Source organism: Tinamus guttatus, unplaced genomic scaffold (genome assembly GCF_059628265.1).
Source record: "Tinamus guttatus ecotype Peru unplaced genomic scaffold, ASM5962826v1 Tinamus_guttatus_pri_ptg000314l, whole genome shotgun sequence".
In the NCBI taxonomy this organism is placed as follows: Eukaryota; Metazoa; Chordata; class Aves; order Tinamiformes; family Tinamidae; genus Tinamus; species Tinamus guttatus.
Genome location: NW_028288848.1, coordinates 7160907 through 7267147, shown reverse-complemented (window position 1 = coordinate 7267147; position 106241 = coordinate 7160907). Strand labels below are relative to the sequence as shown.

Genomic DNA, 106241 nt, shown 5'->3' with positions numbered 1-106241 from the left:
AACGGGACGCCTGCCCTCGGAGGAGCAAGGGCAAAGCGAAAGCTCGGTGCTGGCGGAGCAGCAGATAGGCCGGCGGGCCCCGAGACGAGGGGGTTAAACCAGGAGCCTCCCCTTACCTTCAAAAAGTTAAAAATGTCTGGAGCCTGCATCTCTTAAAGGGGCGGTGCTGGCTGCAAGGAGTCTTGGCACCGGCAGCGAGAAAGGCTGGTCAGGGGCGTGAGTTCCCCTCCACCAGCACCAAAACATTGCAAAAAAAGGCAGAGCGCCCCACACTTTAGATAAGGACAATTAGCCACCAGCGAGCCCCTGCAGACAGCGAGTTAATTAGGGGTTTCCTGCTCTCCGGCATGCCCTATCCAAGCTCCTGTCCCCCCGGGCTCTTAGCCCTGATGGCACCTGGGCTGGCGCTCATGGCCACCTTCTCGCTGTCCTCCCAGGTCGGGGACAGGAGAGCGCTGCCGGTGGAGAAACCTTCTGGTGTGAAGGGAAGAACTCTCATTCTCCTTGATGTCAACACCAAGAGCCCTGTCAGGATAATCAGTGAGAATTTCCTCTCCCTGCAGCTGGACCCCTCCATCATTCATGATGGCTGGCTCGATTTCTTAAGGTAAGGCAGGAGCCCCCCGGCGTCTCCCCACGCCGCCCGCGGGGCGCCCACGCAGACCCGGCCCGGCTCCACGCGGCTGGCGGCGCTTGTTGTGGCGGGGGGAGCGAGGCCATGGTTTCCATTAAGATGCACATGTTTGCAATGGAGAAAGCATTTCAGAGACTTATCAGTAATGACTGCAAAAATGTCGTGCTCCCCTCGCTCCAACAACCACTTCTCTGCGAAAAAAAAAAAAAGCACAACATGGGGCCGAGGCAGCGCAGGGAAAACCCCAGAAGCAGGAGCGGGGCCTCCTGCCGAGCCGAGCCTGCCCCAGGACCTGCCGGGCGGGGAGCGGGGTGCCGGCCAGGTCTGCAGAGCTCTCCGGACTCCAGCCCCGGCGCAGCGGGGCGGGTGGGGGCTGCAGCTGCTCTGGGCTCCGCCGGGGTGCCGAGGTGCGCGGCCCGGAGGCGCAGGGACGGCCCGAGCCTTCTCCCTGCTGGGTAAGTTGGGGAGGGAGAGCGGCGGGTCCGCACCGCCGCTCCGAGGGTCCTTTCGGCTGCCCGCTGCGGCTCAAGGGAGACGAGCGAGGCGAGGAAGGGGGAAGGCGCAGGAGGCTCCGCGCCCGGCCGGCTCGCTGCTCTTCTCCCTCCGCTCTCTCCTCGGCCCGCGGAAGGTGCTGCCCGGCGCGGCCGAGCTGCGCGGCGGCGGAGCGCCTCTGCCTCCCGGACCGCTGCACTTGTCCGGGGGTGCCGGGTCCCGCCTGCCACGGGGCAGCCAGGCGGCCGTCAGCAACCAGCGCGGCTCTCCGCTCCGGGCCGCGGTGCCGGTGCCCGCCCGCCGCCCGCTCCGCGCCAGGTGGGGCCGCGGCGGGGGGAGCCCGCCTGGGCCCCGCGCTGCGCCCTCCCCGCCGCGGGCGCTCCCTGAACCGCGCTCCCCGCTCCCCACAGCTCCCGGCGCCTGGTGACCCTGGCGCGGGGCCTGGCTCCCGCCTTTCTGCGCTTCGCGGGCAAGAGGACGGACTTTCTGCAATTCCACAACGTGAAGAACCCGGCCAAGACCCGCGGCGGGCCCGGCCCCGACTACTACCTCAAGAACTACGAGGACGGTGAGCGCTGCGCCCTCGGCCCCCGCGGGCTCCGACCCTCTCCCCGCGCCGGGCGACGCGCGCTCGGGGCAGGCGCCGCGGAGCCTCCGCGCTTCCCTCGCAGGCCGCTCCCCGCGGTGCCCGCCCGCCGGCTCTCGGCGCCGCTTCTGCACAAGGTGGCCCTGGGGAGCCAAAATCCGCCCGGGGAGCGGGGCTGCTCCGCTGCCTCCTGCACTGCCCGCAGGGACCTTCCCCCGCTCCCGCCGGGTACCGCGCTCCGCAGCCCGGGCAGCGCCCGGCCGCCTTTGCGCGCATCGCTCCGTGCCTGCCCGGTGCCCCCCGGGGCTGGCGGCAGCCCCGCGTCCCCCTCCGCCACAGGCCCCCCTTGCGCTCCGCGCCGCTCCGCCGCCCGCGGGGCTCCCGAAAGCCGCTTCGCTGCCGGCTCTCTGCTGCTCCGCGCTTCTCCCCTCCGCCCCAAACCTTTTGCAACTGCACAAAAGGTTCCTCACCTTCTGCAGTCCTTAATTCACACAAAGAAACTTCGTTAAAAAAAATAGGCCAAATCTGTCCCGAAGCATTTATTTTAGAAAGTGAAATACAAAGCATGCGTGCAGAAAATGAATAATAAATGAACAATGAATGCTTTTTTAATTTAAAAAACCATTTTTTATTATTATTACGTAAAGGCTTAAAAAGAGTTGGAGATATTTTCATAAGTAATTTTGAAAGCCAGTTAGTGCCAGGCAGATCCCAGTGGGCAGGCCTGTGGAAAAGTGAAAGTTTTGCAGAGATCTAGTCAATAGCACAATACCGAAAGGAAAAAGCAGATGCATTTGCTATTTTTCTGGTGGCTCACTCCTGCTCTTCCACCACATAATATCTGATCTCACTGAGATGAAAATCCCGTATTCCCAAACGCAGGCAGGTGGGTAGGTTTTCACACTCTTTATTTCACTCGGTCTCCTCGCTGAAGTGATCTCGATGTTACTACTTATTTTTCTTCTTGTAACATCTCGCTTGTAACATCTCGGGCAAGGAGTTTAAGTTCTGCCTACTGAGATGAGCTTCAGGCAAAAATGCCGACCAAACCTGCGGCAGCTGACCTTGTACAGAAGAAAAAAAAAAAGTGTAGTGCATGAGATTGTACATGGGATTCATATAAACCATTTGTGGGAATCAATTTTCCTTCTTCAGCCCAAAGGTCAATATTTCAACAGCTTGCAGGAGAAAACTTACACTTACTAAACGTCTTCACGACAGTTTTCATGTTAGGGATGGAGCGATTTTTTTCTCCCTCTTTCTTTTCCTCTTTCTTTTCCCCAGTTTTCCTCATGGCAATAAAGTTGAAATGTAGCAGCCTTTCAAAATGAAGCTTCTCATAGAAGTTGTAACCACAGGTCTTAACTTTTCATCACTTAAATATGGAACAGAACCATTGCAAATGTGGGTGAGAGCAGGAGGGGACACATGTGGTGTGTATCAAGCATCAGTGTAAATCAGAAAGGTGTGGTAAAAGGGATTTCCTGCCTGGGAGCAAAGCTTTCTTATTTGTTCTTAAGATCTGTGTGCAAACGCCATGGCCAGAATTGCTGGTAGCTCTCACCTTCTTGTGCTGAGGCTGTAGCGAGTGCTTCGCTGGGGGAATCTGGTTCCCCCAAATGAAATCCTCATGCCACTGCAAGCGTCTGCCCCGCTGTGCTGCATCTTAGCAGCCATGTTCTCCTTTCAGAGCCCAGGTCTGGTTTTCACTCCCTCATCTGTGGGTTGCCCGGGGCACTTGGGATCAGGGCAAGAGCAAATGTGCAACCAGCTGCCCTTGTGCTGGGGAATGTGTGTTCTAAACAGACAGCACAGGAAAAAAAGAAAAGATGGAAATCAGTGTCCAAAGACACAGGGGAGGCCAGCAAGCATCCTTCTAGCTACCACCCCTCTCCCCAAGTTATCCTGGGTGTCTTTGTTTTCTGTGTGCTTTCATATCTATTTTCTGAAATTTCCTCTCTAAATCTCAGTAGATGGGAGTGAGGAAGAAGTCATGAGGGCTTGATTAGTAAAAAAAAAAAGGGGGAAAAAAAGAACAAAAAAGTGAGAGTGATTGAAGATAAATCTTTGAATCTTGAGGTCTGAACCATCATCTTTGTGTTTTTAGTGATGTAACTAGGGCTAGCTCAGCATTTCTCTCATTTAAGTTTTGCCTTTTTGCACACTGGTGCTGTGAGTGCGTGTGGACTCCAGGCCCTTAAACTCAGTGTCTATTTTTGCTCTGCAGACCCCAGTAGTGTTCATGTGCTTCATGTTCCCATGTGGCCTGAACATAAATGGGGAAGGAAGTGCACATGTTGTGTTCTCCGCTTCCCTCTTGGCCGCAGCACCTCAATAGGGTGCAGGACTAGGAGGGAGAGATGAGCGTATGAATGCAACTGCTTAGAGAACCACAGTCGTTAGTGACTTCTGTGAGTGCTGTTCCCGGGCAGCTGTGAGACAACCCAAGGTGCTCCTGCAAGGCATTCAGGCAGCCAGCGGAAGCTGCTTTGCTGCTGCCTTCATGGATGTGGTCATCCTTGTTGACGCGATTAACATGAATGTGATCATTCTTCTTGAATGAATCTCTGCACAGGGACCTTTCTGCTATAACCTCCCTCTTCTTCTTCCTCCCTGCTGTCCTCCAGATCAGGCGTTCCTTACTTTTGATGGTCTTTTGTACCCTCTGATACTCCTCTGTCCTGATGATCTGACTTCAGAGTTTTTCCTTACTCTTCCATTTCCATCCATTTTAAATATATCTGTTTCTTCTCTAGAAAGCCATGCATTATGTCCACATAGCCTAGGCTCCTTTACCTAGATCTGCACCTTTGAGTTCCCTGGCCCATCATCTTCATCGTCCTCCCCTTCCTTCCCTCTTTTCAATTCTTTCTCTATATCTCCCAAGGTCAAGTGAACCTGATAATTGTAAATAGTAGGCACCAGTAGACACCTCTTAAATGCACACACTGTTAGATACCAAGGTGTATTAATTAAATTCATAGACTTTGTGATTTCTGCCTTCTTTGGCAGCTGTGGGGATTGGTACTGCCCCAGGGAGCCTCATATCCTGCTTTGACATCCCTGTAAGCCTTGAGCTTGCAAGAAAAACACACTTCTCTTAAATGATGTCTTCTTAGGGTGTCCCAGCAGCCCCCCATTGGAGATGAGGAGCCAGTGCAGGGCAGGGATCTGTCTCACCTTCCTAAGTCTGCGGTGTTCCGGACTTGGACTCCGGTGTCACAGACCTGATCATTAGCAGGGCATTAGTGATGGCCCACAGTCCTGGGTCTCATTCAGGCATTTGAGTGGGGTATGGCATGGCTGGGGTCAGCTCTGTAGCTGGTACAAGTTTAGCAGTGGCAACTTAGTCCTTCAACAGCATATTTTACTGACAGAAGATTTTTTTTTGGTTGGTTGATTTTTTTTTCCTTGGAGAGCTTGTGTTTTGACTTGTATCTAGAACATCCTTCATTTTCCTGTAATAAAGTGATTCTTTTAGCTTCAGGGTCATTCTTTACTTGTACCAACTTTTCCTAGAAGCACTGATTGCATAATACCAGATGTGTCTTTCCTCCACAATGCTGAACTGCCTCACAGCAGTCCAAAGGAGTTTTCTCTGGGCAGCTAAGGTAACGTGGGGAGCATTACCCAGTCTGTGGTGGCAGCCTGTGAAGAGAGTGCATGAGGCAACTTGCTTGAGTGCTACATGTAAGGCTGGCATGGAAATTTTGTCACCTGGTGACAAAATTTGTCTATACCTGACAAAGCAACTTGTAAAAGCGATTGCCTATCATAAATGGTTTAGGAGACCTGCAGCATGTGCAGTGCCTCCTGATGGCAGAAGAATAGACAACGTCTGTACAAGGTATTGTCATCTATGTTGGTGTCTCTGAGCTTTGCTAAATGCTACTGCCAAAAAAAAAAAAGTTATTTACCAGTTATTTACCCCATATATAGTGTACACGAGGCAGCAGCCATCCCATGCAGCCCTTGCCTTGTACAGTCAGTCCCAGAGTCGACCCTTCTTGCATAGGTCATTTGTCTGCTTGAAGTTAGTTTAAAAAATCAACACATGTGGTACCAAAGGATGAGGCTTTATCAGATTTTTTTTTTTTTGACATTTGATGATTTTCTCAGTCTGGAGAAGAGAAGACTGAGAGGAGATTTGATCAACATGTTCAAGTACCTGAGGGGTGAATGTAGGGAGGATGGAGCCAGGCTCTTCTCCGTGGTGGCTTTTGACAGAACAGGGGGGAAAGGGTGCAAGCTGAAACATAGGAAGTTCCATCTCCACATGAGGAAGAACTTCTTTACTGTGAGGGTGACACAGCCCTGGAACAGGCTGCCCAGAGAGGTTGTGGAGTCTCCTTTTCTGGAGATCTTCAAACCCCTCCTGGATGCCACCCTGTGCCACGTGCTCTAGGTGTCCCTACTGGAGCAGGGGGTTAGACTAGATGATCTCTAGAGGCCCCTTCCAACTATTCTGTGATCTAGAAGAGTAACATTTGCAGAAGGTCTTTTCTCTCCCTTCAGTGATGCTTTTCTTCATTTGCTTCAATGACTTTGTTTTTCTTCACCATTTGTGCTGAGTGGTAATGCGTTATCTCAAGATGTATTTTCTCCTGTCACGGGCACATGTTTGATGTCTGGGCAAGTAACAAGATGCAAAGTCTCATGGTTAGACTTGCTTCTCTTTGTTATTGGATCATGTACCAAATACTCCATTGAGGTTCTTCTTTCAGCTACCTCCCCTGGTCCTTGCCAAAGGCCAGCTGGCTCTGAGGAATGGGACAATAAACTAAAAATATCTCCAGGGGAAAAGACTCGAGCAGCTCCTTTTGGGAATAAGCATGTAAGGCTACCCGTTTACTCAGACTCTCAGCATCTCTAGTCTAGATACAGAACCTCCCCCAAGTGGGCTTGCCAAAATGTGACTTGCATGTGTCCTTGTGGTATGGAAACATGGTGCCTTTTCCTTTGAATCAGCAAGGGGTGCTGCAGGCGCTGAAGCCTTAGAGCCCATTTTGAAAGCTCCCTTCAGATCCATGACATGAATTTTATGGGCTGGTCTCGAGTCTCCTCATCTACAGGGTAGTTCTGGACTTCTTATATTGAAGGCATGAAGATCAGCCTCAGATAAACTCCTGTGACATAAACATTGCTCGGAGTTCCCCCTCTGTGTATGTGTACATGGGGGAAAACTCAAGAGGAAAAGGGAAGATGCTCCTCTTCACTTTGCATTGGCCCAAATGCATGGTTACTACAGCTCCTCCAGTCTGTCCCCTGGGGTTTTTATAGTCCATTGGGATCAAAGGACATTTCCCCGCCACAGCCAGCATTGCCCTGTGTGCACCGTGGGAAGGAGAGGGGAGAGCGAGCACGTATACATACTGTAGGTAGTGCACAGGAAAAGACTCAGAGCTAAAGAGCTTCCAGTGTATAAGTCCTCTCAGCATGACTGTGCATATGGACAGCACATTTCTAAAAAAAAAAAAAAAAAAAAAAAAAATCCACTATTAATTGCTGGTAAGTTATTTCCAGGACTTCCAGTATTTCTTTTTTTTTTTTTTTTTTTTTTTTTTTTTTGAGAGAGAGTATACTGGGCATCTGGAAATGTGGCCAATTACTACAAAAACCTTGGAAAAGCCATATTCCTTATGCCTTTCATATTCACCAGGAGATTCTATCACATTTGGGGGAAAACCTAGGCCCGACTAACAGATTTTGTGAACATCCTTTCCACTAAGGAAGCCGGAGATTGACCCTGCAGTTTGGCCCCTTCAGCACCTTTGGATACTTGATGTTGTATTTGAATCTTGAGACTTGTGCAGCAAGTGGGCATATCACTTCATCCACCCTTGCAAAGCCTCTATTGCACAGACTACTCCTAGGATATTGGGCTTTTAGAGTTGGAAGGTTCTTAGACTGTGAGTGGAAATGAAGACAGCAAACATACAGATGAGGAGTCATTTATAATTTGCTTTCAGCATAAAAGTGACATTTTCTGTTGCCTACGTTTGAGGTGATTACAGATGTTCCTTCATTTACCAGGTGGCACTGCCATGTGCTGCAATGATCTTGGGGTGAAAACTTGCCAAGGAGTAGTTCCTAATGTGGAGGTGTGCGGTCCTGCAGGGGCCAGGGCTGCTGCCTCCACCTTTTGGTCCTTTGTGACATGTTCCTGTCTGCTCCTGTGTCTCAAACTTGAACTCATGGTGAGCTGCTTCAGGGAACTGAAATGGCCAAAAACTAAGTGTGGAGAGCCTGCCCTTCAGCTGGTTCAGCTGCTCGAACCAAGTAAGTGTGTGATCGTGGAGGCATGGATGAGAGCACTAGGAAAGGAAAGCACACAGTGAAAAGCAGGACTACAGCAGGCTCAGACTTGGTTAGATTAAGCTTCTACAAAACGGTGTTGTGAAGGTGGTGAATCAGCTCTTCTCTCGACTCTCTGCCACCAAAAGGGTTGGTTCTCATGCCTTGCTTTGGCTCCAGGTTGCAGCCTTCTGCTTGCGTTGGCTCTGATGCCTTTCTCATCCTCTGATGAGCTGGTTGCTGCTAAGGCAGCATAAAACTAATTCAGGAACACAGGTGACTGGTTTTGTGTTAACTTGATGAACAGGATCAGCTCATCAGGGTTTTGAGGATACCAGAGCCAGAATGAGGAAGGGATATTGCCACGTGGCTGGGACTGTCCCTATGTCACTGACAACTCGTGAAATTTTGCCCTTAGACTGCAGCAGATGTATCTGGATGACTTGCACCAGGCTGTTATACATCAAAAAAATGAGAAAGTAAGCTCTGCTTTATCTAAGAAATTTTCTCTTCCTGTTCATCCAGAGCATTGTTTTGTCTGCCTTCATGATCTAAGTGTGCCTTGAAGGTTCAGGCATCCGTCCCTTCAGAGCTTGCAGAGGAAAGAGCTCTCTCTTACCTGCTCTCGTCATGTGCCTGACACATGAGACCGTTGAAAGTAACAGTTTGGTCACCGTGGAAACCTTCTTGTGGTCCCAGCTAGGCAAATACTTCTGTTGGTCATCCTGTTCTTTTGTGTCTAGATGTCTTTCAAAAAGTTTATGACCATGGAGATCTTTGAGCACTTAAAACACAGCTCCTTTGGAAGGGTTGCAGCATTTCAGCCAGTGCAAGGGTCATTCCCAAAGACTTGCAGATCCTCCAATGCCCCTGGGTATTCAAGGAGGCACCAGATCTCGTGTTGCTTGTTGGAAAGCTCTGCACCTTGGCGCGTGTGCTGGGTTCCCAGGGACTGTGCCTGCAGCAAAAATGCAGCAACCGGTTTGGAATGGCAGAGATTTGTGTGTGAGGTGCCCTTGTATTTAGTTTTTTTTTTTTTTTTTTCCTGACAAGTAAGAAAGGCCACAGAAATCACCTTACAGAAGGTGAGGCAGGAATTGCCTCTGGATGAAATATTTCCAAAGCCTTCTTGTTTCTTAGCTCCATTTATTTTGCTAATTTCTAACATTTGCTGAGCTCATGTATGAAAATTGTTATATAACTACAGGCAAAGGAGCAAGCAAACTGTTAGACGCTGATTTTCTAGCTATTTATTGCTCTACAGCTGGTCATATGTTTGATTATTTCTAGGAGGCATCCTAAATTCTCTTAAAAATGCATATTTTTGCACGCTCCACATTATTTCCATGCTACAGATCTGCACCTTCTTTTTAAGAATTATTACTGATCCATGCAAAGTAGTGTGCATGGGGGAAACACATGTAACCTTACATGTACGACTACAGGCTCTAAATTAGCCGTTGCTATTCAGGAAAAATGTTTTGAATTTAATACATATTGTTCTCTGAAAACACGTGGGGCAGTAAAAGAGGCAATCCACTGTTAGGAAATATTAGGAAAGGATCAGAGAAACCCATAGAGAGAATTCTTATACCACTACACATACTATAGAGTGATCATGTATTAATCAATGCATAGAATATATACATATCGAGTAAGGTGATGGAGGAGATCAAAGTCACAGCTTTCAGCTGTAGATTTTTTTTTTCCTAACTTGGAAAAAATGACTGAGGGTATGATAAATGTTATTAACTCAGAGACACAGGGAAGACAATTTGATAAGGATTATTTCCTTGTTTTCATTGCACAAGAAATAAAGCTCATCAAACAGAATTATTACATATAAAGCAAACACTTTTGTTTTTTGGTACAGTACTAAATGGCTTGTGGAAATCATTGCCAGGGAGTTTCCTAGAAAAACAAAAATAAAAGAAAGGAATGAGACAAATCTGTCTAAGTATTGTCTATTGAAGACAGACGTGATGAAGATGCATCTTCTGGTTTGAGAAATCTCTCAGCTTTCTAATTAAAACAGTTGTGTTCCCAATTTCACAGTCACTGGTCATTTTATAGTAATTTCAGCAAAAACAAATCTCATTTTAAAGCATTTTTAAATATGTTGATTTAAAAAGGAGGTCTTTTATAAGCTTGGCAACTTGCAGTTCATAAGAGTTTTTCCTGGTGGCCAGTTAAATATCTATTTAATTTCTGCTGTAATGTCACTTTCCAGTATTCCATTTTTATTTTTTTTTCCAGAGTAAGAGTATTGATTTCCTGTTAACAAAACATTAGTTCTTTTTTTTTTTTTTTTTTTGACTCTTCTTTTAGATTTTCTTTAAGACCCAAACAAACAGGCAGGGGAGGAGGATTTTTGACCTTAGCTTGTTCTGGTGCCCGGGCATCGATGGCTATAGCTTTGGCTGGTGTCATGATGGCTGTGGCAGTGTCACTCTTGCACATGCTTTGCAAGGGGAGTTATTCCTCTTCTTGCACTTAGGGCACACCATTTTGACAGTATGGGTACAAGTTTATCTTTCCAATCCTATCTTTTGCCATCCCCATCAGTGGTTTTTCCTTAATATCCCATAGTTGCTTAATGACATGAGCAAGTCTCCTAAGGCACTTACACACCAGCTATGCTGATCCCATGTGAATTCCTGGGGACAGAGGCTTGCTCTGCCAAGCAGGGATGCCTCTGCTGCAGGCTTGGGAGCTCAGTGGCCTGGTACAGGTCTGGTGGGAAATGGTTAATGCAACCACTAGATCCAAAGGAATCGCGGAGAGGAACTCTTGGAGCTCAGCTAGTGTGTCCTCTGCCTTGCCCTGAAATGGGATCACTGCACTTGTGTCATTCCTCATGGGTGTTTTGCTAACTTGTTCCTAAAAATTTCCATTTGGTAGATTCACAATGATCTTCTTAGGTAGCACGCGTTGAAGCTTTGGAGACATACAGATCCTGAAGCGGAGCAGAGGAATGCACAGGCACTCAGAAAAACAAAAAGCACTTGTCAAGGGCCATCCTGAGTTCCCCAGACCTCGACCTCCTCAGCAGCTGCCCAGCTTGACGAAGGAGAGGCTCCTGCAGGAGGCTGAAATTTCAGCTGCTCTTGGTGCTGGGCACCACGATGGGGAGGCAAGAAGGGCGAGCCCTACTGCCCCTCACCCTGCGTGCCCTGCCTGCGGGCAGAGACTTCCCTCGGGTCGCCTCCGTGCTGAGGGTGGCCCCGCGCTTGGCGGTGGCTCTCTGGGGACAGCCGGGCAGCCGAGCCGGCCTGTCGGGCCGGGCCCGGGTTCGGCTGGCGCCAGGCGCAGCTCACCTGACCCGCCACACGGGTGTGCTCCCTTCATACTGCATGCGGGAGCCCGCGGCGTGCGGAGCCCGGCAGCGCCGCGACGCCGCCGGACGGCGCGGACGGGCCCCACGGCCCCGCGCAGGAGCCGCCGCCGCTGCGGCCCCGGCCCCGCGGCCGCGACGGGGCGCCCCGGGCTGCCGCGCTCCGCCGAGCCGAGCCGAGCCGCGCCGCGCCGCTGGGCCGGGGGCACGCTGAGCTGGCCAGGGTACTGACCCGGCTCGGCCCGGCTCGGCCCGGGAGCTCCGGGGCCGCCTCACCGCTGCAGCCCTCCCGGTCCCTCTCGAGGCAGAGCTCGCGGTTTGCCGTCTTTGGAAACCATTTGGCGTCCTCTGGGGCTTCCACATCTGGAGTTCTTCTTTCGCACTTCTGGCAAGAGCTGTTTGGTTTCTTGTTTTGCTTGGTATTTTTTTCTTTCTTTCTTTTCTTTTGTCTTTTTTTTTTTTTAATTGCTGCTCCATATTGGTAAAGCAGTGTCCTTCTCCTGGAGTGGCGGCTGCCTTGCCTGGTGCACCCTGTGGTGATTCTCCTTGCTACGTTTCTTGGTTCTTTCCCTTTTCTCTCTTTTGCTTTTAAATTCAATGGCTGCAGCCTTCCTGCTGGCTCTTTTCCCTGGGTTGTTCTGCCCAAAATTTCCCCCACCATCTCCAGCAGTTGTGCCCTGCCACTCTGCCAGCCTTCTGTGCTGCTGGTGCAGAAGAGCAATGCAGAGATGCAGCTTTGGAAGGCCAGGGTGGCAGGGGATGGAGGACCAGGCACTGAATTAATTGAGAAGCTGCATATCCATATCCCAGATATCTGCCCACTGTTTTTTGTTTTGTTTTGTGTTTGTTTGTTTGTTGTTTGTCCTGCACCTCTTGGGTCCTTTGTTGCTCTGGGAGGCAAGGACCATCCTGCCTCTGTCTCCTGAATGTTTCCAGTAGCAGATTTCTGGGAGGTTAAAGAGTGCTGTGGGAGTCCCATGAACTTCTGACTGCAAGAAGAATGTCCCTGTTTTCTGTGCCCTGCACACCTGCTTCCAGACCTCAGTGGCTAAGAAAAGACTTGATGGGGAGGTTATAAATGTGGTCTGATTTCCTCATACATCCCTATTACAGCAATACCAGCCCCTAAAAGCAGCACTCCAGTTACTGCTCCCACCCTGCAATCCAACATCTGGTTCCCTCAGCTGCCCCGTGTGCACCAGCCTGTGTTTGCTGTGCCTTGTGGTCCATGACGATGGAGGTGGGGGTGTCGCTCTGGCCTTGCTTCGGCGTCCCCTTGCACTCTCCAAGGTCCTGTCCCGGCACCTCCAGCCCTAGGGCCAGTTCCTGACTAGTCTGACTATGTCTGACCCACTGAGAGACTTCTCAGACTCCCCCTGGATCTTTGGTCTTGGTATAAGCTCCCATACAGTTTCATGCTCTTCTTTCCTCCTGCTCCATCTCTTCTTTATGCATTGAAGCCCCTGTGCTGGATGTGAAAGTACTGAGCCATATTTTCACGATGGCTGGATGTTACCATATCTCCACTTCTGAGACACTGGCTGCAGCTGGAGGAGAGGTTGTGTTAGACTCAAGACAGACAGAGACTCAACCTGAGTAGGACACAGTAGCTCTAGGATGATGCTCAGAGACCGGACAAGAATATAATTTTCACTCTTCTACTTGCCTTGGACATAGCAGAGCTTTGAATCTAGGTTTGCTGAGGTTAAGATTTGACTCCTTAAAATACAGGAACATGACTGTTTTGGTGTTCTTTGATTTGCATTAACGTAATGCAGTGGGAGAATGTACATGGCGCAAGATGGTACTCTTCTGAAAATAAACTCTTACATGAGAATCAGACGATGCAAAGGGTGGCCTCATACAGTGCAATCAAAGAACTCCAACTTTCATCATTCATTTTCACTTCAGAACACCTAAAGTTTTGTAACAATTAAGTGTTGCATATGGCGCCCATGGCATCTGAGCTGGTTAGAGAGTATTAGATACAGGAAACAGCTTCTCAGAGACTGGTTTGTACCACTTTTCCACTGTTTAGACACTGGCCACATTTAACCTGACTTCCGTTCTCCCCTGCTATACCTCCATCTCTGCGTTTCCCCTGCAGGTGAGTAGTTCTAGGAGAGGAAATACCATATTCATGTTCCACAATGTGATGTGTAAAATGTTCGTATGAAGTGAATCTAACTGTTAATTAAGCTTCTTACATCTTGAATTGATTGTGTGGAGTTAGAGGTATACAGAGAGCTCTTCAAATATCATAAGCCATGCTGACCTAACTCTAGTGGTGAAAGCTGCAGCGAAGATAAACAGTGCATGAGCAAGACTTCTTCACCATCCCTTGGGCAAGCAAGGGGAAATGGTGACCAGTGAGCCACCAGAAAGGGATTTATTTCTTCTTGTTATTTATTGTCACAGGCATCCATAACAAGGAGGTAATATAAGTTTTGGGTGACTTTAGCACTTTCCAGCAAGGGAGAGTTCCTAATATAAGAGATCAGATTCTAGGGACGTAAAGGATGGAAAGGGGAAAGGTTGCATTAGCATATTAAAGCCATTGACTCGAGATTTCTGTGGGAGCAAAGGAGACTAGAGCAGAGCAGGTTCATTGGATAGGTGGACCCAATGGATTTGGACCCTTTTGGGGGGTTGCTTATGCTGAGTGATGGTTGTGTGGCTGTCATGTTGGCTGGTTCTTATCCAAGCATCTGGTGAAAATGAAACCTGAGGTTTGGCCATCTCCCTTTTTTTCTTTCCCTTTTGCTGTAGACATTGTTCGCAGTGACATTGCCCTGGATAAGCAGAAAGGCTGTAAGATCGCCCAGCACCCTGACATTATGTTGGAGCTACAGAGGGAAAAGGCAGCTCAGATGCACTTGGTTTTGTTAAAGGAGCAGTTTTCAAACACATACAGCAACCTCACATTAACAGGTAAGGCTGCGAGACCAGCTCTGGAGCTAGGAGTTGATACTAGCTCTTGCTAACTCATAGGTCTGTTAAAACCCTCGGGTGCTTCACCTTTCAGCATCTCTCAGGTCACCTTTGTTTTTCACCAAGATCACTGGGTACTGGAAGGGAAGAGATGGACAGGAAATCACGGTGGACTCATAAGGCCTTTCAGCTGGCACCTACTCAGACACTCCAGATTTGGTGCCCAAGGACAGCACGTTTTCTGAAGTCTGATCTAAGCAGAATACCACAGGAGGTGAAGTGCTGTAGAAATCTCCCTGCTAAATATTCACGTCGATGGGGCTGCAGCAATTACTAAATTTGGAGTCCTTTAAGCCGCAGCTGATTTTTTTTTTCAGAGCATGCACTTTGTGTGAACCCAGTAAATATTAAAGAGCAAATATAAAGGGATAATGGCCCAGACAGAGCTGAGATGATACTCTTTTTCTGGCAACTGTTTGTATTATCCATGGAACAGAATCTCAAAGGATGGAAGAGACTGCCACATTTTGGATACACATTTAATGGTGCTTGTAAAGGACTGATGTCTTCAGGCAGTGAGTGGGCAGAAGGATGGGATCACAGCAGTGTCCTTTCATAGCTGTTCTCTTTATCACTACAGCTGGATGAGCCACAGACAAGGAAGAGGAAGAGACTAATAAATCAAACAAGCTCCTCTTCCCCTCTTGCCTGGTGCCTTTCCCCTGCAAGGCAGGGAAACATCCCTCTTTTGGGGAAAGGGGGTCCCCCCGCTCTGGCTGGGGAGGCCAAGGCAGACCCTATCCGCAGTGGTTGGCCACCCCGGCAGCAGGAGGAGAGAGCTGTGGCAGCTCCACAGACCCCGTGCCGGCCTCCCCTGCAGCTGGGCTCTGAGCGGGAAAGGGCTCCGGAGCAGCCTCACCGCCCGCTGCCGCGTCCCTGCTTCGGCACCCGGCTCCGAGCCCATGGTGGGGACAGCCCTGCAGCGCTGAGCCCGGCCTCCCCGGAGCCTCTGCTGCAGCCAGACCTTGAGGGACTCTTGAGGTGGCCTGGCAGGGGGCTCAGAGCCCCGGGCCCGTGGGCGAGCGTGGCTGAGTCACACCATTCCCAAAAGCCCGGCGTTTAAATGGGAACCTCAGAACTGCTTCTCATTCCCTGTAACATAATCCACTTGGCTGTTTATTCCCAGTACAACTGCTGGAATCAACATTGTCAGCTTTTCCCCTGACAACTTGCTTACTTTCCACTAAACAAACTTCCCTCGAGAAGAGAAGCTGCTCTCCCCTGTCCTCCTTCCCTCGCTGCTTCAAAAGCTCGCAGGCATTGCTCACATTTTTTACAGAACCTGCAGAGCAGAGGTGCTACCTGCTTATCAGCTCAGCTCTTAGCCTTTCCAAGTGTGTTTACAGGATAGTTCAGGAGGTTTTAGCTCTGGCTCTCCTGGAGGGAGAGAACAATTTCACTGTAATATTACCCAAAGAACTATTTTAATGTCCTTTAAATCCCTCTGAATGTGGGCAGAACAACTTCATAATTGTTATGAAGTTTAATCTTTTATTTCATAGACATAGTCTGAGAACATGGACTCTAGACAGCTAAGCATAATATTTAACTGGAACTCTACTAACTTGTGTAAATATTTCCCTTCTCTGTGATGGATCTGGTGTTTGGGGTGGGCAGAGGGGGTTGTACATCTGTTGTAGAAGGGCATTCCTTACCTTCAAAATTCAATCAGCCAGAGTTTGCTTGAGGACTTCTTTTTGTTCTGCACAGTGTTTTTTGTATGCTGTTATAGGGAGACCCCAGGTCAGCAGCAAGGTCCCAGAGGAGTGGTTCAGGAGCAAGGATGCAGGTCTGGCTTGGGGCGGGACATTGAAAGGTATCCCTGAGTTTGCAGGGTTGAAATATTGGGGACCCTGCAAACAAGGAATCTCTCCTGAAGGTTTGTATCCACAAGTCACTTGCAGTATGTGTATTGTGGATGAGCCTCAGGACTTAGTGCCCGATCCAGACTGAATGAATGTTCAACCCCAAGTCTCCGTGCAAGAGGCATTCCTGATATTGCTAGTTTCCGTAGCACTTTATATAAAGAACCATAAATGGAGCATCTTGCCCAAAGTCGTGCCAGAAGAAAGGGCATACCTAACCCACCACCACCCGAGAGCAAGAAGAGCATCATGAAGTCAGCCTTATTCCAGTGCTACTACCGCCACTGCTGTAGTGACTTGGGTAAGAAGTCACCTTCTCCTCCTCCTCCTCACAAGTGATTCAGTTACTTGAGCAACTGGAAACACTGCAGACCAGACCTCTGAGGCTCTCTGCCCATGTGGTTCGCTGATATTGCCCTTGGGCTTTCATGCTGGGTGCTCTCATATTTAAGAATGAGAATCTCAGAGTGCAACTGAGCAGTCCCTGAGGCATCATGGCGATTGTAGGTCCCTGGCCGCATTCCTGTGTAAACCAGGAGCTTTCCCATATATATTTGCTAGCTACATGTAGTTTCCAGCATGTTCCTTATCTCAATGATCAGGCAGGGCTGCATTTTTGTACTGGGATTTGAGCTGCTCCCAGCAGCAGGTACCTCAAAGGTAAGAGAGTGTCTTAAAATGAAATGTGTTCTTTGCTTTTTTTTTTTGGTATGTGCTAAGACACAACTGAGACTGACTGAAACCAGGCAGTCTTTCTGGCTCCTGCTCCTCCAGGAACATATGTTAGACTCTGGCTTAGGCCACTTCAATTTCTTTAGACAAGTATGAGCTTTCCTCTGCTCCTGTCCGCAGGCTTTCTCTTGCATCTTGCATTTGTTTTCTGTACGTGATCTTTCCAGGCTTACTGAGTCTGCCTCGCTGAGATGAGTGATCATCTTTGATCTGTGGCAGTATTACTTAAATGCTATAAAACATTTTGGGGCTTATTAATCTCCACTGCTTCCCCTTGCTGCTCCGAAATTGGTGTCTTGTTTCCCAGATCAGCATCTCCTGAGCTCTCAGAGAGGCCATGGTAGAGCAGGAGAGTGCCTGGACTTCTCTGCTTCTCTTTGCGACCTGCTGTCTGAGCCCGGCCCGCTGAGGTGATAGTTGAGGAGCACGAGTCCTTTTGTAGAAACAGTTATCTGCTCTTTTCAAATCAAATAGGTGGAGCAAGCTGCCTGTATCTGCAGGATTAGAAGTTGCAATAGCTACAGTTGGTTCCCTTGCTTTGCAGTCCTTGGAAGAAAGGACCAGGTCACATTCAGATGATTTGGAAGCCCCAGAGCTATGGGCATCAGTGTGTGTGACACGAGGAGATGGCCTGGGACAGGAGAGATGTGAGGCACATGTGGGTATTAGTGAGCTTGTGGGGAGCAGGGCAGTAGCAGGCAGAACTTTAGCAGATTAAGTGTGAAACCCTCCATCTGCAGTGCCAATTCATGCTGGGTTTATGTATTGTGTTTGTACTTTCAAAGACTGGATATATGCTGATTTCTGCTTTGTTATTAAGTAAAGCCATTTAAGCCTAATGGAAGAGGGAATTGCTCAGAAGGTCAATAGACATATGTGAGAAACTGTCCCCTTCTGCATTTCTGTGAAATGTTAAGTGTAACTGAGCTTCCCAAGATACAACCATGAACCATAAATAGTGCATTTGCATTCAGAAGTTCCCATCCCAAGGCAACCAAACACTGCTGCACTTGTCATTATCACTGGACTGAACGGGGGAAAAACATCTCCTCTTCCTGTCCTACCTTCTGCCTGAAGCTGCAATGCAGATTGCTTCCCTGGATCAAAAGCCTGTCCTGCAATGTCCCATTCACACTATGTGAGGCAATGCAGTGTGCATGGTGAGAGCACCCCCAGCCTGTCATGTTGTGCGACACAGCCTCGAAAATCAGGAATCAGGGAATGAAAGTCTCCCCAGGGGATAAGACAGTTTCCCCCGGCTGGACACCATGAAGTTCCACACTGCCCAGGACCTTCACAGAGACCAGCAACCTCCTCCCAGCTCCACCAAGCAGCACCTGGGGGAACAGAAACAGGTGGGAACTGAAAGGAACTGAGATCAAAGCTGCAGGAGGAGACTGAGGGTCGTTGCTTGGGTCTGAAGTTGCAGTCAGGTGTTTTACATTGGCATCTAATTTTGAGGCTTCTATAAGAGTGGTTGTGAAGGCTATGCAAGGCTTTCTTGGGAAAAGGTTGTTTCTGGAACTGTTGGTGCCTAGACAGAAGTACCTTTTGGCTAAGGTGAGTAATACCAGTGCGTGCAGCGGCTGAGATGGAGGGAATGTGAGTGCGAATGATGCCCTCTCCAGTGATGGTGGCATGTGCAGGAGTTGGCAGCAGTGAGCAGAGCTGAGGGTTTGTGAGCAGTAATGTCAGGGTGGGGTCCTTGTGTGTTAAATGTGTGTAGGGTGGCTTGGAGTGGAGACTGGGGTAGTGCATCTGTGTAAGGACCTCTGCAAGTGAGAAGCTGCCTTGCAGAAATATGTTTTTCTCCTCTCCCCCAAAGGCAGCAAGAGCCACAGTTGCTCTCGCTCCTTGGCAGGGGATCACATGGCTCAGGTCGAGCACCTGTGACATTTGTGTTTCCTGCACTTGTGAGCCTCCCACGGTGACCAGCAGTGCTGCAGTTCCTGCTGAATGCAGTTGTTTTGGGAGATGGGGGTCCTGGAACAGGATGCCTCTGTGGGACCTATCCTGCAGAGGCCAGGAGGGAGACTGGGATTTGGACACTACCTGTGCTGGGATCTGTGAGGAGAGCTGGATGCAGGGCTGAAAGGGCTTTGAGTGCCTGTGCTGCTGAAAGGTTGCTCTGCTTTTTAGTTTTTATATTTTTTTTTCCTGGAGTTTTTCCCAGATGCATGGTTTTATCTCCAGTTATAAGTAACCTCCATGGAGACTGTTCTGTGGGTGTGTGCAGGGGGTTATCACTGGCTTGTGGTGCTGATCCTGCTTTGAGACAGGACCTGAGAAGGTCTCTGTCTGGCCTCATTGCAGAGGTAAGTGCTGCTTTCCTGACTTTTTGGCATCTTTTAGGGATCAACAGCATAAACCCAACATGGCCTGTATGGGAGAACTGCATGTAGTAGCTGTTTTACTGGGTCCGATGTAAATTGCTCAAGCTTTATGGATGGTATTTTCTGGTATTTTTGTAGCAAATCCATTACAGACCTGCGGATTTTTTTTTCCCCCTCTCTCTATTACAGACTACTTAATTATGCACATTTTGTTTATGGCACTATATGTATTCATGGCACTATACAAAAGAGATCTGAAAAAGACCTCAAGAGGGCATCTTCTAGCCTTTTCCATGATAAATCAACTATACCTGTACTCCTTTTGGAGAAAGGTCTGTAAGTAGAGATAGCGTCTTTTATTCTGATGGGCTGACAGGGCTGGAAAAAAAGCAGACCAAGTTCAGGGGCCAAAAACCCTTCTTCAGGTTTGAAATGGGAAAAGTGGCATTCAAAGCTAAAAATATATTGTAAATATTTTCCCCTGAGTTTGTCTTGCTGATTAGCCACAGCTGAGCTACTGGTGGTGAAGTGGTCAAATGTTCGCAAGAGGAAGGCAATGATGTCATTAGCCCCTATGGGAAAGAGGGAAGTAGACCTAACAGTTGTGAAAAGTCACTGGATTTTTCTGGGAGTAAGGGACCGGAAAAAACTGTCTTAGAAGGAGTATCTGTATTGACCCCATGGTTTTTAGGGTTCAACAGTTAGAACCCACTCCCTCTTGGAGGTGGTTTGTGGGTCCCTCTTGAGACACTAGACTCAGAACTGAGGAGCTGAATATGACACAGAAATCACGCTTTCCTGTAACTGGGGATTTTTTTCCCTTTATCAGCTGTTTGTATGAGCTTTTTCTGATGTCAAATGGCTGGTTTTGCCATGTGGTTTTCTGAGAGCCACATTTGGTGTGTGTCTGAAATACATGGATGCATGTGTGTAAAACCAGTAGGTTGTCAGGGCTTGGTGGTGAGGTGTGGGCATCACACAGGTTGCAGAGCCACCACTGTTAATTGACTCCTAACAGATGAAAACTTATCCTTGTTCTCAAAACCTTTGGTGCTAGAGAGCCCATATCCTCCTTGGCCATTATGTCTAGCATGTAACTAACTACATGGATTATATTTATTTAAAAAAACCCTTGTGCTTCAATTTAAGCCTATTACAGCATGTCAAGTCCCTGTAGATATGAAGAACAATTTACAGCATTTTTTTTCCTCCTCTGTGCAGAAATCTTTTACATATTTGAGGCCTGTTATCATGTTTCCCCTAAGACTTTTGTTCTCTGTGCTGAACAACTTCATTTCTTTTGCTCTTTCCTCATGGCCATGTTATTTTCAAGTTGAATGACACATGCATGGTTGATTCTGCCTCTTGAGGTCCCTTTCAGCCCTTTTAAAATTTCCTTCTGGTTCTGTGTTTTGTTGATGTCCCCTGGGCTCTTTCCACTTGGTCTGCGCTGCTTTTTTTAAAGCTTGTTGCCTTGAAATGAGCCCAGGGCTCTAGCTGAGGCCTGTCTTTACTGAGGCAGAGCAGCAGGACTATTTTGTGCATCTTGTGCGTGACACTTGGGTCTACATGCCCCCAGTAAAAGCATGGACTTCCCTGGGACAACATTGCATGTTCATGTCTGCCTTTGTGTGCACTTTTCCAACCAGCTGTGTGGAGTTTTGTTTAGATTCTGTTTTCCTAATTTGTTAATTAAAGTGTTACATTAAATGAAATTTAAAGCCTAGCTAAAATAAAGGTATATAGCTTTCTCTCAGCTTCTTGCTCTGTTGAAGAGAGAAAGCAGGTTGGCTTCATGTGGCATATTTTTTTCCAGTCCTTGCTAACAGATGGATTGTTTGGTGATTTGTTACACAATTTTTTCCAGGAATTGTGGTTGTGAGGGTTGGCCTAAAATTTCCTCTTTTTTAAAAAAATCTTGTTGAAGATAGTGCCCTTCTCCAGTCTCCTGAAATATCATTTGTCTCTTAAAAGTTCTTAGAGTTGCTGAGGGACTTCAGGCACCATTTGGAAGCATCAAATAATTTAAGTAATCTTTGTGCTCCTCATATGCTATTAAAATTTAGTTTTATCCTGTTACTTTTAATTGCATTAATTCTGTGGTCATAGTTAATCATTTTGTGTGTGTGTGAAGACCAAACCAATAAAAGACTTCAGCTTTTCAGCTGTGTCTGTGTGTGATTCTGCAAGTTGCTGGCTATTGTGAAATATCTTTCTTGTGTCCCAATTTATACCTCTTTGCTTCTTGAGACAGCTGCAAGCCAACCTCCTGGGATCACCTGCCTTCTCTTACCCTAATTAGTAGTTTTACAACTCCTTGTGTGCTGACGGCATATGAGAGTGTGAGAGAGGTCAGGAGGGTGAATCTCTTTTTCAGGTGACACCATTTAGTCTGTTAGGCAACACTTTGGCTTTCTCATTATCTGATTTGGCTATTTTTTTGTGTGACTGTGGGGAATGTGGCTTTTTAGTGTATTTGGTGTTTATTAAATTTAACTAGCTTCATAAGAGGAAATATTTTACAAATTGTGTATCTCAAAATTACCAGTTATATATACATCATGACATGTAATGTCATTACCAGAACCAGCGAGTTCTGGGTGCTGTGCGGAGAATAAAGAAAACACATAAACCTAACAGAAACCAGATTTTGGCAGGAGGGGGGAGGGCTGACACGCACTAACAGCCTCGGCAGGGACTTGTGGTGCATTCAGTGGCATACAGCGATCTATTAACCTTTTCTCCCTGCTCAGGAGATGATGAACTCTTTGGTCTGTCTCTCCCTGCTAATGTAGTTATCAAATGTCTTGTGACTGCTTGCAGTGCTGGCTGCAAGCACCTCCTTTTGAACGCTTGGTGCTCGGGCTTTGCCCCTTGAGCTGCTCTTTGTGCTCATCCATGAGCAGCTTGGTGGGGTTTCCACTTCCCTTCCCTGTGTTGTAAGTCCTAGCAGAGCCCACAGCTCGGATGTGCAAGTTCCTTATCACCCTGCTGCATTGGGACAATTTGCATTTTTAACTTGTTGCTGGGTCTTTACAAAATACTATCTCTCCCAAACTCTCATTTTTTTTTCACAAAATGTGTCAATCCTCAGAGTTTACTAAAGCTTTTGTTCTTTAAAATACACAGCTTTTTATTTGGTGCCCCTCTGCTCAAAAAAAAAAAAAATCTGCTGAGTGTGAATGCCCTCATTTTAGACTTTCTTGCCTGTGTTGCTTTCTATCATTATATTTTTTTATTTTTATTTTTTCCTGATGATTGGAATCAAAGCTGGAGGAGCCTCTTTGCCACTTCTGTTCCTGTCTCTTCTTTCACAGTTTTTTTTCTTGGTGCATTCCAGGAACTTGATGCAAGTCTGTCTTTCTTTCCCAGCAAATGTGTGGTTAGTTAGAGGTCCCTAATTACCAGCAAGTCTTTACTTCAGATGCTCTCAATAAGCCTGGTGCTTCTGATCTCCCCAAAGCTGTAGCCTAAAGCAGACCCCTGGCATGATGATGTCTGTGCTCCTTCCACCCTCGCATTACACAGACTTGCTTAGCTGTCCTCTCTACTGCCGAGTTTTGTCCCCACTGTTTTATGCTTGGCCCCAGGATCATCCACATCTTCTCGTGTGATGTTCTCATCTGCTGTGTTGATGACATTTTCCTTTTTATCATGCCTTTGTGCATCACTAACTTTAAGCAATTACAGCCTTTCTCTGCCAAATTAACGTCCCTCTTTCCCTTGTGCCAGATCAATGCCCTTGTGCAGCAGGTGAGTTACGAGTGTGTGTGTATATTACATTTTTTCCCCTCTCCTTCATGAGTTGAATAGAATTGGCTACTTCAACTTGAGCTTTGCTCTGTAAAACTCTCTGTAGCTCCTGCTTTGTTTTGTGGTCTTGCAAAGTGGACTTTTCCATCCTGCAGATAAGGGCTATATTGCTTTCCCATATGGGTATTATTGTGCACTTGGCTGAATTAAAGCATGCTTTGTTGGATTGCAGCCATTTAGCTGTGCAAATTGGATCACAAGGTAAATGTAGTCTGTATTGTTTGTTATTTACTAAACTGTGCTATCTGCAAACGGCCTTGAAAGGTTTTACATTGTTGCCTAAATGACTGAAAAATTCTGAGGAATGCTGGATCAGAAAATGGCTATGGGTGCATTTTGTCATGTCACCTACTTTGATCCATCTAGTTATGTCAAATCATTTCCGTTAATACAAGTTCTTAAATCAAGCTGTGACATCAGTTGGACAGCACTTGTTTCTGTACAACATATGTTGACTGGTAATTAGTTAAACAAGATGAATATAATTAATTATCAGCTGCTTCTCATATTAACTCTTAATTATTTTTGCCTAGATTTGATGTCAGGCTGGCTGGCTGTGGTTTTCCCGTTCAGCTGATCCTGCCTAATGACCAATACAGTTTAGTGCTATCCTACCTTCTAGGATTTCTCGGCATTCCAAGATTTATTAAAAATTAGTATCAACAGGTCAGAGTTCTCCTTAGCACGCTCCTAGGTGCAAATTATCCAGCTTGGGTGATTTAACAGCGTTTATCTAAAGCAGATGTTATCTAACATCTCCCTCCATTTTTAATAAACTGTGACATACATCATCATCTTATGATAACAGTTCATAATTGTGCCTCCCCCCTCAAAAGGCATATATGCTTATAGTTTTGTAATTACATTAGTGATTTTCACCATGACCACATAATGACGGCTGTACATCTGTTTGTAGCCCCTTTCTTTACTCTATGTTTAAAGTGCACTATTACCTTAACTCTGCAAGGTGTGAATTTTTCCCTCATGTCTTTAAATACCTTATCAATTTTCTGTACTCTGTAATTTCCAGTTGGTTGCTATTTCTTTAGCTTTACAATTATGATTTATATTGTTTTGTTATTGCTGCTTATATCACTGAATTAGGATGGGTTTTCAGCCAAAATTCCCTTAATTCATATTGGTTGGATATGTTCTTTTTTAGCTGTCAAACACTTTTACCAAGACACTTTAAATTTTCCTTTTGAATTCTTCCATCTAATATTTTTGTCTCCATCAATTGCTCATGTAATTTTTCTCAGCCTGGGGAAATTAAAGCATGATGCTTATGCATTTCTGACTGCCCGGTTTTGCGAACTTTTCTCAAACGCACATTTGGAGCAGTGTCTGTGTGGACAGGATGGAGAGCTGTGCGGTGAGAGCTTGCTGTGTTTTAGTAAAAAGCAAAACAAAAAACAAACCAAAAAACCCCATAAATTTGACCAAATAGCAAGTTGCACTGTAGTGAGGGCAGTATATCTAAATTCAGCCCTCTCACAGTTCCTATACGTTTTCCCTCTGAAAACAAAACAAAAACAGGGATGGTATTTGTGTTCCACTTGGAAGTCAGGAGTCAAGGACATGCATTCTGCATGTCACGCAGGAGGCAGCAACAGCCCCATGCTTTGCGGCTGGGATAATAAAACAGAGGAGTAGGGAGAGCGGCGGCTGGGAGTTGGGCTTGGCGGGGAGCAGCGGGATCATCTCGGTGCTGGACCCGGTTCCTGCCGGCACCGCGCTGCTCGGTGGGGGCACTGCCTGCTGGTGGGAACGCTGCTTGCTTCCTGAGATCGCTTCTCCTGTTGCTTGCACTAACCCCTTTTCCATCTGTCTGTTCATTTATTATTTAGAGCTTTCTCCTGCGCTTCCCTTCGTTAGCTGGTTCCTGGTGCTCCTGGCTGAGAGCAGCAGCCTCGCAGGGAGCGAGCGGCTCCAGCAAGCGCCTTTGCTGCCTGCACTGCCAGGGCACCCGCTGTTACAGGGCATGTCTGCACCAACTCACAAGTTCTTTGATATATATATGTGTGTGTATATATATATTTACGTTTTCCTGGGTCAAAATCCTGTAAACAAGAGGTGCTCAAGCTGCAGGCTTGGTCCTGGCTGTGCCTCTTTCTGAGACTCGGTATAGTCATGCTGTGGGCAGGAGGCAAGTGCGAGAGCTGGTGGAAGCCCATGCTTTCACAGTGTTGGGGGGAGTGGGTTACAAGGTGTTCAAAGGAAACTTTGGATCTATTTTTTACTTCATCAAGTTTTATACGTGGTAGCTGTGCCAAGAGACACAGTAATTGATTTAAGTGGAAAATCTCCATGAATTAAATTTAAATATATATTATCTTGAAAGAGTGGCATTTTTTCTTAGGAGACACTGCTTCAAACAAATTCTATTAACTCTTTAGAAGAACAAGGGGAACACTGGAAATGGGGCTGACACTCACATTTTTTTTTTTCCTTCTCTTTGCTGGGGCACTCCAAGAATTGGATCACCTGGGGAAAGCATGTTTAAGAAATACCAGATGGTCTCTGTGATGCTCCAGCTGTGGACAATCACTCCCAGCCAGGCAATCTGCCTCGCTGTCGAAGCCCTCTAAAACTGTGCTGCCCATTTGTCATGCTTCTCCAATTGCAGCGCTCTGGATAGCTTCTTTTTTCCTTGTCTGGCTCTTCCTTTGCAGTTTTTATCACCCACCCCCTCCATGAGCTAATGTAGTAACATCCCTTCATTGGCTATAAATCCATTGAAGAGCCATATATAAAATATTACTTGGTTAGGGAAGATTGGGAAACATCTGTTTTTTTTACCCATAAGAGTCAGTCTCTACTTGCCTCTCATGACGATGTGACTATTTATATATTTGTAATGTAAAGAGAGAAAGATGGGAATTGTAGAAGCTATTTGAATGGAGACTCTAAAAGCAGAAGCTGATTCAGCTCTGGGACTTTGTTTTTGGAGGCTAATGGGAAAAAGAACAAAAAAGAAGGGACATAATAAATTGCTTACTGCTTTGACAAAGTAAGTTGTACCAATGGCAGAAATTACTTCTCTGGAAGCCTCTTGACCTTCCATAACTGATCCTAGGTGTTCCTTGGTGCATATATTTTTCTCAAAAAAATCTGTGGGTCTAAACACGCATATATGTAAAAATATTTGTGTGTGTGTGTCTATATATATATATATAGAGAGAGAGAGAGAGAGAGAATCATATGTGATACAAAACAGTCATAAGGTTGGAAGTAGACTATGACCATGAGTATGTGCATGCACGGCAGCAAAGCTGCCAGTGTTGCTGGTGCTGTATGTATGGAGGCTTTGCATGTAGGCTGCAGATGGTCCTGCTCAGGGCTAGTGCCTTGCTGAGCAACCTGCCTTTGTGTGCATGTGTGGCACTTATCCTGCATCTCTTTGCCCCTGGAGGCTGAGGATGCTGCTATCTGTGTGTCCACTCAAAGGTAGCAGTGGTGCAGGAGCAGGAAGCGAGGGTGCACTTCTAGAGGAGCCAGGGAGTCTTGGGTATGGTGTGTCTGAAGTGAATTGCTCTCAGTTGTGCTCAGGTTGCAGGGAGCAAGCTGGTTTGTGCAAGGAGGGTCTGAAGTTGGCTTCCCTTTCACTGTCGAGCCTATACTCCTCTCCCAGGTTTTGTCTCGCGGGTGCTCTGCACCTGAGTCTTGCTTCTGACAGTGGGTCTTGCAGTGCAAGTGCTCTTGCTCTCTTGTCCTCCCACTGCCTCTCCAGTCCTACATAGTTATTAGAGCAGTATTTATTAAATATATTCTATCTCCTACTCTTTGTCCTGCCGGTGCTGAAGCCCTCAGTTATCTTGTATTTCTGTTGGTCACCTGGCATGCAAGTCTGCTGCTTGGCCTTCATAAGTTCCTGAGGCAGCAAGTGCTGTGCAACTCTGAGCTTGGAAGTGTCATTTGATAGTTTTGTAGTTGAGCACATGTTCACAAGATGCTCTGATACAAGATCAGAAAGTATAGGATAAAGTGGCAAGGTGGAGACTCTTCTTGAAGTGGTGATGAAAAAGGAGTTGGAGATTTTGCAAACAGCCAGATGAACATGAGCAAAAATTAAAAGCATTAGCTGGGAGCATGGGTCACTTTCTTCTCCATATAAGACTGGAATCCCTCAAGAGTCAATGGGAAGCTTGAATATTGGAGTTGTATTGGTGAGGCAGTGTTGGGTGCCGTGTCCAGTTCTATTCTCCATTTCGTGGAGAAAAATGCTGTCAAATTGGAAAAAGATCCATAAAAGAGCTATAAATGTCACCAAATTCTGGAAAACAGAGCTATAGAGAGAATTTTAGCAAGATTGATCTACTTAGTTTGTCCAAGGGAAAATTAAAAAGTAACTTGATCATAGTCTACAAGTACCAGTATGGGGAACGGAGAGTTCAGAGCAGATAGCTCTAAATGCTAGCAAAGAAAGGCACAAAGTGAACTGTGATTTAAAGCTTGCTGCAAGACAACCTTGCGCTAATAATGTGCAGATTTATAATGCTGAGAATAAATGTTGGAACATTCTGCCTAGGTATGAGGTGGATTAGCTATCAGTGTCAGCCCTAAATCAAGACTCTTGCTGAAACGGTTTCAAACAGAAGTTATGGATTTCATGTACTAATTATTAGGTTAGGTCTCTAACCTATATTGAGCAGGAAGCAAGACTGCATTACATTAATAGCCCTTTATATCATTATAATCTGAATACATGTGCAACATGAATATTACCCTTGCTAGAGAAGAGATGATCACAGAAATAATTTTCTCCCTGAAACCAAAGCTAGCAGATTAGCCTTTGCTATATGCTGGTCAAATAGCTTTGCTCACAACAAAATGAAAGGCCTGAGCTTGGACCCTGGGAATTGAACTTAGCACCTGCTGGGGCTAGACTCAGCCTTGCTGCCTTGTGCTACAGAAAGATCAGATTTATGCCAGGCTTTTGGGGCCAGATTTGGCTGAATTTAGTCAAGCTTACCTGCTTATCCTTATGCCAAAGAAACCCCAGAGAGGAGTTGCATTCTGACCAGGATAGCGGAGATGTCTTTGTTCTCTGCCATCAAATCCTTCCCTGCAGCAGGATCCATAGACCAACCAAGTGAAATGCAAGAATTCCCCCAAAAGATGCCTGTGTTTTTAATACAGTAGTCTTATTTTTTTTCTGCTTTATTTTAAAGTCTCTTCATTCCCTAGAAGAAGATTCAGCAGACATTTCATTGAATAAATATAGTGGAGCTACTTTTGAGCTCTGGTGTTCAAATGTTCATTTATGCTCTTACGATATATAAATTCCCAGATCTAAATTTTTGACGCAGAAATAGTTTTCATTTGATAGAATACAACAAATTCAGATTCTAGAAACTATCCTCTTGAGCCATCTCCGTGGTGTTCGGCAACAAGACAAATCATTAGTCAATCCTGAAATAGCCATCAAGCAGAGAAACAGATTACTTTATATACTGTTTCTTAGAGAGTTAAATATTTCCACATATTCAAGCTCTGATTGGAGTCTTGAATCCTTTCCAATTGTTCAACCTGTAAAGATATTTGAGAACCCCAGGACTGAGACTCTTTCCAAAAAATGATAGATTTCACTTGAATTTTCACAAATGGAAAACCACAAACTCCCCATAGCTGCAAAGGAGCAGCTGTCATACCAGGTATGGAGTATGAGAAAACACTTTCTAAAAGCTTCAGGGACTTCCCATTATCTGGAAGTTTTTAGTGCTCTTAAAATTTGTGAAGAAAATAACGTTTTTTCAGGCACCAAATTGCCTCAGATAATCAGCTGCACCTGTTTGGAAGCAGCGCTTCATGTTGTTCCCTTATACAGATTGCTGCATGTGTTTTTGTTACTTTTTCGTAGAAGCCTGTGTGTCAACAAATCGGAAACCTGTGCTGCAATGTTGTGCAAAATTACTAACCAGTATGTTTCTGAAGCTTCTTTTTCCCCCTTGAAGTCTGCTTTCTGGGTCAAATGTACTTTAGGGTTTCAAAGCTGGAATCCTTGGATGTCAGGATCCGATGGAGAGGGGGAACTACTGAAGGAATTAACAGCTCCAAATCAAAGCTAATTTTTTAAAGATATATTTAGAGAATGGTAAAGGATTTCCTTTCATAAGGGTTAATTTTTGGTTGGATTCAGTGCAGACATGAGATGAGAATTTGGGAAACAAGGAGTTAAATTGTGATGATGTAAGTCATTGCTCTGTGTTTAAAATAATAGTGCTCGGATGAATCTGATGTTGGGGCTTCTGCTTTTATTGGCTGATAGCTTGCCAAAACATGTGTGTGTTGTTCTGAATTGGTAAATGATTCCTATTTATAGGACAGGTGTCTTCTGATGTCCTGCGTTCAGTCTGTTCTATAATCCCAGATCCTGTTTCAGATCTATGTTTAATAATGTGTGACAGAAGAAGATAGGAACTGTACAGACCAAATCGGCCGAGGAATGTTTTGAATTTAGCTCTGCCCAGCAAAGAGACCTGCATGTTGCACGTGCTATCTTTCTGCAGGGGACTTGCACTTTTAAAATGCATTTTTGGATTTATCTCTTCTTTTTAAAGCATGTTGGCCTTTGGCTCAGTTCCATGCGGCCCAAACTCTGCTGAACATGTCAGCCTCCTTCCTTTGCACTGACTTAGGAGGAAAAACACTTTCCACATTATATTTTTAAAAGTAGAATTAGAGGTTTTTTCCCATAATTGGACAGTATGTTTCGCAAACAGCACCAGTGTGTGGTCTAAAAGGCTAATTAGGAGTTTTGAGCTTGGGAGGAAAGCAAAATTTCATAGATATGTAGGGAAAGAGAAGTACCTGGAGACTGCCCCTGTGAGCAGGAGCTGGCTGGGAGACCTGTGCCAGGAGGAGGCAGGAGCAGAGCCTGGCCGGACACCACTGCAGCTGGGCCTGTGCAGATATAAACCTTCCTGCTTCCACCAGCATCCCAACTAAACAGCACTTTACAGCTCTTGGCTTGGGCTCTGCAACTGAATCGAACAAAAGGTCAGATTAGTTAAAATTGGTTATGTGACCACTAAATGGCTATTTCCTGTTGTTCTGTGAGCTGGTGGTAGGAATGAAGATGGATGCAGCAGTTATGATATTGAGGCTCCTCTTTTGATTGTTACATTGTCTTCAAAACAATTGCTATTTTAATAAAGCCCCCTCAACAAAGATGTTTGAGGGGGAAGCAAAAATATGGTTGAAGTTCTCCAAAAGCTTTGGAGTTTGGAGTTCAAAAGAGGCACAGGTCACTGAAACCCCTAACTTAAGGGAAGAGGTGGAGCTGTGACAGCATTCATGTCACCGAAGCACGCAGCTCTGCTTTAAAGGCATGCGGATGCAGATGATCAGGCGGCCACAGATTAATTCAGCCCAGAGAAGGCAGAGGCGTAAGGCAGGCTGATTTGTCACGGTTGTCAGAATGCGCATGGAAGAACGTTATCCCGGTATGAGGGAACTGGGGCTAGGCCCAAGGCCAGAGACAGCCAAAGGAGAGCAGGAACAGCCTGTCTTGGATCATCTGAGCTGGCATTTAGTGGACTCAATATTTACTAACTAACACTTTAAAAGGCAGGAGAAATGAGGAAATTTTGAGGACTGAGGAGTGATACTGAGCATCCTGGATTGCATGGTAATTGCAGGTGCCTTTCAAAAGTCAAAGTTAGTGCTATCTAATGAAGAACAAAAATAGGAGTTAAGAAGAGAGTCTTTGACTGTGGAGAGTTACACTCTTGGAAAGCATCAACTCTGACAAGGACATAGAGGTTAGAAGGGCAAGTCCTAACTGTACATTAAAGTTAGGCTTTAGGTTTCTCACTGTGAGCTTGCCAACCTGCAATACTTGAGCCTGAAGTCAGACATGGGTCTCTGCAGTCCTCACTAAATCCTTTTTGGCTGCAAACCCAGGGGCAGGGCAGAGTGCTCGCCCTTCCCTTCCCAGCTCATAAACCTCCATGCCAACTGATGTGGTGGTCATATGTGGAGAAAGAGAGAGAAACTGCTTTCTCTGTTCTTGGCAACTGCAAGTAATGGAACAACTCCTTGGTTTTCCTTCCTCTGTGCATGGACAGGAAAGTAAAGCAGAAGCAGCACAAATTTTGTATTCATCCTCCTGCTGTTCTGGCACAGGGTTTGTCCCCAAGGGATATAAGTGCTGGCTTCTCCTGAGGTGCAAGTCTCCCCCAGGAGAGAGGATCTGGTTTGCAGTGTTTGTTTTCCAGCTCTGATACCATGGGCTTCCTCTGCTCTTGATTCAGAACTATCTGTCCAGGTTTCCTCAGACATGTCCTTTTGTCTGTCTCTTGGCCAGACATATTTTTGAGGATTTTCAAGTGTCTATTGGCCTAGCAAACTGCGTGGTGTTGTGCATGTACAGAAACTCTGGCTGGCCTACGCCTTTGCATACGTCTGCAAACCCCAGATGTGTCCACATATGCAGGAATCCTGACTGGCTGCCAAATGTCTGGAAATGTAAAATATGCCCACATGCATAGGAGCTTTGCCTAAGCTGCTGCTTGTCCTGGAGTTTCAAATGCCTCCTGGTGTGCAAGGCATCTCACACCCTGGGGAGCCTTGGATGGGACCAACTGTGCATGCATTGCACAATTGCTGTTAGTTCACTTGTAGGAAATGCAAGATCTTGAAGAGGAGTTGGTCTACATGTGTCTAGTGAGAGTAGCACATCCTGAAAGGGATTAGGCTTGTCGCAGATGCGCAGACTGTTCTGTACAAGCATGTGTGCTTTGAAAATCCCAGCTAGTCTATGCTAGTCCTTTATGTTCCTTTCTCAATTCTGGGTATTTTACATGAAGATCACTAGATCATAGCCTTATTTTGATGAGGCAAGACTTTGCACATATCCTTTGCCTAAAATATCTGTTTCTACCTGTGCTTTGTGTTTTTGCTCATGCAGCTCTGTTGAGGTCTGCCCATATGACCTTGAGGGGAGCTAATTCAGTGCATACTTCCCCATGGTGCCTTTCACACTTGCCATTTACAGGGACATGATACAGGGTTTCTCCCCTTGGAGCAAGCCCATTTCCCCTTAGCTGCTGTTGATGTATGTGTGCAGTTGGTGGCGGGTGTCTCCTGCTGTTTCGGGCTGCCCTGAGCAGTGCCAGCACACAAGTGATCTAATTCCTTAATCTCCTGTTCTGGGGAGACTGAACTCCCATGATAGTCCCTTTTTCTCCTGGAAAATAGATTTGTTTTGACATTAGCCTTCATACACATGCTCCCTCTAGTGAATTCCAGGGTTAGAAAATCATGTACGTTTTCTGTAAGAGCTGCCTTGCTTGTCATTTAATGATTTCACCTCTGAACTGGGACCCTACTGCTTCACTGGCTGCCTTGGCAATATCTCATTTGTCTTTACTTCTTTTATTTAGTTTTTCTTAATTTTTTTTGCACATTCTGTAGATTCTCCTGCATTCCAAGTGTGTTATATTTTCATGCCTCCTTTTATCTCTCTATTCATCCATCCCAATGTAGACAACAGAAATGCTAAGTCCACATAATCTGTAGAAAGCATGAACTGGGTTGTTAGACATTTTCCAAACATTACACTTCATGGAAATATTTTTCTGTGAGATGTAGAAATGAAACAGCTGTCTCCCTGCTCTCTCCTGGGTTGTTCCTGTGTAGGCTCTCCTGCTCTCTGAATTTACAGCGCTATCCATTGGACAAGTGACCAATGGCCAGCTTCAAACAACTGTATTTATGATGTGCCAAGCAGTGGTTAAGATGATGGTGTTTATATGCTAGTCAGATGTATGTGGTGTGATTAACGTGCTGCTAGAGCTTGCTGCAAGAGACTCAAGGCTAATGTTCCCAGAGTTGGGAGGTTTCACCAGCAGGATCATTGCTAAGAAACTCGGTGTGAATTGTGGCTGATGGCTCACTGCAGGCTCACAAGGCCAAGTCTTTTGGACTTGTGGAGGTCTGTGTCTTCCCACTGTGTTCTGGGACAAGTTTGGGAAGCCCTCCTTCCTGGCTTTGTGCTTGGCCAAGGTACAAAAATGCTCTGATTCCTCAGAGGAGCTCAGTGCTTGTGTGTTGAACAAAATACATAGGTGTCTCAGGTAACCCAAGTCCCTGTCGGGCACTGGGCACCTGATTCTTCCCTTCTCTTTGCCTTGGTGAGTGGTTTCATCTCTCCCAAGCTGGTTGATGGCATCCCAAACCTTGCTGGGGAAGTGTGGATGTGAGCAGGGTTCAGACACCTCTTCCTAGTGCACTTGCTTAGTCTGTCCATGTTGTAGAACTCCATCCCACTGCTGAAAATGTCCTGATTGTTGGAGAATAATTATTTTTTGATTTTTTTTTTAAGACCTAGGAACTTGTGGGAAGTCAAAATGAGTGGCGTTGTATAAACTGGAGTGGCGCATCAGTAAAACGGAACAAGAACTTACAATAAAAATGTTTGTGTTGGAGAGAAAGAAAAAAAAAAGCCATCTGCCTCTTTCAGCTTCTGCATAGAAGAGAGTTAAAGCCAAGCTTATTGGACAAAATACTGCACTAGTGTGAGCTAGCAGAGAATGTGCTCCTGAGCAGATGATGGAAGAGGCAAGAAATGGTGAAATTTGTATGTTGCCATCTCCAAAGTGAGCAACTGGAAAAAGTGTAGGAGACACTGGAAATATTCAAAGATTTGCTTTCCTTCAGTATTTTACTGGAAATGAGTGAGTATATACTAGCAGGCTGTATTCCAAGATGAGGTCACTTTTTGAGAGAATGTTCTGGCAGTGGGTTTTTGGCTTCACATCATTCTCAACCTGCCTGAGTGGGTGATACCACAGCGAAGAAACCATCTGCTCCCAGCAAATCACGGTTCGAAATTGCAGGCAGTTGTTGACCATGCATTTATTGTGCTACTTTATTACTCTGCATGTTGTAATCTAGTACTCTTAGCTTTGACCCTGATAGGATAAAGCAGAGCTGCTCTTCCCCTTGGGCACTGTCCAGTAGGAAGTGTGGTGTCTATGTGGTTCAGCAAACAAGGTGATCTCTTCCAGAACACGCAGAAGACATGCTCTAGAGTCATGCAGTGTGTGTGGCCTGAAGCTCACAGTGGGAACCTCTGGTTTGGGTGCTGCTGGGGTGCAGGTACTGCTGAATCATCTGGTTGATTGTGGGGAATACTGGAGGCTTCCATGCCCTGCACGTGTGTAGCCTATGCTGTATGTCAGAGCTGCTGTGTTTCCAGCATGCCTGCATTGCATGTGATCAGATGGTGACTTCAGCATTTTAAATCTGGCTGCTTTGTTCCAGTCATCTGCCTTGGGAGTAGCTGGCAGGTAAGATGAAGGGATCAGGTTCTTGCTTTTTGGCTGGGCACAAAGCTCACCTGGATACTTTTTGTGACTAGCTCATCACAGTAGAGCTCTTAGTTACTTCTACTAAAGTTTTAAAGCTTCTCCAAACAAGAGAGGAAGGCTAGATCATCCATGTTTACATAAAAAATACTCCCAGGAGAGACCTTCCCTTTGCCTCCATGGCAAGCTTTCAAAAGCCCATCATTCTCAAATGCAAGTTTATTGCACTGAAAAGCAGACTGTGTCAGGACTTAGTATATGTGCATCAAGGATTATAAAATAGCTATTTGTGTTGCCTGTGTATTCACTATGTTGTCCCACACTCAAGGATCCAGTGGTGTCTGAGAAATGTTTGTCCAAGTTATTTGCTGGGTAGCCTCGAGGACTTTGCCAAGTGTCTCTGCCAATTTTTGTTTCAGCATATTATTTTCTGGGCATGATACAGCACCTGGCAAAGCCTGAAGAACTGCTCTGCCTTGTGAAAATGCCAGAGTTATTCTTGTCGTGTGCCTGTACCTTTGAGGGATATTTCTTGGAGTTACCCACACTATGAATGTGCATGCTGTCAGGGCAAAGGAGAAAGTAAGGTTACTTACCAGATTCTTGGAAACATGCTACCTAGGTGCACTTTGGGCACCTTCCCATTTCTCTGTTCTTTGTTGGAATCCCTTGGCATCTGGTACTGGGAAGAAATGAGGGATGCTAGACATCCTTCCCACTTATGTTTGGTCATGAGGGATGATGACCGAGGGTCCATCCATTCATCTATTTGGAGCAGTTTTTTGGGGGATTTACATTCTGTTGTGTGTTCAGATGGACTTCCCAAAGCAACCTGGGCACATTAGCCTTCCTTTTACATCTCTAGATGAGGAGGAGCACAATTTTTGAGCTTCCAGCTTTTGCCGTGGATGGTTATGTTGCTGCTAAACAAGTGCTGTCTTCTTACAGAGAGCATCCTCCCAAGGTCATGGTGAGCAGAAGCAGGCGGTTTGGCCATATGCCTGGGAATGGGTGGGTGTAGGGGGCTGTGCAGAGCATCTAAAGCTGCCTCAGTGTCTGGGTTCCCTGTGGGAGGAAAGCAGGTCCTTTCTCATCCCAGATGTCTTGGTAGTGCCCTATCTCTTCCAGCTCCAGAGCCAAGTATGTGCCGCTAATGGGCTGAAGGTGGCAAGTGCAGCACTGCCCCAGGCTGTTTCCCCTTGGGTGCAGGAGGCAGGAGAGGGCTGTATGGCTGGGAGAAGGACCGGGTTGCTGGGTGGGAGTGCAGTGTGCCGCAGGAGGGAATGCACTGCCAGCAAACATGCCATGACTCTGAGACAGTTTTGTGCTTACCTCTAGCCACAAAATGTGAGTGTGCCCAGCCATGCCCCTCAGTGCCTCCAGGAGGGTCCTTGGCATGGCTTTGGGCCATGCCAGCCCCCAAGCAACAACTGGGTGTAGGCTGGGGGCTGGAACCTCTGAGCAAAACACCTTGGCTTGGAGGCTGAGAGATTATTAATGTACATGTGGGCTGTCTGGTGCCAGCTGGGCTCAATGCCTGGGAATGTCCCTGAACATTTAGTAGTATAGATGTAACTGCCATTTCCTACCCTGGCCCTCTGTCTGCAAAAGATCTTCTCAGGGAGTCTTTCAAGCTTTGAAGAAGCAGGATGTGGCATATCTTATTCCTGAATCAGGGCTATATCTCTATGATTTAAGCCCACCTTTTTCTCCCTGCTTATAGTGTGATGAATTAGTGGTGGGTATCTGGTTAAAACAGATCACAGACAGGTCCTGGGTGCCTGTTACAGAAGCAAGGTGGTCAGCATTTTAATTTCCGCATTTCTAGCATTAAGTATTCCTGTCTAAACCCAGCCCTCATTAAGAGGGGCAGGATGGAGACTTTTCCCTTGTGGCCCCTGTGATTACAAAAAGCTCAGTAAAAATCACTTTTGTTGCTGCTGTGGCTTGTGCCGGGTGATACCCCATAGGGAAAGGTGCAAAAGGGAGGACAGGGAGTCTGATTAAGGAACTGTGTGGTGGGGGAAGAGTCTCCCCTGCTTTACTGGTTAAGATGGAAGGAAGAGAAGTGGCCCTGCTGAATCACCATTTTAACCCTATTCACTTCAGACTTGCACAAGCCAGTTCACAGCTATTTCTAAGTGTTTTGCATTCCTGCTCAATCTCATGAGGTTTGCATGTGGGAGTTATGTTGCATCTCAGTGATTCCAAGCACTGGGTGTCAGGAGGAGCACACCTTTCCTCAGACTCTTAGGAAAAAAAAAAATCCCATGTTTTGTCTGCATGTTTCTCAGCACTTTGGTTCTGTTCTCCTCTGGCATTAATCCTTCTGCAGTGATGCTGCATGTCAGGAGCTTCCCAGGCAAGGGCTGATGCATGTGTGGTGTGTCTCCAGTAGCAGAGATGGAGGGCAAACCTCCCTGGCTCAGTATGTGTCACAGGTTGTATGTGACAGCATGTGCACCCTGCGGTTGGGTGCCAGAAAGGGGCATGTGCAAGAAGCTGAGCTTGGAGGGTAGCAGAAGTTATCCAGTGTGCAAGGAAGAGAAAGGGAGACTTCAGCTTGGTTCAGAGCTGATATCAAATTATCACTAATATGCACATTGCAGTTTCCTTGGGCTTGCTTTGCTTTTGTCCCTCTGCCTATCCAAAGTTCACACCCCAGCTTGCTCTTTCATTTCCCTCAATGGGAGCCCTCAATTGGGCTTCTTTAAGTAAACAAGTAAAGACTGAAAGTCTGAAGGCAGCAAAGTTCTGCAAAGTCTCTGGAACGGGGATACTGTATGTTCAGTAGAGCTTGATGTGCAGGGAGCAGAGGAGGTTTGATTAGGGATGGTTGCTAGCAATGTCTTCTTGCAAGAAGGTGGTATGAAGTAGGGATAGCTTTTGTACTGAGAAGGATAGAAGGCAAAATGTGAATCACAAACTTCATATTTCTTAAATTTAATGCATTTGAACAGGAATACTGTAATTTTTCTGAAGCTTTTCTAATCTTAAATAAGCTTCAGAAGAAAAAACTTTAAAAAATTGCTGATTTGAAATACGTATTCCAATAGTGCTGAAACATTAATGGTGAAATAATAATTCTCACTGTTTGCCTCATACATAATAAAAGAAATATATGCACTTTTGTCTGTATCCATTTTATGATGGGAGAGTTTGTAGCTCACCTTATCTCTGTTATCAGAAATATCACATGTGGCATTGCCTCTGACTTTTTTTTGCAATTTCCTGGATCACTCCTATGTCTTTGAAGCAAAACATATTCAACTGCTGGAGAGACTTGTAAGAAAGCTAAATTAATCTTTTCTCCTGAGCTTTGCAAAATAGGTTGAACCAACACACAGTACTGATGGATGTTTTAGGCTCAGACATGCACATAAAACGTGAGGCTACTGAATTAAGAAATAACTGCTGTTCACTGTTTCAGCAGCTTATTGTAATTATCTCTATTTTCTAGCTACTTTTTGCCAGACAGCGATTATCATAAAATTGAAAACGAGTTTAATATTGTAATATGTATGTTACTGTTTTGTGAGAAGCCCAAAGGTTTATTAACAGCCAAACACAGTGAAATGGGCAGTTGAACTTGAGAACACATAACAGGAAGCACACTAAAATCTTGGAAACTTTGGTCCAAGACTTGTTCTTTGCACACAGCCTGCCCCGGTTTCCATTACACTCAAGGAATGTTTGTTTGCTTGTTTGTCTCCAAATGCTTACTCTGAGTCGTAAGTGTCTGAAAGTCTGTTTCACCAGATGCTTCAATACATGAAAGTATTTGTGTTCAAAATCCTGATACTAATGCTTTACCTCAGTGTTGTGTATGCTTTTATTTGTACTGCGCAGAGCACATTTGGTCAACAGTGTGGATTAATTCTGCGCCACGTTCATGTTCTGCCCATGCCTGATATTGCATTGCCCTTAACTTGGTGCAGCTGCAAGGCATCCAAGAAGTGCTTGGGACATACATAGCAACTGAAATGAAGTTTTGCAGTTCAAGTGTATGGTAGATTTTTGATTGGTCTTCACACTTCTGTAAGGGAGGAAAACGTAAAAGTGACCTCTGCTGAGGTGGTAGAGCTCCCTGCTATTAAACATATTTGTAGTAAAAGAAACAAGATGCCAAATTCATTATTGGGATTTAGATTTAAGGCAGTAATCAGGGACCATAATTTTAGCCTTGTTTCTCAGTGTTTATGCAATTGTGTTATCTGTTAACCAGTTTCCCCAATAACAGTAACCTATTACTGGTTTCAGATAAACTGGGAGATGAGAAGTGTGGATTATCAATTTCCTACTAGTTTTGTGAAGTTTGGTATCCATGTGTGGGGCAGACTAATTGGTGTCTTTACAAAGCATCACAGCATCACACAATGTTCAGAGATGTGTGCGTTCTGTGTGGGCCTCTTTCCCTTTTCCCTGCAGGAAATCTGGGAGGCAGCTTTGGGAAACACAGGGTACAAGTTCTGGTCCTGATGTCCATAAGAAAGGTCACAGTATAGTCCAACACTGATGCCTTCAAGGAAATAAACTATGAATCAAGTGAGGTGCTGAGAAGAACAGGACCCCAGCTTGGGATGTGGGCTCTGCAATAGTGGTAGGAGAAACATTCTGGAGAATGAAGGGGTTTCTCATGTTAAACCCTTTATTTTTCTGATGCCATATCCTCCTTCTGTGGACAAGCAAATTAGTGATTGCTGCCTGACACTTCCTACCAAGTACTCCTTGCAGTCCCACAATCAGTCCATGGAGACTGCCCTCCTCCACGGGAATTAAGGACCATTGAGAGCAGAGATGCTCTCTTGGCTGCTACTGTGCTGAGTGCACTTCAGACATCTTTAGCATGTGGAAAAGGGATTTGCTGCTGGGATGTGTAAAACGAACATGTGGGAAATGAGCTGGGTGGTCTGGGCACTTGTAACTTGGACTATGGTGGAGGAAAGAGGGAGGGCTGCAGCTCTCCCACCAAGCACAGCTCCCTGCTAGGCAAGGACTGAGAGCAGGTGCTGTAAGACACCTTCCTCTTCCTTCTGCATCTTCTGCACTCCTTGGCATGCCTGAGGCTCTTTGAAGCCAGGAGGGTTCAGATAACTTCTCCCTAGGTGTGGCTTTTTTCCCACATTTCAGAAGAGTCACTAAACAGACTATGAGGAAGTCCATCTGCTCAGCGCTTCTAGCTTGAGTTTGGCTGCGATTTGCCTGTTGCAGAAGAGCAGTGCTGGCCAGCTGTGAGGCTGACAACCTTCCCAGAGGAGCACAGGAGTAGATATATGCACATCCATGCCAGCGTCTGCTTTGTAGCTAGTTCCCCAGCCTTGGCCACCCCAGGTATCTTATTGCTGATACCTCTGGATGAGTTACTTGGGACAGAAGGGGCCTCCAGGACTGCTGTGAGACAAATGAGTTCCTCCTTTTCCTCCTCTCCCAGAACCGTCTGCATCAGTGTGATTTATGCAACTCCGTTTTTTAGTTCGTGTTTACTCTGCGGAGAGTCTGATGGCTCCTCTGCTCGCTTGGTGCTCGCCTTAGCACATTGCTCTTGCTGCTGACAGTTGTGCTGGCTGCAGCTCCCCATGCTTTTGTTTGGGAAGCCATGGGTGGGGGGTGAGGAAGACAGCGGGTGAGGAAGAGGTGTCATGCTGTGCATCACCAGTGACCCGCTGCTGTCCGATGGGCTTTCTGACCTGCAGCAGGCAAATCCCATTGATGCTGCGCTACTTCATGGAAAGCACAGAGAGCAGGGAAGTGTTTTGATGGGTCAGAAACCAAGCGAGTTTGAGACACTTAAAGTGGTTTGTGTAAGTAGAGGAGATGCTGACTTTAGCCTGTACTAACAGGTCAAATCTTGTCCTCCTGCGTATGGGAACTTGGAGCAAAATGAGAAACAAAGGAAGTAAAAAAAAAAGTCCCTTTTAGGGCAATGATCGGTACAATCATTGCTTTGCAAATATTTAACTGCCTGTGGGTAATGTGCGATGGCAGAAACAGGAAAGAAAGCAGCATATGGGCTCATCAGAGGTGTCTTCCTATCTGCTTGGCTTTCTTCCTGGTTTTTTAAGGGCAGGCAAAGGTTCAGAGTCCCATGCCAGTCTGTGCAGCCCAGTGACTTGCACCAAAGCTGGGGAGAATTCTCCAGCTCCCAGTGGGGAGAGCAGATTCCTGTGCAGGAGGTGCTTGTGCGGGCGCTGCTGCCTGAGACACATCTTGAAGTAATATGCAGCTCTTGATGACACTGCCTCAACACTTAGTAAATTCCACCTCTTCTTTCATGTGTCGTTATGCTGCCTCACATGGCTGTGCAGGCAGCTAGCACATTGAATCCAAATTTTGTATGTTCACGGAAGGAACATGTGCTCGCAAATTGAATGGTGATACTACCAAGGGCTGACTATTTCCTATCACCTGGGAGGTGGGAGGTCACTTGACAGGAAATCTCATTCTCTGTCATCCAGAAGAATTACCATCCTTCATGCGAAGGTGGTTTTGGTTTGTTTTACAGATCTTGTGTGCGCTGAGCAGTGCAGGTGCTCAGCCCCTCCTAGAACCACTTAGTATTAAGTGCAATGAACTCATCTTCAGTGGTGTTAAATAGTAAAGGCTTTTATAAACACTGTCTGAAAGAGCTCTGATGATACGTGACCTTCCCTCCGCTTAGTGTCATCTCATTAATCTATTAGGTGAATAATTCAGTTTTGGGAATGCAGCAAACATAGAAATTGCAGTGAAACACATTTAATATATAATACATTAGTATATATTAATGGCATCTTTTTCTTGGTATAAAAACAATGATTTGCTGCTCATTTTTCATGTCATGTTGAGTTTTTCACAGGCCAGCATTGAAAACTGACAAGTAATTTGGTCCTTCTTAATTTTGGCACCTGAAGTTATTTTAGAACTACAGGCTATTTTCTGCGGCTTTACTGCTTCTGTAATTCAATACCTTTTTTAGGGCCTTAATGCTGCCATTAGTGGCAAACTGGCCTCTATTCTGAATAAAACTCTTTATTGCATTGGTTTGTTCAATTTTTATTAAAGAAGGGCAACTCAACAACCAGAGGGAATGAATTTCCTGGGAGGTACAGTGGCAGGGTTTAAAATTCTTCTCTGGTAATTGCTTCTGTGAGCAGGAAGACCAGAGTTAATGTAGGAATCTGCCTGATGGGGAGAGCTAGCTGTATGTTTTAGGTCGCAGACTGATGCCAGTGTTAGCGTCTTCTCATGACCCCTTCTCCACATCTCCAAGTAATGAGCTCCATTTCCTAATTTGTGAGCAATAAGGGTTTTTAAGTTCTTTATACACACTTTTTTCCAGCCAGTGCAAGGTGTTTGTGTGTTGGACTGTGCCCCAGTGGGACACCTCAGTCTTTAGCAACTCTTAATGGGATGGAAAACCTCCCCAGACTCACCCTTCTTGGCTGCTTTGAACAATAATAAAACATAAAATTACCAAGAGAGTTTGGGGGTAATGTAAAGATGGGGAGGAAATGGTGTGTCAGAAAAGTGGCATGTTCCTGAACGGAGAACTTGAGCTACTCTGTGCCCTGGGCAGAGTGGCTGGCCCAGGACCTTAACATGCACTCACCCGCTTCCAAAACTTGTTTAAAGGCATGTGTGAATGGTCATGCAACTCCTGCCCATGGCAGAGCAGAGCCAAAAACCTCAGACTTGCTAATTTTCCAGCATCTTTGCCTGTCTTGAGGCGGGGGAAAATCCAAACAACTTAAAACCCATATGTGGTCAAGTGACTGTTATGTAATTACTGTTTCAGCCTTCTGCTTCTAACGTTTGCCTCCTTGCTGAAGGAGAAGGTCTAGGCTGCAATTTCAAGGTCTGAGGGTAATGTTCTTTTGGTGACCACTTTTACAAAGTGGTCACATACACCCATGTGACTTTTCTTCCGTTTCTCTAGTTTCTGTAATGAAAGTAATCCTAGAAAATGTATCCAAACCCACCTCTGTAAAGCTGCAGAAATCAGCTAGAAAGCTGAAAAAGCTAGAAAACACCCAGGCCTATGTGACTTTAATTCAGTTCCCTTGCCTATATGCATTACAATAGTATGTGATCATGTAATTAAAAGCTATTGGCTTGGCAGGACCTTGGCTTGCTCCTTGAGCAGAATAAGATAGAAGACTGCGAGAGGAGAGGGAATGTTTACTTGTACTTAAGGCACGGGTGAGGGATGTGGGAGAACTGGATCCTAACCCTGGCGCTGTCACAGGATTCCTGAGTGATGCTGGGCAGAGCTTATCCCAGTGCACACAGAGCAAGGGTGTTGAGTTGAATTAGCAGCAGCTTGTGCATGAGGTTTAACTGGCTCTTGCACATGCAGCTTTCCAGCCTGGAAATTCTTGAGCCTTGCTTATTTGTATAAGATATGAATCTGAATAAACAGATGTGTGCAAAAATATAGGGAAGGGATGAAAACCACTTATCAAAGGTTTTATCCCAGATTATTTCCTTCTGTAGCCACTCCAGCATCCGTGAATGAGACTGGCTGTTCTAACACTAGAGCTCTCAAGCTTTACAGGCTTTCTGTGTCCAATTAAACAGTAGCATATCTCTTGAATATTAACACATTAAAAGCAATATACTTCCAGCAAAGAAATCTGATCCTAATTGCCTCTGGAATATATTATTTTCCAAACTGAGCTGTGAGCTGTTAAGCTTCTTTTTTTAAGACTAAGCAAACATTACATTCTTAGAAGAAAGCCATTCTGAGGAATGGGGGGTGAAAAATGCCTCTTGGATTGTACTTGTCAATCTTTCATTTTTCAGTGTTTTGCCCAGAAACAAGCACAGGAATTAATTGACTTCTATCCCTTTCTGTCTTTTTTTTTTTTTTTTTTTTTTCCCACCCTTAACATAGTGACTCAAATTAAAACAAAGATAAAATTCCAGAGGAAGCTGGCATTAATCAGAGTTTGGATTAAATTAAATTAAGTGCTTTTTATTGAACTCAGCAGTATTAGTTATTAAAACCAGAAGGCCTTTTCCAACGAGTGTAAAAAAGGCAAACAATGACTCATACTGTGGCATAGTTTTTATTGGGAAATTAAAATGCTGCTTTTCTCTCTCACTCCCTTCTCTCATTATTATTATTTTAACTTTAGACAAACACATGCTAATAAGCACAGTGTAGAGCCCTGGCGAGCCCCTATTCGTAGTAGCCCCCTTAGCCCAAAGTACATGTTGGGTGTCCTGATGGCAAGGGAGACTTAGCAAGTTTTTTCCTCAAAGGCAGATTGGAGATGTTTGTTCCACTTCCTAGAGTCTTCCACATCCACGTTCAGCCACATTCTCCTCCTCTTTCCTTGCATACTCTCAGCACGTTGAATTCATCATCCCTGGACCCTTGTTTGGTGGCAGAAATAACTGAGTAATTATCAACTGTTTGTTTTGGTTCTGATAACTAGGAAGATGCAAGAGCAAATATTAACTAATTTATAAATACTCTTTGGATAAGAAAATTATAAGGAGCAGCTAACCTAAACTAGGAACAAATTAGTTTCCCTTTTTGACATCTGGGGAGGTAATAGTAGCTGTGGGATATCTTGACTTTGGGGTGGCATTTGTTTTGGAAGGAAACTAAGAAGGTTTGGTTTGGATGAAATTGCTGCTAAGTGGTTTAAAACACACACACACACACAAACTGGGAAGGCAACTTAAGCTGGAAGTATTATTAGTGGTTTCATTAACTTTGCACTCTCCAGGTCATGGGGAAATATGCACGGAGCTGCAGCTACTGAATGGGGACAGCTTCGGTTTAGGTCCTCCTTTGCTATTCGGAGCAAATACAAACGACCTGAGGGGCCAGAAGATGAAAGAAAGGGCATAAATTGAGAGCTCTTTGCTAGCCAGTTCACATTGCTTTACAGATGGTAAAAACACCTCTAAATTCGAGGCAGTTGGACTGAAGCACTGGAAAATCTGGCTGTAGTGCAGTGACCGATGTGTTTTCCTGGGCAATGCCTGATTTTTGTTGTCGGTTTGAACTACATATGACAAGCTCAAACTGGAATCACAAAGCAGGGACTGGATGGAGAAAGCTGCTATACTGATGTGTGTTTGGGGAAAAGCCCTCTCCGTGTGCCTGCCTGCTCCCGATGGTATGTGCTGCTGTGTCCCAAGTGTGTACACGAGCTAGGAAAATGTTTAGGAATTGACTCTGCGCAAGAGCGTGGGGCACCTTGCGTCTGGATTTCGTTTGAGGGAATTAAGAGCTGATCCTTAGCTGGAATATGAATCAGATCTGATTGTGTCTGCGTTAACTAAAAGAGGTTGTGTGCCGTGTGTAAGCCATAGATCCACCTAATGTGGAAAAGCTTGATCCAGAGTTCTGGTTAATTTAATGCTTGACTATTCTCCCCGTTTTAGTTCTGATTCAAAGTTCAGCATTCTTTCTTAGAGGCAGTTGTTTGTGTTAGCAAAAGACCTCCGTGCAATGGAGATTTGTGAGTCCAGCAGTTATCAGGGTCTAATATTTTGTCTGTGTTGCTAGAGGGGCTCAAGCTTTCCCTTTGCTCTGTTGCAGTGATGGGGGGAAAAAATTAATATCCTGCAACATCAGACCAAATCCCCAAATGCATTCATAGCATTGGGTTAGTTAATCCACAGTTTTGCAAGCTTTTAAACTCCTAATATACCTCAGATATTTTACATGCTTCAGTAAGTCTATTGTGCTATATGAAATATATGTTTAAAGAACACTTGCATGATTAGTTTCAATACCTTTGGATATCTAAACAAACATGTACTGAATAAGAATATCTACATCAAAGTAAAAATTCTCAAAGTAGTTTGAAGAAATACAGTTTAACTCCCTTAATATCATCTCCTTTAATGGGAAACCTCTCTCATTACAATCATGCTTGGCTTTTAAGGTCAGAAGGCACTAATACAAAAATCTTGTCAGTCCTGTATAATAGCCCTGACAAAAATATTCTTATTCAGAAATTACTATTTAAAACTCCTAACTTCTGGTTGAACCAGAGCAGATTTTAATAAAAAAATCTATTCTTCTCTTAGAAAGATAAATGTAATGAAGAATTCTCCACAATGCAGATAAATTGTGCTAGTGATTAACTGCCTTCATTTTATGTATGTATAAAAAGGAGACTTATTTCTAGTGTACGTATTTGTCTTGCTTCATTTTCTGCCTCTAAAAATTGCCTTGTCTTTGATAAATTAAAGTGTAACTTGTAATTTAAAAAAAAAAATCTTTTAAAAATATCCTGGTGGTTGAGGTGATTGACATGCCATCTATTGCTAGAATAAATTGAATAGTTTGAAGTTCTTTGGTATCTCGCCGGCAGTGTACATTGTGCCAGCGCTTCTAGGAGCAAAGCCATCCTCCATTCATCTGCAAATTTCCCCTTGTGCAGCCAAATTGAAAGCCCTCGCTTCCTGCCTCAAAGAGGTCTAAATGAGCTACAGAAAGTGAGTTTTAATTTTGTTAACTACAGTTATATGAAAGCATAATCTGTAGGTTTGGTGAGAGGGTTGTTTGTGTGTGTGTTTCGTTGTTGGAGTTGTTTTTGGTGGACATTTTCATACATTTGAGGAAAAAAGTGACATCTGAGGGAAAAATAGTAACACGGGGAAATACACGGGTGACAAGGCTGGGACAGAGCGTGCAAAACGCGCTGCTGCCAGCACACTGCGCTGGGGGCCGCGTGGTGTGTTTGCAGCGGTGGGCAAAAAAGGCGCTTTTCCTCCCACGATAGATGCTGGGAGTTTTCCCGTGTTCCCGGCGGTTTTCCCGGTGGCGCGCGGTGCCCCGCGGCTCTGCGTAGGCAGGCGCTCTGGAGCAGGGCTGCCCTGCCACACCGTGGCTGCCGCCGGGGACATTCCCACCCGTGCCGCTGGCCTCGCGCATCTGCCCGCATCCTCCTGCATCGGGACATCTCCTCTAGCATGGGAAAATGTCTCAAAACTGTCTGCAGCTGCAAATGCTCCCTCTCTCCCCCTTCTCTCTTATTGTAACTACTTCAGTGTTGGTGCCTCTGGTCCCAAAACATATCTGTATTTATTGTGATTTTTTAAATATGTATAGTTATAAAATTATGCCTTTTCTTAGCATACACCTAGCTCCTCCTCCACCCCAGAAACAGTACTCCTATGTTTGCAATTTTCCCCTAAAAGCAGTATTATCTTTAGTAATACAACCAAAAGCCAAGGAAGTGTTGCTTGGAACGATTACCCCAAGCTTCATAAGGAAGGTAGGAGCAGGGCTAGTGTTCATGCTTAGCACCAAAGTGCATGAAAATTGTGCTGGAAGCATCCAGGGACTTGAACCAATCCATTTCCAAACTAACCTCATGGCTCAGGTTTTATTACAACTGAAGCTGTTCCAGTTTGGGTTGCAGGTGCAGTCCTCAATCGTGCAGCCATGGCAAAACACTTCCCCAAAATAAGTCTGTAAAAGAGCAGTCTGGCTCACATCACCTCCCTTCCCCTCTGTGCTGTCATTTTTTTTACTGGGACTTTTGGGCAAAGAAGTGCTTTAGAGCTAAAGTGAGACTGAAGACCAAGCGTCACCCTGGTGCCGACCTTCAGCCTCCCCTTTATTGGAGACTTCCACTACCCCCCAGGTGACTAGTGCTGCCCTCCGTGTCCCCCCGGCCCTGTGGAGCTCTGCCCTTCCACCTCCATCCCACTGCTCCAGCTGGAGACATTCCTCTGGCTCATCCCACTAACGACAGGCTCTGCTGTGGGAACCTTCGTAAGCGCCTTCGTCCTCATGCCAAGAATTAATTTAGCTTTTCTGCTGCAGCCTTATCTCTTAGCCTCAGCCATCTACTGGCTCTGCAGCCTTGCTGGCAGGCTTCCCCCTTTTGATGTGTTTGAAAAAAGCTTTTATTAGTTTTTAAGGGTTTAGTAAGTTGTTTCTTAAAATCTTTTGACTTGCTTTATTATGCTTTTACATTTAATTTGCCAAACTGTGGTGGGTTCCCCCCCCCCCGCCCCCTTCCTGGGTCTTTAGACAGTCTGTGTAGATCCCTGCTCAGGGCAGGGGTGTGGGATGGAAACCCAAACTCCCCTGTTCCTTACCCCACAATAAGGGTGGTTCTTCAGGTTCTTATTTTCCACATAGATGTCACAACCCGCTCTTCCTTCCCCGTGATCAAAGTGCGTATATCTAGAAATTTTTTCTGACAAGGATTGCAGCTGCTCTTTCATTTCCATCCTCAGCCCAGGATGCCCATGGGGCCAGGTCACTAAATGTACTATGGAAAAAAAAGTACCCTCTCTCACACAGGTACAGAACAATGTGAAAATCCACCTTGACCATATGTGATGTGCCCTTGTGTTGGCACAGCCTTTCTCAACATTGCAAACCAATGCTGGGGCTGATTTAGTACGTGGAAGTCACTTCACATTCAAACCAGAGCCATCTTTTCTGTTCAGGGAATTTTTGCTCTTATTTCTCCCCTCTCTCAGTCCTGGTCAGTCTTGCTGCAGAGTTTAAGCCGCTGATATATCAGCAGTAATATAAATAACATAAATTCGACAATAAAATTTAATCCAAAAGTGCCTTTTTTTTTTCTCTCCTTTGAAAGGTAATTATTTAGCTATAGCTTCAGACCTATCTGAACCACTTCTGATTTCTGGATTTAAGCATGACATTTGATTAGCTCTTCACAGGCACCTCTTATATAACTATAAATGCTATTAATGGCCATAAAATTATCCAGCCTTGAAACAAAGTGAATATACAGTAAAAGTGTGCCACAGCTTTAGCTTCCCTGAGCTCCAGCAAGTGTGACTCCCACAGAGGGACCCCACGTCATGAAGCAGGATGGCCCTTGAGGACATTGGATCACAAAATCCAGGACTGGTTTCAGCTATTGCTTTAGAAGGCTCATGTGTGGGTTACTTTGTGTGTTTGGGCTGCTCATATTGCCTTCGTAGCAGGGAAATATATGTGCTTTTCTCTCTGTTGGGCTTGTTAGTACCTAGAGCAGTAAATAGAAATTACTCACCAGTTCTTTCAGGTAGATTTTGCTGTTAGTGATGCTCCTGTAGTCCCTCTGTCCTTTCAGAGCACTGCAGGGCTGAGCTCCTGCTAAGTGAATTATCCAGCTTCAAAGCCAGCTGTTTTGCAGCAGTGGAGGTGCTGGATGGTGTTTTTATGGTGTTGGTATTGCATATAAACTGCTCTAAAATGGCTGATTTAAGCTCCAGAAATGTGAAGTTAAAGGAGTTTGTGCTGCGCAGAAGCACTTGCTGGGGACTCTGTGCGGCAGAACTGTGCTGGTTTCTGCAGTTCACAGCAGCAGCCTGAGCCTTGATGCTTTTTAACATCAAACACAGGCTTCTGCCTCCAAACCGAGAGGTTCGGGTATGCCTGAGACAGGGGCCCTTCCACAGTAGCAGTCATCCATGGCAAGCCCCAATCAGAGCCACCTGCCCAGAGGAAAATGCATTAAATGCTTATTTGATGCCAGAAGCCCCAGTGCCACTTGGTTTTGCATTGCTTGAATTGTCACCTTCGACAGACACCCAGTTCTTATCGCTGTCTCCTTGGATGCCGAAGGATCTTCATTCTCTCTAGTGAAGGGGTCTATAAATGAGAAGTTAAATATGGTTAATGACCTGAGTTCATGTGGGCTTCTGTCCCTGGTAGAGGCTTATCTCACTGGAAAATCAGCATGATGGGAGAGAATAGTGCTGCAAGTGAGGTGTTATGGTGTTGTCCTTATTTGACTGGTTGCAGGTAAAAATAAATGCACTGTGGCAGCCAGAGCCCCAAGGTGCACACAGCACACCAGGACGTCTCTGGTGACAGAGACATGGAGCTCTGGTTTGCTCGTTCAGTGTTTGAGTGCTTAGCAGCTCACGCAGCTACCAGGAACCGGATGTAAAACTGGATAAGCTTGGATATAAACCCAGCATCTCTGAGAAATAAACCAGGGAATGTTCCTTGCGATTGCAATCCAAGTGTGATGGCATCTGGGGATAATGAAAATGGAGAAGAGGAGCCCGCAGGATAGCGGTGGCAGTAAGGGCTCACAGACACATAGCAAGTGCCTTAATTAAAATTGTCAATACATAGGGGGTAGCCAGGAGTGTCATGCACAACAAGTCTACCCCTCTCGAGGTGCTGATGCCTTCTGGTGTCTGGAGCATTTATTTGTAGTGGTGGTGAAGGGTGACACTCTTGGCCTGTCATTAGCAGACAAATAGCTCCTGCTGTATCATGGTCTCTTAATAATCTCAGAATTTCTTGTAATTAAAAGTCATGCTATGAGGATGAGGACCACTGATCCATCCTTGTCAATACCTGTGATTTTTAAAATCACGTCTGCCTGTTCCAGGTGCCTTCCTGTGCTGCTCAGGAGGAGCTGCATTGGGGAACCACGAGGGCTGCGACATCTCTGACCTTACACATGCTCTGTATAAAAGATGTATGTAAAAAAAGACTCTGTGTGTCTTTTTTAGCGCATGGCCCTTGACCTCTGCTTTGAAGAGAGGAAGACATACAGCTCTGTTTCTCTGTGACTAACTGATTTCACACCTGCTTCTTTAGTAGGTACAAGAGAGCCTGAAAGAGTTTTTGTGGCAGCAACGAGCTCCTACTGACCCCTGAATCTTAGGCACTCTCCCATCATATTTTATATTAAGCAGCTCAGCTAACCTTTTCTAGAAAAGATGCTTCTCATAACCTGCCAATTTATGTAGCTTGCTTAATGACTAGTCCTTTAAAATGACTCCATAGTCCTTTGCAATTAAGTGGCAGGCTAATCTGAGTTAAGATTCAGTCAGAAAGTGCCGTGAGACAAGAGGCTCAAAAATAATAATCCCATAATAGCACTCTGGGGTATAGCTTGGTCTTGGAGGGAACCCCCAATTCCATGCGGCGTGGACACCGCAGTGTGTGTGCAGCCCATTTGACATAACTTCTCCTGGGGATGCAGGGCAGGTGTGTTTGGCAGTGAGGAGAGCCTTGGGGTCAGCTTTATCCCTAGGAAGGGCTTAAGTGGCACATTATTTATTTTAACCATGTCCAACCCCATGGATTTACAAAAGCAATGTATAGTTATGAAATACTAAAGAGTGTCACAATTATATTCAAAAACCTCATCTGCTGCAGTGTCGGGGCAGGTTGGAGGTCAGCTCATCAGTCATTGCTCTCTCTCAGGGCCAAAGTGCTACATCTTGGTTTTTCCTGTTCTTCAAAGCACTACTCATAGTCCTTGCAATAAGTGGTCTGGTCCTTTTGTAACCTCTTTCCTTCTGCTTTCCTTGGGTGCAACATTCCTTGCGCTGAAATGTTATAGCATATATCATATCATATATGACCATGCAAGAGATCTGGCCATTTTTGTCTCCTTAACCCTGATTTCATTGTGAACATTTCTGCTACAATGAAGTAAGGGTAATTGGGTGAGCTATAAATCACCATCTGCTGTGGCAGCTGTGAATTGTGTCCTATAATGATCAAGAATCCTGTCTTGAACTTGAGAGCTTCACATGCTGGTGGTTTGTGATAGTCCATTTATTCCAACTGAGCCATGCCTGAGACTGTCCGGCCCTTACATCACTGCTTAAGCTGTGTCTCAGGAAACAATTCAACCCTTTAATTAAGTGGGCAGCAATACAGAAGTGGGTAGGGAATCTGGTACGCACGTTTCTCATCAAAAATTGTAGATTTCCAACATTTTTTGTTATTGGCTAAAATTCAGTTTATTGAGTGCAATGAAGATGCATCTGATGAGTTCTTGGCTTTGGCTATGCAGGTGAGTGACCTAGATGATATAACTATTTCTTCTGATTTTTCAAATACACTGATTTTTTTTTTCCCAGTGTTCACATTCTCTGTGTTAATGTGTGAAGGACTTGTATAGATAGGAATGCTGCTTTTGGAAATTCCAGACAGTGGATTGAATCTCTCCAGGGAGTTACGTGCTATTTCCAAATTGTCCTGACCTTTCTGTACTGCTGAAAGTCATTGTCCCCCTTCACCTTTTCCTCCCATTGCTCCCTTCTGCCATGCTCCTGTGCTTCCCGTGCACCAGTTCAGACACATATATACAAACTTGTTCCATCTGCTAATTCACCCAAACACGAGCACAGCAGAAAGAGTGGGGGTGCTGGAAGGTATTGACCTGCCACGTGCAGGGAGTACCCTGCTGCAGCAGCCTTCACAAATACAGTCCAGTTTACCAAAAAATAGACAGAAAACTTACTTGATTTATAAGTGAGTTCTTGGATATAAAACACAATCTACTGCAGAGCCTCTTACTCTAATGGATAGAGGCAGAACAAGAATCAGAGGCTGGAAGCCAAAACCAAAAAATTCCAATTAGAAATGGGACACAAATATTTAACCAGTTGAGTAAACTACCTTTAGACAGAAAAGTGTCTTCTCTTCTTCATCTTGTAATGCTTTATACTCAGTCTCGGTGCCTTTATAGAAAATACAGTTCAGCCACATTTGAATCATTTGGCTTAGTGCATGGTAAGTGGGTGAAATTGTATAATGTGTGATGTACAAGAGGTCAGACAAGGTGATCTGATGGTTCCTCCAGCTTTCAATTCTCTCAGAAGCTTTGGCATGGCAGGGAGGATGGGGCTGGTTAAGGTGTTAGGCTGCGACTCCATCTGTGTCCTCCTGGGACCCTTCATCATGTTCTTCCGATCTCAGGAGAGGATGCTTTGGATAGAAACTAAAGGTTATAAATTTGGAAATCACAAAACTAAATTCCCATGTTCTTTTTTTGCAACCAGCACTTAATCCATGTGTGATCCAATCCACATACGAATTTGGAATGTTCCATCCTGCTTTCATTATTTCCTTAAAACTGAGAATTGTCAAGGACATTTTTGCATGATTTACCTGACCCTAAAGCACCTCAGTGCATCTTTTTGCACTCTCTAGAATTTGCCCTTGGGATGGGACAGGCTTGAATTTTGCAGCAGATGCGTTAGGAAGAAAGTTGTTGGCGTGAGTGGCTGAAAATAGAAGCTTGTTTACAAAGCTGGTTTTGCATTATCAGCTGTAGTGCTACAATAATTAAGGCTGTGAACTTAATTAGCTCAACACTCCATAATTCTCTTCTGCCTCTCTCGGGGCTTGTCTGCACACAATTCTGCACTGCTTCACTCGTGCTAGGAACATCTCCATGCTGAGGAGGCTGCGTTCACATGAGTACCACATTAACCGCCATGAATCCCCCGCTCCGATTTTGAGCGTGCAGACCCTCCGTAGGGCTTTCTAGAGAGACCATCCCTGGATTATTTGGCTGCTTTTATTAAAACCATACAGGCAGCAGCACTGATCTTGACTGAAGCATCAGCAGAAGTGAATGATGCCATTGTTACTACTGATTGAAAGGGTGCTTTTACCCTGGCTAGAATTTTGTGTCTGTTTTTAAATGGAAAATGTTTCCTAACACTGAATAATGTAGTAACATTTCTGGCCAGCATGGTCTTTTTGACAACAAAACATTGCCACATGCTTATGAATGGAGTGGGGCTGCTGCTTTCACCTCCCGCATCTTGGTTATCCTGCTTCTGACCCGGGCTCAATCCCGGCACGGGACCTCACCTAAAAAAGGTTCATTTCCCACTAACCCCACTACAATGTGCCCAAGGAAGAGCTCTGGACAAGGCTGCCCCATTGCTGGGCATCAACCACAGCGTATCGCCTGACCCATAGAGCCAACCCATGCGCGCTGAAAATTGTTTTCCTCTCAAGTGCGTGAGTTTCAGCTGTTCTGACTGTCCCGTGTGTGTCTCCTTCCTGTTTGGACAGATACTTGATACATACACCTCAGATGAAGAAGGCTGGACGTGATTAACATACACAGCCAGGCCACAGGCACGCTCTTTCACGCAAGCCCCCCACCAGCAATCTGGTGGAACTGCAAGAAAGTTTAGGGCTTATTATGTTGAGTAATGCTTTAAATATTTCAGATGTATAAAGGAAAATGTGAGGTGCTGCATGCTGGCATGTTGTGCCTGCCCATATCATCCTCAAGGTTTGATACGCTCATGTTGAGGTACTTTCTTTTTCTGTATGAACATCTTGGCATAAAAAGATCAAGTCTTCCTGATTTATTTGAAATTAAATTAAAGTTGGTATGTAAACTGATTAGCTTTATCAAAATACATACATTTTTAAAATTCTGTGAACTCCTAGGATACCTGATGTGCCAAGTTATTAGCGTGTAACACTAGCACTTCCCCTTAGTTGTGAGGCTGCAATGAAAACTCCTTTTGCAGTGGGTGCAGTGCTCTGGAGCTAGGGCTGGTTCCAGGCATGTGATTAACAGCTCTGAACCGAGACAGGACATTTCCCTTGGATGTACTGGCTGTAGTGAGGCTGATGGCACTCCCAGAGTGCGTGCTCCAACCTCACTGTTGCTCACGTACGCATGAAAAAAACTATTTGTTTTGCTCTTTCACAAAGAGCGCTTGCATAACTCAAATGCTTTGAAATTCAAGGTAAAAGCAAATATTCCTGCACTTTCACAAGCTCTGTTGTTAAACGGTTATGTATGATGCGGCTGGCAGAACATCTGCAGCTAAAGCAAATGCACTTGCACTTGCCTCTTTCCTCCCCTGGTTGTATTGCACAGGGTTTTGGTTGCCCGCTGCCTCTCGACTCCAGTGTGTCTGTTGATGTGGCAGGGGATGCAACTGTGGCTGCATCTTCTGTATTGTCTTTCATTCTGGTTCCCAAATGCTCCAGTGAGTTAATCACTAGCAGAGAGAGAGGACAGGAAAGAGCAAAAGAGGCAAGAGGTATTTTCAGCAGGGACTGAGACAGAAGTCAACACTATAAAGATGAGGACAGGACCCCTGGCCTTGCAAGGGGGAACCTTTTTGACAGGACCATGATCATGACTTCATGGTTGGCTCACCAAACAACGAGGAGAGGGAAGCTCCAGAGCTGTTATGCAATATAGCACGAAGTCAAAGCTTGCTGAGTTTCTAACAGATAATTTATGATGTAACTCTTGCAGCGATGGAGCCCCTCCATTTTGTGAAACAGAATGTCCTTTAGAAAATATTTGCTCTTAGCTAGCACACGCAGATTCAAGGAAATTCTTGCAGGAGGGTTTCAGTCTAATAAAACGGGAATGTGTGACCTGGCCTGCATGATTATTTGCCCGGTTTTATCCTTTTGTTATTATTTCCAAATGTGGAATTCTCATTCTTCTAAAATGCTGCAGGTGAAGCTAGGCCAAGAGAAAACAATGGGCTCCACAATTAAAGGCAGCACCTATTAGGGCTGTAGCAAGGCTTGCAGTGTAGGCCGGCATCCAGGATAACACGTGTTCCAGGGGATTTGTGGAAATCTCGCTCCTAGAATTCTGCCCTTGGGAGCGTGGGCCCTCTGTGGGCTAAATGGCCCTGGCTGGGGAGAGCTGGGTCTTCCACAGGGTCTCAGGGATACTTGCTGCAGACCATTCACAGCAAGCAGATGTGTTGCCTTGGCCCAAAGAGTGCAGGGTTTGGCTCTCATGTCCTGAGAGGCAACAATTTGCAGATGGTATGGACCTCTTTTCCACAATGCAATTCTTCTGGGACAGGGGCTGTGCCATTTTTCTATCCTAGTATTTAAGGACTGGTGCCTGTGTAGTGCAGAAGGCAGGCCTATTATATGGAAAACTCCACAACTTTCCACTTTAATATTTGTAATATTATCTACCCAAAGAATTTCATTTTAAAATGTGAATATTCCTGCTTTTGCCTGCCAGATATTACGACTGCAAGAACTGAATCTTTCAAGATCCTTTCAAGGTTCTTTGTCCTTGCTTTGACTCATAAAACCAAATTTGGACAGCAGTGTGTAACATTTGCAAAGGGTTGTGAGTTGGCTTTGTGGCACAGCTGTGGTGGGCCGTGGTGAGCAGTGTAGCTGTAGTGGTGCATGGGGTTGGCACAGGTTTGCAGCCTGCGCTAGGGCTGCAGCAGAGCTGTCGCTAGCAGAGCGTCAGGGCTCTGTCTGCGCCTGCGGGATGAGGAGGAATCAGAATGAATGCAATGACTATTTTCCAGAATGTAAACACCCTTGCAGGCTAATGGCTCTATTTACGTTGATGGAGATCAGGAAACACACGTTGTTATTTTAGTTTGAGTAAGCTCATGCAGATGGTAAGCAGAAGCACTGTGTTTGGAGTTTCTGGTGTTCCCTGACAAGCCAGGTTGCACATGAGTGTATTAACCTTGCCTTTGAAAAGTGCTTGATTTTATCAGCTTGTTTACTAAACTGTCACAACAAGGCATAAAACCACAGAGGACTCCCATGCTGATATGAGAAATGTGCATGTTCCTGGTAGCGGAAGAGGAATATGAGCTTTCTGCTCTATGTTAAATGTGGTAACAAACCATTTTTTAATAAAAACCACAAAGCAACCAGTCACACAAGGAGCCAGGGGCAAGTCTGTGGCAAGAGGAAGATGTTCCATGGGACAAATTGCTCTCCTGTACCACTATTTCATGCCTCTGCAGATGAGTTGGGTGGGATTTGTTGTGTTACTCTAGAAAAAGCCTTTTGTGTTGTGTTGCACAACAGTGCCAGCAAGTCCCAGCTTCCCTCCACGCCTGACCCGTCCCTCTCCACTGCTCTCCCTGGGCGGCTGTGGATCTGCTGGGTGGCTCCTGAGCCGAACGAGTTAAGTTGCGTTCTCTGCTCCAAGTGGGAGCAAAGAGCCATTGCAAAATGCTTCCCCCCTGTTGGCTCTGTGTGTTGTTTTAAAATTAAATTGGTTCTGGTTAGCAAACAAGAACAGGACTGCAAAATTAAATTTTCTGAGGAATGTTGTGAATCCTGTGTGAAAAATAAGCCCCCAAAATCCTTTTCCTCCTGTGCTCCCTAGCCTGCTTTCATCCCCTTTTCACTCAGCATCCATCTCTTCCCCAAGTCCTCCACCTCTTCATGGATATATGTTGGCCACCTCATGGGTGTGACAAGGCAAACGTCCTTATTCAGATGTGATCTGGTATGAAGCAGTGGGAGGTGATGAGAACTCAGACTTTGTGGCTTGACCAGTAAACATATTTTTGGCCCTGTTGTTTACTGTCTCGCTCCTGTTCTTTCTCCTTTGCTCTCTTTGGTCTCCCAGCCCAGGCCGTGTCTGAGAGAGGTTGTCTGTCCTTCTCCAGAACCCGTGCTATGCCTGAGAGAGGTTGTCTCTTCTTCAGCAGGTAGATGCTCTGCAGGTCCAGCGAGTGGAATGCACTAAACCTCAGACATGCAGGAGACATGGTATTAGTGCTGGAGGCAGAATTAGACATATGAAGTATCATTCAGCCCTATGCAGATGACTACCGCAGGCCATCTGCAACGCTTCAGTCTTGCTGGAGTCTAGCACAGACACTGCACTGGAGGAGCTACACCCACATAGGGCTCTGTGATGGACAATACAGATTTTTCCTTGTCTGCTTCCATCTTTTTATTTATTTATTTATGTGCAGATGGAAAATATTTGACACAAATTGGCACTCCTTAAATTCTGTTCCTCTGGAAAGCTTCTGCAGTTCTTAAAAGCTTCTCCTCCATTTGGTCAGTCCTGCAGGCATTTGCTGTGCACTTCATAAGTCATTTCTGTAGTCATTGCCTCGCTATTTGTGTCAAATCTTCTTGGATATTTATTTTTAATTTGGCATGAGTTTGTTCTGAGGACTCAGCAGACTCACTGTTTTGTGTGAACAAGGACATCTTGCTCTGAGACCTTTAGATGGGATGACAGGTTACTATCAGTTCAATTTCCTTGTATTCACGTTGCATGTAAAATGCTGTGACTACCGTTGTTTCCCAGCTTCTACTGTTGTTTTTATTCAGTAATTGGGAATTCTGATGTATTGTAATGTCAAGCTTTTCACCTGCCAAAGAGGCTGTTGTCCCTCCTTGTGCCTCTTCCCTCGCTGTGACTGGACTGGTTCAGTGCATACTCTTCCCTGGACCTTGACTGCTTCTAAATCCTTGCGACAGGTCTCCAACATGCTCTTCTGCTTTCTCTCTGCCTACTTGTTGCTTCTTGTGTCCTTAGTTTTCCTAATACAGGATCATGCCAAGCCCTCTTCTGTGGTATGAAACTGAGCGACGCAGAGATGCTGCGGGAAAGGTGCCTCATGGTCCATCACACCAAAGCAGGTGATTTGTCTGCTCCACTGTGATTAGGCTGTGAGATAGCTAGAAATTTATAGGGATTCAGAAGATGCCAAGACAATGTCATGAAGGGGAAAATCCATAAAGGATTTGGTAAGCAATGCCTTTGGCTCACAGAGCCCCTGGATTGCAGAATTCCAGGGGCTGGGAGCATATCTGGGAAAGTGTTTCAGTGTGTTTGCCCCTTGCCAGGCTCTTCACCAGGCATCTGCTCTTTGCCAATACCAGAGAACGTAGTGGTCTTCACCAGGCCTCCAGGATGGCATGGAGCAGTTTGAGTAACTTCAGAGACTCACCTGAATGGGGAGGACAGACAGGATCAGTCCAGAAAGAGAAGAATATACATTTTTCAAGGCAGAAAAAAATGGTTTGGGGAGAAGGCTGAGATACAGAGGCAGTGCACATCTGCTTAAACCTTCCCTCCGGGTGGCACGTGAGGAAGGGCCTCGTCCATGTGAGCTGTGTTTCCTGGAGCAGGACTGTGCGCTTGGGCCCCGTGTCTGGAACAGGGCTGTGGCTGTCGCGGGCAGCCAGGGAGCACTCCTCCCTCGCCATCAGACCATTAGAATAAATAAAACAGCTTCACTTACGCTGGATGAAATCAAGTCTGCTGGATTGTGGCCTAAACACGGTCAACAGCTCCTCTGGGCCCTTGAGCTGCCAACAGCTTGCACCTCCTAGCGAGTCTGTCCTTGGGAATGAGCCATTAGAGGCTAAGGAAATTTTGCAGATCTCCATCCTTCAAGAAGTGGGAAATCATCACTGATAGGACTTGCTGCACCTCTTGTGCCGAGGAAAGAGGTACACAGGAAACATACTGACTGGAGACGAGCCCTAAATGCAGTGTCCAGGCTGATGTCTGCTGCCTCGCTCCCTGGAGCGTGGCTATCGGTGGCATTGTCTAGGCTCCTCCAGGGTACCGTGAAGGCTGGATTTGCCAGCACCTTATGGTGCCAGGCTTGGTTGAAGATCCATAGCAGGCTGCAGAGTTATTGGAGGGCTTTCCAGTATTGGCAGACTGGTGTTGCACTCATTGTGGCAGGGCTTGCATGATCTGGGATGCTAAAAGAGTTCACTGTAAAGAAGTCATGATTAGTGAGAGCTGGAAGCACTAGCTTTGTAAGGCATCTTATCCCCTTGCTCCTTTATCTTCCAAAGCAAGTGCCATTTTTTGACTTCTTGATTGGATGGTCAAACATATTATTAGGAAGATGTAGTCATCTATTTCTACAGGGAGACTTAATATATATGAGAATATTTCACATTCTTTTCTAAATCACTGTACCTATTTACTGCTTCATCACTGTCAGCCTTTATTATCAAAGCTACTGCATTGCACAGCAGCACGTTTCCAACAAGCGTGGAGATGAGATGGAGCCTGCTGTGGGAACTGGGATTTGCTGCTGCTGTAGCCCTCTTCCCAGGCAGCCTCTGGTTCTCCATGCTTCCTGTCCAGTAAATGTTTCTGGCTTGGCTTCCTGGTTTCTTCCCCCCTCACCTTTTTTGTCTGCTTGGTGCTGATACAGCACAGGAGTATGTGGAATCCCAGGTATTCCTGTTTTCCAAACCAGTTCTGGGAGTTTATAATCTTATCCTATAATCTCCTTTTAAATGGGAATTCCTCATGCTCAAGTTTCAGACTAAGGAGGGTTTGAGGAGTTGATCTGAAATCTAAGTGAGAATTTGTTGAGTCATTTCTGAGTGCTGTGAACATAAATATATTAATGCATAATGTTTCTCAGCCATACAGTAATGTACTGCTAGTCTCATTTTGCAGGATTGAGCTTCCAATATCCACAGCCCCCAGCAATAAATGGAGTAAGGTCATTGCTAAGCTGGAAAATAAATGCTTTCGGAGCCTTTCCTTCCAGGATAAGACCTACTCTTTTCTTCCAGCAACTAACACCTTCCTTCCCATTCAAAGCAAGCCCATAGTTACAGAAACTTTCCAGTCCTCCACAGTCAAAAGTTTTCAACATATTATTTTGTCTCCCTTTTTAATCTTTCCCAGTGTGCCATGGTGTGTTCATCTCCTTTTGCTGGGCTCACCTTTTCTTGCACTTCCTTCTCCTAATGCTGTCCACATGGTTCACATTTAATGAAGGTGGGAGCCAGTGGCCATATGCGATTTGAGAGGATGGGATTTTCAGGTGGAGTTATTTAATTAGAGACTGCCATGCAATTTTGGGGAATTTATTTTTATAAGTTTATTTTAATATTTTCCATGCATTTGTTTTTCAGTGGAGATTATGCTGAATTCAAAAAGATGAAGGCTTACATAATCAGTGAGATACATTCAGTTAAACCCTCAGAAACACAGCTTCTTTAGATTAACCTTTATCCTCAAGAATTGTCCTTGAAGGCTGTCTCTGTTGGCCGGGGGCAGAATCCCTTTCAGAGGCTTAATGGTGATTATTTGTTTAGTTTGGTAAGTTTAAAAATCTGACAAGTACATTGTAAAAATCTCAGATCCCTCTCCCAGAAGGCAAGCCAATGACACCATTAGCTTAATCCAGCATCTCCTATGCTCAGTTTTAATATGACTCTTTAACTCTGAAATATGATGTATTTTCAACTGAAGGATTTGTGTTCCAGTAATAAGCATGGAGAATATGAGAGGGCAATGCTGTAGGTCACTGGGAAGCTGGGTACCCAGATTTATTAAGAAACATGCAGAAAGTTTCTCTGGAAAAAAGCAGCTAACATAAGGGCTTACATCTACATTCAGTCATTGGTTGAAGTAACTCACGGCAGAGCCTTTTGTTGTGCAAGTTTAGCCAAGTCCCACACACCGCTGCCCCAGCTGTGCTTCTGCAGGGCTTCTTGGAGGAGAAGCCTCAAAGAGAAGCTCTTTGCTTCTGCCCAGGGAAGCAAGGATTGGTTCAAACAGGACTTGCGTGTTGCTCTAACAGAAGTAGTGAGATAAGTCACATTGCTGTGGCAGAAAGGAGATAGGACAGACCCAAGAAGAGGAACTGATTCAGAGAATATAAAAACTAATAGACTGGTTCAGAGCATATAAAAATTAATAGTTTGTCGTGGTTCTGATCCTGCGTGGGGACCTTGAGCAGAGCATGAGTGAGCAGAGCTCTCTTCTGCCCATATAACTCCCTGCATTTTTGCCAGCCCACTCTGGGCATGACTGTCATACAGTTGAAGGGTGGTATTTGCCACCACTGTCCCCCAAGCTGTGCAGGTGCCTCCCTCCATCCCCACAGTGACAGAGGATGTGCTAACGCAGAGGACCTGTGCTGGCAGCAGTGGCTACGGAATAACTGCTGTGATATTTAATATCTATTTTGCTAAATCGACGCATCTGTGATGTCGAGCTCTGCAGCTGCAGGGAGATAAAGGGGTGCTCCTGGGATAGAGTTCACCTGAGCTGCTTAGAAGGATGAAGAAAAAGTAGTTCAGGTAAAGGTATCTCCATTGCAGTAAACTGGAAGAGAACTATCCTCCCTGAAATGCTAGTCGTCGGTGAGAGCAAGCTAGGAGTGCAGGTGTCCAAAGGAGTAGAGCAATTAGTGCACTTTGAGTATATCAGGAGGAAAACTGTTTTTTTTCTTTTGCCTTTTTTTTCTTTTGCTTTTTTTTTTTTTTTTTTTTTTTTTTTGCAAAGGGCAGGCATATTGCAAGACAGCATGCTGATAACAGCAATATTCTCAGTGAGCACAGAAAGAAATACTTATTGAAAACATATAAATCTTCTGTGTTTGACAAAATGATCTGACACAGAGTTTATAATGATAATTGAGCACGTTGTGGTTTAGGTTTCCTGAATGGTCTTTCATTTATTCTTTCCCTCTCTGAGTTTGCTTCTGTTTCACATGCAAAACTAATCTAATTAACAATTGTGTTGTGGTTAATCTTTTCTGCGAAAACTAAAGCAGAGAGCTCTGTCTGTGTCAATACACTGTTTACTCTTTCTCATGGAATTATGGATTGATATTTTTCTCTTTTTTTGTATGTATTTTTCCCTTATTTGTGTGTACTTCCAAAGTATTTTCTTGCTGCTCCTTACGCTGCACTCTCCCCTGGACCCACAGCACAGCTGTTGCCTCTCCATGTCTCACTGGTTGGGAAATGCTCTCTTAAACTGCCTTCCCCAGAGATCCTCTTGACCTGTGCCCTGAATTTGTTCAAATTTGCTTTTTTGAAATACATTATCTTTAATCCGTTGTTCTCATTCCTTCACTGTACTAAATTACTGAGGTTTATGGTTTTATGATCACTTGCACTCGAATTATCTTCCTTTTTGGACTATTAATGAACTTTTATGTACCAATAATAACTAAATAGCAAAAATCCCTTCCTCTTTTATTTTTCCATCTCCAAAGCAGTTTTTCCTCCCCCATACATGTTCTGACTTCACGTGCCTGGGACCTGCCATGCTGCATTGCTAACAGATGTTTGGGTAATTGAGGTTACCTGTTCTTACCAACTGCAGTCATTTTGTTGCTTCAGTCAGATGCTCTAAAGGTCTCTTCCACTTCTTCCTCCTGACTGCTAGAGCTCTGTGGGGCATCTCCAGGGCTCTTGTCTTTCTTTCCTTGGAGTAATTAAAATCTGCTTCTCACCTCTTCTCCAGCCTCCTGTATTCTTCATTCAAAAGTTATTTTCTTTTTCCTATTTCCTTCCTTTTGTTAAACATATCAGTATCATACCAGTGTTCTAGTCCAGTGATGCCTTTCATGTCATACCTATGAAGCTAAACATTGTAGTTATATATGAGGTCTTAAAAGTCTTCCTGTCAATTCCCTATTCTCCTGGCATTTATATATAGCCATGTAGCAAGATCATTGTTATTCCTGTTCTGAGTTTTTCTATGAGCCTATAAAATTAGCTGGAAGTTTGGAAGACTTTTGTTACTCTGTAGAGTTGCAACGAATGCTGCTTAATGGAAGTATACTTAGAAGTGATTTGATTTTAATCTGCAGCTGTCCAAAAGAAGCAAGAATCTAGCAGCCAGTGGTAAAGCAAGATTTGTCTATTAAAAGACAAAAAGGAAAAATTTGGAAGAAGCCAGGCACCTATTTTGACCATGGATTTATATAATAATTGCAAAAGGATAGGATGATTTCCCTGTCAGCAGCAAATTTTAAGCCGGAGGTGGATACCCCTGCAAAAGATCTCATCTGCCCTGTTGTAGTCACGAGCTTGACTTCTGAACGACTTGTACGCTTGCCGGCTCTGTGTTATGCAGGACATGCGGCTAACACCACCGGTCGTTTCTGGCCTTGTCTCTGTGCCTCCCAAGTCAGGTTCGGGCTCCACCCTGCGTGCTTTGGTACAAGATTTCCCCAAAGGTTTTCTGGGAAGAGCCACTGCCAAGCCGGGTCCCTCCAGCTGAGCCGTATGCGTGGAGCGGAGCTGCCTCGCGCAGCGCAGAGGAGCTGGAAGAGCCAGGGCCAGTTCCTTCGAATATTTTACAGATTAAGACCAGGGTCTGGGAGCTGTGGGAAGTCAGCGGAGTTCACGGACCCTGTTGGGTTATGGTCCTGGTTGCAGTGTAAGGGGTCCACGCCAATAATTGCCGTCTCTCTCATCCATCTAACTTGGTTGTTCACAATTGTGTTCAAATACAATGACACTTTGTAATGTGGACAGGCCCTCTGACATTATTTTAGTGCAGCTGGAGGCATCTACTTTAGCCTTGAAAATGCCTCTTTCTTGGCAGGGCTTTGTGTTTATTATAATGCTGTCTGTAATGTGCAAAAGTACATTTCTTTTTTAACTTCCTTCTTTATGTACTAAAGAGTGTGGTTTTAATTAAGGATTTCAGATTGAAACATTTCCGGTTTTATGCTTTTTTGTTTTTTTCTTTTTTGGGACAGTTTTCAGCTAAAATGTTTTAGAGTTTTGAAAAATACCAGATGCCCAGCTCGCAAAGTGTGCGAAGAGCCCTAGTCACTCCCTCTTCCTCCTAGGGAAATCAGCTGCTCCGCGTAGCGGGAACAACAAGAGGAGGCTGATGGCAGGAACAGGGTCAGCAAGCAAGCAAAGACAGGTCAGAACTGGGAGCTGTGGTTTTCGGAAACACGCCACGGCTGCCTCCGTGATGGATCCCAGTTAGCAGGAAATCTTGATCCATCCCCGTAACAGCGTGTACCTGAACTGTGCAGAATCTGGCTTTTCCCATCTTGGTAATTTTGGACTGTGGAAGGACAGCGCAGATGAGGGCTCCCCTGCTCCATGGCAAAGCATCCCTGCTCACAGCATCCCTGCTTTGGGCAGCCGTCCCTGCTGCCCACGCATCGAGGGCCATTGGGGAGCCCCCGGCTGCCACTGCCATCCCGCCACCGCCACAGGGCAGGGAGCCCAGCCCAGACAACTCGTAACACAAAACGCTTGTTTTTCTGCACATTCACGGCCCTTGGAAGGAAAAAGTAAGAGCAAGCCAGGTTTTAGCCCTCTTGGTAGTAGAACTTAATGTTGTACTAATGCACCCAAAATTTTAGAAAACAGTCGGCAATGAAAATTTTGTTAAAACCAAGTTTCTTGAGCTAGTCTCATGATTTTTGGGAGCTTGACTCATGATTTTTGAATGTTGGGGCTTGGCAGGGCTGAAATCCTTGCTCTGAATTTGTTCCCGATGTGGGGTTTTAGCTTCTAGCACAAACAATTAGCGTCACTTTCTTCTGGGGCGGTGGCGGGGCTCGGAAGCCGAAGGTGGACGGCTCTTGCAAAATGCGCTGCGCCTTTCGCGGCGCTGTGGATGCCGTGGGGTGGATCTGGCTCCCTTCCCTGCACGAGGCTATTCCGGAGCAAGCTGTGCATCGGCCACGTGACGGCGGGTTAGGCGGAGAGCAAAAGCGGAGAGGCGCAGCTGCCGACCGCCTAACGGGAACGGCCCAACTGGGCGCACGGTTTACCAAGGTGGAACATTTTGCAGGGGTGAGATAAGTGTGCTAAAAACGTTGCTGTGCACCTTGCCTCCCGCTTGCGGCATGTGCACGGGAGTCTGCTCTGCACATATTGCCCTGCTCGCTTCCACAGGGAAGTGATGATAACATCCATCCCCTCAATATTGTGTTGGCACGTCAGGCGCTGTCAAGAAAAAGTATTTATAAAGCACATCTCAGCTCTGCTTTCCTTGCAGGCACGACACCTTTGAATAATGAATCCAACAACCTGGGGATCAAAGGGATTTGGTGCCAGGAGTGCAGCCCCTCCTGGCCAGTACCAGCCCTCTTGGTACTGTTCTGGAGGTGGTAACTGAATCACACCTCAGCTCTGCCTCAGGTGCAGCATGAGGCTGTGCAACGAGCAGTAGTGCTGCCTTGCAAGTACCTGAGCAGGAGGTATGGGGTCTGGGGTCCTCTGATTTTCCTATTCCATGAGGTTAAACTTGGGGACACAAGGAAAATCCCTCTCCCATGAGCCACACAGCAGAGGTGTATCAGTGCCCAGGGTATATGTAAGCTAGTGTGTGCTCAACCTTTGCTTACTGTTTTTTAAAATTATTATTATTACATGTTGTCAGGGGAGCATTGCATCCTGCAGCCACATCTCCCCAGGAGGTGGTGGGGAGGGTGTCCGGCCGCCCATCCAAAATCCCTGTCCATTTGCAGCCGCCTGCCTATTTGGGAGCTCGTGGATTGCTGAGTGTTTGAAGAGCTGACCACTTCTTGCCTATTTGGGAATGCTTTTAAATGGTTCCAGAAACTGCTGTTTGTTGATAAATCGGGGCGATCACAGAGAAGTGTTTTAGCTAAACTGTGTAAAAGAAGGAATGAGCTGCAGCGCAGCACTGCCAGCTGTCATTGGATTTAGAAACACACATCATAGATTTTGTTGCTTTTCAGACAGCTGCGCTTATAGCCGTTCTTATAGCCATATAAAACAGTCATGCTGTCAGCAAACGTTCTGGCAGCGGAGCTGTGTTATATCTGGAGTCGTGTTCCCGGGACCGGCGTGCATGCTCCCTCCGTGCGCGTAGGTAACGCTCTGGAGGGAGGCGTTCCTGCAGCCCTGGCCCGGGGCTCCGCACTGGCACACGCACAGGAGCTCCGGGCCGGATGAAGGGAAAAATGCGGGATTTTGCCCACCGCCCGTGCCGGGAGCGGTGCTGACAGCGCTTGTCTTCAGCACACGCAACAGTTAGCAAGAGCCGGTTGCTCTCCTTGCAGGGTGTTCTGGGCTGATTCACCCCCAATATGCAGTTCCTGCGTGCGAGTCTGGCAAGCTGGAGGTTGGATTTGCAAATCATGGCTTGTTTGGGCGGTGCTCACAGAGGTCAGTCCCCATCTGCTCTGATCCCCGCTGTCTGCACTTTGATGATAAAGCTGAGAATCCTGGGGACCAGGAGTAGATTTTAAGAAATTTCTTAAAGGAGAAATGCATAAAACATTTGCACTTTTAAAAATTTTTGTTTGAATTCCTTCAAATAGAGTGGATTGGCCTTAAACACCAGAGGCTGGCTACGTATGGAAGCACCACGAGAGCAAGCTGGGAGTGTGGGGGGCAGTTTTTACTGCACAACATTTCACACTAATGCCTTGTGCAAGCAGTGTTAGTGTTAGTGAGAAGGATAAGGTAGCTTATTGCTCTCATGTAGAGGGATGAGCTGCCTCCTCCAGAGGCCCTGAGGATGCCCATCAGCACCATCAGGATGCTGACGAGCTGCATCCTTATTTTCTTTGGAGCAATTTCTAGGGCTAGATAAACCCAGTGATGATCCTGGAAATAGCCCAGTGGTTTGGGATGGCCAACAAGGTGTGCATGGGCAGGTGATCATCGTCATCATCTCTCCACTCTGCTCACACCTGCAGCCCTCTCCCTGCCCACCTCTGCTTCCTGCGGAAACTTTGGAAGATGATGGCTTTGCTCTGGTCCAAAAGGGAAAAAGTCTTAAATCTCTAAGTTATGCAGCACAAGAAAGCGGCTTTCTTAGATGTAATGTGATCTCCATTCCTTCCCAGGCACCAGACTGGAACAGAGAGTTTGGAAATTGCCCCTATGGCCATTATCTGAGCTTTACAGAAGTTTGAGATTGAACCCAGATCCCACGTCTCTTCTGAAGCTTCACGTCAATTTACACTTGTTCCTAGAAACCATTACTGTCCTGTGAGCTCTTTACCATGCAGGGATTGAAAACAGAGCTATTCTGCTCATCTGAGCTCTTTTCTGTGTGAAGGCAGAGCTTGGGGCTCTTTTTTTCTCTCTTTTTTTCTCACCATCTGAGGATTTAGCCCAATCCTGACTGTTATCCAACCGCGATACCTCTACATGCTGAACCCAATGCCTATGGCTTTTATCTGAGTCCTTACAGCATTTGGAAGGGGGCCATGCCCCTTGTCTGGTATCAAAAGCATTATATTAATTTGGGATTCATTCCACAAAAATGAGGCTGTCAGCCAGACTCCTTAGCAATTGGATATTGAACCCAGACCTCATGGTTGTCTTCCAAGTTATATGCCAGCTGGGAACTCAGCCCACAGCCCATGGCTGTGAGCCAAGCTCCTTATTGGCGAGAGATTGACACCAAGCCCCCAGACTGCTATTTCTGTACCGTGGTGTTAAGGACTAAACCTAGCTCACGTGGTTGGCATAATCACATCTGGATTGGCAGTGAAATAAAAAAATCTAGTTAAAGACTTGAATGGATATTGAGGGTTGATGTTCAGCTGCTTAAAGACCAGGGATGATGACAATAATTCCCCTGCAACAAGGCCCCCTCAATACTCCAGGGGGAATAGCCCCAGATCCCTCATCTGTCATCCAGCTGGATATAAAATCCAGGTTCTCATTAACATACAGTGCACAGCATTTCTTTACTGGCTGGCAGTATTAAGGCCAGTTCCTCTAACTTTCAGGTATTCTTCAGATGGGATTAAACTAGATCCCTTTTCTATAGTGCTGTTAGGCTCTGCCAAAGCGCTTCTCACTGCTCACAGCAGACCTCCAGTGCTGCACCTTGCCTTGGGAAGTGCTTGCCCAAGCTTGGGTGCTGAAGCTCCAGCAACCTTTGCTTGCTGTTAAAGCAAGGAGGAGGCTGAGCCAGGAAGGTGGTAAATGCAGGCACAGCTCCCTCCGCTGCCAGAGACACCAGGAACTTGACAAGGTAGAGGGAGCATTTCAGGTGAAATGTCTGTCTGTCTGGGGAGAGCAGGCAGCTCCTTCCTGCCAGCAGTTTTCCCTGGGAATTCTTAAGCATCTTTACACGGTGTGGTTTTACTGCATAGCAAAATACTTCAGAAGACTGAATTAAAACCAAACAGCTTCCCAGCTGGGCTGGTCATCATTAGAACGCAACTTCCAGCAACTCTGTGGGTTACTTGGTAGCCTAGAAAACTTCAAAATTCAATTTAAGCAGCATCGCTGAAGGAAAGCTTAACACACAGAGAGAATAGAAAAATCTTCCCATGGTCTGTGGATCAAGTTGAATTTTATGTTGTATATTGGTGGTGTGGGATGTTGTTTGTCATCTGAATCTGTGATGATGAAGGCTACTCCTTGGTGCTCTAACTGTGCAAGTTGTGGATGGTGGGTTCTGGCTTTCCCATCCAAAACCCTACCGTGACTGGGAATGGAATCCATGGGAAGATTTTGAGCAAGTTTGGAGGCCTGTCCCATGGGCCTGGTGTTAGCCTGACTGCCTGTTGCAGATCTTCTGATTCATATTTATTTGCTAAAAAAGAAAAGAAAATTAAGTCCTTGCCACAAACACATGGTTTTCTGAGGACTTTCTACCCAAGAGAGGCAGTGCAAATGGGATTCAGCCGACCACAGTGGCAGCTTGTTTGTAAATACATTTTCCATGTGCCCACTTGCTTTTCTCTAAGTGGGAACACCTTTCTCTCCTATCCGTGGTCCTCCCCACCCATCTTACTCATCCCCATCTGAACACACTGTTCCACCCTTTCTGCTCCCTCTCTACCAAGCCCTCCTGAGGCTTCCGGCTGCTTCTTGCCAGGTCTTTCCCAACCCCTTCCCTCGGTTCTCCGGTGGGGTGCTCTGATGCCGGGGGATGCTGCTGGCTTCAGCGCTGGCGTAGTTACTGGAGCGGAGGTGCAGGGAGCTGTTTGCACCGACGCTCCAGGCATTCCTCAGGATTTATGGATAACACGGAGTCAAGCAATATCTATGATTAGTTGAAATCGTTATTCTTAGAACTGTGTTTCTTTGCTTTATCAACAGATTTCATCTGTTGTGCATTTGCTTGGTCTCTGAACTCCCTCTCCCTTCTCTGGGCTAAGCCGAGGCGTTTCGGGAGCACGGGATGTGCTGCCCGCTCCGTGCTCAGCCCGGGATACGCGGCATCCATCCACTTCAGTGCTGGCACGGTGTGTGTATGCAAGGCAGAGTGCGAAAGGAGGTACGAGACTGACGTGGCCAATGATGGGACGAAGGGAGAACAGACTCTTCTTTCCCGTCCTCCTGGTTGCTTTCCCAGAGTTACGAAAGCCTCCGGCATGCCGGGCCATGCCCCACCACCCAGAAACCCCTCAGCCCACGGGCTGATCTCGGCACACACGTGCATTTCCATTGCTCTTGCAGAGCCCTGCCAAAGCAAAATTCCTCAAGTAGAATTACTAGTGTGGAGTATTTTCAAACCCAGAAATCACTGAGCTGTCCCTCTTACCAAATGGCAGTCAACGATGTTCTTTATGAGCCCCATGTTATAATCTTTAATTCACTAGCTGCCACAGGAAAGCCTTTTCAATTGCTTTAAATGACCAAAGATATTTTAATGTGCCTCAGGTTTTGCACTGATATGCAACAGGATGAAGTGCCATGCACATTTTGGGTGACTTTAAAAATTAGCCCAGTAAAAAACAGAAGAAGGAAAAGAAGGTATCATACATTCCACTAGTGGAATGTAGCCTCACAGGCAACTTTTCCTGAATTTTCAAATCCTCCGCCTCCCTCTTTGCAAGGTGATGGCCCCACAAAAGCAGCAGAAATCTTTAATATCTGTTGACAACTATGTTAAATCAATTACATGAACATTCACAAACAGAAGACAAACCTCAGTGTCCCCATACCTATAGCCACCAGCATGGTGCTTACCCTTCTTGGATGAACAAACCTGGAAGAATCCAGGCTCCTGCTTGCTGTTCCATGCAATAGGGCAATGGTTAATCAGGAGCTCTGCCCTGGTTTTCACATCTGCATACTCAGAGGCTGGTGATTTATTACAGTTTCTTATTGTTTTTATATATATGGATTTCTTTCTTCTTTTTTCTTTGGACCTTTTCCTGCTCTGTGAGGTCAGAGGCACAAGGGCAGTGAGTCTGCATCTCTGCACCAGGGAGAGGGGGAGAAAGGAGAATATCTTTTAAATACAGTTCTACTTTATTAAGATTCACTCTGGTATGACAATGGCTTTTTCTATTGAAATGCTTTGTGAAAGCCCAGCCTAATGATCTGTTAATCGGAGAAAGGTTAAGTTCCTGGAGGATTTTCTGTATTTGATGAAGAAAAAATAGAGCAATTATCTGGAATTCAAAGTGATTTTTAGCCAGCTGTTAATAATACCACGATTCTTCATTTTTTTCATTACTTAGAAGTAGTGCAGCCATCGCTAGTTATAGCAGTAAAATATTTATAACATTCTCTTTTGGCCCAGTTTGCACTTCTGGAGTGGCTGGACATTGCCCAAGGTCTTCTAAATATGCTTCTTTTTGTGCTTTACCCTTCCATGGCAGATCTTTCTGAGAGCTGCTCCAGCTAAAGGAGACCAAATGGAGCTGACACCTGAGTGACGACTGGAACAGGCTTGGAGGAACCTCTCTCCAAGGGTGCTCAGCATAACAACCCAGTGTGACATGGGGTTAGGTACAGCGGCACTTTTACCCCCTTGCGGTCTTGTTGCAGTTTGCAGGTCACTTGGCGTGCTGGAGGATGGCTGGAAATGTGCAGCTCTGAGACATCTGTGCCTTTCTCCTGGCTCTTTCCTCTGATTACAGAGTTATCTAGCTTGAAAAGCTGCAGGAGAACACTAAATGCACATGGCATCTCTGTGTCCAGGTGCATGGAAACAAAAGCGTCAAGCTTTTCCGTGGCAGCCCTGTGCTGGGATAAGCAGACAGGCTGTTTTCCTCCAATAGGTGCATAGAAAATTGATTCTCAGTCCACTGCAGAGAATCCTACACATGAACAAAATCCCCGCGTGTAGTACTGAAGTACTAGAACTGTTTTATACTAGCAAAAAGGTTTCATTCCTATAAGGGAAACTGCAGGTAGCACTTTTTTGCTGTCTTCGGGTTGTCATTTAGGCTTCTATCTTATTCTCTTTACAGGGTTATCATTTCAAGTACAGCTTTTTGCCTGGAGGTCTAAAGTAAATGAGTATTAAGTAACTGTATCTGTCTCTAATCCACTAATCATCCGGAAAACCAGCTAATGTGCCTGAACCAGTGGGATGAATACATTAGATTAATCTAACTCAGATATTTTTCACTGAAACATCCAGTAATATTTAGAGAAAGGTTGTGAAAAGATTAGGAGCTTCTTTTTCCACCTTTCTACTTTCTTCTGCTTTTTGTGACGTTGCTGCATTCCAGTAAATGTTGACTACTCCGTTAACATATTGCATTAACCCTCCTGAAACGCTGCTTTAAGAACAACTTTACTTTTCCCCAACCTGGCAGTGCAGATGTGCAGAGGAGAGAGCCGGGCTCCCTGCCGTCCCCTTGCTGGGCGCACTGGGGCTGCAGAGCTGCAGCTGGTTCTGCACCCTGCCAGCGTGGAGAGGAGCATGTTCCCCTCTTTGTCTCCATGTGCAGGGAGGTGTCTTCATCCCCTTGCTCCTTGTCCTGCTCCTTTCCATCTGTTGTCTCCTGCTGAAGCCACTAGTTCTCCAGTCTGCATTCACATGCCTAAAAGTGAATGTTTCTCCCTGACTGGAGATTCACCCCCGGATCACAGCAGAAAGATCACCTTGTGCCTTTACAGACAGGGCTGCTGTCATAAAATATCTCTGTGACCTTTGGTTTTTTCAGAATACTTATGTTAGCACCCTCAGGTTCCCTTCTCAAAGTACATCTTCCTTTTCAGGACATTTCTCCAGTTTTCAATATCACTCAGAGTTTTCTCCTGTCCTCCATCTTACCCGCACCTTGGTGCTTTTACAAGTCTGATGTACACATCCTCCATGCTTCACTGCTCTGCTTTACAGTAAATATATAAGAAAGACCCAGAGCAAGCTTCACAGACCGCTCTCAGTTCCTTCAGCTTAACAGAAAACTGCTAGTAACCGCTCTCAGCATGCGCAGCTTTTACTGCATGTCGAGATCATGGCTTCCTCACTTGCTGAAGAGAACGTCACATGAAATTGAGGCAAAAGCCTTAAAAATCACCGAGGTTTAAGGCCTAATCTACTACTTTGCTGTCCACAAGCCCTGCTCTCCTGTCATGAGATTGCTGCAGTGTGATTTGTTCTTGACACATTCCTGTGGCTGTTGATCATCTCCTTATATTTTGTAAGTGCTGACAAGCAGCCTGATTATTTGTCCAAGTATTTTTCTGGGACCCGAAGTTAATCTGCCTACTCTGTAATTCCCCATTGCCTCCTTCTCCTCTTTTGAAAGAGAAGCATTCTGTCTGCCCTTTCCAGCCCTCTGGAACCTCTCCATCCCCGATGGCTCCTCAAAGCTAAGTGGTTGTGTCCCTGCGGCGACTTCAGGAAGCCTGCTGAGTGTCCTGGGATGCAGCTCAGCAGGCATGGATGATTGAAAACATCACAGTCATTTAATTACCCTCTAACCAAATCATCTCTTGCTTTAGTATGAGCTCTTATCCTGCTAACACTGGCATAGCCTCGTCAGACATTTGGTTGCTTTTGAATTTTTAGGAAAGATTGAAGCAAAGAAAGCTTTAAGTGTTTTGCCTCTCACAGCCGTACTTTTGCAGTTTTTCTCTTTGCCAAACAGTGAAATAACTCTTTCTTTGGCCCCTACATCAGTCAGGGCAAAGCCCCCTGTGCAGCAGAAGCCCACCAAGGAGATGCCAGCATGGCCCTGCATCTGCCACGATCACACTTTGGGGGACCTTGGGGCCAGTGGATGGGTACAAATCCAGCAAAGACCCCACCACTCCAGTAGGGCCCAGCAACAGAGCTCAGGTGTGCTGAGCTGGGGGCCATCACCAGGTGTGGAGCCCTGTGCCCTTCACAAGTACATGGCAGAGCCCAGGGGAGAACCTCACCATGCGGATGTCCTTGCAAGCCTCCTGCGCCAGGAGGCAACCATTGCGTGGTCACCCTGCAGCAGTGCTGCTTGTTGGCACCATTCTTGTAGAGCTCATGAGCCTGGCAAAATAAATGGAAGGCTCTTATGGAAAATTGATACTTGAGTCAGAGCTATGCAGCTCAGATATAAATCCCAGCCCCAGAAAGTTCTCTTGGTGGAGAAGAGCGGAGGTCAGCAGGGTGTGAGCTGCATGCCCTGAAGACCCTGTGTGGTTATTGTTGCTCCGTGGTTGTTATTGTCTGTGGGGCTCTGGGAGCTGAGAGCAGGTTCTCATGCGGCACCAGAAGAGCTGGCCGTGCCATGCGCTGGCAGCAGCTCAGCAGGCGCCAGGGCAGGTGGTGCCTCCGGCGCTGCTGCACGTTGACTCCTCTACTCCCCAGCCTGCCCGCGGGACACAGCGCTGCGGAGGGCTGGTCCGGAGGAGCCACAAGGTAGGGTAAGCGCATGAAAGACTGATCTTTCCTTGCCAAGAGCAGATGAAAAGAGATGTTATAAAGTCACTTGTCTCTAGTAACATGGCCCTATCTCTGACACAGTGGTGGAGCGTATCCAAGTTTCAGGCTGGAATGGAGTTTAGCCCACACCTGGAATCCTATCCCAGTTTCAAAGGTCAGGTGCATTTCTGCGGTTACAGATGTCGAAGGGATGGCATTTGACCCTGGCTCAACCTGCACAGAAGCTGAGGTCTGATGGACAGGATCTTTTGAACCTCCATGGAACTTGCTTTCATTTGAATTACAAGCTGTTTTTTGTTTCTTCCCAGCCAGGTCTCTAGACAAACTCTATAACTTTGCTGACTGCTCTGGCCTTCACCTGATCTTTGCACTGAATGCTCTGCGCAGAAATCCCAATAACTCCTGGAACAGCTCCAATGCACTCAGCCTGTTGAAGTACAGTGCCAGCAAGAAATACAACATCTCCTGGGAGCTGGGCAATGGTGAGTGTGGGAACTAGAGAGCCACAGGAATGTAACTCACTCCAGTAGAAAGGTATTCCCTTTTGGGTAAGAGTTTTGCAGATCCCAGGATATTTTGCCAGTGTTGATTCAGAGGGGTTCAAAGATCCCTTTTAGAAGGAAACACAGTCTCTAAGAGCCACCTAGCGTGTGGTAGCACTTCAACTGGATGTCTTATTGGTTGTTTAAATGCTTCTGCCTGCCTGGGTGCTGGGCATGGCTGGTTCTGGGGTGGGCTGATCAGCAGCAGCATGGACTTTACAGCAGCTGCAAAGCCCGGGGAACGGGTGGACCTGGTGGAGAGTGATGTCAAGGTGCATGTTCCTCACCTGGACCACAGCAAAAGTGACAAAGGAAGAGGTGCCATCTCACCATCCCAGCACTGCTGTGCAAATGGAGCACAATGCTGGTCATGGAGAGGGAGCGATGGCCCTCATTCCTCCCTCAGTGATTGTCTTCTGAGCTCAAGCTGTGAGACAGCATGTGAGCTGTGTGTCTCCCTGCGGAAGTGGGGATGGAGGAGCTGAGCTGGCAAGCCTCACTTCTCTATTTTTATTTTCCCAGAACCCAATAACTATCGGACTCTGATTGGTCGTTCAGTGAACGGCAGCCAGCTGGGGAAGGACTACATCCAGCTGAGAAGCCTGCTGCAGCTTATCCGCACTTATTCCAGAGCAAACCTCTATGGACCAAACATTGGGAGGCCCAGAAAAAATGTCATCGCTCTCCTGGAAGGGTAAGTAATGTTATTTGGATCAAGAAAAGATGAGGGAACCGAAATGTCTCCTGAAATTGATGCCCATCCCAGAAGGTCAGCCTGATCTTTGCTTGGCTCTTCACTGCTCAACTTCCAACCCTGCTATGGGCAGCAAGCGAGTAAGGCTCTACGTGCGTCAGTTAACCAAGCACCAGAACCTGGGCTCGGGAATGTGATCATCTGTGCTGCTAAATATTTGCAGAGATCCCTGGTGTGGTTTTGGCCTGGGCCAACTAACCCAGGCCCAAGCATTTTCAGAATTTCTCGATACGCATGTACGTATGAGAAATACGTACATTTCTCCATACGTATGAGAAACGGTGGCCACCTCGTTGGGTTATGAAGGTAAGTTAGTGGTGTGGGTGCAGGCTGCTGCAGGCCTCTTGGCTTCAGGGGGCCAGGAGGTGGGTCCTGGCACAATTTACTCATTTTGGTGTGTCTGAGTCCTTCATTGGTGGCCAACAGTCTAAGGTGGAAGGAAGCAATGGCCCATGTGCATTGGGAGGAGAGTGGGGAAACAGAGGTGAACACTTTTGTGCTGTAGCACCCTCCATATTGTTGCCTTAAACCAGGAGCTTTATAGTGAGAAGATTTTCTTTTTACATGTGTTAATAGAATATATCTTATGCTGCTCCCACCACAGCAAAACAAGGAATGTAAATAATTAGGTATGTACAAACAGCAAGTTCACTCATTCCCTTGGGAATGGGAGCTGGAAGTGTCTGGACAAAGAGCTTTGGTGTTCCCACTTGGTAGTTTCTTCTCCCCATGCCTTACCTGTGTGGAGGGAGAGATCATAGCTAATTCTTTCACAGGCCAAGCGCTCTGTTCCCTCCTGGCTGGGACAAGCATTATGGATGAGAGGAAAACTTATGGTGCAGAGCCATTGCCATAGTGCTACTGCTAATCATGGCACCCCTTGATTCTGACTGAGCTACTTTTCCATTTGTGGCACAAAGATTCGCCATTACAGTTTATGATCTGTCTGGGAAATGCCCTACTCTCCCCTCTTCTCTCTCTCAAGGAAACACCTACCTAGCTCAATGTTACTTAGTACTTTTTAATGGTGCGATGCTGTTCCGACCAAGGCATCTCAATCAAAACCAATGCAGTTTCTGTTGGTGATACTGATGCTCTGAGTTTTAGCTTCTTGGTTGATTTGCCCAATTCCTTAGATGAAAAATAGTATGCAGGAATTGACTGAAACGCTGAAAGGTGGGTTTGCTTTTCGTATGCATTGGGGAGGCCAGAGAGAAGAGCCTGGAGAAGGGATCATGACAGTGATGGAGTGGGACACCTGGATGTGACACAAGACAGCTACAGGAACAAGTGAGGTGTGGGAGTCTGGTGGCAGCACAGGAATTCAGACTGTGCGGGCTCGAATACTGTCCAACAGAGGGGAAATTCCCCGCAGGACTGTAAACAGAAACTCCAGTGCACAAAGCAGGGCAGGGGGAGGCGTGTAAGGGACTCTGCTGGGAGCGAAGCTGGGTCTAGCATTCATTAACATCTGCACGAATGATCTGGCTGAAACAATAAGCAGCACACTGATGCCGTCCCCAGGGAGGCAGGCAGAGAGCAAGGTCCAGATTCTCAGCTCTGCTGCAACAGAACAAAGAGACCATAAAGTGGGTTTAACCAGCTGTGACACCAGGATCCCTCACACTGACAAAAGGTGGGGAGGAACAACAGTTCTATGCTGACACCACGGCTGTCACCTGTGTCACCACATGCAGTCTCTGTGAAGAGCACGCTGCTAGCTGCAGTTCCTGGGTTTGGTAAGGTACGGTGAGCATGGCTCATGTTGAGTTACAAAACGTTGCAGTAGCCTCGATCAGCAGGAAATCTGTTAATGCCAGAGGAGCGGGCTGAGTAAGGAGAACGACATGAATGAGAGCCAAGAAGCCCTCAGAGAAAGGGAAATACTACTTTGCATTTGCCCTTCACATGCCATGGGTGGTCCAGTGGCTCCATGTTTCAAAGCTGCACTTTGATTGACAAACGACCCCTGATGTGAGACTGAAGTCTGACAGAAAGGATGACAGAAATGTCATTTTGAATGAACAGGAGAGTTGGTCAGAGCTACAGCTTTGAACAGCCATGCAGACAGGGTACTGGGGGCTCTCCAGACTCCCATACCAGTTTGAAGGTAGTTTTGCAAGAGCTATAATGAGTCTGCAAGTTCTCTAAGCTCTGTGCTGTTTCCTAACAACTATCATTGCCTGCAGAGGTGATGCTGTTCCACAGGTGCTTCAGGCGATTTCTGCCTCCTTTCAAGGCACCTCATGTGAGACCAGGCACACCTGCAGCCCAAGCCCTGGAGTCTGGGGCTCTTGGTGAGTGGCACATGCTCCCATGATCTAACAGGCCACAGGCTCCTGTGAGAAACAAGCTGTTTTTCTTCCCCTCTAAAGATGATGTTATTACCAGATAAGGTGCAAAGATGAGGAATAAATCTGATTAAATCAAGACAAAGGGTTAAACATTCATTTACAGTATTTGGAAACAGAGTCAGGAAAGGACAGAGAAATAAAACTTAGTGTCTTAAGCTACTTTACAGCATGAGCTTTATTCCCGGCAGCTCCCTGAGGTCTCTTCAGTATTCTCGGCTAGTGCTACTGAGAGCTGTCTGCCTTTTTCCAGCAGCATCGCCAAACTGGTCAGTGAGATGACACTTAGAAGTACCTAGGGCTTTCACAGCCAGCACATGCCTCCTGAGACCCTGGATGAGCCTCACAGAGCCAGCAGACAGGAGAGGGTAGAAAGAATTAGGAAAGTGCTCCTAGTAGCAGTCTGTGATGCTTGTGTGCTACAAGGAGTCTATGCAGAGCTTGCAGTAGGATGAAGATCATGGAGTGTGTTGCAAACACAGAGGGACAGAACAGCCTCCTGCCACCTCCTGGCTTTGGCACATCTGTACCTTTCCCATGAAGGCAGACTCTGACGTAGGCTCTGGCATTGCCGTGCGCATTCTAAATGGCTCAGAGCAGCCACAGATCATATCAAAGTTGTATCATGAGCTAGTCCTGGAGAGCAGGCCAGAACTGCTACTGCTGATGTGCAGATAGACTCTGCAGAGATGTAACACTGCGTAACGTTAGAGATGGAACGGGCCGATGGCTATGGCCTGCTCTGTGGGAGGCTAGAAATGGTGTCCTGTGAATGCACATGTGCAAGAGGAAATTTCTCCAGACACAACTAACAGTTGAGTTTGATGAGGTGTTAATTAGACCATTCATGTAGCCTGAGCTGTTGGAGAGCAGACTGTGTTAGCTACCTACTGTGTCTGCGGGCATAAGCATCTCAGAACTGTGTAAACTTATTTGCTTGGGGAAAAAATGTGGTATCATAAGGAATTGACATGGGTTTTAACAGCAGATCAAGAATCAGCCACAAATGCTAATGCACCACTGAATTGCAGAGTCAGTACTGTAAGAGAAGAAATGCAAGGGAAAGATATTGGCAAGGAGAGATGCTAACAAGTGTGAAAGCTCACAACATTTGGTACAAAATAGACTGACATATCCAGGAAGATTTGGCTAGGGACTCTCAACATCTATTGTTCCTTAGTAAGTGTGGCCTAGTTTTTGCCATTGGACACTAAATAGTGTCGAGGTGTTACCTCTGCTGCAGCTAGAGGCACTGGTGTTTGCACTAGATGCTCCACAGGCGCTTTGGGTCATGGGCCCCATCGAAGTCACAAATCAGAGAGCAAAGGGGTCTTTTTACCATGGGCCAAAGCTTTTACCCCATCTCCTTGTGCCCTGCCTCTCAGCCAGGCAGAAGATCATAGCAGCATAAACTCAGACTAAGATAGCATTGGACCTATGCATGAATACAATCATAAATATATTGGAATAAATAGTGAAAGGTGTGATAAGGTATTTGGTAGTTGCTTATACAGAAAGCTCAAGGATCTGAGGAATAAACTGAGGATTGTAGTTATAAAGTCTATCAGGAGAAAAGACTTAATGTAATCATCATTAGAGCCATTTGGGCTGGAATGCCCAAATCACTCTCACCTGTATAGGAAGAACAAAATGGGTAAAAGCACACTTATGAGAGGGTGTAGCTTCATCCTGATCACTATCTACAATCCTGATTGTTTAGCTGAAGAAGCTAAACTTCAGAAGAAGTGTAGTAAAACTGGGAAAGTTACAGAGAGAAGCCCAGGATGTGCAAGAGGTATGTGATGTCTTCTACATGAGAAAAGATTAAGAAGGCTATGACTTTTCATCTTAGAAAAGAGACGGCTAAGAGGGAGGATTATTAAGACCCATGAGCTCGTGAATGGTGGGTCTCTCACAATGCACTCCTACTGTGAATTCCCTGTCTGAAAACCAGCATTGCAGGTCAGTTTGCATTAACGAGGATGAGTAGGGTCTTAGAGTCTTTGAATACTGCTGCAGATACTTCATTGCACTTCAGAAAACCTTATACTAAAGATTTTTTTTCCCTCACACCCACTTTCTGGTCTCAATTTGTTCAGTTTCTTGGGTGGAAATTTGGGCTTGACTCCCACATTGAGGCAGACCTTAGGATGGAGAAGAGGGCACAGTTGTATGGATGAGAGCCATGCTCTACCAGTTAGTTCAGGAGCCCAAGCACTGATGGGTGCTGACCCAGTTTATATTAGAAAGGCAGCATGGCAAAACAGTAAATGCAAACAGGAGCAAGCTCTTCTCCCACACCTGCCACTGGCCCTAGCCTTGCACAGAAGAAGGCTTCTGGTACCCAGAAGTTAGACAATGCTGAACCATCTGGGAGCCTGTGTGATGGTGATTTGTCTCCCTTGTGCAGCTGCATTCTTTATTGCAGGATCACTTTAAAAATATGTATGTATATATTCAAAGGATGACAGTCTGCAATTACCTTCATGGGAAAGAGATTTCCAAATGCAGATGGTTCTTTAATGTATCAGGAATGAGCCTAGGAAGTTCCAGTGACTGGAAGCTGAAGCCAGACACATTCAGATGAGAAATAACATACTTGGAGGCTAATTAACCATGGGAGCAATTTGCTTAAGGTTACAGTAGATGCTCCATGACTAGCAAGCATTGAGTCAGGACAAGAGCTCTATTTCAGAGATGTGCCCACACTCAAATGAAAGTTACGGTCTTGAGGGATGGGAGTGAGGGAGAACCTTTGCAGGCTTGCAAGAGGTCAGGTCTGAGCCATGGTTTCACCATGTAGAGTTTTTGGTGCCAGTAACATCCTGTGTTGTCCCATTCCTCTTGTCCCTCTCTTCCATAGCTAGCTCCTGACCTGTGGCATGTTGTCCCATGCGTCACACCAGTGTTACCGTTTTTGGGGCTGGACTGTGGTCTGCTTTGGGTGACTGATCCAACTTTAAATGTGTTTTTCTCACTGCTATTTAAAGGCAAAGTCAGGTCTCCGTTCCAGTTCAGGATGTAAGCCCTCCAAGCAATAATGTTGGCCGTGGCACACTGGCATACAGGCAGCAGCATGGTAAGGAGATGGACAGGTCTCAGCTCAGGGTCCTTGCCTAATCTTTAGTGGCACAGTTATTGATTGGGGCTCCTGTTCCTTCACACAACTCCTGACATGTTTTGGTTTCCCTGGAAATTCTTCCCGATCAGAATTCGAGGATTTTTGGATTTTCCCAGACTGCGGATATATGGAAGTTCATCCAGGAATACAGAGCAGGAGCATCCTTGGGACAGCCGAATTGCAGGGCATGGCTGCAGTATTAGCACACAACGCCTGCACGGCACAGGCTGTGCTCATCCTGCTGCTCGCGGGGTGTGGGATTTACTGCAGATGCATTGCATAATAGATCAGGGCTCACAGAATAGGGCCAATGTATAGGAAAATGTCAGATTTACTGCACCAGCATGGACCATCTGCCCAGCACATGTGCAGGGGATCCAATTCTTCCCGGAAGCGTCTGGTTTACTCTGCCTGGGCTGCGCTGCATGCATGTACATCATGTGGTCCAGGAAATCCCAGATAAAAATGTGCCAGCGCCAGCCAGACAGCAGGATCATATTGATATTCACTGCCCTTAAAATCTGTGGTTCAAGCAGTGCAGGCGTTACATGAATAAAGGAATTTAAAACATCTGTATTCCTGGGCTAAGGATATTTAAATACCTGTGTATCAGTGTAGTCTCCACCTGCCCTGATCTTTCATCTCTTAGGCTTGTAGTACCCCTTGCTGGATATTGAACCAATCTAGATTCCCTTTGGAGGGTAGAGACCATTGCCTATCTTTTCCTGGGTGTTCCAGGTACAGCTCCATCCTTCCAGGCCAAACCTGAAGTTTTGCCAGGGACTTCTGAACTTTGATTTGTAGAAATTTCAGTTAAGGCGAAAGAAAAAAACAAACACAAAAATGAAAATGTGAGCTAGATATGATCTTTTATGGTAAACTTTGAAAATGACCAGATCTAACTCATTTATATAATTCCTACAGAGACCATACAAGAAAATGAAGCAAGCTGGGGCTTTTCTTTACTGCTCTTGGCATACTTAATATGTTATAAGGGTAGCTATCTGTTAGCCAGCAGCCCCTGTATTGAGTATTTTGAACCTGGGAGCTGTTTGTGTTTTATCCATTTGAGATGCTTCTGCATATCTAGTTTTGAAGAAGAGCAACCTTACCTGGTGTGCTCTTCATAGCAGCATTTGCAAAACTGTCTTTTACCTTGGAGCCCAATGATCCATGCAAGTCAAAGCCATGCAGGGAAGCCACCAGACAATGCTCTCAAGGCCACTGCAGGGCTGCAGGACACATCTTATGCCATGGGTAAGGCCAAGTGCTTGACCCGGCATCCAGGCACCAGTGGCATGTGCTGGAGAGCCACAGGTGTCCCAGGGCCGGTCCCTGCTCCCCTATTGACTCTAGGAAGGCTATCTGGGCTGTTCTCACAGTGGGTAGTTGGCGAAGGACCTTTCACAAAACCACCCCTCTTGCTGGCTCCCAGTCCCAACCCTCAAGAGAGACGCAAAAAGTTTTTGTAAGACGAGCCTGGGAACTGAAATTCATAGCACTGCTGGGCATCAGAATCATGGGGATTTATCAAGGCTACTGCTTTTTACAGCATATTATTGTTTTTCCATTTCTAATTGCATCTCTCCCCTCTCTGTCCTCAGGGATTTATTGCCTCTGCCTTTGCTAGTGTCCTCTTATGCTTCACAGGGTCCAGCTGCCCTTTTGTCCCAGTCTATAATTGACCATCATCATTAATTGGAAGTCATAATGATTGTTTCCAAGCTATATATATATATATAGCCTGAAGTTTGCTGCTCTTGTTTCAGATCTGATTAGAGGTTCATGTGCCTGCTTGCATGCAGGTCTTCCTTATCAGACCAGCATTACCTCTCCGTAAAAACCTCCCCTCCTGTTGCCGCATCAGTGCTGCAGGCAGGGGAGAAGGGCCAAGGTACCCTATCTGCTGGAGTGTCTATCCTTCTCCCCTCACCCTTGAAGAAGCCCATGTTCCTGATTTAAAGCAACCTCTGCCCTTAGGAACTTGAGTCACTTCTCTGTCTGAAGCCTGGCTCACAGGAGCTGCAGCTCCTCTTCAGGGCAGCACGTTCCCATCAGTGCCACTCTTGTCCTTGTGCCCTGCTGCAGCACTCAGCAGAGTCACGACAACTCTGTGATTAGTGTTGCCCTCTCAGGGTCTCCGCGCATTGAAGGGTAGCCAGAGACAGCACTGCATCGATTTCTTTCTCATCATGTTCACTTGATCAGACCAGCAGTTCCTGTCACACTTATGCTTTATAGCATCTAAAATGCAACATCAGCTACACTGTGTGTGTTATGCTGCTGAACAGAAAAAACATGCCAGTACAGTTGATGCGTATTTGTGTTTTGTATCTGTGCTCCTAAGCATCTGTAAGAGTATAGTAACTGGTTTTGTTTACTTGTCTGAGTTTTCCAGTGTGTGGTTTGGAATGTGGTTTGGATTGCTGGGCCAGGGAGACATGGATGGGCTGTCTTGGATGGCAGCAAGCCCATGCCAGAGGCTGCAGTTGTGATGGTTGTCACAGTCCCCACGATCAAGAATTGTTTGTTTTGGTGCCAGTGGTGGAAGCAAATGCCCTGGTGTACTCTCAATTCCAACTCAGATGTGGATCTCTGGAGGAGGTGTGTTCTCTCTCAGGTGGTTGGGTCACAGGCTAACACACACACACAGCTTGCTGACTTTGGGTAGGGAAGTGCTGTGCTTACTCGTAAAATGGGTCAACTCAAAAGTCCACCCAGGCAGAATCTCATGAGTCTCCAGTGTGCAGGAAGAAGCACCAGGACAAGGTGAGCACGCCACAATGCTTGTCCAGCCTTCTCCCACCCCTAACGCTCAAAAATCCCTGCCTACAGGGAGCATCTCTGCATCTAAAAGCTTTGTTGCATTCATTCACCATCATTCTTTCCAATCCCTTTTTAAGTCCAAGCAAGAAAGAGTTCTACAACTTAAGCACACATTGTGCCTCCTTTTCAAATGGGCATTTGATATTTCATTTGATTGAATTTAAGAGCTGAGGCGTTGCTTTCATAGGTCGAAATACGCAAGATCTTGTCCCTGAAATATTGTGCTCAGAGACCTGTGCCCACCTGCTCAGAGCCTCTGCCGGGGCTGGATTTCCTTCGCTCGTGTTCAGCTGTGCTTGCCATGAGCACTTGCATTAGTTACAATTTATCCTTTCCGTTTGAGGATGCCAAGGATTAGCTAGAGAGGCTCTGGCAATGTCATGGGCACAGGACGGCTCTTCCCTGCCCTGTGGTTTACGACGGGCACCGCTTGCTTTCAGCCTTCCCTTGTGCTTATGAACACCTGTGACAACACGGCGCTCACACGGCTTCTTGCTCTGTTTCTCCTAGGTTCATGAAAGTGGCCGGCAGCGCGGTGGATGCTGTTACCTGGCAACAGTAGGTATTCGCCCTTCCTCCTGTTTTCTGCCCGGAATGGCTACGTGGGGATAAGGCAGCGCTTGGGGATAATGCGCTGCCTGGGGGAAAAGGGGGGCTTCTGCAAGGGGTCTCCTCCCTCCCCATGCTGTTTAAGGATGTAAAGGGGGCTGTGCTCCTCCCTCAAGAGGCTCCATACCGGCCACACCAGGAGGGGATGCGCTAACCTTGTCCACTCGGGCCGAGTCGGGGCTTTCAAGACAGGAGCTCTGCTCACGAGCGCGCCCGGCGTCGCCGTGCCAGCGCGGTAACCTTGGGCTCCCGCAAGAGCAACCGGCTGCACCGCGGAGCGCGTTGCAGCGCCAGGCGCTGCTGGTGCTGATCAAGCCTGTCTGTGCTCGCCGAGCTTCCCCGCCGGGTGCAGAGGGGGCAGAAGGGTAGCAGAGTGTTTGGAGCGGGATTCATGTTACTTACAGGCTCACGCTGTGCAACCATGATCTATGTCTCAGCTGGGAGTTTGCTTTTCACGATTACATGATGTGCTGATCGCATTTACTTAGTCCAGGAATTTGCTTTCTGAAACAGGGCTTGGTGGCTGGGCCAAGCCCTTGGATGAGCTGAAGGAACAAACTTCCAGGCTTCATACGTGGAATAGTGTCCTAGGGCGCGGGGAAACCACACTGCACGGCCACTTTGAGACCTTTAGTTAAGGGATGGGGGAAAGTGCGCTGGTGAGGGCAGCTATGCCAACACGTTGCCCATGTAGCCCCCAGCATGGGACGGCCGCACATGGAGCCACTGCTTGAATCCCTCTCACTGATGCGTCCGAGCAGCTTCTCCCAGCTCAGGGCTCTGGTGCCGGCGTGTTGCAGCTGAGAGCAGTTGTGAGGAGCAGCAATGGCCACCCTTCCACTCTGGGCTTCTGTTCTGTTTATGAATAAATGTCAAAACAGTGTCTCATCCCTCTGCTCCAAACAGCAAAACAAAACAAAACAAGTTCCTTTGTATCCAAGAAGAAAATTATTAGCAGGAAACTGAACTGCTGTCTAACTTCAAGTATGAACGTTTCTGTTCCAAACCCCTAACGTTCTCTTGGGATATTGGTTATAAATTTGTCAAATCTGTTATTCCTTTGAAAAAGTTGTGCCTGATCCAGAAAGGGAATCGAAAAGGGAATACTTTGCAGGGATCCCTATTCTCTGTGTGAAAACACACAACCGTTCCCTCTCTTTCTGAATTATATCTGCTAGAAAAGTGACATGGGGTGTAAATAAGTAGGCTTGCCAGCCTTTCCGAGTATGGTTTCACTTACATATGTAACTCAGCATGTGTGCCTCCCTCTTCAGAAGTAATGTGTTGCTGGATGGGGATGTGTGAATGGCTTAGAAATGCTCAGGGAATTTCCACTGAAGGTGGGTGGGGCAGGTGGGTCTGACAGTGGCTCAGAAAGTTTTTGGCATTTCCCCCGTCATTTAGTCTGTGTTGCATTTGGTTATGAGCAAATGCTTAGTTTATCGTGGACCCCCTCAGTCTTTGGATGCAGGTTTCCACTGCTCAGATATCTTCCCACAGCCCTAGCTTTGCTCCTGAGCTTGGTGTCCTTGCACATGCTGCAGACGTGTTGCCTGCTCAAAGCAGCAGCTGTGCCTTAGTTCCATTCCTGTGCGCACTCTTTATTTTTCATTGCTCGTTTTGCCCTAATGGGGCACGCAGAACTTGGGGTTTGTCACGTTTTGTGGGCAAACCCTTGAGCAATGTTGCGTGGGCACATGTGGGATGCACCTCAAAGTGCTTTTGCTGGGTTCGATTTAGATGACACCTGGCCCAGATGCGCCAAAGGTCCAGGTGGAGATACTCATGAGGCAGTGACTGTCTGTGCCCCGCTCTTAAGTAGATGGCAGATTTCCCAAAAACGCCAGAGAGAGCTGGCTGATGTGCGTGCACATGCTGAAGTGCAGACCAGGGGTACGGAGATGCCGTGCTCAGAGCGCGGTGACTTCTGAGGCTGTGTCCAAGTGATGGGCTTTCATGAAGACATCAGCAGCCCATCTCCAGCAGTACACGAGCCATGCCAGCTCGCAGCTCTGCACACTGCTGGCCATCTCCTGCATGAGCATAATGCTGCCAGAGTGGGGGTCACCAGCACGCTCCCAGTCCCTCCTCGGGGAGCAGGGAGCATCCTGCCTCTCTCCCCCGGCAAGGTCGGCTGCCCCTCTCCTCGGGAAGCTGCTCGGGGACCGGGGCCAGCTCTGCAGGCAGAGGTGTCTCAGTTTCACAGCTGTGGCGGCCGCTGGTGTCACGCTGACAGAGGGGATCTGCCTCGCGCCGCGTCCCCGGCAGGCGGCTGCCCTAATTCCAAGCAGACTCTCCCTGTAGCAGCAGGCAACAAAGTAGATCCGGAAATTCCTGAGCTTTGGGAAGTTGGCTTTAATGTAATTAACTGCAACAGAAGAAGAGGTCAGATAATAGGGGCAAAGGTTCCTCTTTAAAATGAAAGGGGAAGTAAATGAAACCAGCTGCCCAGGAGCCGGTGCACTGCCTTCATTAAGTATGGTACGATGCTCGTAGTCACACGTAGCAAACTCCGGATCTTTCCAGAAAAGCACCACAAAAGTAGCACAAGATCTAGAGGTGAGAGCACAGGGACATGAAGCCAGCCCCAGCTTAGTCCAGGGGCCTGGGAGCTTGGCACTGCCCATCTTTAAGTGCCGCTAAGTTGCTGTGGGTGCCTTGGCCTTGGAGGCTGCCCAAGGACAAGGACATTTCTGGCTGGGAGCTGCACTCAGCCCTGTGTAAGTAGATCCTCTGTGGCAGCTTTTGTGATGTACCAGTGCCAGCTCTTGCCTTTGTGCCTCGAGCCTTGTGCTACTGACCCAGCTAGGGATGGAGTCTGGGATTCGGGCTGCTGCTTTTCCTAGTCCTGACACAAATCTCTGCTGAGCCTTGGATGAGCCCTCTCCTGGTGCTGTGCTCTGGCTTGCCCACTTACAAAGTGACACAGCGATACCTCTCTGCAAAATGCACTGATCCTGTCATGGGGTTTCCTAGTGCATATTGCTATATATATGTATATATATATATATTTATTATTATTATTATTTTTTACAAAGTGGGGTATCCTGCCTGCTGTTCCCCAGCACAGCCAAAGCAGTCACACCTGGCCTTTCCTCTGAGGCATGTGTTTCATCTAGACTTCTGCTAGATCCACCTTTCCCTTGCCTGGCTCTTTTTATGCTCCTGCACGTTGTCCATCTTCAGACACAGCAACACCAAACTGAGGGGTGCTGAGTCGGACTGCATGTGATTGCCCCAAAGAAACTGCATGGGAACTGATGAGCGAGGGACTGCCCTAGCCCTCTTGCAGAGTCTCAGCTGCCCAGCCACGCTGCCCTGCGCTGGGCAGAGTTTGCTCTTTTGCCTCCTTCGTCACTAAAACCTGGTGGGCAAGAGGAGGAAGCAGCCGCCCTGCTCCGTGGGGACATTGTCTGCAGCTGCTGCTGGCTTTTTTGGAGGTTGGAGAGTTGTGACTGTTAGGGATTTTTTTTTCTTTTTATGTCAAGTGCACTGAGTCATTGTAAATATCAGGAAAGCTGCAGCTCCTGGGAATAATCCACGCCTAACGACCCCTTCTCCTTCTTTAAAGATCTGGCAGTTGTGTGAGTCTTGCTTAGATTTCTATATTTCCTTTACTGGTGGTTGAAGTTCTCAGCAGGAAGTGACTGGGTCTGAGCTGTAAAATCTAGAGCTGGAAATGACCTTCCAATTCCTGAATAGCCTGGCACTAAATCAGCAAAACCCTTGGTGCCCTTTTCCTCCTTGCTGGCCGTATACAACTGATCCCATTTTCTTCCTCTCCCAGTTTGGGGTTTTTATCGATGTCTTAAGAACTTCTAGGCAGATCCGTGAGAGATCTCTCTTGGTCCTAGAGAAATCTTGTAATTTTCTGCATGCACTTTTCAAAGACCCAGAATGAGGGGTTCCCCTCCTCGCTGCCGAGGAGAGACATGCTATCAGCAAGATTTCCTGATATTAAAGCACAGGGTTTATTTTTGCCTTTCATCCCAGTGCCATTCCCCATTTCTCTGGGTTGTTAAGGAAGGTGTCAAATATCTGTGATCATGGCACTGTCCCCAGGCATTTCTGCTCTCTGCAGGGTCTTAACAGGCTCGGCACCTTCCACGCTGGTTCCTCTTGCTGTGTGAGAGACAAGCATGGTGCTGAGAGCAGTTCATTAGAGCTGCCTTCTCTGGGGGCTGTTACTGGTTAAAATAGCAATGTTGCCCTCTGTTTGCAGTGGGGCTGCAAGTCGGAGCACACTTTGCACTTGGAAGAGCTGAGGAGGAGGTCTCAGCTTGCGTGTGGTGTCTGACAGGTTTATTCTGGCCTCCGTGATCGTATTGGCTTGCACTGCCCAGGTGAACCGCGCAGCCTGAGGTGCTGGAGAAACAGTATGTCAACTGACATATCTCTAGCTCCGCTTTTCTCATTAATACCAACTTCTTTTTGTGGTCGTTCCACCAGTTTTCAGCCCAAGTGATGGGGCTTTTAGTCTACATCAGTCCAAAAGATATTTTCTGTTCAGTTTTTTACGTGCTGTACTGAAATCCAAACATCTGCCATCCCCAGGGTCCAGTGCTTTGTAATTTTGTCTTAAAAAGTAATCTCTGCAAACCCCATCACTGCCTGCTGCTCACTGATCTGTTGTCGTCTCAGCAGCCAGTGATTCAATATTATATAAGAGCTGATGATACTCTGAACACTTCCCCAGTCGCCCCTGGAGATAATCTGTCCTTAGCATCTTACAGCCAGCACGGACACGCTGGACAGTTTCTCTTTTATACTTTCTCTTCTTACAGAATGTGGAACAGAGGTCCAATAGGCATGATCCTGTTTCCATGGATGGAGGTCTGTACCTGGGAGAGGATTTGCAGAGGAGCTATTTCTGTTTTGGGGCAAAGCTCTAATTTGTTTCTCTTCTGGGCCAGTTAGCCCTGGCATTGCTCACCTTCCACTGCAGCCTTCAGCGGCTCCACGTGTATTTACGCTGTTACTTGATTTGAGCACTGGAGCAGGGAGAAGCAAAAGTGCTCTTTGAGCATTTGTAAATGTTGCACACGTGCCGTGCGCTCTGGCTGCGTCTGATTTAGCGTGCAGCATCCTTTGGGGATGCTCTTGCCCGCACGTGCATTCATACACCCAGAAAATATGCCACAATGGCCACTACAGCTGCTCTTTTCTCTTCCCCCTGGTTTTGGGCTTGCTGCCATGGGTTATGGGCTTGCTTTCGGTTCACTAACAGCCCTTCTGCCTTTAATAAGGACATTTTCCTGCTGCCTTTTGTCTGTGTTAGACCTGTCTCTGGGAGCGAACGTGAAGCAGCAATGGGCTTTCCAGTGCTCACTGGGGCCAGGCAGGATGCATGTTAGAAAGAAATCACCCCTGTAAATGAGCTGTAGCTCTGGAAAGGTGAAACCGTCTTTTTCAGACTCCAGGATGCTGTGGGATTTCTGAGGGCCTGTCTTCCTCTGTGCTGCTTTTTCCATCTCTGTGCACAGTGTCCCTTGTCCTTCAAAACTGTCTGAAGGGCACAGGCCATAATGAGAGAAGATCTCTTTTCCATACACCCATCCTGGGAACTAAGAATCCTTTCCTGCTCAGGGGCCCAGGGCACCACGGAGCCCACCAGCAATCCTGGGGCTCATGACAGGCTCTTGGGACCATGTGGGATGTCTGTCCCCTTCCCCCTGCACAACTGGGGCACCAGCCATGCGTAGCCTGGTGTTCCCTCCCCTCCGGACATACATACCTACTTGCAGCAGCATCTGCTTTTCCCTCAAGCCCATGCAATGCTGAAAAAACCTTCCTGGATTCCTCTGTATCAAATTCCATGTTAGTAGCAGTGAGGAAGTTTCTCTTCTCAGCTATTTTTGCATTGTCAGTGCCAAAGGTGGTAGGGCAGCTTGCAGAAATCCAGAACCCAGGGGGATGGTATATATTCTATAGGGATGGTGTTTTATTGCTTCCTGTTCCCTGTGTGTACCAGCACCTGAGGCTGCACTAAAGAGGGAGAAGCTCTGGTTAAATCATGGTAACCAGCCCAGCCTCCTTCACTGCTGCCGAAGTCAGGATGCGGCCCTGGAGAGGGATCAGAGGTGGCAGCCAGGCCTGGCAGCCCACCTGGAGCTGCTGCCAGCCCCATGCCACAGAGAAACCGAACACCAGGATGTCTCTGGTACACTCCAGGACTTGCTGCGCTGAGCGGCTGGTACGCGCTGGAGATGCTGGATGGACGAGGGTCAGAAAGTTTCCATTGCAGAACTTGCTCCTCAGCCAGATGGATGCTCCTGGGGTATTTCAGAGTATGCTTCAGCAGAAGCCTCTGTGCCACTGAGTGGCTGGGAGGACTCTCTGGGAGATCTGCAAGGGATGCCAGTCTTCCCTGGTGTTAGACACACTGGTCCCAGATACTACTTCAGGAGGAGCCTTTCTGTATTACCTCCAAAAATAGGTTATTTGGACTCTGGAACAGAAAACTTCACCTAGTGCCCTCAAGCCAGGAGACAGTATTCAGGCATTTCAAAGTTTTCTTCCTACACTTAGAGACAGATGATTCAGATTATGACTGGCAGCCCTGTAGCCATGTTTTATGTAAGCAAACACATGAGGAGCAGTAGTCAGCCCTCTGAGTGGGAAACAGTCCATGGCATTTCCATGGCAGAAATAATTTCTGCAAGAGCAAGGCTTCCCCAGGAGCATCAGGGGTCACAGATACAGCACACAGGTTCTTCCTGCGGGGGGATTGGGTTGTCGTTGCTTTGCAGGGAACAGGATTGAGGAAGCGGCAGATCGTGTTGGGAGCCAGGCTTGCTCTTCAGCATGCTGCAATGCAGTTATCCCCACGGGTGGGAATGCGGAGCAGCTTCGATGATCTTTGGGAGCAGTATCAGCCTCCCTCATCCTATCTCAGGTGTGTCCTGCACTGCCAGGGCTAGAGACAATTTTCTGGGTGTCGCAGAGGCTGTCTTGCTGTAGAGGATCCTTCTACTTCTTGGTGCCTGTGGCCTACATCCTTTGGCTAATGAGCCCTTCATTTAAGCCATTAGATGTGGATCCTCTGCTTTACCGTTCATAAAAACAGTCTTTCCAATAGCACTAATATTCACAGGGCCTCCCACACATTTGCAAAACAGGGTGTCCCTAACACAGGCAGTAGATGTAGTCATTGCAAGGCCGGTAAGTCAAGAGCTTCTTGGTGTGGTGCCAGCATTCTGCTCCCAGCTCGGCTTTTCCACCAGCATAATGAAGCAAGGGCAAAGCTTCCCAGGGTTTCTGCAGCGAGGGCGCTCAGTGTTTAGGCCGAGTCCACCTCACTCTACATCGCTGCCTTGGACAGAAAGGATCTGCAGACACAGCCACGGCCAGAGGGACAGGGCTGGGGAAGGCATGAGAAGGCCCATACAAGGCGCAACAGTGGGACATGAGACATGGTGTGGAGCAGAGCTACTCCCTGCTGTCTGATTCTTGTTTTCTTATTTTCATTCCAGTTACTACATTGATGGCCGAGTGGCCAAAGTGACGGACTTCCTGAAAACGCGCCTGTTAGACACGCTCTCTGACCAGATCAGGAAAATCCAGAAAGTGCGTGAGTGCAATGGGTCTGCGAGGGCTGGTGGCCGGGTGGGCTAGCTGGGGCTTGGCCCTGCTTGCAGGGGAGCGGGTGCCAGCAGGGCTGGGGTGTGCAAAGGTGGCATGGGTCATGTTGCAGGCTCAGGGTCTTTGCATAAGGGGGTCGGAGAGAGCAGGCTCGGAGCACAGCTTGGGGGAAATGCTGGCATTCACCTGGGATGCAAACACACGTTTTGCAGGGAAGGCAATGTGGGAGGTTCATAGTGGCCTTCCCCTTACCCTGCTCTCCACGAGTGCCTACAGTGTGACTTGCAAAGCTGTGACCATTGCAATTCCTCCGTGATTTTTGTTAGCACAGAATCAGGATCACTCTGAACAATTGTGTTTTTTTTTTTTCTCCCTGATGATCATGTTTTGACTGCATTATAAAACCCAGCTGTTGCTTGCTTGCTCGCTGTGCCGGAGCCTACAGCACCGCCTGGCTAGCACAGTGCTCGGAAAGCTTTCCTGTCCCTGTTGGTCGGGGAGACAAGGCTGGAGATCGTAATGACTGCATAGGAAACAGGGGCTTTGCAAGGTCCTTGTGCTTCAACTGATACGGGGTCAGGGCTGTGGCCCAGCCTGCCCAGTTGTTGGTCTTGTAAAAAATAAGGAGCACTTCTGAGCAGGAAAGTCTGCACAGACTGGAGGACGCATCTGCCTGCCTGTCTTGTCTAGGTTTTCATACCACACCAGTCACCACAACGTCTTACTGTTGCAATTCCTGCAGGGAGGAACTGTAGGATGAGTAAACAACCCAAAGAGGCCCCAGAAAAGGGGTTGCAAGGGTCTGCACAGTAAAACCGGGGGAGAGCATCCGCTTGCTGAGTCCTCTAGCGCAAGCTGGGAAATATCCACGCATGCTCCCAGCCCTGGGAGGCGTTGCAGGCGGCCAGCAGGACCGCCACAGGGGCAAGAGAGAGGCTCCGTCTGGCCTTGATCCCGAGCAAAACCCAAAACCCAGCAGTGCCAGTCACGCCAATGCTGCTCAGTGCCTTCTGGTGAGGGGACGGGACACATGGAGGGCTCGTGCTGCCTTGTCAAGGAGGGGCTATAGGTCTCTGCAGTAGCGAGGAAGCGTTTGCCATGGTCTGTGGGATGGGCATGGCCAGGCACGAAGGGGGCACAAGGACCCCCTGAACTTTGTCCAGTCACGGGCAGAGTCCAGGTGCCACCACAGAGCCTTGGCAGTGCCACAGGGCCCAGGGAGAAAGCTCCAGGGAATGCCAGTGTGGCTGAGCAAAAGCACAGTGCTGGGTGCTAATAGCCTCCAGCTTGGCTTTGAGTATGTGCATCCTGCCGGGGCTGATTAGAGCAGCTGGGCTTGTCCACTTCCCTATTTTATTGCTTCCTCTCTGACTGAGGAAGGTGGCGGGCTTAGATAATTATAGGCAGGATGCCAACACCTCTGGGGCTTCAGGCAGGGATGTCGACTCGCGCAGGCTGTGAGTGGGAGGCAGCCCAGAGCTGGCGTATTTAACATCTTTGAGGGATCCCAGTCCATCCAGCACATTCCAGCATCCTGCACTAATGGGGCAGGATCCGTCAGGCTGCGCCGCGCGCTCCCCGGGCCACGGGGCTTGCAGACATCTGCTCGCGGCAGCTCCAAGCCCAGCCGGCAATAGCGACGGAGTGAGAGAGAAGAAGGTGTTTGTGTGGCACTGGGGGCTGCTTGCATTGAGAAGGGGCAGCTCCCGCCATCCAAACCCTCCCGTTGTGTGTGGCCACCTCGCTGAGGTTGCACGGCCCGTGGGAGTCCTTCAGATGGAGGCCAGTGGATGAGCCGGTTTGCTTGGACATGCATGTCCCAGTGGTGACGGGGACCTGTCAGATGGCAAAGCAGCCCCTGCCCAGGTGTCATGTTGTGTCTTGGGATCTGCTCTCTCCTCTGGTTCCTACTGTGCCTTCCTGTGGCTGTAGGGAACCTCTGCGCTTCTTGAGTCCCTGTTTCTTTTCCGCCCCAGCCTCCAGCTCCAGCCCAGCTCCAGAAGATGGAAAGTAGAAGATGGAAAGGAGAGCTTGGAGAGCAGCGCCCTTCCATGGAGACACTGTCAGGGCGAGCTCGTGGCCATGCTAGGGCCGGCATGACAGGGCCAGGCAGGAGCTCCACTGGGGAAGGATGGGCATTGCCAGCCTGCAGGGCAGCTTCCAGGCGTGTAGCACAAAACAAGGGATGACTGGCTTGGCTTTAAATCATAAGACCTTGAGGAGGAAGAAGCTCTTCCATGAAGGGCAGGTGCCAGTCCTTGCTGGATGACCAGCTGGCTCTGAGCAGGGTCTACAAGGGTATAAAAAGTGCCACATGCCCTGACTCAGCAGCCGTGCTCACAAAGAGGACACCCTTGGCCCTGTGTGACAGAGAGGCCTGGGCTTGCGACATAGGGGCGATACCGCATGACCAATAAAACAATGGTCCACAGCAAGGATGGGAGTGATGCTTGGCAGGAGATTGGATCACGTCCGGGCAGTTGCTCAGGGCTCCTGCTGCTGCAGGTTCTCCCCAGCCCAGAGCATCGCGGTGAGCAGCAGTCACCACCGGGCATGGGAATGAAGGCTGTTTGCTGCTCTCGTCTTACGTGCAGGTGGTGAACACGTACACGCCGGGGAAGAAGATCTGGCTGGAAGGCGTTGGAGCTACCTCAGGTGGAGGCATGAACAACCTCTCCGATTCCTACGCTGCCGGGTTCCTGTGAGTCACACCGGTACTCGGGAGCAGTCACTGTGTGGGCTGTGCGCTGAAAACTGCTGGAAACAGCTGCCTGCTGCTGGCAGAGAGTCAGATCTCTGCCTGGACACCAGTACCCACAACTTCTGGGTCCCACTTTGGTACACCGCTAGCAGAATGAGGCAATGTTATTTTCTCTGCAGCATCTGTATCAGCTATTTTTAGCCCTGCTCTTCTCTAGATGACACAGTCTCTGGCTAAAGAAGCACAGAGGGGATATGACTCCTCACAGTCCCACAGGTCATGTTCATTATAGTGGAGGTGTGACCAAAGTAGGATGAGAGCGGCTGCAGGCACTGGCTCTTGACCCTGGTGTTCCTGAGGAGCCTGCCTGGCTTGGGAGGCTCAACAGTGTCTTTGACCTTGCTCAAAGTCCTTCTTTCAGGCTGCGAGCACAGCTTCACTGTTGTGTTCAGGCCCTCCCTCCCTTGCTGGGCATTTGTGTGTCTGTAGGATGTGTGGCCCTGCAAAGTGCTTCACAGGGCTCTGACCTGGAAGCCATTTTTTCTCTTTAGAAACCACAACTATTCCTGATTCCTGGGGCTTGTCTGAAGGCGCAGCCCAGTAGTGCATAGATCCTGTCCTAGCCCCAGCGCGTATCTTCAGAGCTAGCTGTAATCGCGAAAGATTGAGAAAGATTGTCCACCCTTTGGAGCGAGGTGCAGGAATGTGCCCGAGGGGATTGCGGAGGGCCTCGCAGCGCGTGTGTGTAGAGAGGGGCTGGCCAGGCCCCGCTTTGGGTAGCACATCCAGGCTGGGCACAGAGCTTGCAGGCTGCGCGCGAGGGTGTGCTGAGGCATCCTGGGGACACGGGGGCTGCGTTTGGGATGGCTCAGGTGTGCGAGTCAGGCATGCACAGGGACAGGGATGGATGGAGAGGGAGGCACGCACGGCACAGGGTAAGGGGTGACCAGCTGCTTAACTCCAAGCCTGAAGGCTTTGGCTCGCGCTCTGCTGAGCACCGTCAGATGCAGAGCGCCAGCAGCAGCCTGGCATGCCGCGGGTCCAGGCACCTCCGTGCTTGGGGCAGGCGGGCACTGGCAGCCCTGTGACTCGGCTCTCTCCGGGCTCCAGGTGGCTGAACACGCTGGGCTTGCTGGCCAGCCAGGGCATCGACGTGGTGGTGCGGCACTCCTTCCTCGACCACGGGCACAACCATCTCGTGGATCAGAACTTCAACCCGCTGCCGGTAGGTGTGCACGGGGGCGTGGGGACTCGCCGTTGCTGGTTTTCCGAAGGGTGGCCTTTCCGCTTTCCTGCTCACAGAAGAATGTGCTGCCCTCATCCCTCACATCATCCCACCCATCTCACAGGCTCCTGGCTCTGCTGCAGATACAACCCTGGGCAGAGCTGAGAACCCACCTCTCCCTGTGGCCTGTTTGAACTTGCCTTCAAAATGAATTTTTCCAGATCTGCTTCTTTCGATGTTAATAGCAGGCATTAGTTAATGTCAAGTGCAACATGTTGAAGGCAGATGGGAGAGCATTACATCCGTAGCTGGAGCTGTACCTAAGCAAGAATAGTAGCAGCAGGGGCTTGGTGGCACAGGAAGGAGGGCGATGCCACCAAAGGGGTTCCAACGTGGATGAGCACCATGCAGCACTGCACTTGGAGGGCCCGTAGGCGAGCGCAGGGCCAGGAGGCAGCCCCATGGAGGTTAGAGCCATGAGGAGGAGGACGCTGGAGGAGCAGGCGAGCAGCAGGCTGCGGGTGGCACGCTGGCCCGCGGCAAGTGGCTCTGTACCTGCCTGCAGGGTTCTAGAAACTAAAGCGAAAGTCACGCCGAGTCCTCATCTGGGCACCACAGCATCCCTCGTGCAGGCAGCTGGGGCTCCCAGCACACAACGCGATAATAAAGAAACCGTATGGAGAACTGCTTTAAAAATAGCAGGTTTCCTTTCATCTTTTTTTTTTCTTTTTTTTTTTTTTTTTTTGTTGTCTAGTAAATTCTTCCCCTTGTAAGTGGAGAACGTGGCTGAGTGGAGAGGTGTCAGCATTTCCCCTGGCAGGAATTTGCAGGGCGGCCTGGGGCAGCAACAGGTAGACGCTGCCAACCAGCCTGGGAGAGTGTAATGGAGATCTGGGAATCATAAGGGGAGCAGTGTCAGAGAGGTATGTGCTTGATAAGGCAGCCCTGTTAGGGAAAAACATGGTTTTTTACGTTGTCTTGGGATCTTGGAGAGCGACTGCAAGGGGTCAGAGCCTGGAGAGACAAGACACCCTTGTCTCCTACCCGCTCAGCCAGGGCAAACAGCACCCGTGATGTGACAGCAGCACTGAGCATCAGGGAAAGATGCGGGAAGTATCCTGGACACTAGATTTGCTTTAACCTCCCCGCACTGTCTTGTGGTTGGCTTCAGAGAGCAAATCCCTAAGCAGGAGTGCATGGTCCCCTGTGTGTGCTGCTCCAGGCTTCTCTGCACAGCCAAGTGCACATCCACCGGGGAGCCCTGGGCTGCCCCGTAGGCATCACTGTGCAAATACTGCCCTAGGCTACGTGCTCCTGGGCCCATGGGAGTTTGGTGGGCCTTGAACCCCGAACCTAGAACGAATGCTTGGCAGGTTTCTTCTGAAGAGTCAGTTGCTCTGGCCAAGCCACATCCTCCCATCCCCAGGGGCTTGGGGCTGTCCGATGTTCCTCGTGTCGCCCAGGCCCTGCCCGCAGCGAGTGGGGGGCAGCAGGTGGTAGGTGTCCCCCGGCCAGCTCTCCCATACCTGCTGCTAACTCCTGCACAAAGTGCAGGCACGGAGTTATGAGCAGGACTGAGGCCAGGAGAGGAGGTCCAGGAATAAACCTGGACTGTTAAAGACCATTAAGGTCTTTAAAATGGATCGTACAGTTGTTTTAAAGATAATTCATCTAATAAATTAGACACCACCCCCTCTCATAACTGTTTCCTCACTCTCCCACATGCTTCAGCATTGATTTCTTTCCCATGCTCCAATATCATGTTCCTGCACAAACTCTGATGTGCACTTTTAAAACCCATTGCTCTCCCCTCCTGCGGTTTAAAAGAGCCCTGGGCAGGTGCAAATTGCTGGAGGGTTTAAAAGCCGCAAACATGAAACAGCCCAGCAAGACCAGCCCGTGACCTGGTTGGAGGTGTAGCAGCCGCTCTTTTCCCGTGGGAGCTATCAGGGAGATGAAAGCCCCCAAAAGTACCCGCGTCGGGCGCTCTGAAATCCAATCTGCTCGTTAGCTGCCACGACAAAGAGTTTTCCGCACGCGGCCAGGGCGTGAGTCAGCTGGCTGCCGAGAGCAGGGCGGCCGCGCCGCGGGATCCATCGCCGCTCCAGCTGGCAGCTGGTCACGGAGCCGGGATCGGGCTCCCCTGCCTCTGCTCCCGCCGGCCACGCGCCCCATGCGCCAGCAGAGCGGGTCTCGGGCTCGCGGGAGCCGCGCAGGAGTCCGTGGTGCTGCTCACGGGTCACTGGGCTCTCCAGCGTGGGCTGGGGTGACCCAGGGCTGCTGTGGGAGCTACAGCCTCCGAACTGCCATGTGGCCTCTACCCCTGCTGTGTGGTGCTGGGACGGGGCTGTTATGTGAAGGGGAAGGAACAGGAAAATAATTGCCTGGAGCTATGTACAGCAGAGCGAAGCTTGCTGTCAGGGGCCATGCTATGAACCATGAGAAATATTGGAGAGTCAGGCGGGCAGAGCACAGAGCTCGCTCTCCGGCTGCGCTCGGGCTCCTGTGGGCAGCACCGGGGACGCAGACCTGGTCCCCGGTCAGGCGACCTTGTATTATGTTTTCTGAGGGTGAGTCCTGACCTGCAGACAAACTTCCCGACCCTGACCGCTTTGGTGGGATATGCAGGAGAACTGGGAATAGCAGCTTGTTGGTAAAGGTGCTAATGGGGAGCAATACAGGAGGAACTGGGTGGTGTGATGCTCTCTGACCTGGGCAAGGACTAAGTCAGACTGGGGAGCACAAGTGCTGCTGCCAACCTTAAAGCAACTAATCTCAAGTGTTTTTAATACCTTGTTATATGGAAGTAAATTTTTCATGCATTGTTGGAGTGCTTTTTCTCCTTGAGCAGTTAGGGTAGCCAGTTGTATAATAGTTGGGACTTTACTGCTTGACTTGTGATCGAGAAGCCCATCAAAAACAGACCCTCTGCCACATAAGTCAGTCTGCCTGTATGCATCTGCACGCCTATGGAAATGGGGAGTGCAGGAAACGAGGGCAGCAGCAGCATTGACATTTGCCCTTCAGAAGACATTTGAAACTCTTGACTGGCTTTTGGTAGAGGCTCATTTCAGGCATGGTGTGTGCATAGCATGTGTCCACACAGCCTAGTGTCATTCTGAAGCAATCTAGAATGATGCAATGCTTTTATTTCCCAGGTACGTGTGAGCCCTCTCTTCAGATGGTTTGAGTGTGTTAAACACTTTCTTAAATGAACTCCCACCTGGCACTGCCTTCTTTTATATCCATCTTTGAGAGTGATTTCTGCTCCCTTAATGCACGGAGGAAAGGACTGCAAGGGTGTACCTACACATGGGAAAAATGTGGACTTGTTTCTAGGCAGGGCCAATTCCATACAACCCATGGAAAGGTCAAAGCTGAAATCCATACTTGCATCTGATAACTGTGGGTTCTCTTGGACCTTCTGCCAGGTGCTGATACTCTCAGCTCCTCCTGTGTTAGGTAGATGCTAAAACTTCCTTTCTACAGCTAAGTGTAACAAGCACCAGGTATATGGGGGTTGGAAAAAAGCCCAGAAGAAGGGCAGGCTGTAGCTTCCTCAGCTGTGGCAGTGAAAGACAGTGTATGTGAACTGAAGGCATCCTTGAGCATCCGTGGCAGCAATGCGCAGGTCTGATGGTGCTTTGGTCAGCTGCTGGGAAGCTGCTGGTGATTTTTCACTGCCTTTGCTTAGCCCACAAGGGCTTAGGACTTAGATGGGAGAGTTGTGGGCTGCTGGCGTCGGGCCGTGCGCCTGCCACACACCGGTACCAGGCTCCCGGCTCCCGGCTGCGCCTCAGCCGCCGCACGTGCGCGCTCCCCAGTGTGCTCGTTAGCCGAGGCGCCTTGGCCGGAGGCTCTGCTAATTGCAGCCGGAGGCAGGAGCCGTGTCCCGGCGCCTCCTGCTCCGGCGCATCTGCGAGCGCAGCACTGAGTCACCGCGCGGCGCAGGCAGCCGAACAGCCGCCAGTGGGGACCCAGGCTGCTGCGTCCCCCCGCTGTGTGCCCTCGGCTCTCGGGGCTGCTCTGGGGACGGACGGGGCGGCAGCGCGGTGCAGCACGGAGCGAGGGCGCGGGCTCGGCGAGGCTGCAAGCAGCAAAGGGTGGGGAGAGGGAGCCGGTCCAGGGGAGCTCACGCACACATGGAAGCTGTTCCCTCTGACCGTAAATCTGCAAGGCGAGCGTCTGGCATCCCAGCTGCCCCACGCTCTGGAGCTCGGGTGCTGGTTCGAGCGACGCCTGCAGACCGGGGAGGGATGGAAAAGGCAGGGAGCTGTTTGCCATGGGACTGCAAGCCTAGGGAGAGAGGGCTGGAATTCGGGCGTGCACAAGCGAGAGGCTCTGCCAGGAGATCTCCAGCCAGAGTGGCCCTCCAAAGGTCAGTACAGAAATGGTGTCACAGGAATTTCACAGCCAGCCTCGAGAGCAAGCAGCAAAAGCCATAGGTGGGAGCTGCCCAACGCAGGCCTGGGAGACTGAGCAGGACATCCCCTCCTCTGCCCTTCCGGGGTGGGAGGAGAGCTCTGCACGCGTCCCCACAGGTGGAAGATCCTGTCATTGCAAGTGGCTACCAGAGTCGCTTTCTGTATCCAAACCTGTCTGCAAGCAAGAACATAAACACGTTCTTTCAATCATGGCTGTCCTGTATCCTGGGACTGCAGCATCCTCTGTGCTCTGCACGTGCACTGTGGGCAGCACCACCCAAGGACTGCTCCGAAACTCGCTTTACACATGGGAAGGGAGAGGGATCTAAAGCACCTAACCTCAGCTTATTGTCACAATGGGTTAAGGGGCCTTTCCTTCTCAGTGCACCATAAAAAAGGATGTCTCTGGACTCTCTCAAACACATCAAAGTCACGCTGCTGCTAGCAGCTCCTGCACCCACCCACCCACCGGGGCTGGGGGACATGTGCACGACTGGAGCTGGGCTGCTCCTGCACTGGAAACTGGAGCAGAGACACCCTCCAGCATGGAGCAAGCAAAGGCATAAAGCTGCCTTAACCAAGCAGTTAATGCCAGCCCGCATCCTGGCCTGTGCAAGCTGGGACAGGGGACCTGCAAGGCTGGGCGCACACTCACCTGAAGTGTGTCCAAAGCGAGGACTCTGCAGGAGCATCCCGTAACATGACGGTGAAAGGAAGCAGAAGAGTGGAAAATGACAGCACAATAAAAGCAAAGTCTCCAAAGCAGAGACTTCAGCAACTTCAAAGAACTGATGGCGAAAACTATGCCAGAGACAAGTCTAAGTGAAAGAGGAACGGGACAGCGCTAGCGGATCCTGTCCTGGATCAAAGCAAGGGCCCGTGGTGCCCAGAAGGCTGGTGCAGACAGAGGTGCATGGCTACTGCTGTGGGGAGAGTGAAAGGAAGAGATGGGGGTCACGAGGTGCTGCTCCTCACATGCCTCCAGATCTGTCATGAGTTCACAGACCTCATCTGGAGAATCCCTGATAGGTTCAAGGCAGAGGTTCAATTTTCCCAGTCCAGCTGAAAGCAAGTTTTGTAAGAGACTTCTCACCCAGGTGGCGAGCTCTTCAGGACCTCAACACAAGAAGGACACACACAGAAGATGGAAAACAGGTCCTATCTCTGAGGTGTATATGATCTTCTGAGGACAGACTCAGAAAGCAGCCTCACCAGGGGAAACCAGGCTGGGAAGCGTAGGCAATGCAGGCCTACACACAGCAAAAAATCAAAGCAGCAGGTGATTTTGTCAAGAAGAATATCCAAGCTACCTAACTTGATAACCGTAACCCCCGAATCACGACAGCAGGACGTGAGGAGCAGGACTCTCCAGTATTCGGACTCTCGCAAGAATTTTGTCTTGAACCGTAATCCAATTGCCCAGTAAGGAAATATGATTTGGGTGGAAATATTGTGTGTTGGAGCCCAGCTGGGTGAAAGCCACGCTGGGAAGGCCACCAGCAGCGTGTGGGAAAGAGGGATGGGGCAGGGAGGCACCGCGTTGCCTGGCTGTGCCCCGTGTTGCTCTGGAAGCAACGGAGGTTTTGCTGAGCGGCTCTCCAGTCCAGAGGGTTGCTAATTCTGGGTTTAATGTATCAGCAAATGTTCTCTCTGGGGAGAGGCTCCGTTCAGCTCCGTTTTGTCACGGGACCTTGCACAGGAACCCCAGATTTGGGTCAGCAAGTCTGGAGCTCCCACAGTACAAGAAGCCCATAAAAATCACAGATAATGCTAAAAGCTGCATCAGTCCAACCTTGCTTAAGCAACAGCTAGCAGTGCCTTGAACAGGATGTAAGGACCTCCGCAGGGAGAGAGTTTTGGATACTAAAGATTGCTTTAATCTAGTGGAAAAAGAAAGAGCAAGAACCACTGGTTGGAAGCTGAAGCCAGACAAATTTGAACTGGAAGTAAGGAGTGGGACTGTTAACAGTGCGGATGTTTAGATGTTGGAACAAACTCCATGGGAAGTGGCAGCTTCTCCATCCTTCCAAACTTTCAAAACCAGAATCACTACTTTCCTGGAAGACGCTCTTGCCAAAAACAAGCCATCAGGCCCAAAAGAGGGGATAAAACAGTGAAATCCTCTGTCCTGTTATATACAGGAAGGCAGACTAGCCAGATTAGCCAGCCCTTATCTCGGTAAGGGTTGTTTGGCCTGTGTAAAAATGCAGATTAAGGTGCAGGAATGGAGAAATATAAAGCAGGCTCTTGAAATTCGAGCATGCCTAGGGGACAGAGGCAGAGTGTGGGCAGGTTCAGAACAGGGAACAAGCAAGAATACGAGGAGGACGGTGGGCGGCAGCCCGTCAGCGCTGCCGGTGGCACCGCAGGGACCGTCCCCAGCGCCGCTGCAAGGCGCGGGGCGGGCAGAGATAGGTGTCCCCGTGGCAGCCGCAACGGGAGCAGTTGGCCCTGCAGCTCACGCACGCAGGCCTGTGAGGCCACGGGACCTGCTGGAGGCTTCGCTGGCCGCTGGGTCTCACAGTTGAGCCGCCCCCTGCAGCCCCCTGGGCTCCTCTGCACTGGGCTGAGCACCAGTCAGTGTCTGAAGTTCAGCTGCCTCTGCTGCTTATGGCCCCCGGGAGGCTGGAAGGCCTAGGATCTGCTCTCCGAGTTTTCTGGTTATGGCCACGTCCTCTCACATGTGGCTAGTGCGTGGTTGAGCCAGCTCGGGCAGGCCGTAAAGCTGCTTTGCTCCCTCGAGGAGGGACCGTGGGGTTACGCTCCTGCACCCTTTGTAATGGCTCTGGAGACGGGACGGTCTGGTTAATAGGTCTGTCTGAAGGTCTAACAAATCAGCCTCCTTTCCAAAGGCTTGAGTTTCCAGCAGCTCCTGCAATGAATTAAAATGTGCAGAGATAAAATGGGACCCCTTGGGCTTTCCCCGTGTAATGGAAAGCCCTTGGGCCTTCACTGGCTCTATGGCACTCGGTAGATCTGGTTGGCCTGAGCTCTACAAATCAGCTCACTTGAGACAACTGCCCTTCCTGCCCATAAATCAGCTCTGCTGGCCAGGAGACCTCCTGAAGTGCAGAAGTTTCTTTGTTCAGGTGCTCTGAGCCTGCAGCCCTGCCAAAGGCTGTAGTGGCAGCACCGCTTAATGGTTCTGCGAAGTAATTAAAGCAAGAAAGCTCCTTTCGTCCCCCAGGGACTAATAGTGGACCAGATTCCTTTCTGTTATTCCTCCTCTAATGTTACAGCTGTATTACTGGCTCTGGCCTCCCAACAGAAGCCCTCTGCAACTCCAAAATCCAGGTTTTTTCTGAGGCTGGTCAGAGCTGTGCACCCAGCCAGGGAGCACCACTCACCCCTCCAAATGGAGCTTGCTCCACCGGGCCCTCAGCAAAGATGGGCGTCAGGAGCAACTTTCTCCCTAGCTGGTAGCTATTTGAGCAGGAGCAAGTCAAGACGAGCGGTAGCCGCAGGTGCCCAGCTGTCCAGGAGCAATCCCCTGATGTGATTTTAATAGGGATTCACTCATCCCAGAGGTAGGAGCCGTCCTGGAGCATCAGCCCAGCTGGGGGGAAGTGCCCGCGCTTGGTTTTGTTTTCGTCACACTAGGTGTGTGTGTAATTCATCATCCAAATACCCAGTGTCACCAGCTCCTGGTAATTTATTGCAAGTAACATGATTTTGGCCCCTGTTGCAAGCAGTCTTGCGATGACGCGAAAAGCTGCAGCTGTCTTCAGTGCTTTTCTGCAATAAGCTGAATAGCTTGAGCTCCTCAAGGCCTGAAGTGAAAGGCTCTTTCCCTACCCCTGCGTCATTTTTCTGGCCCCCCTTCGAACTCTCTTTGGTATTTCCACATCCTTTCTCAAATATAGATTCAGAGCTGTTGTGAGAACAGTCTTGCCAACAAGGCAAGGTAGAAATCTCTGCTGTCCTTCTGCAGCTCTTCTGCCTTTGCAAAACATCATTGGAAGTCGTGACAGTTCATTTGGCCTCCTGAGAGGAGAGGGATGCAGGGATGGAAGAAGCAACCTTGGAGCAGACCCCAGTGCAGGCTGGAAAAGAGCTTTGGAGAGCTGTGCTGCAAGGGTGGCTGTGGCGCTCCCCAGCAGAGCCTTTGATTCGTTGGCTGTATCCTCCGTCACTGCCATAAATCCACGGTAAAAGGCATCTTGTCAGTGGGAATGTGCAGAGGAGGAGAGAAACCCCGAGGGGGCTGCTCGGAAGAATTAAGAGCCTGAGCTAACAGGTAGCCAGGGGCTCTGAACTCATTTATTTTCATCTTGCAACCTTGGGGCTAAACACCACAGTCAGTGTCCACCTTTGGCCTCGCTATAAAGCAGCCTCGTTTTTTCATCCGTGGCGCTGCCTGCTCAGCACCGCGGCCCGCAGCGGGGGCTCCCCACGGCACACGAGCAGGGCAGGCTGGCACAGCCCCGTGCGGGCACGCACCTCCCGCTGTCACCAAAAGGCTGGGAGACCTTTTGGGCAGGTGGTGCCCACAAGGCGACAGGTCCCCAGGGTGCGGAGCAACCCGCACGCTTCGGCCTCGCAGGCTGAACCTCCTCGGAGCGCGCGAGGGAGGCTCTGCAGAGCAGCCGGTGCCGACGCCGGAGCTGGCCCTTCCCCTCGCTGCAACCCTGCTTCGTTTACCGCACACCCCCAGCTCCTGCAGCGCGTGCGCAGCCGCCTCCGTCGCTGCGCGGCCTTGCCTGCCTCCCGGGGCTGGAGCCCGTCCTGTGTGCAGAGCGAGCCGTGCCCTGCGGGAAAGAACGGCGTGCAGTGACACGGCCAAGGGCTGCCTCGCTGACCGTGTGTGCAGGGGCTGGGGCTTCCTCGTGCTTGAGCACTTGCTTCTTGGGGGCTTAATTCCGTGGGAGGCTGGGGAGGAGCAGCAGGAATAGCTCTGTTTTGGATGCTCCACAGAGCTGTCAGCAAGACCCACATGCTGCGAACCAAGTTGGAGAGCCTGGGAGAACTCTGGTGTGCTTCAGCCCCAGGTGAAATAGTGGAGTGGAGGGAGACCTGTGTGCTTGGTGAAGGCACAGCCTTTGGAGACCATCATCGTCAGTGTCAGTTGAGAGGGTGCAGAAGGCTGTAGTCTGCACATACAGGCTCATGGGAACCAGAGGAGGCACCTGTGCTGCTTTCCCACAGCCCATCCAGAAGGAGGTTGCAAAAGCTCCTTCAGAGGATGCTGATGTCTATCAGCATGGACAAAGCAATGTTCCTTTTTCTTAATCTCTTTCCTGGAAACGGCAATGCCACCTGGGCTCAAACCACACACACACACAAAAAAAAAACCTCAGCCTAAGGCAAAAATCCATCAGGGGAAATTTTCACCCCAAAAGCCAAAGTTTCACCAAGTTGCAAGCGGTGAAGCCGGTCTCTGCGGCTGGTGGTGGGCTGGGTGGCGCTGCTGATGGTCCCCTCTGCCCGCAGGACTACTGGCTGTCCCTCCTCTACAAGCGCCTCATCGGCCCCAAGGTGCTGGCGATCCACGTGGCCGGCCTGCAGCGGAAGCCCCGGCCCGGCAGGGTCATCCGCGACAAGCTCCGCATCTACGCCCACTGCACCAGCTACCACAAGTGAGTCACGAGGGTCCCGCGGGGAAGCTCTGCTTCCCAGGGGAACGGCCCCGGCGCCTCCGATGACAGGGGCGCAGAGCCGGTGCCTGGGAACGGGCGCGGGTGGCCGCGGCAGGGCCCGGAGCCGACATCAAGGGAGTGGATTTCAGCGGGGCCCGCTCGGTCGGGTTACCCGCCGTGCCCCGCCGGGCAGCCCGGCCTGGTTATTGTTTCGCTGATAAGGTCTTTGAAAGCGGCCCTGCGAGGCAGGGGGGGCGGCCACCTCCTCCACGGACACAAGTTGCTATTGTGGAGGAGGAGAGGCTGTTTCTTTACACAGTCCAGATGCTTTCAACATGCCTCCAGCTCGGTAGGAAACCTTGTCCAGGAACTGACAGGTGCAAAGAGCTTTGCAGCCTTTGTTTGGGTCTGTCCGCCCAGGCGGCCACAGAGGGATCCGTGTCCCGACCCATCGCCCAGGGGAGCAGGCGCCACTCGAGCACCAAGTGCCTCTCGTTCTCAGCCCAGTCCAACAAGCTGGGCCAGGTTTCGTTGCAGAGCTGGGCAAGGGGTAGGCGGCAGCACCTCAGGGAGGGAAGCTGGGATGGGGCCCTGTGTGTCCCCCGGCAGCTCAGTTTGGTGGTTCTTGCACACGGACCCCCCCTCTTGGAGGGAAAGCTCCCGCGTGCCCCTCGCTCTGCCCCCTTGCAGCCACAACTATGTCCGCGGGTCCATCACCCTCTACATCATCAACCTGCATCGCTCCCGGAAGAAAATCAAGCTGGCAGGGACGCTGCGGGATAAGATCGTCCACCAGTACCTGCTGCAGCCCTACGGCAAAGACGGGCTCCACTCCAAGTAAGAGCGGCACTGGCGGCCGGGGCTGCCGCCCGCCCCGAGCCCCCGGAGCCGCTGATGCTCTTCTGCTCCCGCAGGTCAGTGCAGCTCAACGGGCAGCCGCTGGCCATGGTGGACGACGGGACCCTGCCCGAGCTGAAGCCTCGGCCGCTGCGGGCTGGCCGCACGCTGGTCATCCCCCCGCTGACCATGAGCTTCTACGTGGTGAAGAACGTGAACGCGCTGGCCTGCCGCTACCGGTAGCCCGGCCGGCTAGGGAGCCGCCGGCCCCGCTCCCAGCGTCCACGTGCTCCCTGGGACGCGCAGCTTCCTCAGTCACCTCGCACAGCTTGGCAGCAGCGCCGCGCAGACGTGGCACCGCGGCACGGCCTCGCGGCACCTGCGGAGCAGCGACGGCGCAGCCCAGCTCTGGCCTGGGCACCTCCAGGCTGGAGCTGCGCAGTGGCAGTGAACTGGAGACTGCGTCCGGGCAAGCTGCTTGCAGCACCGTCACCTCCGGGAACCAGTGCCCGCCGGCTGCCCGGGGACAGC

At 48.0% G+C, this 106241-nt stretch overlaps 1 protein-coding gene across 1 annotated transcript; it reads left to right on the top strand.

Annotated features, from left to right (window-relative positions):
- Positions 1-278: 278 nt before the first annotated feature.
- HPSE2 (heparanase 2 (inactive)) lies at positions 279-105953 on the top strand. Its single transcript, XM_088528801.1, has 12 exons — positions 279-607; positions 1537-1694; positions 14110-14271; positions 73472-73645; positions 74228-74399; positions 83268-83315; positions 90839-90932; positions 93542-93648; positions 94759-94873; positions 104728-104873; positions 105564-105710; positions 105788-105953. The coding sequence occupies exons 1-12, from the start codon at positions 348-350 to the stop codon at positions 105951-105953; spliced, it is 1749 nt and encodes a 582-aa protein (XP_088384927.1). The 5' UTR covers positions 279-347.
- The last annotated feature ends 288 nt before the right edge of the window (positions 105954-106241 follow it).

What these genes read in the sequence shown, in the direction of transcription:
- HPSE2 (XM_088528801.1), top strand. Translation starts at nt 348, where the DNA reads ATGCCCTATCCAAGCTCCTGTCCCCCCGGGCTCTTAGCCCTGATGGCA. An exon ending in GGCTGGCTCGATTTCTTAAG is followed by an intron (nt 608 to 1,536) that starts GTAAGGCAGGAG and finishes CGCTCCCCACAG; the next exon opens with CTCCCGGCGCCTGGTGACCC. An exon ending in CTCCTGGGAGCTGGGCAATG is followed by an intron (nt 73,646 to 74,227) that starts GTGAGTGTGGGA and finishes TTATTTTCCCAG; the next exon opens with AACCCAATAACTATCGGACT.